This window comes from Peromyscus californicus, unplaced genomic scaffold (genome assembly GCF_007827085.1).
Source record: "Peromyscus californicus insignis strain IS unplaced genomic scaffold, ASM782708v3 Scaffold_6__1_contigs__length_162567912, whole genome shotgun sequence".
Taxonomy (NCBI): Eukaryota; Metazoa; Chordata; class Mammalia; order Rodentia; family Cricetidae; genus Peromyscus; species Peromyscus californicus.
The window spans coordinates 81463757-81604611 of record NW_026294584.1 but is presented as its reverse complement, the minus strand read 5'-3'; the positions used below and the strand labels follow the sequence as shown (position 1 = coordinate 81604611).

Sequence of the window (140855 nt, the reverse complement as noted above, 5' to 3'; positions counted from 1 at the left end):
GTGTCACTGGCTTCAAGGTGCTAAGAGGAGCCTCAGGCTAGAGAATGGTAAAGGAGCACTTGGAGAGTTTTATGAAAATTTCCATAATAACTAGCACATAAATATACCCATGGGAGGACAGACAAGAGCGTGATCACCTCTGTTGTCCCAAGAGAGCCCACCTGAATGGCTGGGTACTCACAGGAGACACTTGCCTGCCATTCGATATCCATCTGCACTCCTAGAAGTTTATGCAGCATTAATGTGTTATCTCCTAAAAGTAAAAGTAAACCATATGTTTAATTCATATTTGTGTTGCTTTTTAAAGTTTCTAAAAGCGTTTCATAGCCATAATTCCCTTTGGAACAAAACAAGAAACAAAGAAGCAATCAGTGCAGACATTGGGTTTTATACAGATTTTGCAGATGGAGAAATTTTTGAGTTTCAGAAAGGTCATATAACCAGTATGTTAGGTTAAAAAGGGCAAAGCTTGCATCTGTCAAAGTACATTTTGCCATATCAGCCGATTCTGTGCCCAAGGGTAGCACTAGAATTGGTTGAGTGGCAGAATCCAAAATGTCTGTGACTTGATATCTCCTTCTCTCGTTCTGGAAGGGTTTTCAGGATTTTCTCCTTAAATATCTAGGACCTTTAAAATAGCATTGAAGTCCTTCATACAAAAAAGATTTAAGTTTCCTGAAAGAAATCTGCTCATTGACTTTCTGTTTTATACTGCAGTTCCAGATAACACTTCTTTAGTTTTGTTTGTTTATAATCCCATGAAAATACATATTGAAAAGCATTCATTGTGTCTTAGGAATGGGAATATGAGGGGCCAGTGAAGGATGTCTCGGCCTTTGGGGAGTGGTCAGTAATTATGGACCAGGGAGTGTGAGCGTGAGCAACAAATGACCACCCACATGCTGAATGGCCAATCTGTTACTGTGGTGGGAAATACTTTAAAATGCTACCCTACCTCTTGGGCCTCCCTCGCCCTTATATGTAAAATAGAGAAGTTGAAGAGGATGACCCTCTGTCTAGCTCTTACTGGGTGAGGACTGACACTTTAAATAAGCAAGCTACACTACTGCTTACTGATTTTTACTATGTGGATGACTATTCGTCTTCTGAATGATGAGAATGATTCAGCAGGGAGTAAAGTGACTTCTTCAGTAGTTCAGTATACCCTATGAGAAATATCCAAATATCCAAATTTCCAAAATTTAATACATTTGATTACTATAAAATATTCATCACATATTATATACATGATTGGACCCCTACAGTCTTTTTTAACGTGTAACTTTTTTTACTATGTACAAAACAGTATGATACCTGGACATGAAATAAACACAGTTTCTACAAACTAATTTATGAGCATACAGGGAAGGAAATGGGTAAAACCAATCAAATACAGTCCATAAAGTGTGGGATGCTTCTGGAAAAACACAGGATGGATCCTGGACAAAGATGTAATGCTAGTATGCTGTGGAAGAAGACGTGCAGGCTCAGAAGCATGGCGAACAAGGATTTAGTCATGCTTGGCATGAACTGAGATTAAGAGTGGTTGAAACAATGTTTGTAAAGACCCAGGGCTGACAAAGACCACTGTAAGTTGAGGAAACTCAAGCTAAATGCACATGATTATTGAACTGGAAATGGTTGAGGGTAAGGGGTAACAGTCATATTATGCTCACTCTTAACAATCATCTGAAGGCAGTTGGACTTGGTCCTTCGAGACATTAGAGTAATTAATATGTTCAGTCAAAGGCATAACCAGACTTATATTTATCAAGCTTATGTTGTGTTCAATGTGGAAAATGGATTACCAGAAAACATAACGTATGTAAATGTTACACAACACTGTATTAGTTTACTTTCTATTGCTGTGATAGACACCATGACCAAAATCAACCTGGGGAGAAAAGGGGTCACTTGGCTTACACTTCCCATGTCACAGTCCATCATCAAGGGAAGTCAGGGTAGGACTCAAGGAAGGAACCTGGAGGCAGGAACTGAAACAGAAGTCATGAAAAAGTGCTGCTTACTCCCCAGGGATTACTCAGTCTTCTTCTTGATAGATCTCAGGACCACCCAACCAAGGGTGGCACCACCCACAGTAAGCTGGGCCCTCCCACAATTTTTAATTAAAAAAAATGCCCCAGAGAAAGCCCACAGGCCAGTCTGATGGAGGTCATTCTTCAACTGAGTTTCCCTCTTCCTAGGTAATTCTAGTTTGTGTCAGATTGAAAAAGAACTAACTAGCTCAAGTAGAAACCAATAAATGACCTGAAAGATGAGTCAAAGCCTTTACAAGATAAAACCTGGAAATGTTGTTTCTGATTAGAAAGAGTTGAACCTCATCAAGAAGATGGCATCTAGCCAGGTAAGGTGAGGTGAAGCTGTTTTGGTAGGGTACAAATTTGAGGCCAGTCCTGACTACACAGTGAATACCAAACAAACCAGGCTTATGATTCAAGACCTTATCTCAGACAGGCAGACAGACAGACAGGTAGATGATAGATAGGGAAAGAGAGATGATAGATAAATATAACAAGAAAAGAAAAGAACGATTAGAGAGGAAAGTGACATCTGAGATTTGTCTTAAATATGTGAGAAAGTTGGAGCTTATTATGTCTGTTGTAGGAGAATAACATCAGTGAAAAGAAAATATCAAAAGAGTGTTTGGGGAATGGTGAATAATTTCAGTGCAGTATTATATATGTTGAAAGGCAGACACTACGTCTCAGAATGTAAACTGGAGCTGTATGGAACAAAGCCACATGTCTCAAACTTAGGAGTTTCAACTTGTTTCAAAATATAATGGGAAGTCATAGAAGATTTTTTTCCCTCCATATTTGAAAGTCAGGACTTTTGAGAATTAGAAAGATATGATGGCATACTGAAAATGAAGACATCAAGGTGTTGAGTGTTTCTAAAGACATATAAAAGCATTAGATAGAAACTGATTAATACATGGTGAAGTAGTTGCATGAGTGAGAAAGTAGTGCCACAGTCATCCTGTTGAGACGCAGAGACCTGCATTGCTTAACGCCCTCGGTGCTGTGGGCTGTCAACCAGCTCCTGCCTACACTGCAGTTAACAGTGGTCTCAGATAAACTGGCCTTTGAGTTCTAAGGAGACCAATGTAGCATCCAACTCTAAGACCAGAATATGGATTTCTAGGCTTTTCAAAATACAAAGATTACAAAAATTTACTGAGTGGGAACTACTTCTGTTTTTATGTATGTAACAATAAGTCAAAATTTAATGTTTGAAATTCCATATTGATTTAAAGGAAGAATATAAAATCCTGTTTGTTTTTGAGAGTCTTAGATTATTAGGTATACTATTTTGACTATAAATGTAAAGAAGAACGTATATCTCAAAATTTTAAAAATTAATATTTCCTTCAACTATAAGAGCTCTTGAAAAATATTAAATATTATAACATTTAAATTTAATTCACATTTTTTTCCTTTAGCTTTCATAGAAAAAAAGGGGAGAAAAGAACCATGGTATTTTCAATGATATCACAGTGCCTCACACTTGGCTTTTAAAACATACAATGCTTGGTATTTCCCAATGGTACCTCTAAGAGGTTTCCTTCCTGGGGGCCAGTTGACTTCTCATCAGCTGCTGAATGTGCATACTCAAGGGGTGATGTGCAGGGGAAATTTGTCATTAAGTGAGAAGTTTGATGCTCCAACTAAAATAGTTCTGCATTGCTTCATAAATAGAATTGTATCTACTAAGAATAAAGTCAATAATTAATTCTAGAGTTAATATATTATTATAAAGTATACAATGCCATAAGAGATTGAATAAATTTTTTTAATTTATTTTATTTTATTTTTTTATTTTTATTTTTCTTTATTAAGAAATTTTCTACTCACTCCACATACCATCCACAGATCCCGCCTCCTTCCTCTTCCCACCCCTGAATAAATATTTTTAGTATTAGTTGTAAATACTACTGTGAAAAACACAAAAAGCCCCTCATGAAGTTGCTTAAATATATTAAAATACTGCAAAGTATGGTATGGTAAGTTTTAGTAAGGAGAGATTTTCATATTCATGACAGCAACTGTAAATATGAACAAAATGAGCTCTGCAACTTCGTTCTGCCCCATTTTCATTAGGTTAAGATAAGATGCGCAGTTTAAGAAGCAACTTGTATACACTGGGTAAGAGTGCGTGAATGAATCCACAATGATATTTTTTAAGAATTTGACAGACATGTGGGACAGACACTAGAATTTGCTCTTTGTAACTGTGTTTCCAGTCTTGAGGGCTTCCTCATCTTTCTGGCTGGTGCTTTGCATTGAAAGTTTTTATTTATATATGTGTAAACTTTTTATTACTGACTCACTAAGAAAGTCTCGGAAATTCTAGTTTTAAGGTGTAGTTTTTTTTTGTTTTTTTTTTTTTTTTTGGTTTTTTCGAGACAGGGTTTCTCTGTGTAGCTTTGCGCCTTTCCTGGAACTCACTTGGTATCCCAGGCTGGCCTCGAACTCACAGAGATCCGCCTGGCTCTGCCTCCCGAGTGCTGGGATTAAAGGCGTGCGCCACCACCGCCCAGCCTTAAGGTGTAGTTTTTAATCAAAGTGTTTTCATTTGTTATTATTAAGCCTATGAAACAGAAAAGGACCTGGGAGGGCTCAGTGCTGGGCCATCTTAACTGAAGTCTTAACAGAGGCACAGTTGCGAATATTAGCTGTCAGATGGCATGCATTCTAAGTGCTAATGTTGCTTACATAAAAAAGACACCAGGGAAACAGAGGGAAATCACCCCTTAGGTTTTATGCCCTGACAGCAGGGAAAGTTAGGAACTGGGCTTTTCGAATTTTCATTCATTTGAGACAATACTTCCATCTAGTGGACATTTGACTTAGAAGCAAACCCTTGAGGCCAACGTTAGTTTTCTCTTCTAATGAAAATACAGAGAATAGCACATGTATAATGAAGAAGATAGACATCAAATGGATTAGCAGAAAAAAGAATTTATCTGTAAATAAAAAATTTAAGTATTTAGGAATGAGTTGATATTTAGTACAGATTTATCTAATTTGTGACTAAAATGAGCCAAGCCACACAAAAGGCCCAGTGGACTATGGCCAGAAACAAACCAACTTGTTTAAAATGTGTCTTGTCTCAAAACTGCATGACCGAGTTATTTATTCATTATTCACTCCAATTGTGTTGACTGTTACTGTGTGATACTAAGTGTACTTTAGTGGAGTGGTTCAAGTGAGGCTCTTGGTGTTGAAACTTGACAATAATCCAAAGTGAACCATGGGGAAACTAAAAAGAAAAGAAAAAAGAAAGCACTCCACCTCAGATAATCACTAGTCTTCGAAGCAGCCAATTGGTTCAGATGTTTAAGTCAAACATAAGCCATGCCAAAGATTCCAAACTGCTAGCCCAGTTGAAATTTGTATTGGTTCTGTTGAATGTTGGTTCTAACTACACTATCCCTAAGAGTGGACTGAAAGCCTGTGGTACAACTAGAATACTGCAAATATAGAACCCTGAAGTAACAATTTTTTTGGTGTGTGTCTGAATTCACTGTCAGTGAACTTGAAGTCTAAACCTTCCATGAATGGTTCTATGAAACAGATCCAGAATTAATTTTATTCTGAAACATCAACAGTTGGTTAGATTGTTTACTTTTATTTTGTTTCAAAACCAAAATGATTGTACCAGACATCTTTAAAAGCATAGTCTGAGTTCTCATGGTAAGATCTGGAAGAGGCGTGGTGAATCTTGATTACATTGCTGGACCAAGATGGCTCAAGCCCCAGCCAGCAACCTGACCAGAAGGGCCACCCTAGTTTAAGGGAAAAATCACTGCATCTGTTTTGCATACCCTGGAACTATTCCTAGCCTGGGTTTAGGCTTATGAGCTACTTTCTCTCTAAGGATTCCTATACAAAAATGCCAGCCTGCAATCCTAATCAGTGACATAATCCTTGAATGTCTTTTCTGAAGGCTTCAAGAAGTTAAGCCTTGTCCTTTCACTAGGATGGACAATGTGTAACTGAATGTCTTTGTTACTAGTTGGTACTTTTCCACATTATGAGTTGCAAAGTAACTGAGGCATGAATACTCCTGAATCCTGAAAAGGTCTCATTAAATGGCTCTGGCAGAAGAGAACTTGGAGAATGAAATGCTATAGATTAATAAATTGGAAGGTGATGTGGAATCTATGTAAGCAAATAGAATAAAATCCCCAAGAACCAGTAAAGCAAAGACTGAGAACAAAACCCAGATGTGACAATGGATGGAGAAAACATTTTGATTCACAGAAAAATTTAGTGGTTTTAATAAGTGGTCATTTAGAAATACTACATAATACTCATGCTAATGGCTAGAAATTGCTCTTCTACAGGCCCGGGAAGAGACTGAGACCAAATCCCAGGGCTTCACACAGACTAGTCAAACATTCTACCATGAAGCTTACCCTGTCCCTAATACCAGCTTCTTTTATTGCTTCTCACTCACTAGAAATTTCTACTGAACTGTTTTGAGCAAGAGAGATTGTTTTGAGACAGGGTCTCACTGTGTATCTCCGGCTGACCTGGAACTCACGGACTTCCTGCCTTAGCTCTCAAGTGCTGGAGTTAATTGTAGGTATGCATCACCTTGTCCAGTGTGCTGGCTAGTATTATGTCAACTTGACACAAACTAGAGTCATCTGAAAGGAGAGAACCTTAATTAAGAAAATTCTTTCATTAGATACAGCTGTAGAGCATTTTCTTAATTAGTGATTGATGGAGAAGGGCTCAGGCCATTGTGGGTGGTGCCATCCCTGGATGGTGGTCTTAGGTTCTATAAGAAAGCAGGCTGAGGCCGGGCAGTGGTGGCACACGACTTTAATCCCAGCAATCGGGAGATGGAGTCAGGAGGATTTCTGTGAGTTAGAGGCCAGCCTGGTCTACAGAGCGAGATCCAGGACAGGCACCAAAACTACACAGAGAAACCCTGTCTCGAAAAACAAAACAAAACAAAACAAAAAAGCAGACTGAGGATTCCATGAGGAGCAAGCCAATAAACAGCACTCCTCCACAGCCTCGGCATCAGCTTCTGCCTCCGGGTCCCTGCCCCGTTTGAGTTTCTGTCCTGACTTTCTTCATTAATGAACATAGATGTGGAAGCATAAGCCAAATAAATCCATTCCTCCCCAAATTGCCTTTGGTCATGGTGTTTCATCACAGCAATAGTAACCCTAATGAGGACACCCAGCTAAAATTGAATTTAATTTTTACTATAATTGTAGGTCAGATCATCTGCTGTGGCACACATGTGGAGATCATACAACAACTTGTGTGTGGTGTGGAGTTGGTCTCTTCTCCCACTTTTTTTGTTTGTTTGTTTGTTTGTTTGTTTTTTTGAGACAAGATTACTCTGTGTAATAGCCCAGGCTGTCCTGGAACTTGCTTTGTAGACCAGGCTGGCCTCAAACTCACAAAGATCCACCTGCCTCTGCCTCCCGAGTGCTGGGATCAAAGGTGTGCACCACCACCCGGCTCTTCTTTCACTTCTATGTGGCTTCTCAGGTTGATCTCAGGTTTCCAGACTCTCTTGGTAAGAGTCTTACCTGCTGAGTCATCTTGCATGCCCATGTTTACTGTTTTTGTTGCTGTTATAAATAAGATTCTTTTCTTAGCTTCCTTTTGAACAGCTCATTGTTCAGGTATAGAAAGACCCTGGTTCTTGGACTCCAACTTTGTATTTGGCCACTTTATTGAATTTATTTTTTAGTTCCATGAGTTTTTTTGTTGTTGAGCCTAGTAAAAAGTATTTTTACACGAGCAAGCTTTAGACCAGGCAAGGCTTCAGCTGCTCCATTGAATGCTGTGTTTTCTGTGATTGTCAACTGCGTCCCGGCTTTTCTGTGTCTGTTGAGATGATAATATGTCTTTATCCCTTGCGTTGCGGGATACTGTGCTGATCCACCTGCAATCAAAGAAGATGAACTGGCACCTATTTCAGGAGACTAATGATAGCCTGGGATTTTGACAGGTAGGTGCTGTCCTTTGCCCATTTGCTTATTTCTCCATCTTCCTTCTTCTTCTTCTTCTTCTTCTTCTTCTTCTTCTTCTTCTTCTTCTTCTTCTTCTTCTTCTTCTTCTTCTTCTTCTTTCCCTGTGAATTAAGTCTCTATGGTGGCCCAGGCACTGCATGGTTATGACAGAAATGAAGTCTCTAGGAAAAAGTTCCTGGGCTCCAGCTGCACCAGTGTAAATCACTGGAAGAGCCAGGACAGTTTTTACACAGTGGGTAAATCTCATCACACCGTATTCCAGAACCCTGTGAACAGAGAAAAGGGTGGAGGCAAACATGTAGTGAAGGGGCTGCTCAAGGGGAAAGCATGATCCAGCTTGGTTTCTTTGAAGGAGGAATTCACTTATTTATTCAACCAATAGATGTTTACCGAGGACCTGCTCTGCACCCTACACCCCTCTAGCAGGCAGCACAGTCCTCTGCAGGATGTGGTTATAAACTGCTGCTTCCTGAGTCAAGTCTACAGCAGAGTTTCAGAAGTTTTGTTTCAGCGTGTCTCTAGGCCACAGTACCACTGGACCGAGAACGATGCTTTAAATGACATAGCTTTGGATGCAGCAGAAAGCTGATGGGGACGGCGGATTAGCTTGCACAAGCTGGCGTGAGAACAGCACTGGGATGGGCTGTGGCATGAAAATTGGGCTTCCAGGTCAGTCCATCTCACACTCAGCCATCCCTGAGGCTAGACCTCCCTAAGGAGGGTTCACCTGTCTTTCTGCATAGTATCCATCTAAAGGGATCGGTGACACACTCTGTCCTCTGGGTTGCGTCATCATATCATCAATCTGGTCAAGAGTGCCCCCTCCTTATAACTTGCACAAAGGCATGGGTTATGCCAGAGGCTGGAAGGTAGATACAAAGATGGCAACGACACAGAATTGGAGGTGCCTCAATATGTTAAAAGCAAACTGTTCCTGATCTCTTGGTACTTCTCCATGCTGAAAGTTTTCCTTCAAAGGGAGGTATGATGACTAATCTTGATTGTCTTCCTACCAGGATCTGGAATCACTCAAGTGACACACTTCTGATCAGGTCTTACAGGAAGGAATCACTAAAGGGAATCTTCCTTTGAAATGGTGGCACCTCCCTCCTTGTGGTCTAGATTACAAAGAAGTTTGAGGAGCAAACAGTGCTAAGTGCCTGCCTGTCTTTGCTTCCTGCTGAATGAGGGCATCTATCCCTCCTCCTGCTGTTACCATTACCACCTCAGCTGCCATCAGGCGCTGCCTAGCCCCTTTGGCATTCCAACATTAAGAGTAGTGACTTCCCAGAAATCGTCCAGGCATTCATCAGTGGTTGGGATCCTGGGGCATCCAGCTGCATGGACTGTGCAGTAATTGGGGGTCTCAACTTCTCTAGCATGCAGACACTTGTGTAAGCCAGTCTAGTGAATTCCCTTTTAGAATGCTCTCCCGAACCTCTTTCTGCTCTTCTAGACTCTGAATCTAGAGGATGTTACTTAATAGAAGAGGAGATGTGATAGAGTCAGATATTAAATAGATGCCAGAAAAAGACAAGGAGAAATGAATTGATTGAAGATCACACAGTACCAAAAGGCCTAGTCAAGATGACTGGAGGATACAAAAGGAGCGAAAACATCTAGAAGAAAGCCAATTATGGATAAGACACTAGTCAAAGCTGTGCTTCAGCTTAGCAATGTGAATAGTAATAAGAATTACTAGTAATAAGGATTGGGAATTAGTAATAAGAATCTCACAGGTGAAGATTCTTATGACTCAATGTTTAAAACACACGTAGGTTTTTAAGCTGAGAGGCACTTGGGGAACAATGCCTGCCTTGTACATACATCACTACTATCCCAGTTGCCTTACTGTTTCCTAACTGGTCCCTCCCTTTCAACAGGGCTTCCTTTCCAGAAGCAAGATTATGACTAACATGCTGAAATGGATTTGACTGCAAACATCAAAATATTAAAATTCAGCATTTTCTACTAAAGGTAAAGGTTTTAAGAAAAGATTATTCAAGTCTCCTGTGGCATTCTGGCTACTGTACTTTTGAGCTATGAGTAATAATACACATACAGTAAGACATTCCCAAGTTAAGGGGCAGGTAAGGTCCACTCTTAAGTATTTGTATGTGTCAATAAAGCTTGGGGAGAGAATTAGTCAGGGTTCTCTAGAGAAACAGAACTGATTGGATGAGTACATTCCAATTCAAAAAAGAATTTACTAAATAAACACACTGAAATGGTGGCAACAGTTTTCACTTACCTGAGAGGCTGCAAACCTGGGACTATCCAATCTCGTGGGTGCCTCAGCAGTCCCAATCTGACACTGAAAAACAGGGAAGTTCCTGGAGAGCCTGGTCCTTAGTCAGTGCTGGAAGCCTGGAATAACAACCCAGTGGGTCTGTTATCAGCAAAGGAATTAGCAGCAGCACCAGGGTAAATCTACTCAATTCAACAGTAAAAGGGAAGTCGAACCAGGCAAAACAGAAGGACAATGGAGGAGAAGGCAAGCAATCTTTCTTCTGCTGTGCCGTTTTTATCTGGACTGCTAACAGAAGGTGCTGCCCACACTTGGGGGCAGGGGCTTTTTCCATGCCAGATAAGGCAGTTAGAACAGTTCTTCAGGTGAGGCTCCCTGCTCAGGTGATTGTACTTTGGGGCAAACTGTTGTTAAAACCGATTGGTAGACCTCTCATACCAAGTTTCTAATCCAGATTCTGTGCTATGGCCTGAGAATCTGCATTTCCAGAAAGCTGCTAGCTAGGTTTGCTACTGCTGGTGATCACTTTGAGAACAGTAGTTGTAAATACGAATGATGCGCTTCATCACAGTGAAGGAATCATTACTGAAATGCCAAAATTGCAGCTTGTGGCAAAGTCCCTAAGTTAACATGTGGACCTCTCTGCTACTAAGAAAGATAGACAACTTGGCCCAGACAACTTACCAAAGGTGTCCTATGCAAAGTGACAAGTCAGATGCAGTAGCGTTTCAAACCCTGTCTCGTAGGTGCAGAAAGTTGTCTGTGTTAGGCAAGACTGGTTGGGCTATGCCAAGTAAATGGAAGATGCAGAAGTACCAACTGGCTTTGGTTTTCCATTAAATAATGAAGATTCTGGATGGTGTGTTTGAAGACCTGCATGTGCCCCAACATGAATCACTGTGAAATTTGTCTTTGGACATAATAATTTATATTTGAAGAACACAGTAAGTTGGGAACAAGGACAAAAGGAACAGGAAGAATAGACTTCCTGGTGATGTCACAAGTGGTCTGAGAGCCATATGGATTCTTTTCAGATCAAAAGAATCACCATGAGTCAGTAAGCTACCCTGGACCATGCATTATTTAAGCTCCTCTTGATTAAATGGCTTACGTGGCTCCAAATGAATCACTGAGTTCACTGGAAACAGAACTAACTCTTTCAGCTGTTCCTCTTGTTCTGACTGCCAAATATACCTACCTCTTCAGTGAACAAGTCTTACCCAGTGAAATAACAATCAGTCCAGGACTTAGTAGAATAAGCTGTATGGTAGAAGGAATCTCTAACATTTGTCTCTGAGTGACCAGCCTTTCCAGCAGTCTATATTACTCACAGGTTGTTATAATAATATAAATCCACAAGCTAATTTGGGGAAGCAATAAGTGATGGGTCGTACTTCAAATGGAATAAGCTTCCTATAACAGTTATTCTGAAAAGGAGCACAGTGGTTCTGAAAATAAAACTGTGTAGGCACTGCATAAATACCACAGGAAAACATTACAGCATCTTATTAGGAATGCTGTTGGAAGTGGCTGTGCTGGGAGGGTGGAGTTCACCCTTCAAGTTTCTTTAAGAGGAAGGTTGGAACTATTGAGTTAGCGCTCGGCTCCTCTCATTAAAAGGGACTTAAATGAAGACTCCTGACTGAGAAAGGGAGGCTAGGCAGGCTGGGTGAAGAAGGCTTCAGCTAACAAGCCTGGTATGGGGGCTCACACAGAGAACCAGCACAATTGACTCCCTTTGTTGTTTTCACGTGGACGGATGTATAGGCGTGAAGGCCCTGATGGGTTAGTTAAGGATATCCCTAGAAAAGGAGCCAGATGGTGTAATAAAGCCTAGCCCAGATCAATGTGACATGGCCTCTGCAGCACCCTTTAGTATGGTTCTAACTGGCAGAAAAAAGAAATCTGTTTTTTTCCTTTTGCAGTTATATGCTATGCTCTTGTGCTGTGAATGTCTTGAATGTGCCCATATAAATGCAAAAGGCTAAGACCAATGCAGAGCATTATTTGACTGTGCACACAAAGGGACTTCAATTAGCCCTCCTCCAGGATGTCAAGATTTGATGGTGCCATTGTTTACTCCACATATAAGACCAAGCTAGGTAGCCACAAATTACAGATGGACTGATGAAGAAAGATTGACTGGAATTCTTTTGTGCCCATACTGTGAGTTCAACAGCTTTGAGTTCCTAACAGCTGTGTTTTCCAAACATGGAGGATCACCTGGTCCCAGTGGTTAATTCCCCATTTATTTTGCCTTTAGAGGGTACACTCACTGGTTTTCACAGTTGAGCCCAAGCCCAAGGTCATATTCAAACATGAATATTCCTGGTTACGGGACCATTCTCAGGAGATGAGGCTGAGGAAATCATGTCCAGATTTGATTCTCACTTCTAGAGCAAACAACATCTTGGAAATGCCTCAGCACCAGAACTGGGTCTGGAGACCAGGTTACAGCAGGTTGGGGGGGGGGGGGGTTCCATGACTAGAAATGACACAGACAGTGTGAAAATGGCAGCTCACCTTCGTAACGGCTTAGTGTTTGTGGCCTTGAAGACATTCCTTAAGAACTTCGGAAAGTGTAACCAAGGAGGACAGCTGACTTCTCAAAGATCTTAGTTATCGATATTAAATCTTCACCAACTGACTCTTAAAATTTTTGATGCATATTTGACCTCTGTAATGCAACTTTTCTTCATAAGCCCAGTGTCCAAAGTTCACTGAGCTTATGCCAATTTATTTATGTATATAAATAAGTTTATATATAAGTATTTTGTTCAACCTTCCAATGTATTTTCTTGTGTTTTCATGTCAACTGTGTTTAAATGCAAAACTGATTGTCAAGGTTATTTCCTGAAATTGTTGATGAGTCTTCAATATTTTTGTCAATCTTAGGATACTGCATGATTCTTTTCATAGAAGAAACATACCAAACCATTAAAAGTCATGGAATCATGCCCCAGTAGTCTGCTTCTCAAGACTAGGGCATTGCTACCAATCTTCTTCTAAATCTTCACCAACCTCAAACCTCAGTTCTTCTGGTGCTGAGGCATTTCAAAGATGTTGTTTGCTCTAGAAGTAAGAATCAAATCTGGACATGATTTCCTCAGCCTCATCTCCTGAGAATGGTCCTGTAATCAGGAATATTCGTGTTTGAATATGACCTTGGGCTTGGGCTCAACTATGAAAACCAGTGAGTCTACCCTCTAAAGGCAAAGTAAACAGGGAATTAACCATTGGGACAAGGTGATCCTCTATGTTTGGAAAACACAACTGTTAAGAATCCAAAGTTGTTGAGTTCTATGAGCATCACCACCAACATCAGAATACAAGCCAGAAGACAGGGATATTTTAATATTGAGTTCAAAGAAGTAAGATTTTGCATATATAAGAGTCTAGAAAGAATAAAATAAAGGAATAAAAGGCAAACAAATCTTTTAAAATAAAACCCGAGTCTCCCTCTTGTTGTGGACCCAGGGTCCCCCTAGATCTTTCCTGCTACTCTTCTCAGCCTTCCCCTCTAGCCTATCTCCATTCCTTTGAAACACTTTCTGGCAGAGAGGATGCAGGTAAGCAACTTTTCATTTTCCTTCTTGTCCTCCATTCTGGTCTCTCCAGATTTACTCTAAATCCTGCTGCAGCCTGCCTGGAGGATCTCCCCCTTCCCACCCTACTTTCATTTCCTGGGACTCAACCTCTTGATACAGGTCTAGGATCCCCCTAGCTTTTTCCAACTGCCTCTCTCAGTCTTTTCTCCTACTCTATCTCTATGCTTTTATATCACCCACCTACTAATAGAAGCATACTTTATCAGGGACCCTACATCTACCACACTTGCCTAGAATCCAGAGTCATCAGCAACAACCAAAGAATGGAACACCCATCCAACAAAGACAAAACCAGATACTGAAACACCAAGGAACATCTCAAACATCATAATTACAGATGCCTTGATCCAAGAGCAAAAGCACAAACATGAATAGCCGCCCCCCCAAAAAAATGCCACCTTCAGAAGCCAGTAACCCTATTGCAATAGAACCTTAGAAATAGTAAATTCTATTTAAGTGCAAGATAAGGTATTCAATTATGAATTCAAATTCAAATTATGAATTTGTTCAAGGACCTTAAGGAAGATATGAACAGATGCCTTAATGCAGACTATGAAAATATAAGCAGTGGAATGAAACCATGAAAGTGTTTCAAGACATGAAAGTAAAAATAAAATCACTAAAAAAATGCAAACTGAAAATGAAAAACTCAGGATGTCAAACAAAAACCTCACCAACAGATCTCTAAGACATGGAAGAGAAAATGTCAGGACCTGAAGACAAGTTAGAAGAAATGGGTAGCTCATTCAAGGAAAATGTTAAATTAAAAAAAAAATCCAGGTACAAAACATCCTGGAAATCTGGGGCACTATGAAAAGACCAAACCTACAAATAACAGGGATAAAAGGATGAGAAGAAACCCAGGTCAAAGACACAGAAAATATTTTTTAGCAAAATTATAGAAGAAAAATTCCCCAATCTAAAGAAACAGGTGTCTATTAAGGTACAAGAAACATTTAGAACATCAAATAGACAGGGCCAGAAAAAATTCCTGACCACACATAATAAACAAAGCACAAAATGTATAGAACAAAAAGAGATTAAAAGCTACAATGGGAAAAGACCATGTCATATATAAAGGCAGGACCATTGGAATAACACCCAACTTTTGAGTGCAGGCCCTAAGTCAGAAGAGCCTGGACAGATGTTCTCCAAGATCTGAGAGACTACCGATGCCAGCCCACAACACCCAGCAAAACTAGCAGTCAAAACTGACAGAAAAAGAAAAACGTTCAACAATAAAAACAAATTTAAACTGTTTCCACTTACCAATCCAGTTCTACTGAAAGCCTCTGAAGGAAAACTTTAATCTAAGGGGTTAACTACACCCAAGAAGACACAAGGAATAAATCATCCAAGAACAATAAAATACAAAAGAAATGTAAAATGCTCACATTGTAGCAACACAATAACAGGAATGAAAAAACACTGTTCACTAATAACTCTCAGTGTTAGTGGTCTCAATTCCCCAATAAGAAGACAGAGTAAGAGACTGGATTAGAAAGCAGAATCCATCTTTCTGCTGCATCGAAGAAACATACCTCACCATCAGGGATATACATCATCCTAGTTTAAAAGTATGAAAAAGACATTCCAAGCAAATAGACCCAAGAAGGGATCAGATATAACTACTTTAATATCTGAAAAAATAGACTTCAAATAAAAAAATAGGAAGGCTATCATAAACTCATTAAATGAAAAATCCGCCAAGAGGATATTATAATTCTAAACATTTATGTACCACAGGAGTACCCATGTTCATAAAAGAAACACTACTACAGCTAAAATTATATATTGGCCCTCACACAATGCTGGTGGGAGACTTTAATACACTACTCTTGCCAATAGACAGTTCATCTGGAAAAAGCTAAACACAGAAATGCTGGAGCTAAGTGATGTCATAAATCAAACGGACCTAGCAGATATCTACAGAACATTCCATCTAAATACTGAAGAATATACTTTCATCTTGGCAACTCATGGAACTTTCTCCAAAATTGAACATGTTTTAGGACACAAAATAAGTCTCAATAGATACAAAGAAAAACATTGAAACAACACCCTGTATCCTATCTGACCACCACGGATAAAGCTGGATATCAACAGCTATTGAAACAGCAAAAAGTAGGCAAATTCATGCAAGTTGAGCAATTCACTACTGAATGCAAATTGGGTCGAGACAAGAATCAAGAAGGAAACTAAAAACTCTTTAGACTTGAATGAAAATAAATATATAACGTACCCAAACCTTTAAGACACAATGAAAACAATTCTAAGAGGTAAGTTCATTGAACTAAGTGCCTACATCAAAAAACTGGAGAGATGTTAAATTAGTAACTTAATGAAACATCTGAAAGTTCTAAAAAAAACAAGAATAAATAGTGTCCAAAAGGAGCACACAGGAAAAAATAATCCAACTCAGGGCTGACACCAATGAAACAACAAACACTATCAAGAATCAATGAAATGAAGAATTAATATCTTGAGAAAACTAATAAGATTGACAAACATTAAGCCAAATTAACGTAGACACACAGAGAAGATCCAAATTAATAAAATGAGAGGTGAGAAGGGGAACACTACAACAGACACCAGGGAAACTCAGAGAATCAAAGGACATACTTTAAAAATTTGTATGGCACCAAACTAGAAAACCAAAAATAAATGGATGAATTTCTTGATATACACAAACTACCAAAGTTAAATCAAGATAAAATAAGCAATTTAAACAGATCCACAACCCCTAGTGAAATAGAAACAGTAATTAAAACATCTCCCAACTAAAAACAGCCCAGGGCTAGGTGGATTCAGTGTAGAATTATGCCAGACCTTCAAAGAAGAATTAAGGCCGATATTCCTCAAATTATCCTGCAAAACAGAAATTAAAGCAACACTTCCTATTTCTTTTTAGAAGGCCACTATTTCCCTGATACAAAAACCACACAAAGACTCAACAAAAAAGGAGAATTATAGATCAACATTCCTTCTGAACACAGACGCAGAAATTCTCAATAAAATACTTGCAAACCAAATCTAAGAACACATAAAAAAGATGATCAACTTGGCTTCATTCCAGAGATGAAGGGATGGTTCAGTATATGTAAACCAATAAACTTAATCCACCATATAAACAGATTAAAAGACAAAAACTACATTATCATCTCATTACATGCAGAAAAGGCCTTTGACAATGCAACATCCCTTCCTGATAAAAATACTGGAGAAACAAGGACTACAAGGGACCTACCTCAACATAATAAAGGCAATTTACAACAAGCTGAAATCAACCAAATAGGGGAAATTCATTTCCCCCAAACTCAGGAACAAAACAAGGATATCTACTCTCTCCATCCCTATTTGATACAGTACTTGAAGTGGTTGGCTTATAAGGTTGAGGAGGCAGAGGTACAAGAGTGTTCTTTGCTTCATGTATGGGTATGTGTATGGTTCTCATGGGAAACATGGAGTGTGAATGTATGTTGTATTTATGTGATAGATATTATATACACATGCTCTATGATAGAACTTAGTGGAAACCAAATGGACCACCACAATGGACAGAACATTCTGGAGTATCCTAGAAAACAGAGCTGTGACATCCACACACCTGGGCCGCCCCTCTGGGCTCAGTTTTGAATCTTGGCTCTGTCCCCTCCTGGTCATGTGCCTCTGGGAAAATTACTGATCTTTTGTGAGCTTCAGATCGATCAGCCATCACGAGCACATCATTATGCTTCTCTTGGTGGTGTCAGAGCTCAGTGAATATACTACACAACAGGAAATAAAGCCTAAAGCAAATAAAACAGAGGGAAGCCAGTGAGGAGGAGGCAAGGCTGACCTATGCCCCAGGTGTTACCAGACCTGCAGTTTCCTCTAAACTCACGTTGCAACCAAAACAAAGAGAACACATGTTTCCCTTCATGTGATATCTTCAAGCTGAAGATCAAATTCTCCATGATCACCCAGAGCCTTGAAGTGTGCCTACTTTCATGTTTCTGTCCTCAGACAGGCGTCATGACCTCCTTTCCTTTCAAAGCAACACAGCTGTTCCTCACTAATGTCTACAAACTCTATGTGAAAATAAAATAGAGCCACAGATATGAGGAAATGAACCTTATTAGGATCCCAAGCAGGGAAGTCTCCAGACCTGTTACTGGGGAGAGGGACTTAGGAAGAGTGAGGATTGACATTTCCCTGGAACAGTTAGATTCTGCATAAAGGGTTAGCTTTTCACACTTGCAGCCCCCCCCCCGGGAGAAAAGTGAAATTAGTTCTTATTAACTTAGGCTATTCTTCCCCTAGGTTAACATTTATGCATTCTTGCCAGTGTTGAGCACCTTGTTAATTGGTAATAGCATGGGGTCAAGTTGGATAGTTAAACTACATTTTATTGCTGTAGACATTAGTTACTGGCCTGTGAAGAGGGTTTTCTTGTGTGTACATTTTTTTTATTCTATAAGCACATCTTGCTTCATAGACTTAATTTATCGGGAGAAACAGACATTACAATGACTTTCTTAACAATCCGAAGAAATGGAATTCCAATATGCCGTATGCCTTCTTAGAGCTGACAGGTGTTTTTCTGAAATACTTGAAGAGACACTAGCCCACTCTAGCTAGCATCTGACAGGCCTTGCCCTTCTCTCCCATTCCCCCTGCCTTGCTAAAAACCATTAGATTACATTCCTGAAGCTAGCGACCAAGGCCTAGTCCCTTATTTGGCCAATCCCTCCTCCTGAGGCTGACCACCAAGGTAGTTGAATCAAGGTATTGAAGTTCAGCAATCAAAAGACCCCTTTGGCTCACCTAATTAACTTGCCAAATTAAAATTAAACACCTCATCCTAACACAAGGTTTCCCATTTTATCTTTATAAACCACCATTTACTTGCCTGTGGGCCTCATCTGTCTCCCCTCTTTCCAAAGGCAGTCCGTTGTCCTCTAGGACAAATATCCCTGCCCCCTTTCCCTTGTTCCCTTCCCCTACTCTCTCATTCCTAACCCCCCCCCTTGCCTCTTATTCCCTGCCCTCTGTACCTCTGGGCCAAATAAACCTCCTTTGTGGTGAGATCTTGGCCTTGGGGGCCCTGAGCCGTTACTTTTCCTTTCAATACATGAAGTAATGCCCAAGGATGACTTGTCTTTCTGATAAACGGCCACATAAACAAAGGGCTTAGAAACTAATGAGGCAGGATCATTCTGTTTTTCCAAAGGGAAAATGTTTAGTTTCCTAAGACTTTTTTTTAACCTTCTCATTATGCAGTGTGTACCCACAAATTAAAACCAAAATAGTTTGAGTTAGACAAGCCGCATAATTTTGGAAGTGAAGCTAGATAGATCCGGTTGTTTTATTTGCACATGCCCTGGATGTTCCTAGTTTTATTTAAGTTCATCTGGAAGTGTGAGATATTTGCAGATGTCACACTCTTGTTAGGAACATTCATTCTTACAAACAGAACTCTTTTAGAAATCTGATAGATCCTTTGTAATTCAACTGCAGTAAAACTTAGGTATGTATTATTTTCAGGTTAATTAGTTCAAAAAGTCATAATTAAGTTTTCTGAAACCACTGGTCAAATCCACAAGATGGCAAAGAGACAGAACTTCAATGCATATATTTGGCAATTTCTGCTAACTATAAATAGACAGAAGGAGACCATCACCATCCTGTCAGGACATTACTCTTTCATATTCCATTTTACCTAAGGACAAAAGAGGCTCACGACTTCTGACAGGGGAGTCTATAGGCCATTTGATTTTCTATTCAAATTCATTTAGTTTCAAGTTCAGTAATGATGAACTGATTACTTATTAACAGTCCAACTGTCAAATCGATGAAGAACTAAGTTAGCCATTATGGAAGAAGGATTTCTCCCAAAGACTATATCATGTATTATTAATTTTTGAGATGGAGAATTGGCTGATCTGGCACTTGTATTGCAACCCAGGCTGGTCTTAAACTCATTGCAATCCTCTTGCCTCAACTTTCCCATGGAATTACAGGAATGTGCCACCTTGCCGGCTTAATATCTATACATTCTAAATCGGCATATAATGTGACAGCACCATAGCTGGAGTCATGTAAGTCCTGGAATCATCTTTGAAAACCCATCAGCAGTTAGTTGAAGAGAGTTTTGAGGAACAGCATATAATATAACCAGCTGCCCTGTCTCATTTGTGGAGAAAAGCGCGACTTGGTTACGGAGTGTCCTTGCGGCTCTCTTGTGTCTCAGTGGTCCTGATTTTTCCTGTATTCAGTCCAAAAGGAAGATAACCAGGAACAAATCTCAGAGAACATGCATAGCTGTCCTGCAGAAGCAAAGTGGCCACAGCTGAGAGCCCATCACTCGTCTCTGCTAATGTGAGCAACTATTGGTTGAATTTCCTTTCCGAGGAGAAACCTATGAAAGACAGTAAGAAAATGATTCAGATTACATTTTTAAATTTCGTTTTTCTTCTGGCATAGGGATAGATAACATAAACTTCTGGGTTGGCCTAAAGGAGAGATATTTTACTCATGAACTCCCCACACACTTATTCAGAAATCTAAAGGTGGGCAATTGGCAGTCATTGTTTCAAGTACTAGCACAGGCTTACCATTGAGGCAATCAGTTGTGGTCTAATTCTAATCATGAATGGAGAAGAATATTTTACGTCAGAATTCTCATTCTCTCTGGCATTGCAGTGGCTTGGGCATTTGCTTGTAAAAGTAAGTCATCTCTACTGTTACCTCTCAGGCTTACCCTATCCCCAAAGGAAAAGCACTTGCCAAGTGCACACAATTGCTGGTTAAAATGTTTCCCTAGTACATGCCTGGAATCCAGCACTTGAGAGGCTGAGGTAGGAGGTTGACCTCGACCAGTGGGCACTACAGAGCAATATCTTGTCTCCAAAAAAAAAAAACTAAAAGAAGGGTAAAATGGTACTGACTGTGTTGTAAAAGCCACAGAAAATACCATAATTTGTAAAAATTTGTTAGTGCAGTATGAAGACGAAGATGAAAGTGTTTACATATTTTCATAGGCTTTGGATAGAACAGCATAAGTGAGCATGAGAGAAAAGATAGAACAAGAGGTTTACATGTGGCAGCAGGAAACAGGAATAGAGTTGTCATTAAAGAACATGTTTCATTTACTCATCATAACATAAAAATATATTGAGTATTTATGTTTGATATCCTGCATTTGGAATACCCAAGACATGAAAAGCTAACATCTTAAAAAAAAAAAAAAGCCATGATGAAAATGTTAGTTTTCTCCATCTAAAGAAACATCTCTGTGAAACAGATATAGATTAGTACAGAAAACCATAAGCCATCAACACTCAAAGAACAAGTGATGATGTGGTGCCCAGCACCACTGATATATCTACAACACAGCTCCTGCATCTAAGGTTTAGTGATCCTAGCAGAAGAGGGGGTAGAAAGGTTGTAAGAGCCAGAGGAACAGGGAGTTCGATGTGAGGCTGTGTCTCCTAGAAAGGTCAGAGATTACACCCATGAAGTCTCATCAGATGGTTGCCTAAAAAATGACCTGCACAAAGATGGCTACCAATGGGCAGGCTACCATGGAAGGGGGAAGTTCATGGGGCCACAACTCTAGGCAACAAAGGTATGTATGCTGACAGGGGAGAAATAGCCTTTTCCAGGGAAAAGTCTCCAATGTGTTTTCAATACCAAGTGGTCAGCCTTGAAATCATATACAAACAAATAACATTATACAGACTTAGCAGGTTACATTTATATTTTTAGAAAAATATATGTAAACATATATAAATTTGTATTCCTAAATATATTAACACATTTACATATTTGTCAATTTATTATATATGTATATACACAGAGAGAGAGACATGTAACAACAATTAAAAATATAAGCCATGAATTTGAGAGAAGGTGAGGGGGTACATGGGAAGAATTAAAAAGAGGAAAAGGAGGAGGGGAAATGATGTATTTATACTTTAATTTCAAAAAGATTTAAAAAAAAACAAGTTTCAGAAAAGTATGACCATCATAAAAAAGGTAACTGACGAAGTACTGTGACAGAGAGGAGAGGTCATTACACACTCCCTCAGAAATAAGACGCAGGAATGTTATTACACACTCCTTAAAGAGAAGCAAGATGCATGTGATTGTGTGATATGACAACACTTCTTATTATAGTAAGTTATAACAATGGAGAAGCCAAAGCTAGAAACTTTCTGTACATTAAGAAGATAAATAATTCTTACACTGAAGCATAATTCACCAATGTAACTAAGGGGAGTTAGGACTGAATTCACTAATGGCTCCTGTCTGCAGCCATGTTTAAAAAGTCCTCTTGTCATTTGGCCAGTGCTTTTCTGAGATAGGTAGAGCTAAGATCCTTATCATCTTGCTTTGGAAAGAGGCTGTGGCCATGAAATAACCCATAGCAGAATGGGAATTTGACAGAACAAAGTCAAACTTTTTTTTTCTGAAGGGAAGGTAGAGTTTTCCTAATACCTTGGCCAGTTTTCCCAAACCTGTTTCCCATTTGAGATGCAATAATATACAGCTTGTTCTCCTTCCTAAAAGCCTTTAGCTTCTGCTTAAGAGAACATAAGCAAGTTACTAATTTAAGTAACTAATTATATATCATACTCATTTATCCATCTGTCATCTATCTGTATCCTATCTATATATTCATCTATTATATATCATCTGTCTATATTATCTGTTATCTATTTACTGTCTATATATTGTCTATTATCTATTATCTGTCTATATTATCTATTAATTATTCATATATTATCTACTATCTATCCATCTATTACCAATTATCATTTATCAACTCTATTATCTATCATCATAGCTATGTATCATCTATCATCTATTTACTGTAAATCTATTATCAATCATCTACCAATCACCTATCATCATAGCTATTAGCAATACATCTATTATCTATTACCTATCACTTAGCTAACCCTATCTCTCTATCCAGCAATATATCTGTCACCTGCCCCTCTTTATCTACATATCATTCTAATATCTATCATCTATCTATATATCACCCATCACCTCCTATCAATGATCTATTATCTATCTTTCTAATATCTATCTTTCATCTATCTGTATGTATCATCTATCTGCCCATTTACCATTTATCAGTCTATAATCTGTCTATCCATCGAACATGTACCTATCTTCTATATATCCTCTATCATCTATCATTCAGCTGTGTATGTATCTTCTATCATACAGTATCTATCAACCCATTCTCTATCCATCTATCATCTATTATCTACCTATCCATTATCTATAACCTAGTTATCATCTATTTATAATATATATCACTATCCAACTTTATTCATCTACTGGGTGCATATATGTAGTTGTTAATTAAAATTTTAACATTTGTTTACAAATCAGTGTTTGAATGGGAATATATTTATTGCTTTTATGTTTATATATACTTTAGTAGTTCTTTAGCAAAATCATTGCATTTAGTGATAAGCAGAACATTTGAGAGATTTTCTATTTAATTACTAGTAGAGTAAGAAAAAATGTATTTTACAAGGAAAACTATTCTCGATAATCTATCTGTACTGGATACTAAGTATAATTGTAAACATCCTGTTTCTTGTATCTCAGAGTAATTTTGCTTTTTATGTAGTCACTTTGTTTTTGCATACTGACAGGAACAGTATATAGCCAGGTAAGCCAGTGTTTTTACTAACATAAGCATTATCTATAATGATACAATATAAAAGCTGCTAAAAAACATAGAAACTTAGAATTAAAGATGCTGGTTTTCAAAATAAGATTATCATAATCTATTAGAATAAAAAACCATGCATGTTTGTTTTTATTTTATTTTACCTACTATTAGCTCAGAATAGTCCATATTTCTTGGTGGTCCTAATGTGGGATTTGCTGTTATGCTACCTAGACTTTCCTATGCCCTAGCCAATAACAAGCTGTATGCATGTTAACAAGTTATATTATCTTTCTGTGCTTCAAAACTCCAAATGTATAAAACACGGACAATTGTGGTGATATTTTGTGTATGCTCTAACAAATAAAGCTTGCCTGAAGGTCAGAGGGTAAAGCCAGCCACTGGTTAGCTACAGAGGCCAGGCAGTAGTGGCACATACCTTTAGTCCCAGCACTTGGGAGGCATGGGCAGAGGGAGATGGATCTCTGTGAGTTTAAGACCACCCTGGGCTACACAAGATTGATCCAGTTTAAAATAGAAACAGAGCCAGGCAGTGGTGGCACACACCTTTGATTCCAACATTTAGGATCTCATGCCTTTAATCTCAACACTAGGAGGTGGAGACAGGAAGTCATATGGCTGGGTGGAGAGAAGAATATAAGGTGGAAGGAGACAGGAGCTGAGAGCTCTTTCAGGTAGCTGAGGATTCGGTAGAGGTAAGAAGTCTAGCGGCTGGCTGCTCTGCTTCTCTGATCTTTCAGCATTTACCCTGATATCTGGCTCTGGTTTTCATTAAGACCAATTAGGATTCATGCTACAGACAATAATAGTGCTTACTTAACAGGCTTGTTATAAAGCTCTGATGAAGTATTATATGTATACACAAAGCACCTAAAATAATGTTTGCCATGTGGTCAGTATTATGGATTGAATTGTACCCTGGAGAAGAGATGTTTAATTCCCAAAGTTTGGAAATATGTCTTTGCATGTGTGACTGGATGGTGATAAGGTAGCTCTCCTCACAGTGACCTGTCACTTAGCAGAACCAATGTATTTCAGGTAAAAGGGAGTTTGGGGTATGGACACAGAGGAAGATGGTCATGTAAAAGGAAGGTACAAATAGGAGCTGAGCTGACCCATGATGGCTGTTTCTTATGTTTACTTTTCTTCACCTGAGAGGCAATCCCTTGGACATGTCTGTGAGGGTGTTTCTAGAAAGGTATAATTGAGCTGGGAAGATCTACCTGAATGTGGGCAAGGACCATCCATGGACTTGGGTTCTGCACTGAATAAAACAGAGAGTGAGTAGAACACCAGCATTCACCTTATCCTGCTTGCTGGCTGCTGGCTCAGTAAAACCAGCTGCTCTCGCTCCTGAGACCACATGTTCCCTGCTAGGGTGGCTCAAACTCTAAGCCCAAATAAACCCTTCCTCTCTTGTGTTGCTTTTTGTTAGATATTTCGTTACAATGATGAGAAAAGCAATTCATGTTCAGAATACCTGGAACTGCCGCAAGTTGAAAGAGGCAAGGCAGGAACCTCCCTTACAGAGTTTTTTGAGGGATCATGACCTTGTCAACACCCTGATTTGAAACCACTAGGAAGAATGTTTCTGCTCTCTGAAACCACCTAGTTTTTGGTCTGTGTATTTCCATTCCTACAAAACAAATCTAGCTTGTGTTCAGAGTGGTAGAAATGGTCAGCTATGATGTTTAGGTACTGGTCTTTTCTACTTCTAGCACAATATCACAAGTCCTTATTTCATAACCTTCTAACTCATTAAGCAAACTTCCACTCTGCACCACATGAGAAGTTGACAGTGCACTCCAGTGCCAGGCATGCAATGCAGCCAGCCAGAGCTCTCTGACGTTTGAAGAAAACAAACAAGCAGCATGTTTTCAAGATGGACTAACTCTGTTATGCCATAGTCATTCTTGAAATATGAAAGCAATTTCCCATCCCACCCCCAACAGCACATGAAAGGAGATGGAAATCTGCTTTGTAAAATCACCTTTGTAAACGGAAGCTGTCGCTCATTAACATCTGTGGATTTCAACACATGAAAAAGCTCATTGTTTTGTGATGTTCAGAGAGGAAGCAGGCAATTCTCCAACGCTTTGGGAATGTTCATTGACTTCAATGTGTCTCCAAAGCATTCAAACTAACCACAGACAATGGATGAGCTCAAGGCTGGAAGTTAGTTAACTGGAGGGTTATGCCAGGTGGTATTCAGCTCCATCCCTGCTCCAGATACAACTAGCCTTCCTCACTGTGTGAGCATTTTTTCCACCCAAACAAGTTCCTGGTTCACAAATGTGGACCCCAAAGACCCTGTCCAAATGCCCCTAAATCTTCTTCAGGATACCCTCAGCCTCTGCAGAATTAGGGGTACTGCAGGAGACACTGTCTGTGGAGTGGTAAAGGATGTAGGGAGGAATCAGAATATGCCAGCTGTGCTGTCTTAAAGCCCACACATAAGAGCCCTACAGTAGCCTAGGGAGAAGGGAAAAGGGTACCTGTGGGCAAGAAGCTAGACTCATGCTGAGGCAGAGAACTGGCTTAAAAAGAGCATTTTAAATCCACTCTTCCCAGCAATGTTCCCTATCAAGGTAAAGAATAGACTGTAACAATTTCTAAATGTGATTTATAGTTTACGTACAGTGTGCGACTCTCTATTTACTCTTGAACCTGACATTGATTATTTAAAAAATTCTGCTGGTATTGAAATTTCACCATCCATCGCTTGTTTACCTTTTACAGTGTGTGAAGCATTTCCAGGTAAGGTGGTAGCCTACAGGTTACAGGCATCTCTATGTGACCCGGTGAAGGGAAGGAATCAGAATGAGAAGAAAGAAAAAAGACTCTCTTCAAAAACAGAGAGTTGGAAGTTCACAAAGGTAGTGATAGAATATTTTAAAAGTACAAAGAAAATGAAAGTATTATCCAGGGAAGAAGCCAAGCCAACCACAGCTCCAACTATGTGGCTCCCCCAAGCAGGGAGGCAGAAGTCTCCTCCAAAAGGTCAGCCAAGAGAGTTCTTCGGAAAGATAGTGGCAGTCCTGTTCTCAGGGCAAGCCATGGGCCTCAACAGCCTCAAAGCCAGTTGTGGGTTCTGGTGAGACAGAGATCTCGGCAATGTGTAGGAATCTCATTTTGTCACTCAGTATGGCTTGTAGAACAGGGGTCACGTGCCAACTACAGCAAGGACCTATTGTTTAAAACAGCTGCCCTGGTGACATTAACACAGAGAAAAAAAAAATCACAAGACCCCAGAAACCTGAATTTAATTTGCCACAGGGCAATGGACAGCGTCTGAAAGCAGCTGTGAAACACTGGAGGACAGATGATGCCAAGGCTAGAGTACCTAGCAGATCTTATGAATGTCAATAACCCTGCAGTCTGACAGTCCTGAGACTGAGGTCAGGCAACCCCTGGAGACATCTATTTCTGATCACTGCTGTAGAACCTGGAAATTCTGAAGCCCAGCAGTCTGCTTGACATTCACAGCTGCGTCTTTCCATCAGGGTGATTATACCCTTAGGAGGCCTTGGAAGCACAAACACAAGTCTCCTCAACAATGACAGCATATGAAAGAATAAATGTCATGACAGGAGTAACTAAACAAAGGAGAACTAACAGGAAATTCATCACATCCCACACAGCGAACCAACCCTTGATACAGACAGATGGAAGGAACAGATCAAACAGTAATCCAGCCAGGCAGAAACAACCACAAAATTGAAGAAACTGGCAAATATCTCCCAATGAAATCTTAAATGCAAATGGTCTCACCTCACCAATCAAGAGACCCAGTCTGGATGACTGGAAGAGAAAACTAGATCCAATCATCTGTTGTCTCCAAGAGACACAGCTTTCTGGTAAGAACACCACAGACTGAGAGGCAAAGGATGAAAATATATCAAGCTACAGAAGGGAAACAAGAAAAAACCCTACACAAACTAAACAAAAGAAACAGAGAGAAGATCTAAATCAATAAAATCATACTTCAAAGGGGGGATATGACAACAGATGCCAGTGAAATCCAGAGGCTCATTAGGAAAAAAAACATTATAGAAAAAAACATTACACAAAAAATTAAGAAAAGCAGAGAACTCTAGAAAAAAATGGATAAATTCCTTGACACATATGAGATACCAAAGTGATTTCAAGAACATATTTTAAAAACTTAAGAAGATCCAAACAAATGACAGGTTTTAAGAAGGAATAAAAGATCTACTTATAAAGAAAAATACAGGACTAGATGGATTGATGGCAAATTCTACAAATCATTTAAGAAAGAACTAGCACTAGTATTCCCCACACTGATAGACAAACAGGAAGGGAAGGAACACTATCAAAGTCATTTGGTGAAGCCCATATTACCCCAATATCCAAACAGAACAAGAACAAAAGAGAAGCATAAATAGTGGTCATACTTCATGAACATCGATGCAAAATTCTCAATACATTCTTGTGAATTCAATAACACATTAAGAAGATCATACACCATGAGCAAATAGGATTCATCCCAGAGATTCAGGGCTGGTGCCATACACACAAGTCAATTAGGGTAAAGAAACTTCAAGACAGAGATCACACAATATTCTCACGTCACCCAAAAAAAAAATATACATTTAATCAAAGTTAATGTCCCTTCTATGACAGAAGTCCCAAAGACAGTAACAATGGAAAGAATATACCTCAATATAACAAAGGCATTTCCAGCAAGTCTGTAGTCATCAGAAGGGAAGGAAGAAATCCTAATGGGATGGGGAAGAGAGGCCAATAGAATACATGTGATAAGCAAGCAGAAGAGAGGACCAGAAGACAGGTCAGGATGAGGGAGGGGAACAAATAAGAACAAAATTCAATGAAACCTATGTTTAAAAATGCCACAGTGAAACCCATTATCTTTTATGCTAACTTTAAAAATAGAATTTTAAATGTAGCCTTGTTTATAAAAATGAACAAACTAAGACGTATGATGTTATTTCTATATAAATATTGAAGGTATTAAAAAAAACCTATCATTTAGCTTTAGTTCTCATAACAGGAATAATTACAATGGAAGATACTATGATAAAAATTATTACTTTTATTACTTCCATTAATCAGAAATTAAAAAAAAAAGATACAGGGAACTAATAGCAACAGTATTTTCTGATCTTTAAGTTACACATGCCAATTGATGGCACACAAAATATCTACATTTTTTGTAGATCTAATACAAGGTCAAATTTTCAGACTTGTAGAAATGTACCTAGGGAAGAAAACAGTGTATTAAAAAGATACCTCAGTAGCAAAACCATGGATTCAAGCTTTGTGTGGTAGTTTAAATGTACTTGGTCCCCATAATCTCATAGAGAATGGTACTATTAGGAGGTGTGGCTTTGTTGGAGTGGGTATTGCCTTGTTGGAGGAAGTGTATCACTGTGATAGTAGGCTTTAAGGTTTCTTATGCTCAGGATACCGGCCAGTGTGCCAGTCAACTTCCTGTTGCATGCGAGATGTAGGACTTTTAGCTATTCCTGCATCACATCTGCCTGCATGCTGCCATGTTCCCTGCCATGATGATAATGGACTGAACCTCTGAAACTGTAAGCAAGCCCCCTCAATTAAATGTTTACCTTATAAGAGTTACCATGGTTATGATATCTCTTCACAGCAATAAAAATCTAAGACAGAAGTTGGTACTAGGGACTGGGGTATTCCTATGATAAGTCTGACCATGATTTTGTTTGGAGTAATATGGACTTTGGGAGTTTGGGTTAGGAAATCAGTTCACTGCTTTAAGCATTGCATAATGGGCCATATTAGTAGGAGCATGGAAGACAGTGTTGCTGAGTATGATTTGATGAACTGTTGTGGGTTACCTCAAGAGTTTTCAGAGAAGAATTTTAGTATGTTGCCTAGAGATTGTTCTTGTGATGTTTTGGTGAAGAAAGTGGCTGCCTTTTACCCTTGTCTGGAGTCTGCCTGAGGCTGAAGTGAAGAGTTTTGTATTAACTCCCTTGGCAGAAGAAATCTCAAAACAACCTAGTATAGTTGTGTGGTTATTAGTGTTAACTCTAAGGAAGATTTATAATGAAAAGGAGCAAGCTGAGCAGGGTAAATTATAAAATGTAAATTTTGAGGAGAAAAAGAGTACCAGGAAGTGGAATGGAGCTAAGTCGTGTTCAAGGAGATAAACAGATCAATAAATGGAATAAAGAGAGTGGTGACCCAGGGCAAGATCCTACCAAGTTTCCAACTTGTGAAAAGGAACTAAAGAAAAGCTTAGAGCCAGGTTTGGTGGGGCATACCTTTAATCCCTGCACTGGGAAAGGAGAAGCTGGCAGATGTTTGAGGCAAGCCTGGTCTACAGAGCAAGTTCAAGGACAATCAAACCTAGGCAGTAAAGGGTAAAAGAAAGCCAGTGAAGATATAATTGAACAAGGAGGCCATGATCCAGCCCCAGTAAGCATCAGAACTTGGCACCTTCAGCCACATGGCTCTGACTTTAGAGTTAAGGATGAAAGAAAAGGGAATATGGAATAAAGCCACTGAGGCCAGACATGTAACAGGGGTATCCCTGAATGGAGGCCCAGTGAGGCCATTGTGTGAAGCTATGAAGTTGAAGACTGGATTGCCTTGGAGACCCAAAGATATTAGAGATGCCAGAGTCTTAGAATATCTGCTAGGAAATACTGCTAACAGGGAGTGAAACCAGCCCAAGGGGTTGCAGTCAACAAAGCTGAAAGGAATTGGAGATGCAGAGTTTGGAGTTTCCCCAGCTGATTTTCAGTCTTGCTTTGGTCCAATATTTCCTTGCTATAATCCCTTTCCTATGTTTTGTAAAGGTAATGTATATTCTGTGCCATTTTATGTTGGAAATAAGTGATCTGCTTTTTTATTTTAATTTTACAGGGGATTCCAGTTAAGAGATTTCATGAGTCTCAGAAGAGACTTTGGACTTTGAAACAAGTTTGGAACTGTTTTAGACTATGGGTACTTTTGAAGTTGGACTAAATACATTTTGCATTATGATACTATTACAACCTTATGGGGGCCAAGAAGTAGAATCTGGTAATTTGAATGTAATTGTCCCACATAATCTCATAGGGAGTGGCACTACTAGGCAGTGCAGCTTTGTTGGACTAGGTATGGCCTTGTGGGAGGAAGTGTGCCACTGTAGGGGTGGGCTTTGAGGTTTGTTATGCTCAGATACTGCCCAGTGTGTCAGTCAACTTCCTGTTGCCTACAAGACTGAGGACTCTCAGCTTCTCCTGCAGCACCACATCTGCCTGCATGCTCCCTGCTGTGCCATGCTCCCCACCATGATGATAATGGACTGAACCTCTGAAACTGTAAGCAAGCCACCCCAATTAATGTTTTTCTTTGTAAAAGTGGCCATGGTCATGGTATCTCTTCACAGCAATAAAAACCTAACTAAGACACTATGCATCTATTAATGGGCAAATGGATAAAGAAATGTGGGTTATGTACATGATAAAACATTATTCAATCATAAAAAAACAAAACCCTGTCATCTACATCCAAATGGATAGAACTGAAGGTTATGGTAAATGAAATGAGCCATACACAAAAAGACAAATGCCAGATGTTCTCTTTTACATATGAAAGCTAAAGTCTTTTATCTCAAAACAGAAGAGAGTATGGTAGTAATCACTAGATGCTAAGAAGGGTGGCTAGCATTTGGGAGAATACAGGAAGGTGGATAGTGGATATTAAAACACAGAACTGTGGGTGACCAGAGCACACAGCAACCTCTTACATCTTATGAGGAGCTAGAAGATCTCAAGGATTCTAGATCCTGAGAAATGGTGAATAGACAGAGTGCTAACCATTCTGATTGATCAGTGTGAACCACATGTGTGCTGAAATACCACACTGTACCTCACATATAGTTACACATTAGTTATGAAAAAGAAATAGGCCGGGCGGTGGTGGCGCATGCCTTTAATCCCAGCACTCGGGAGGCAGAGGCAGGTGGATCTCTGTGAGTTCGAGGCCAGCCTGGGCTACCAAGTGAGTTCCAGGAAAGGCGCAAAGCTACACAGAGAAACCCTGTCTTGAAAAACCAAAAAAAAAAAAAGAAAGAAAAAGAAATAAAAAATAAAAAATAGTCACACTTCTAGGAGCCATTCCTGACCACAGAAGTAAACTACTTTAAGTAGTTTTTACATTAAAAAAAAATATATACATGAATTCTAAGAAGTAACTTTTGTTTATATATTATCTGAAAGAGAATCTAATATCTAATTTTTTTCACTCAGTTTCCCTTCCATCACTTTATTCTTAGTATTTCCAATCTAAACATGCTATGTTCTTGAATAGTAGATAAATTTGTTAGTCAGATACTAAAACAAGGACTACTATCATTAAACAATCAGATGCATGCGATGACCAGTTTTAATTGTCAATTAACATAATCTAGAATGAACTGGGAAGGAACTCTCAACAATGAACTGTCTAGATTAGGTTGAGCTGTAGGCATGCCAGTGAGGGATTTTCATATTTAGGTTAACTGAGGTGATAAGAGCGACTCTGAATGTGAACAGTACCATTGCATAGGCTGGGTCCTAGGGAGAATGAAGGACAGAGATTAATCCATTGTTCTAGAACTGTAAGCCGAACTGTGAGCCAAATAACTCCTTTCTCCTTTATGTTGCTTTTGTCAGGGTCCTTTATCACAGCAACAGGAACAAAGCTAAGATAATGTATAATCAAAAATTTAAACCTATGATTTCTTAGTAGTCATTGCCATTAAGTTGTTATGTGAAAATTCTAAACAACTGAGTTAAAACTACAGACCTAAAGGGACTCTCAGTCAGATAAACCAAAGCACAGCAAGATACACTGGTAAAGCTAATGACCGCATAGGAATCATTGTGATGAGGACGAATTCAGAGACTTCCTGAATACAGCCTAATGTGAGCTCTGAAACAATTACAGAGTATACAGGGGGCAGCAGGAACACAAGCAGTTAATTCCAAGTAAGGAACTTACTTAGTAACCCACAGATACTCATCCTCCTGCTATATCCAGCCACAGTCAGTGACAGGGCTGTGTGGGGACAGAGAATGGCAGGTTTCAACAGCAGCCAGCCTGCGAGGTTCTGCCAGGCCTTTCATGCACTGGTTAGGTAATGATATGTTCATTGATAATAATATACAGCACTATGTCTTTTACCTGTGATAGTCTAAATATCAGACGAAGAAAATACAATACCTTCTATTTGTGTTACATAGTGGTTTTTATCCCCTCCTTTGGAGCAATTGTGTTGTTTATAGAATGAGTTTATTACTTTTTAATTATAATGAAAAATTTTAGAGAAAGCCATAATGCATGCTGTGAGCTCATAGGGAGATGAAATTCTTGAGAATTAAACATTATCCAAATAAGAGCCCCCATTCTCATTTTTCACATATCTAATATAGAGATGGGAGTAGGCTTTCAAAGACACTGTTGATTGAAATTGAAATCCCAAGGTTTGCAATCCTGTGTATAAAAGAATCTAAATTTAGTGCTAAATTGCCCTGTGAAATTTAAATGTTACTAAAATTCTCTGCAGCTCATTTCCTTACATATGAGCTGGCATAAAACAAATTCATAGTATAGTGTTGCTCAGAAGATTAAAATAAACAATGTTATAAAACTACTGGAGTTGGTATATTGCAAGTATTTCTCTTGATTATAATGTTATTCTTGTAGCGACTGTTATGTTACAAGTTTATACATCACAAAGCTCACTACATTTTCTTAGGCAGATATGTCAATAGATCTTATTTGACTGATGATATATTTAATTTTATGTATTTTATTTAAGTTATGAATATATTAACTAATTCACATTTTATGTGACTATTATTTTCCATAACATTGGTTTAAGAGGACTTTAGTAGTGATGTATAAATGACTAATTAGTGAATTCTCTATAGAGAATTATATTATATTGTATTTTCTAGTGGCTCAAAGTGTTGAACATGGAAATAATAGCTTATTTTCATTGCAGACGGATAGAAAGTGGAAAATTATACCATGTAGCAATTCGCTGGATTTCAAAACTGCAGACATTATGCAATGGTCCTGGTTAACAATATGACTTTCAAATAAATTTCTCCATTATGGAAGGAACCCAAAACCTTGCTGGTTATATTATAATCTATCTGTAGTAGAAGGTACATGGGAAGGTATCCCATACTGCTGCCACTGTGACTTCTCCATAATTACACAGTATAACTTCAAACTGTGAGCTCAAATAAACCCTTCCTTTTTAATTGCTTTTGTCAGAGCATTTATCACAACAGAAGAGAAACTAGACAAAAATTAGTACCTACAAGAGAATTGGGGGGATTGCTGTGTAAACATAAGAATGCAGTTCTTGGGTCTCTGGAACTGCGTTATCACTGAAACAGATAATAGTTTGGTGCTCTGGACTACAAAGCCCTAGAATCCTGGAGGAGAGCTTGGTGGCCATTTTGCTGGGATCTTGGGAAATAAAAATGCTAAGAAAAATGAAGACAATGAGATCTCAACGGAGAATGAGGGCTCTATTAGAAAAGGACTAGCCGGGTGGTGGTGGTGCATGCCTTTAGTTCCAGCACGCAGGAGGCATAGGCAGGTGGATCTCTGTGAGTTCGGGGCCAGCCTGGGCTACAGAATGAGTTCTAGGAAAGGCACCAAAACTACATAGAGAAACCCTGTCTCGAAAATAAAAAAAAAGAAAGAAAGAAAAGGACTAGGAGGCATTCATGTGATGTTTTGACAAAGAACATGACTGTGACTACATTCTAGCTGTGTCCTGAGAACTTGAGTGAAGTTGAATTTATAGACAATGGACTGATTTGTTTGGTTGAGGAAGGGAATGTGAGCGAGCTTACAGTTTCACACAGAGTGCAGACAACAAAGCACCTGCACTTGTTCAGTAGAGCAGCTCCACTGAGTAGAAAGATGGCACTCGGCCCTGGAACAATGTAAAATGTGACTTCAAGATAAGACCCACTCGTTAAAGGCTCCAATTTATAAAAATTCAAATTTACACAAAAGGAGAAAGCCTGGACTAAGAAAGCACCTGAGAGAGTTTCCTGTTCCTCAGAGGTGGAAGCTCAGGAGAGAGCTTTCCCAGGCTCAGAGCACAGAGGCTGATGCATGTGCTCCAAGCATCCTAGGTTGTATCTAATGATGGCAGCAGAGCTTGGCAGTGTCATCCATGTGGTGCTGGGTTAGAGGCATGGAAGACAAGGCTGCAAGTGTCATGGAGTCCTGCTCTGTTCCGTGGTTTCAGAGAGCAGCTGAGGCCAGGCAATGTGTTTCAAGATCCAAGTCCCTGCAAGGAGGTTTTCAGAGACCATGGCGTGAAGCTGTGAAGGGAGAGCAAAGGCGGCCGTAGAGTCTCTACGGTAATGGCGATGCCAGGAACATGGGATATTTGCCACAGAGACCTGTGGGCATTGATTGATGCTAGGCCAGGAGAGAGGCTATGCGCACTGCAGATAGCAGAGCTGGAGGGGTGGAACATGTTAAAAACTAAAATCATCTCAGCTTTGAATTAAATGTGATAACATTTCAAGTACAAGTTGAAGCTACAGAGCTTATCTTGAGGTTTCTAGAAAAAAAAATCACCTCTCAAAACGAACAAGGTGGAGTCAGTGTGTGTCATAGAAGGCTTTAAATGGATGAGAATGAAAGGGGGACTCTGCCTGTAACTCAGTTCATACTACCCACTCCTGGAAACCCATTGTTCACTGGTCTTGGTGATGCACACCTGTAATACTGGCTCTTAGGACATCATAGCAGGAACAGGAGTTCAAACTCATCCTTAGCTACAGAGTGGGTTTGAAGCTATTGGTTTACATGAGACCAACACAATGAACAGTCTGCCTGAAATCCTCCTGTGCTGTGGGTTTGCCTCTGCCCTTGGGGGTACAATCAGGATGCTGTTGATGTTACTATATATGGCTTTACTTAAAGTTTTCATTTCTAAGTCCCTGACTCTGAGCCTGGAATAGGAGCAGAGGAGAGAATTGAAACATACATTTCTTTCGGCATTTCAACATTGTCTGAAGGAGTTCACTCCAGACCACCAAATTAGAGTTGTGTGTGTGACAGAACTTCACAGGAAGTCCTTCCCTAGTACAGCTGGATATTAAGTAGGCATTCCCCTAAAGATCCCATTTCTATGTAAATATGTAAGAATGCCCATTAAAGCTGTGGTCTTACCATGTGCCTTGTGCTGTACATGTGGAGGAAGCTGGTTAAGGACATTCCACTGATACTCTGGCTGTGGGGAAAAATAAAGCACTGTTGTAGAAATACAGACTTCAAAAAAGCATTGTGACACATTAAGATATAATTATACTCTGTGCATTTTATGATGCAGTCAACATACAAAAAGAGTCATTTTGATACAAACCTTTGCCGATCTTCCTCATCTCACCCCCTTATCTCAGCCCTTCTGCACGTGGTTGGCTTGAATTCAAGTGACTTGGAAGATGTACATTTTCTGCCCCTTTCCTCCTCCCCCTCCCTTCTTTCCCTCTTCCCTCTCTTGCTTTCTTCTCTTCTCTTTTCTCTCCTCCCTCCCTCAACCTCTCTCTTTTCTGTCTTGGTTAAGTTTTGTCAACTTGACATAAAGTAGAATCACAGGGTAAGAGGGAACCTCAACCGAGGCACTGTTTCTATCGGAGTGACCTGTAAGCATATCTATGGGGCATTGATAACTGATGTGGGAGGGTCTAAATTACTGTGCACAGTGCCACCCCTGGGCAGATGGTATAAGAAAGTAGGCTGTGCAAGCCCGGAGGAGCAAGCAGCATTCCTTCATGGTCTCAGCTTTAGTTCCTGCCTCCAGGTTCCTGCCTTGTGCTCCTCCTATGGCTTCCTCCAATGATGAACTGTGATGCAGATGTGTAAGCCAAATAAACCCTTTCCTCCCCAAGCTGGTTTCAGTCAGTATTTTATCATAGCAACAGACAGTATCTAAAACATCCCTTTCCTCTCTCTCTCTGTTTCCTTTCTCTCTCCCTCTCTCTGTCTTGAAATGATGTGTCTGGATCTCTGAAGAACTATAAACACTTTTAAAAACTTACTATCTCCTGCAAATGAAATAAAACACATTGCTGTCAATAAATACTATTTTTAAAACCTTCACTCATAGAGAATAAGGAAGCCAAGGACAAAATACAAATTTAATATTTTCTAATGGATTGCAAAAGAATGTACAGGTGTCTTGGGAATGCAGTGAGCAGAAGTTCAGGAGGCCAAGCAGGACAAAGCTTCCCTCATGCTGAGGCTCCACAGAAGGCAGTCTCTACATTACACAGCAGTTGCACTAAATGGATTAGACTTTTTTCTCACTTAAACTTTCCTAAGTTTGCACTTAAATGTTGATTATCAGGGAATAAACCAGCTGCATTGAATAAATGATACTTTATTGTGTTGGCTAGTTTTATATCAACTTGATACAAGCTATAGTCATCTAAGAGGAGGCAACCTCCATTGAGAAAATGCTTGCATAAGATCTGGCTGTAGGCAAGCCTGTAGGGCATTTTAATTAAGGCATTGTGGGTGGTGCCACCCCTGGGCTGGTAGTCCTGGGTTCTGTAAGAAAGCAGGCTGAGCAAGCCACCAGGAGTAAGCCAGGGGGGAGCACTCCCCCATGGCCTCTGCATCAGCTCCTGCTTCCATGTTCCTGACCAGTTTGAGTTCCTGCCTTGGCTTTCCTCAATGGAGCCTGATGCAGGATAAGTAAACCAAATAAACCCTTTCCTTCTAAGTTGCTTTTGGTCATTTTGTGTCATTGCAGCAAGACACTTACTGTCCAAAACTGCCAAGAAAATTGCAGGCCGCTGTCTTTGTATTTAACTTCTTGGAATGAAGGAGCACCAGCTCTTCCAGTCCATAGGATTGGTCTAGCTTTCTGCTCACTCCCACTCTGCTTCCTTTTTCCCATTCTCCCACAGATAATGCAGGCTTGGGCACAATTATTTAATTCTCTCCTAAATATAATGCAAGGAAAATTAGCCAACTTGGAGAATTTGCAAGGCTGCCGCAACGGCAATTTGTAGTGAATAGCAAATACAAAAAGTAGCAGAAAAGCTCAACCATCCTCCTTTATTTAGTTCAGTTACCAAGAAAGGCTGCCTCCCCTGCAGCCTAACCAACCTCACCCCTCAGGCACCTAGGCTCCTGACTTCCTTGGTCCATGAAAGAGCTACAAGAGGAAATGAGATCAGCTCTGCTTCTTTATCTTCTCATTTATTTTTAGATGTCTCAAGTAACACATAGGATAAGTGATGTACTCCCTAGCTTTATACTCCAGGAGAGCTGCCAAAAGGAGGTAATAAAGTGTAATCTTACCAACATTGTTAGATGTGATTTAATTCAGGCTTAGATATAAAGAAAGACAAATTAATCTTTTAAAACTCACCTTGAGGTTTTGTTACACCGATTTCATTCAACAGAATACTGTTTAAAACGTAAGCCTTTACAGTGCCTTAATCAAATATTGGCCTTTTTTGGTGATAATTTTATGATCTGCAATTCCTTGCCTCTTCTAATCGACAGGATAAGTTTACTACACCATAGGACATGAATTTCTTCCTTCTTCCTGTTAATGAAGGTTTGACAGCAGCAGCCAACCATTTCTATTCCTACATAAAGTTGAATTATTTTTGTACCTTGTATTTCACAAGAGTATCCGATTTCCCGAACTGTAGGGCTAACTCTTTTTCCTTATGTTTCCCACAAACTTAATTTACTTCTACCTCCTTGAAAGAAAAGTTTTAAAATAATGATGGCTGAGGTTGAAAAGACCCAGAAGTGTTTCTGGTGAAGACTGAGGAGCAGGAGAGCGGGTAACAAAGAGAGCGAGTAGATTCGACTAGCAACTGGCCACATCAGGGAAAGAAGCAGGTCCAAAAGAAGACAGACATCATCTGCTCCCACAAGAGAAAGATTTTAGTTGTACTCCAATACAAAAGTACCAGGGTTCCAGGCAACCAGGAGAAATTAATTCTCTAAGTGCTTTGCTAGGAAAACCCTACTTCAATATCAGAGTTGGGGCATGGTTACAGACATTGTTCATAAAACCTCTAGGCAGGGAGAGTTGTCTGGTCATCCCAAGATGCAGAGAGTGTGTGTCCCTTCCACATGGATGAAGACTCTGCCCATGCTGGCAAAGCGGAGTAGAATCAAAAACAGTGATCATAGGGGTGGGGAATATTGTTCCTCAGAAGGACAGCAAGAACACTCTGGTACCGACTTAGGTTGATGGTCCAAATCAATTCCACTTACAAATAATAACTCAGCTGTCCTGGCAAACACACCTGCAAAGAACTTTAGTGAGCTACAATGTCTTGGATCTTCCAAGACGATTGTTTTAACTGGAAAAGGTCAAAACTCTTTTGCATGTACCTACAAATATTCACAGTAATTCAATACCAGTTTATAACTGAAGGGAACATCACAGTTGTTTGGTTTGGCTATATTTACTTTGTTCATCTTATATGTAAGAAAAAAAATGTACTTTGGGTGGTATCCTATGTGATAATTGAGAATGGCCCGCGTAAAATACGTTTTTTTAAGAAATTAGAGCTCAATGTGTTATCATTTACTTAATCTATTCATATCTATATGTCCTGTGTGTTCAGTGTTCCAAGGATAATTATAGTGGACATGGACCAGGGTAACACTGCAAATCAGAGGTTATGTGAAAGAGATGCTCTAATTTCAGAGATTCACATCACTTCTACCAAAAGAGATTCCTATATACTCCTATGTTGGAAGAGGAATCCTTACTCACTGCATTCTCCCATGGATGCTGTACTGGCCCTGGGATTTTTGGTACCCGTTGGTTCTGCAGATGGAAAACTAGGCCACAGTTATAGGCTGGGAGACACATCTGGGGAGAGCAATAGTGTCAGTTTACTGCAAGACGGTAAAACTGAGACGTCACACCGACACTTGCTATATACAACCAGCCTTTGCTTACATTTGAAGGCCTAGCCTAATCTAGCATAATACTTGGTCAAAACAATAAATGTCAATAAGAACTTAGGTATGATAGAAGTGTCTCATGAAGTAAGTCTTACCCAAGACGGCACTATCATAAGGAAATTGGAAACACTTGAGAAGTACATGCAGATGGCTTTGTTTGTCAGTTCTTTCCATAGAGGGGACTTACTAAAGGCAAATTATATAGACAGAGATGATGGAGTGAGAGTCCCAGCAGGAAATTAGTAATGAAGAGAAATAAAGTCTGCTTTAGAAAATCAGTAGAGCAGGATGCCTCAGTGACAGGAAGACATTCTGTTCTCTAGGGACAAAGTCCTTGTTGCAGCTTTCCAGGCTACACTATGTCAGTGACTGAGAGAATCACCTAAGAATTGACTTCCTCAGGTGCTTGTGGGTTTGTGAAGGAATCTGCATTTGCTAAAACATATTCTGAAACATCCTGCGTATCTGTGATACACTCTGAGAAGCATATGGGTTCCATGATCTCTGTAGAACATACTGACACATCCTGTGTGCCTGTGATATACTCTGAGAAGCACATGGGTTCCATGATCTCTGTAATTCATAAGTACTATCTATTCACTGACATTTTTAGGACTAGTGAAAATGTGGATGGTTCTGGACCATCTACTGCATTACTCAAAAACGATTTCATTGGCACCACGGGAAATGTGGGGAAAAACCCTGTGGATGAAAGACAAGAGGCCTTATGTATGGGCCGAGGCATCCATTTTAGTTGCTTGCTTTTCTAGTTTTTCTTTCTCCATCTGACAAAATTTTATCTACAGAAAAAAGATATTATTCAGGAGATTTTGACCCAGCTATGAATAAACTGCTCACTCAGAAGCCCAAGGGTGGGTGTGTCGCTAGCAGTAATGCCAACAGAAAGGGACTGGCCCTGCTTGTGATATGTTGACTCTATCTTGAAATTCACAAGTGCAAGTTAGAAAGTCAGATAACTTTAAGTTGTTATACAAATTTGTCAGGTCATTTCATTCTGTTTTGGTAAAGCTATTTGGATATAAATAAAGAAACTTCGATCGCTTGCTAAATGAAATGGGAGTTGGTCAGCCTGACACTGAGACCCCCTCTCTCTCTGTTGAGAAGTATGGTATGTGTTATCACAGGACTGCCACTGCTCTGTGCGCCTTCTGTACAGTCAGCAGCCTCGCCAGACCTCTCTGCACCATGTGATAGATAAGGTATGCCATTCAGAGTCACACTGCTTTGCTTTCTGTCCTTTCACTATTTAAGGTCCAACTTCATTTTGCAAAGTCAACAGCCTGGGATCCTTCCATATATGACACACCCAGAAGAAGATGCTTTTGATTTGTTACTCAAATCATTGACATCCTACACCCCATGCTCCACATCACTATAAAGTATGGTCACATGTCCCTGTCAATACATGTAACAAGACCAACTTGTCTCCTGCACTTCTTTTTTAATAAATTCTATTACTGTTTTACAACAATGAAAGAGACATTAAAAATGTTAGGCTGTCATAGTTTGAAAACAATTCTGATAGAATTAAGATATTTGATCCGAGGATGTTTCTTTGTTTACAAACACAATTATGCTATATTGTTCTTAGACAACTAATTGTTTTATTGACATAAATAAAAAATTACAGATATCATGTGAATAAAAGTTAATAGTGAATCATTCTCCATAATGTTAAACAGATGGATATATGTTCTTGACTGGACCAGAGCTCTGTAACAGAAAGTACCTTGCCAAACCTCAGCACTGAGTTATCACCAATCTGAATTCAATATAGTAGGAATGAAATGTGGTAGGAAATAAAATAATTAATGCTTGAACAAAAAGAATTAAAGTAGCTTCCCATGTAAGAAATAAATGAGAGAGTAATTTGTTCACTAAGAACAATTAGAACTTCTCACCCATTGTTATGTCACTTATTAGAATGAATAAATGATTTTCACAAAATTATCTAATTATATTTTGATCCCTTTTAACTTAATTTTTTCTTTATTGCATAAAATAATTTCTAAATTCTTATAAATGGTTCTGCCAAAATAACTCATATGTAAAATTGGGAATTTCATGTCAGTCCTGGAAAAAAAGTCAAGAAAGCAAAATTTAACTCACAATCTACTGTGAATTAAGGAAAGAATGATTATTTCTTGCAAGACTGAAAAGTTTTGAAGCTAAATGGCCATCATAGCAGGTCTCACACCAATTCCCTCCTCACTGGAGGCATAACACAGCTTCCAAGGAAAATGTTCTGGCTATTTAAGTATAAATCAAATTACTTAAGGGGTGTGTGTGTGTGTGTGTGTGTGTGTGTGTGTGTGTGTGTGTAAGATTAAAATTAAAAGGAAGTCATGAAAGGATGGAGAGAAATCTTAAAGGACAGAGGTAGAAAGCATATGGGATGAATGCATGGGACATAAGAGAAAGGAAGCATCTGAGAGCAGGGAAGCATCTGAGAGCAGGGAAGCATCTGAGAGCAGGGAAGCATCTGAGAGCAGAGAAGCATCTGAGAGCAGGGAAGTATCTGAGAAGAAAGAAGAATCTGAGAGGAGGGAAGCATCTGAGAGCAGGGAAGCATCTGAGGAGGAAGAACACCAGAAAAGGGAGACAGGCAAAGGAGGGGCAGATGAATATATTTATGAAATATAATGAAATCCTTTACAGTGTATGTTAACTTCAAAATTAATAGAAACATGACGTTAGCTACATTTTCTTTAATTAACGTCAGTATTTACTCATCACAGTAGTTTCCTGAGTCTACTTTTAATATATTCTATTGCACTTGACTTGCTTACATTTAATATACTCTTCACGAAACCTGCTTCCTTGGAAGTGCACCAGTTCCATTAACTCTGGAAATCCACTGAGGAAAACCTGGGATTTCACTTGTCATGTTCATGGCATTTATAAATATGTATGCATTGGAAGGCAGACACATTCCAGCACAACCCTTCTAAGAAAAAGGCTTCAAAACAATTTGCCTGTATTTGCATAGTAGGTAGTTAAACTCTCAATTCTACCAAGACAAATATTATAAGAAAAAGATCAGAAGAATTCTTATTTCATAAATAGTCTGGGACCCAGTGTCTTGGGTAATTCTTTAATATACTTAAGGTAAAAGGAATTTCTAGTAGTTTCTATCTCCTTATAAGAATGTATGGAGATGATTTCATCCCCAGTAATAACCTCTTAAAATACCGAGTGTTAATCACTAGAATTCAAAAGGACTTGAGGTTTAAAAAAAAAAAGAAAAGGAAATTAAAAAAAGAACACACATATGTTTGCCAAAGGTTCTTTGGTCTAACCTATACCTGAGAGTTCAGTCTTTCCAACAGAGACTGAGAACTTATTTTTTTCTCTTAGGTATTTAAATTATTTTTTAAAAGAATGTACTATCTGTGTTTTTCCAATCTAAAGCTTTCTTAATCTCTGTTCATGAATATTCCCTCATGGTGGATATGGAGATACTTATGATTATAATTTTATCTTTGGTTGTTTGGAGAGCCAGTCTACAAATCTTTATTCTTGAGCATACATTTGGAGCTCAGATGTAAAGAAGCATGGCTAGTCTTTTTTAATTAAGAAAAATTATTCATTTTACATACCAACCACAGATCCCCCTCTCATCCCTCCTCCTGCTCCCCCCCAGGACGCCCCTTCTCCTCCTCCAAAAGAGTAAGGCCTCCCATGAGGAGTCAGCAAATCCTGGTACACTCAGTTAAGGCAGGACCAAGCCAACATGGGTGGTTTTTAAAACTTGTCTTTACTTACTATTTTGTTCTATCTTCGATCATGGACCACTGGCCAAATTCAGGCACTGCTGTGGTGAAGTAAGTCAACTGTATCTGTGAAGGGCTTTCATGACTGAATACTATTTCAAGTTCTAAAACAGAACTAACTGGCAATAACTCCTAAGTGAAGCCACAGAATTCCATACACCACATGTATTTCATGTGGCACTCGGTGGTGTGACCATTATAGTTGTTCAGTTACAAACAAAAATGGTTAAAATGTAAATTAAAGACATTAGCGATACAGAGGAGATGGGTTTTGGTTTCTTCTTTGCTATTATGAACCAATGTATACCCGCCATTGTCTGCATCAAACCTGAACTAAACTATTTACCCAGATACTTTTCCTTGCTGGGAAAGAAGATCAAACCTTACAGTTTAATTTGCAGATCGTCTGTTTCCTATGATGCAGCAATGAAGTTCACTTGGTGAGCTGGAGAGATGCTGAGGCAGTGGGAGGACAAAGCTGAGATCTATCAGCAAACTGTTGGTCATCTAGCTAGCCTAATTGCCAGTGAGTACATCAGAGAGATAGGGATTCTTTTTCAGACTACACTTACTGGGACCTTCAGGATGACTCAGTAGGTAAAGGGTCTGCCTCTAAGCCTGAAGACCTGAGTTTAATGCCCAAGACCCACACAGTGGAAGGAGAACCAGCTCCTCCTAAATGTCCTCCTCTGATTTCCACAGAAACCATGTGACATGTGTGTTTGCACACACGCATACAAATAAGTGCCATTTAATAGACTATACTTACTGCTCAGCCAGCCAGAGGCTGGCAGCTACAATGGAATGGTCCTACTGCTACTATTCCCTGAAAAGGTCCAGAGTTTGAGATAATAGTGTTGTAGAAATACAGCATATCTACATGAGACTCTCGAGACTCGTCGCTGACAGAATTTCACACAGGGTAATGCAGTTGCCACTCTGTTGACTAAGTGATCCTGGGTAAAACCCTTTCACCATGTGAAATTCAATTCCCTCTTTTGTGAATTCTTCTATGAACAGTGGGGCTGAAATAATCCATCTCCATTTTTCCTATCAAGTTTTAAAATTGAAAAACTCTAAGTAAGAAAACCTTTACTACCTTTTTAATCAAAAGACATGCAAACATGTCCAAAGGCACACAAACAGTGAACCCTATGTTCTCCCCATGATCACACCACTTCCTGCCTCGGCCTCGGCCTCTTACCTGCTGCTTGTGACTTTCCACCTTTGGCCTCATCTCTGCATGGCTGCACCTGCCTTTACACTTCCTTGAGCCCTCAGAAAGAGAAGAGCTCCCGATTGCCAAGGCGTCCTGAAGAGCCTATGTTACAAATGAAGCACATTGTTGATAGGAGGTTTACAATGACCTTAGTGTTACTCAACCTTTGGGGTATCAAAGAAAGCAGACATATCCTCCCTGGGCACTGTATCCAGAGATTCTGAATCCACAGGTCTAGTGGGGATCCAAGAACACTGCTACATAACCACTCCATATCTCCAAGGAAATCCCTACCACTTGACCATTTGTACAACCACTGCCTCCAGGCCATGCTGTTTCTCTTCTGTTCTGTCATTTTCCAGCACTCTATTCTCTGACCTAGACAGTCATATTTATGCTTTACCAAAACATTTATTTACTCATGACTATATGTGATGATATGTGCTATAACTTTATGATTTCACCATGGCAAGAGGAGGCAAAGAGAAACTTGTCATTGCTAGTGAATTCTCATCATTTATCACCAGCCTGTAGTGCTTTATGTTCATACTTGGATTATGCACTCTTGTTTGGAGACTTACAATTCATGACGAGCTTAATAAAAATGATTTTCAACATTGTGATAGGCACTCTCATCCATGAGTTCCTCAGCACCACCAATTGACAGCTTACTCATTAGTCAAGTCAGTACTCTAGACATAGAAAAGGTCCCTCTCAGAGGTCTATGAATTCATGTTCTCTGTGAAGAGCGTAGAAAACTTAGAGAGGCTGATGAATGATCTCAGTGACAGTGTACTCTCCCCACTACTACACAGTATGGTCATAAAGGCAGAAAGGGAAAGCCAGCTTGTAGTCTTGAACACACTTGAATTTCCTACTAATGTGTCTTGGAATCTACACATACCACCTAGCCTAATAGGAGTGTAAATTTCAGAACTGTGCAGGAGAAAGATCTTTTTTTTCTTCTTCCAGGAGAAAATTAGAGAAAGAACAAAGTCGTGAAGTAAGGTGGTTTTTATCTTAATTTACTTGTTTACTTATGATGGTGTTGGGGATCCTTACGAGTGTGAAACAGAAATGGCACTCAGTCCTTTTGTAACATGTATAAGCTACATAATTCAAGGAAAATCAGAAAAGTTGGACATAATTTAAGCGTGTTAACGATTGTAGAGAGAATCCAGAGAGGGTGACATAATGAATGACAATGATCAAATGTGCTAATGAAATGCCCAGTACCCACAACTAGACTACTTCTGTAGATATCATATTTTAATTTCCTGGTTTACCCCCTCAATGCTATTCAGGAAATTTTAAAATGAGTCATGAATGAAATGTGAGTTGAATCAGCATTTGTTGGTGCTTTCCAACTTCCTTGAACTTGTTGTAGATTAGTCATTTTCACTATCAGTTCTGACACACTAAACAATCCATCCATTCCCAAAACGCTGAGGTGGCAGACAAGCCAATGTTGGGCAGGACAGCACTAGCTGACTAGTCTCAGTTCTCACTCTGGTTAAGTATCCAACGTTTCTGTAAGAACTTGATATTGGCAAAAATCCTTGGGTATTTTATTCCAAACAAAGGAACTGAGTGAGTACAAGCATACATTTGAAAAGCTCATTTTAATTACTTGTGTTACTGTCTGTTCCTGTTCTCATTTTTAACCTTGTATCTCTGCTGAGTGAGTGGGTTAGCAGGTAGCTAAAGATTGGCCCCAAAGTTGTGCTCTGAGGGATACTAGAAATATCTCCATATTCATTACAATAGTAAAAAAGAAAAGGATTCATCACAAAATCCAAGCATCTGAACTCTTAAGAGTCCTGAGGTCTAGTTCCCAGCACTCACATCAGGCTGTTCCCAATCACCTGTAACTCTGGCTTCAGGAGATCTAGTGGCATCTTCTGGAATCTGAGGGCAGTTCCTATACACGGTGCATATCAAGATAGACTTGTGCTACAAGCAGACCTGATGCTGAATCTACTTTGTTAGCATTCTGTCAATGATACCAGCACACATCGCACCCGGGGTCTTTATTAACGCCTCTGAGCATGGGCTGGCATGCAGTCCAACGTTACAGGACTGAGCATATTTTGAAGGCTGTCAGCTGTTCTCTTTTGCTGTAGAAGATCATTTCTGTTACTTTGGTCTTGAAATTCCTAATTGAATGATGTAGATCTCAACTCATTCATATATTTCAACATGCCTGTATTTACTTTTAGCTTAGCTCTGGGAAAACAACACTATGGGGTTTTTGTGCTGAACTATTGTTTGTATTCTCCAGAATATTATGTTAGTTTATTAATCAACCCACACATATACATATACACATATACACAAACATATGCCCACATACACATACACATATATACACTTCATACATGCACATATCACACATATACACACATACATATATATACATACACACCTACACATATATGCATACCCCACAATATCCACATACCCACATATATACTTAGACACACACACACACACACATACATATGTACACACACAGAGAAACAGATGCACACATTCACACACTCATCATCATCCTTTTACAACAATCTAGTTTTTCCTCTGAGCTTGTCTACAAAGCACGTGTGTGCCCCAAAAGCCTTGCCTCTTTCTGTTACCAGTTCCTACTCTCAGTGGGATCAGGCTCACTCCCCAGACAACAGACATCTCAGCCTTGAGCATGCGTCTATGTATCATGCATGCATCACACCCAGCTCCATAGCCATCACTTTAAAGAACAGCTTGCTTCCTCAGGAAGCTTTTGTGGTTGACCATGAGACACGCTATTGTTCACAAACACCCAGTGCCATTACGTGGTTCTTAAAAAAATTAAAAAATTCTTACTGACGTCTATAATTTCTCTTCATTTCTCCTTTTCACAGTCCTTTGCAAGGACATAAATTCCCTAAAGTGCCCTAGCCAAATGTGGCTGGCCGCAGGCTGTGGCTAGGAGCTCTGTGTAAACCTGAGAGAGTGTCCTCAGGAGATGCAAGAGAGGTACACTATGGGCTCCATTCTGTTGTGACCCAGCAGGACTCAGCTGCTGCCTAGGCTATCACTTTACCCCCCATGCATCACCTGCTCTGGTACCTTATTGAGTCGTTTAATTTCACATGCATAATGTTCTTTCTTCCTACTCTCGAGAGCATTGTTTTCCTTCAACAGCTTATTCTCCCTCTTCAGCGCTTGCAATTCTTCCCTTAGGCTTTCCTTCTCCTTGTGAAGAAAGAGACAAGAAAACATGGCCAGGATCAAAAATTACCAAAGGGAAGGATAAGACAGAAATCCTAAAAGACTGGCTGTTTCTAGCAGACAGTCATCCCCCAATCATAAGGAAATAGGACCTGTAAGGTTTTCTCTAACATTTCTTTAAAAAATATTCCTGGAGGACAGGGTTACTGAACGGATTTTCCTTTATCAAAACTTAATGATACTGTGGTGATCCCAGGGAGGAAAAAATTAAAACACTAATCCTCATATTCAATACTCAAATCAGTGGGTCTGCAGAACAATCTACTTCCTGTTCCTAAGGGACTGGTTATAAACATTTAAAAGGCCTAAAAATGAAAAGAAAAAAGAAGTCACTGAAATAAACTGGTACTAAATAGCTCAAGGCCCCCTGCTCCATTCTATCCCAGGACAAGAGCAATAAATTTTAGACCAATAAGGACCTTTACTACAGATAAATATTCAGAGCACAGCATTGTCCCAACTACCATTAAAAGGCAGAAATCTAGCCTTCCAGCTGCCATCATGCCTTGGTGTCTCAGACAGTCTCCAAGAAATTCACCATTTCAAACAACTGAAAGTCCTAATTCATGTCTCTCAGCTCTTCATTTTATACAGAAGATAGCAAAATCTGGTGGAGTAAATTGTATCCTTAATGAGAATCCAGTCTAGAAAAATAAATATTGCAGACTATAGATAGCTCAAGATCAAAAGTAGCTAATGCAGGGATTCAAATGCTATTTCAGTCATATTCCAATATAGTTATTAAATTTAAGAAATCAATTCTAGGCAATTTATTTTCCTTGAAAGTGAAAACATCTCATTATCACTTACTTTCGTAGGCTGACCCTATGCACTTAGATGAGTCAATCACTTTCTAATTTAGCAGAGGTTAAAAGAATATTATTATATTACATCTAGAAAATGCTCCCAAGTACATGAGAAAAATGTTACTGAAATTCCAAGCCAAGGTGTAGCTGGAGAAGGAAGTGAGTGTGTGCTTCACGGCAGAAAGGGACTTGTCACAACCATTTCCTGGTTCACCCTGACAGTAACCTCAGCAAGATGAGCAAACCTGGCCTATGGTCTGGGAGGTATTGCTCCTGGCAGGAGCGAAGACACTCAGGGAAGGCACTCATGCCCTCCTGGTTGACTGTCAGACTACTGAGATAACGCCCCGAGGATTTGGGATTTCCCCAAGAATCTCATGCTGGAAATGAAGCCTGGTGCTAGCCAAAGAGATTTTGTGGAGCGCCGACAATTTGTCAGACCATCTTGCAGGGCAGACTGAAGCAGGACATGACAGTATCTGATAAGAACCATGCCCTAACCAGGACCGCTTAGTAGTAGACCCCTCTTCACCTCTATTTAAAAGTCAACTTCATGTCAGGACGAAATCTCCTTCCTCTGCTTTTCATGATTGTCTTTTTAATTTGCCTATTGAGGATAGTGGCTGAGCCTTGCCTGTCAGGGACACCAGGACCCAGACTCCCACCCTAGAAGCTCTGTTAACAGTATTGTCAGACTCCTGCACGTTTAAATACATTGCCAGTACCTCACAACGGTAGTGGCCAGACTCCCCGTGAGAATACATACACCTGTTTTTATTCTTACTATGGCTTCAGAGAGCCGTCATTAGAATTTAGCATAACTTTTATATACTTCATAAAGTCTAACGACTGAGGAAAAAGCTTGCATCAAAAGAAACCCGTCCCTACTCATCCTTTCAGCCTGGAGCCGGGGTTCAGGTCCCCGTGTTCTTAGGACTGACCTGTTCAAGGCTAGGCTCCAGATACTGAATAAGATAATGAGTGTGAAGTGGTTTTTTTTTTTTTTTTTTTTTTTTTTTTTTTTTTTTTTTTTTTTTTTTTTAACGTGTTCTGTGTACCCGGATGTGGTGAAGTACATCCCAGCACTTGGGACACTTAGACTGGAGAACACCAGGTTCAAGGCCAGCCTGGAGTCAGTAGCCAATTCTGGGTAAGAGAGGTAACACTCGTGGAGGATTTAGTGAGACTTTGTCATTAACAGTAAAAGGGAGTCACAGGAGAGGCTGCAAAGCCCTGGGAGGTTCTCACCCAATCAGCGGGCCTCTAATTTTCAGGTCACTGAAGGCAATGCACAGCCTGCCCACTCACCCACCCCAGCGCACTGAGCCTGTGTGTGGTTCCTTAGAAAGGAGATGTTTCTCACCACCCTAAGTTGCTCAATTAGAGGCCAGTCGCGGGCTACTCACCTCTAGCTGCCTGTAGCCCTCTGTTTGTTTCTGTTTCTTCTCTAGGATGTGGATGTCTTCTGTGGCTGCTAGTTTCGTTTTCAGCTCCAGGACCTTAGGGGTTCAGGAGATAATTGCAGGCAATCACACCACGATCTAGCCCAGTGCACTTGAGAACAGGGGCTCCCCACCCTACCTGTTCAGGAAGTCCCCCAAGGAAAAGCTCTTCCCTAAAACACATCAGCATGTTTGCGTGTTAAAGGGGGTTTGCTCTACACAAAAAACGCACACACTTTATTCCCAAATGGCGTCTTGCTCTCCCCTTCTTTCTCCAAACCGCCTCTATTTCCAAAGAATGGAGGAGCCGGAGCAGAGACTGCAGAGGCAGCAGGTGATCAGGAAGTGGGTAGAGCCGTCTACAAAGGGCAAGCCCACCAGGACGGGGGTATCTGTTCCTCCTCCAGACAAAATAGAGTCTTACGCTAGAACCTTAGACATAGTGGTTCCTCCAATTTGACAATTGTACTTATTCTCTTCTCTGGGTTCACTGGCCAGTCTGGGAAACTGCGGAAACATTCTTTCTGGGGACACTGTCGTTAAAATTTGGAGCCACGGACTGGTTCAGGATGGATAGAACGAGGTAGCCAGACTACTGCCGTGGGACAGGATCTTCCTGTTTCCAAATTTAATTCTTCTGAGTATCAAATGAGGAAGAAAATGCAAGCACCGTTGCGTTACTGTGATCAGTTTTCTTCATTCTGAATTATTTAGGGGAACTTACTTTCTCTCTTCTGTCTTTTTGAAAGTGGAGTGCTTTCAAATAATAATGACTTTAACCTATTAAAAACTTGCCCCGAAGGTTCCTTTGTGTCTAAAAAGCTTCTCCACAGGCGTGTGCTTTAAAGGAAGCAGAAGGAGGCATTTCCCTTCCATTCTGACTGTCACCACTGGATGGAAGATAGCTGATTCTCTGGTAGACTTTCCACTACTAATCCAACCTCAGCCTCGGTAACAACTCAGAGCTGGGAGCACTCACTGGAACGCTTGGACTGAACCAAGGCTACATTTCCAGCAACTGACTGACATTGTATCCACCCTCAGTACCAAGAGGCAAATCAAGATGATGGAACTAGGTCCCTCATTTGCCAGAAGTTAGGGATCCACAAAAATCTTTTTGACCCTACCGGGATTAAGGAAAATCCCAAATGAAGAGTTTCCTACCTTTCTTTCATATAACTCTTTCATATTTCGGAATTGTTGGTCCCATTGTTGATTGACTTCCAGGAGCTGAAATTGTTAAAATTTGGTGATTCAACAAAAGCTTTCCCTCCATTGGGAAGTTTAGGAAACAAGAGATCACTGTTCGAACTTATCAAGATTTTAGAAGCCATGGATGGAAGCAGCACTCTTGGAAGTTCTGGTAGAATGGAGATGGTTTTGAGGCAGGCTACAAAGAGAGAATTGTGAGGACATGGGTGGGAGAGGAACCAATCACCCCATTGTCTGGTGGAAGCCTCTTTCTCATCAGCTAGGCTAAGTCAAGACCTCCACCGTTTACTGTAAGAAGTCTGTATAAAGACAAATTTCCTTTTATAGAGAGAGGTTTCAGGTTAGATTGCTAAAACAGCCATGAACCATGCTCGAGGCCTGAATGTGAATGGCTTTTCTCTTTTCCTAGCTGTAATCTCCCTAGAAACCCCGTTTACAGTACAGTGCATGCCTTAGCTTCTTCTGTGCAAATCTTATGATCTACTGTTTGATTTTATCACAGTACAGTCCATCCAGGGCACCTGAGTGCCATCTTGTAACCTCTCTTTTTAAAACAAGACAGAGGGGGAAGGAATCTACGCAGCTCTGTGAGTTGTAACTTGAGTCACCAAAATAGTATGCAATGGCTACCACTAGGAGAATAAGGACAGCTCTCTTGTGAGGAGCCCATACCCACACTCTGGAGTGTACCTTATTCTTTCCCTTCCTATTAACCCCTTGTAAGTCTAACTTCCTTTGTGATAGACTCCAGTTCATGCTGGCTCATCCAGAAATTCTTTTCTGCGGTGAAGCCAAAGATCTGGTTTCCTCTGAGTGGTGGTCCCTACAAGCTAAGGGGATACCTCAAGCTGTAGGTAGCAGTGCTGGGCTGTATCCCCCACAGCTCTACCACAGGCAATTTAGATGGACACATTTTCATAACTGGTTCTTGAATAAACAATTACTAAGTGTTAAATCATGGCTTGACGAGTCAGCTGAGATGTTTATTAGAAAATTTTCAACTTTTCTTACTTATTTTAGGTTTCACCTTTGTTTAGTTCAACCAGAATCTGATAAAACCTTATAAGTATTTATTTTTGTAAGAGTTATTATTATAGGAAGACTCTCTTTCCATATTTTTCCTGTTTGTTTAATATGGCTAATAAATGCATTTTTGTGACAGCTTTTTTGAATAATTTATCTTGAAGTTTAAACTCTATTAATTGGCAGTCATTTGCTTGCAATGACATGCTTTGGGATGTAGACATTTTTTAAATTTAATTTTACTATTTACTTGCTTTGTTTCTTATAATTTATTTATTTTTACGTGTATTGGTGCTTTGCTTGCATGTACTTCTGTGTGAGGGTGTCGGGTATCTTGGAACTGGAGCAGAACTGTAATGGCTGTTGTAAGCTGCCATGTGGGTGCTGAGAATTGAACTTGAATCCCCTGGAAGAATAACCAGTGCTCTTAACCACTGAGCCATCTTTACAGCCTATAGATATATTTTTGATTCTTCCTGGATGAAGGGACAATAAAATCTTTTTGAACCTGTGGATTTTCAGGAGTAATGGTTTTTGTCATCAGACAGTTAGAAATACATTTAAAACTCTCCGCTAGCCAGAAGGAAGAAATAACATCCTGGTCTGTATTTCTTTTTCTTGTAAGAGAGGTTCACAATTCTGTATTGAAAAAAAATCTTAGCAATTAGCAGCATGAAGCAGATATCAAGAGAGTAGTCACTGTGTCAAAAAAAAAAATACAAAACTTCTACTTAAATCCAAAACAAAACAACAAAATTCTAATCCAGAGTGGCAGTCATTAGATTATGCTTGTGGTGGAAACTCTTAGTTACTTAGTATTCAAGTGTATAATAGTCTATAAAAATAGTCGGTCCATTGCCATGTAGGACTATGCCAAAGATACACTATTCTGCAACTGTTTAATGATTTTCCAGGACACAGTATTACCCATCATCAAAGAGAAGAAGGTGCCGAGGAGGAAAACAAGGAGGATGAAATGCACAGAATGAGGCAGCAAATGGACCAAATGTGGGATGCATCTACTTTGCTCTTCACCTCCTCTGTCAAGAAGAGGAAGGAGTCCTCACACCCATTAGAGGCAGAACACAGTACAGCTAACAGCGTCTGCTAATTCCCAGCAACATTTTAGAAATTATCTTTCTTCTAAGGCAATGTGCTTTTTTAAGATCAATTTTTAATTTTTATTGTATGTGTTTGAGTGTTTGGCCTTCATGTATGTGAACCACATGTGTGCTTGGTGCCCTTAGAGGTCACAGAAGGTATAGAAAACCCCCTGAAACTGGAGTTACAGATGGTTATGAACCATCATGTGGGTGCCGGGAACTGAACCTGGGTCTTCTGCAACAGCAACAAGTATCTTATTTACTGAACCATCTCTCCAGCCCATAAGACAGTGTTTTGTAACCCACAGTCATTTAGGTGCTCAACACAGAAAGTCACTGAACTTAAATTCACTGACCATAAGCTTTTTAACAACTCAAATTTCATCATAAGTCAGTTTGCAAGGTCATTAGTGATAAGCTTCCATGATGCAAGTGGTGGAAATAGCAACAACTGGGGAAATAGGGTTATGATTACCACATTTATGACATCAACACTTTTTCATTCATCATCACACAAACCATGATTTTTAAGGGCTTTTTCTCTTAAAATAGTGTGGTTCAGTATTCTAGAGATAAATACTGTGATTTAATGACAGAGATAAAAGAAATTAAGGATATCTTGTTTTATTCTCAGGCTTTATACATGGCTACATGACTTTATCCAATATTTCTACATTACCTCTTGCCTCTGTTTTTCTAAGTGCCTTATCTTTTGTTCAAGAGAACTTGTCAAGTCCTTTCTTCTTGATGGAGCACACTTTAATTAAAGCAAAAAAAAAGATTGAGATTAAGCAGCCTATAAAATAAAGAGAAGAGACTCTGTTCTTCAAAAACATGCATTTAGCCAAATCCTGTGTTTTGTAAAAAAACATTTGATATGGGGGTTAGAGATATGTGTCTTGTGATACAGCCTATGCTTAGTGGGCACAAGGCCCTGAGTTTGACTCCCAGCACTTAATATACAAAATTCTCATCACAGCCGACAAGCTTTTGTACCAGCCTGATATACTATCTACTATTCATTTATTTTAATTAATTACTAAAACAATTCACTAATAAATTGTAAATGAGCAAGACTAAAACATACAGCTAAAATGCATCAAATTGGTTACAAATTACAAGTAAATTTACTACCTCTATGCCATGGCACACGTATGTTATAGAAGTGGGTAGAGATTATCCGGCCCTATGTATTTTAGCCAGCCTTTTTGGGCAGGGCACTAGATACCAGTTTAGACTAATAATAAATTATAGCATAATGAGAACTAATAACCTTTGTCTTCAGTTACTTTTCCCACAGGGATTGAGATAATTATTCAAAGAGGAGGCTAAAGTTCTAGAAACTGCCCACCATCTAGCAAATGGATGACCTCCAGGAAAGCTCACAGAAAAGACTGCTTCCTTGCTGTAACTCAGTAGTCTATGTACATCCCATCCAAGTCATTAAGTAATTCAATGAATGGGATGATCAGGGCGGTCCTGAATTCTATGCTTAGCTTCAGGCACAATAGTTACCATGAACCACAACCCTGAAAGCCATTCATGAACAACTAAGAAACATTGTCCAGACTTACTGGTCTTCACCAAAAGTGGTCAGAGGAAGTGACTGCTTGGCAATCACTTGGGGATTTCAAGGACTTTTTCCATTGGAAACAATTTATAAAACTAGTTTTCTAACTTATGTCTCAGTATTTCAGGGTTTGATAATATCTTACACAGACTAGATACTGTTCTTGTTTTTAAATTTCTCTTAATTTAGAGTTGGGTTCAACAGACCACATTTTAAGGACAGTCTTCTGTTAGTCAAGAAACAGGGTGATACACCAGCTCATTACCTTAGGAAGCCTTTAGCTAAACATCAAAACCTAAGTGGCAGCAATGCCAGGCATTCTAATTGAATTTTCTCTTGTGGGGGATGGATCTAAGAAACCGGACCCATTCTGGATCAGAACTGATAAAGCATGAAGTGGCCTCCACCTGGAAAGTCCTATAAATCCATCTTACCCAGCATGCTTTGAATTTTGAGAGGCAGAGGTGCCCTGAAGTTGATACTAAACTAGTGGTTTTCCTCCAACAGAGTGACAACATCAGAGGGGAGCCCTGGAAGTGTAAAGCACTCTGAGCACTGTTCCAGTTAGAGAGCATCACAATTTCCACTAATGATAAGTTTCTTAACACCCAACATCATGCTTGGAAATGTGAACTTTAGATCTTCTAAAATTGTTCTATTTGTGATACAAAAATTGTGAGTAGCAAACATTTACATGGTCTTGCTTGCATACTTTAACCCCCAGGTAATTTTCTCTATGCAAAAAAAAAAAATATAAAACACATTGATTCTGGATTTTTATTTTATAAGTAAGATTTCTATACTTGATATCTAAGAAAATCTACTTGTAACCATAGAGTACTAGCTTACAAGATTCTGAAACAGTAATTTTGACAGAAGGCATTGAGAAGAGATAATAAAGAATACAATGGCTAGGAAGAGTATGAGGAAGAAATGTATCACCACGTATTTCTAGAGATATTAATCAGTATTGTGCCATGGTTTGTATGCCCTGGATACATGTTATGAAACTAAGCAGAGTCAATCAAACATAAAGGAATTCAAATTTTCATGAGTTTTTGTGTACATTTGTTTTTCATTTTGCTTGCTAGCAAAGACATCATATATTACAGCACATGCAAAGATATTTAGTCACTGGGTTCTAGAAAGGGCCTACTTATGAAACAATTATTCCTTCTAAACAACTCATTATTATTATTTTCTGTGAAATGCAGTCTGTGTTGAAAATGTCTGGATATTTCTTCCTCTACCAAAACATCCTAGTCAACTGCTAAGATATTCAAGTTGTAACACAGCAAATTAAATATCTAGAGGATTAAATTAACTCCACTTAGTTTCTCATTATGTCTTAGTTATCGCTTTAAAAAGAATTTTAAAAAATCCAGCAAGTTCGCTCAGTGGGTAATAGCACAGGCCACCAAGACAAATAACTAGGTTTGTTCCCTGGGACCCACACAGTAGAAGGAGAGGACTGACGCTGGCAGGTAGTCCTCTGCCTCCACAGTTGCTCTGTGGCACACGTGTGTGCACACATTCAAAATAAAGCAATAAAAATATAGTAAAACATTAAGAAAGTATAATTAATTCATTAAAATAGTGAATGTTATTGTAGTAACTGAACAAAAATTATAGCATTAGTTGAATATATTAATCTTTTAAGTCATTCACTGCTAAATGTTCTATTTCTAACCACATGTTTACAGTATTCCTACCAAATTTTACACGGAACTGAGCTCTTCTATACAAGAACGAAATTGAGAGCACACAGCACAGGGAAAGGAATCTATGCAGCTGTTTCTCTCATCCAGTAGAAGCAGCCTGGCCCAGTTGAGTACAAAGGCAGTGCAATGGTCGCAAGTGACCTTTCATATGTCAACACTGGTTAAAATACAGGGCAGGTCTTAGTTGAAGAAGGAGGTTCAGCTACCACTGCTCGTTAATCATCGTACTGTCTACTATTATGTTCTTGGTTCTGGGTGGCCACCTCATCCTGACATGTTCTTACCTGCGCATGCTCTGTATAAGCTCCTGACCCGCTCCGTGCAGCCATGTCCCGGGAAGATGAGCCAGCTGATTTTCGGAGAGTCTTGTAAGGCAGAAGGAAAAAGAGAAAAAGAAAACCTCTTGTGGTACCTTTTAGGATGAGAACGTTCCAACCCTGAAAAACCTACATCTCTGTTAACTCAGGATAGAAGATACCAAGTTCTCATTAGCAGAAGCGACTCTATGCAAATCACACAGAACAAGGATGTAAGAGGAGAAATGTGACTTTGACTATATTTATTGGCTTCCATGTAACAGGGATTTCCCAGGGTGTCTCAAGTAGGCAGGCTGTGACTAAGATTTGAGGCAGGTTAGTCTTGCTGTGTATGTAAATTGTGCTTCTTCCTTTCTGGCATTTTCTCCCACTGCAGGAGGAAGTTCCTACCCTCAGAGTGCCTGGGGCAAACCTAGCTTTTCCTCAGTGACCTAACTGTCATAAATCTACTGTATTTTCCAGAGCAGTTAGGTCACCGTTGATGTTTAACAGCTTGATTTCTTGTTTCCTACAGTGTGATTTACTGGCAATGTCTTCTAAATGTGAGCTGAGCTGTGTAGGGAGGGCATTGTGAGTCACATCGGCCTGTGAGTGCTGCCAACTGTTACAGAAACAAAAGGAGAAAATAACCCATTACAAAATAAAATGTGTGTTGCTTGCACACTACGTGTTCTGTATTGGCAGAAAGGATAAGCTTGCTCTCCGATTTTATAAATACTAACTTTTCATAGACGGAGTTCAAAATTTTCACCAAGGCACTTGTTTACGTCTTTAAATCTATTTTTCTCCAACATTTTGGTCCGTCTTAATTGGTGGACTCCTGCCTTTTACAGACCTTTCAGCTAATGGTGCAAGGTAAGTGGCACAGAAAGGGCTGTGGAGACAGAGATATTGGAGATGTGCGTTGGACTGTAATTTCTGGAACAGAAACAAGAAAAGAATGGGTTGCTGAAAGGAAAAGGGAGACTTGTTTAGGTTGAGGCATGTGACTGGAGCCTTTCATGGAGACACCCACATACAGGTAGGCTAAAGCAAAAACTGTGGGTACGCGATGTGTGTCCAAGGTCTGACCATTCTTCTTTTCCATCTGTCTCTCACCTCCCCTACTCTACTCCATGTTTCGCCATACCGAATGACTGCTACATCCTGAAATGAGCGTTCTCACCTTTGCCTTGTGATTTTGAACTTGCCCTTTCATAACATCCCCCATGTAACTGGTGAACACAGAACCTAGCCAGTGCCTCCCTTGCCTTCTGAGTTTATCTCTTTTTTCTTCCCAACCAGAGGGAGCCCTTCACCAAGCACTTTAGTTGTGCATTTCTTTGTTCCCGTATTCATGTCAGCATGCATACTGCCCTAGTCATATTCAACATATCTTGCTAATGAGTAAATTGGTGAATATCCACTATGCTACACTCTAAATTTGTAGATTTCTATAAGCACATTTGTTTACCTCCTGCTATTTGGGGAATCTGTTTTGAAGATGAGGGAAAGAGTGTGTTGCCTTAGAGCAATATCCAAAAATGCACGTGGGATTCAATGTGTTCCTGCAGAGTTCTAAAGGTAAAAGTTATGGCACGTGCTCAGTTTAGAGGATAGAAACAGATACTGAATGTTATCCACACCAAGACATGCTCATCAAAAAATAAAGAATATCCTTAATATAAAAGTAATTTTATTCTAACACACATGTGTAGTGGGTAGCCATTCCAGCTTTGATCTGGAAGTTCCAACCCCCATTGAGACTTCGGCAACTGTCACGCCTACAAGGCGGGGCCAAGGGAGGCGCCGGGGGACCCGAGATCTGGATCGGTGGGCGCGCTCTCTGTTGCGGGACCCTGGATAGTGGAGGTGGACCGAGCAGAGCTCCAGAGAACACCGCTGGACTGTGATACACCTTCCCCAGACTCCGCGACCTACCTATCCCTTAATTTGTAAGTTATGCCATTAAATAAATCTCCCTTTAACTATGTGGAGTGGCCTTAATAATTTCACCAATACACATGCATACACCCTGACCCCCCACAACCCCCCCCCCCATACGCATACTCAGAGTAAGAGGCATGTGGTTAAACGTTCTTTATGCTTTTCTGTGTTAGGTCATACTAGTCAGTAGATTCAGCAACATTAACCCACTAACACTTTCTTCAAATGTTATCCTTTGCATTTCTGTCCCTGGGGTCTTCCCTGCCATGGCATCCTGATGCATATGCATGCTCCTTGCATGAGGTATGATGGCATTTATCATGCCAAATCCTACAGCCTTGCAGTTCTCATCACGACTCCTCCATCTCTTCTGCTGTACAGCTCAATAGCAAACTGAGTTTCTATGAGTTATCAGTCCCAATACGTATGAATAAACAACTTTTGTAGAAGAAAACAGGAATTTCAGTAGGCCTGCTCCAGGAATGAAAAGAGAGGATTTTGCTCCTCAGGCCTCAGGGCCTTGGCTCCCCCTCCTCCTAGGTGTGGCTTCCAGTCACCTTTTCTTTCAGGAGAAGTTTCACCCACTGAGGTGACTTTCAGAGAAACTCAAATGTCACCTCCATGTTTCCAAAGCAATTTTAAAGATTCGTCAATCGTGAAATTGCTACAACAATATCTTAGGTAGGAGAAAATTAACCTCAGGAATTACCAGCCACTAATCTGCAGCTCTCATTGGTACTGACAGTAATTCTCTCACAATTAGCCTGAGAAGAAAGCTCACATGTCTACTGATGCCTGGAGGCTTTCTTTGACAGGCCAAAGGAACAGACTTCTTTTAACACCTCTGCTTTCTGAACCCATGTGTGTGGATGCTGAGGCATGTGCACTATCTTTATAAGGGAGAGAGGAGCTGGAAGGGACAAACGTTCCAGTTGTGGTGTTAGGTTGTCTGGCTTCACACCTCAGCTCTGTCACTCATGACTTGTGATGGGGCAAGATGCTTCAGCAGTTCGAGGCTCAACTCCAACATTATGCAATGGGATAGTGGTAGCATCTTTTTTCTACACTGGCTGTGATAGCACAAATAAAACCTTGGGTAATGATCACAATATGATGTTTGGGTCAATGAAGCAGATGACATGAGAAATGAAAACGGCCATCCATAATTTGTATCACTCACTACGCTCTTGAAAATTAATGAGTTCTGAAGAAAAGCAAGCTAAAAAAAAATCCCTGCTTGTAATGACATTTACATACACAATACATGTGTGTGTGTGTCTACAGATATTTACAAGTATATGTACATGAACTTATGCACACTTGGGTACGATACACATATGTAAACTGGATTGTAAGTGGAAGCCAGAAAAGTGCTAGTGCCATTAAAGCAAGTAATAGCTCAGAACAGTGGTTGCCCCTTCCCCGCTATTAATAGTCATGGAAGGACCCAATGTCCAGGATTGTACAGATGGTGAAAGCTGAGAGGTTGTGCAATAAAAGGACAACTTAATAAACACTACAGAGATGGCCAGAGCCATGCACAGAGTGTCTAAGGAGCCCATTTTTGACTAGAGGAGGGTTCACGCATGTAAGTCTAGCAATAGAAACTATGTAATACTTCCAATTTCAGAGTAAGTACTTTTGACCTTCTGTCAAAGAGCCTGAAACATGGCAATTATATGATCAAAGTAGATTTTTAGTAAAAAAAAAAAAAAGCCTGCAGATGTACAGTGTGTATTAAATGGGAAAGATGGGCAACTGCACACAAGTTAATAGATCCTGGCAAAAGTAATATTTAAAATATGTAACATCTTATGACAATCAAAAATTTTAAGAACCAGTTGATCAAGAACTCAATCACCAACTCCAACACCCCATGTTAATAGCCATCTTGACGTCTCTGTTGGGGATTCTACAGAGTCCCCTTTGTTTCCATGTGTCTACACCTATGAGACCCTTTTCCCCCATTGCAGTTAATGAAATCTTGTTATCCCAGGCCAAAAATCTTGGAATCATCTGTAACTCCTCTTTGGATCTCGGTGCCTGTACTCAGCATCTATGAACATTTTCTGGACTGGCCCCAAACAAGAGCTTTCCATTTCCACAAAACCTAGAGAATCCCCAGTTTGATAACTAATGACTGACACGTGGCAATGAAATAAATATGCCTTTTCATAATTTGCTCAGAATGGGGGCTTGCACATTTGCCCCCTGGTTTTATTCATAGAAACGCTTTGGAGATGATGTATAACAGTGACCAATCCCTGGGTCTGTCACTTGATAGTCCCATTAGTCACTAGTGATGTTGCTTTGTCTAAGATGCTTAGAGTCTTTGGACTAACAGCAAGCCATCAGTATGCTGAAAGATCCTAAGGCCTGTCCTGATTCATTCTCTTTTTTACTTTTCTGAGGAACCCTCACACTGATTTTCAGTGTCTCTTCCGGTTCCCACTTCCAGTTGCAGTGAATAAGGCTTCCTTTTCCTCGCACTCTTGCCAGAATTTGTTCTCTCCCGTTTTCTTGATAATAACTCTTCTGACTAGGGAAATCTGGAACAATTTTCCCATGCAATATGGGAACAGAATTTCCCTGTTTTGATTATACACTTGTAGTTTTTGCTGCACTTTATACAGAGAAAAAATATCCAGCTTTCACTGACTAGTCTGTAGTCTATGAAACCTCCCTGTTTAAATGTCTCTCAGAATTCCACATCTTAGCAAAAGCCTCTCTTCTCCAGAGCAGCAGAGCTAGCTGAGTACTCCATTGTGCTCTCCAGGTATTTTATGACTCATCCACCCCATCACTTAGCATCATGGTTTACTTCCTTGTTCCCCATATGCAATCCTCTTGAAGAGGGGGTTGGTATTTATTATTTAGACACAGAAACAGCATAAAACCTTCAGGGTACAGAGTAGTGTCCCCAGAAATGGATCTGTCCCTGTATCAGCCTCTTACAGGAAGTCCTAGCTTGTCTCCACTTCTTAGAACACTGTAGGATCCAGAGACACACAAAGTTGGATCTTTTACCTGCAAACCAGAGGTGGTCAAGTAGGAATTTCAACCCATCTTTATGGAGCTATTCTGCCTTAACGTATACATTCAACTTGTAAATGAACACCTATCCTTCCACACTTGAGTTTTAGATCAATATAAATCCTTAAAATATCTTCACTAATCTTGCTTGATATTGAATGAGTAAACATTATAAGTGACCGGATCTGTGTGAAATCTTTCAAAGGCAGTACCATGATCTTCAGTAACAATCCCTCACTGCACAGAGCTTCAAAAGATCTTAGGAACTGAAGCAATATGTTGACCTATAGACTGATGACTACTCACTGCACATACTGCTCACCATTCTCTATAACTAGGTCTCTTTGCTCAGTAAGCACTGTCATTTGCTTTAAGGCTGGTTAAGCAGATCTTAGTCTAAAAAGGAGGAAAAATCAGCTCCATCCAGCAAAGCAGAATGGTGCTTATCCCTGGATCCTACTGTGTTCTGAGAAGCAGAGGCAAGAGAGGCTTTCCTGTAAGAGAATGATACATGAACAAAGTTCTGAAATGAGTTTTGTTGATGTTGGAAAGGCTAAGATTTTCTGTTCAATTTATTTGGAAATAACTCAAAAACAGACATTGATTGATGGTTGAAAGCGGAATGGTAGATATGTATATACTTGATGAGTAAGTAGATTAAAGTGTTAATGGCAGATTCAGTTAGTGGGAATATCATTGCACACCATACAATTCTTTTTGACTTCTATGTGCATTTGAAACTTTCCACAATAAAACATTACACAAGGAATCTGAATTAAACCTTCAAAACTGTGCCAACAATCAGACATTGTTTTAACTATCATTATAAAAGCACTGAAAATGTGTATGCACAAGACAAAGTATCTGTATTAGAGGTTTAGAGTGAAGACTAAAACCAGGAGGAACCCAAGGAGCTTTTCTGCACATCAAGGGAATTTTATATCAAAATCAAAGGAAAATCTTTGAATATGCTAGCATGAGATATGCCAACATTTGCCAACATCTGCTTAATAATAAATGAAAATGGTCTCTAAAATTTTTTTTGCTACATTTATTCATTTGTGGGTGTGACATAGCACATGTGTGGAGGTCAGAGAAGGTCAAGGGACAGTTGCAGACATTGGTTCACTCTTTTCACCATGCGGGTCCCAGGGTTTGAACTCGTTGTTTACCTTGGCAGCGAGCTACCTGAGCCATCTCTCTGGTCCATAAATGTACTTTAAAAAGTAATTAGTGTGCTTATTTTCCTCATTAAATAAAAAGAATGATTTATGAGACTTTTTGCTACTTATCCCAAAATCCCACAGAAAATGTTACATATGTATTTCATAGACCTTAACGTATGCTCTCTGGGGATGCAAAATGAGGTAGAAACTGTCTTGAAATTCACTTCCAGGTAGAAGTGGATGTTAGCACGCTATGCACATTCCTCAGTGTGACCCGAGTTGTTTTTCTAATAACTTTCCCAAACTCAGTATAAAGTGGTTCTCAGTGAACCTGGAAATAAGAAGGCTTATTTAAGAAAGAGGGCTTATTGAGGTGTTAAAATCTAAAGTCCAGGTCAGGTTTGGAGTCTCTAAGGAGAGTTCTAGATGTGGCAAAGCCAAACACATCAAGAACTTAACATTAAGTGACCTTAGGATCAAGTTCTGCATGGAATCTGCCAATAAACATGACTTTTGTGTTCAATTGTCCTTCACTAACACTTAGCCTAACTAGTAAGGAATCCTTCCATGGAAAAGGACACCAGTACAAATTTGCCTAATGAAGTCATTACCTGTCCCAGAGAAGATGCGAGTATAATGACTACAATAAAAATAAGGGGAATTCTTTTTGCTCTAAGGGCTCAATCAGTTGAAATATTAAGTTCCCAATTTATTTTATAAAACTTATTTTCAGGATCCTATGTGCCTTGTATGCCTTTAAATGGGCTTTTATAACTGATAATTTCTACACATAATCTCTTGGTCTTTTGAGGTACCGCAGGTATAATTTCTACACAGAAATGATGCTTGATTCTCTCTTAGGCAATTGTTTTCCTTTTCCCTGAAGGTGACCTACATCTAGCAGCACTGTACCTCAGAGGCTCTCTTATAACATTACAGCCCATTTTCGTTCTGATACAGTTTCTTGCCTTCTTCTCACCACCTTCCCATTTCCTCCACACAATGAGTCAGTCTGTTCATTTCTCTTGCAGTTCTCCACTCTCTTTATTTATTCTTGGCAATCGAAGCTGAGAAAAAGGAGAACTTTGCTCTTGCCTCAGAAACTTTCATTAAATTATATCTCTTCCATTCCAGTACCTTCCAACCTCATCAAGTCATAAATGCATTTTCAGCTCCTGCACAAAGAGCCTGCCTACCATTCTAATGATGACTCCAGTCAAAGGAAAACCAGAGCTGCCTTCCACAGCCCCCAGGCAACTGGCCCACTCCTAATCTTATTTGAATGGAAATTTTCTTATATTTTCCATTCTGTCGTTATCACAGTAAGAGCGTGAAAGTGTTTGTTTTGTTCTGAGTAGAGGATTGCCTCCTTCTGCATGTTTCTGCCACTTCCACTGGAGACTGAGCTGTTGACTCAAAGAATCAAATATTTTAAAACACATTCAGAGGACAGTCTAGTGGGTGAAGAATGAAGATTTCCAAGGCTGTGTTGTTCTGAGAGAGAGGGAGGGGCATACTGGTTGAACTATGTGTGGTGCGGTGGCCCGGAGGAGGAGAAGCTGCTCAAAAGAGGCTGGGGTCACTCCTGACACCAGCCTGAGCTGACATTGTAGAACCTGTTCCCCATCTGGACAGGGGTAAGGATTAAGTGGGGGAATGTAGAAAAATGCTTTGCAAATTGCTAGCTCAGAATAGTTACTTCCTAGAGAGCACCCAGGACCCAGACAATAGGAAGCTATTAGAATGTGATGATGTACATCTCTGGGAAATACTGAAAGTACAAGATAGCATGAGAAGCCTGCATGTTGAGAAAATGTTGAGAAAAACACCCCCCACCCTCAAAGATCGAAGCCTTTGAGACTTCAGAGGACATGTCCTACCCTAAGAATGCCTGATGCAAGAAAGGATACCTGCCAGTGCTTCAGAAAGCAGGCATCTCAGTAGGAGGTACATGTATGAAAACCATTAGCAGACAGTGGGAAACAGAAATAAGAAAGATCACATGGCAACTTCCATGTGAGAACAGGGAGACTGGTTCTGTGAGTGGAATGGTTTGGGTATGAAGTGCTCTCCCCAAGTTTCATAGGCTGAAAACTAATGGGCTTTGGAAATGATTGGGTCCTGGGAACTCTGATATAAGTGATGGATGGATTAATCCTTGGATATATTCACAACATGACAACATTATTAGGACATGCTGGAAAAGAGGGCATGGAGCCTATCTGGAAGAAGTGGGTTATATAGTAGGTACATGCCCTGGAAAGATACCCTTGCCCCTAGCTACCTCCCCCATAGCTTTCTTCTTCCTAGCCGCCACCAGGAAAGCAACATTGTTCTTCTTTGCCCTCTTGCTATGTTGTTCTGTCACATAGCAGCTCAGAAAAAGCAAAGCTCAAAAGCTGTGACAAACAGATCTTCCTTCTTTTTAAATTCTCTCAGTCATTTGTCACACACACAAAAAATGATCATGGGTATGCTGTGGGATGTTCTGTATGGCAAATGTGTTGCTCTGATTGATTAGTAAATAAAACACTGATTGACCAGTAGTCAGGCAGGAGGAAGTATAGGCGGGACAAGGAGGAGAATAATTCTGGGAAGTGGAAGGCTGAGTCAGAGAGACACTGTCAGCCGCTGCCATGACAAGCAGCATGTGAAGATGCCGGTAAGCCACGAGCCACATGGCAAGGTATAGATTTATAGAAATGGGTTAATTTAAGCTGTAAGAACAGTTAGCAAGAAGCCTGCCATGGCCATACAGTTTGTAAGCAATATAAGTCTCTGTGTTTACTTGGTTGGGTCTGAGCGGTTGTGGGACTGGCAGGTGAGAGAGATTTGTCCTGACTGGTGGGCCAGGCAGGAAAACTCTAGCTACATGGGTACACTGTACTTTAGTCTGCCCTAGGGGTTTTGAAAATGATTTGTAAGAAAATTCTCAGGATAGTTTATTCTTAATCTCACCCTACTGTGACCCATGTCAATGAACAAGCTGTTTATTGCTGTCACCATTTAGGAAAATCTACATCGTGGAAGTGTACACACATTTTGTGTACAAATGTCATAGTGAGTTTGTGGAGTTCAGAGGACAACTTGAAGGCATTGTTCTCTCCTCCAACTATGTTGATCCCAGAGATCAAACTCAAGTCATCAGGCTTGTTGACACACATCTTTATCCACTGAACTATCTAACTGGCTGGTAATATGCTTTTAAAAGTAAAATGTTTAGAATCACATAAAAGTATAATATATCACAATGAATATTATCAAATACCTTATAGAGGATATGAACGAATCATTTAATGAAGTCTGTGAAAACACAAAGAGTGGAATGAAATGATGAAAACAGTCAAAGACCTTAAAGTAGAAATAGAATCTGCAAAGGAAACTCAAATTAAGAAATGAAGAATATAGGAAGTCAAACAAAAACCTCAGATGTAAGACGCGCCAACAGACAAGACATAGAAGAAAGAATCTCAGGCATTCAAGACAAGGTAGAAGAAATGGTTAGTGCACTCAAAGAAAATGTTAAATCTAATAAAAATCTAAGCACAGAATATCCAGGAAATCTGGGACACTGTGAAAAGTCCTCATATATGAATAATAGAATAGAGGAAGGAGAAGAAACCCAGGTCAAAGGCACAGAAAATATTTCAACAAAATTATAGAAGAAAATTTATCTAACCTAAAGAAACAAAGAGAACACCAAAGAGACTGGACCAGAAAAGACATTCCCCATGCACATGATAATTAAAACATGAAACATACAGAACAAAGAAAGAATATTAAAAGCTGTAAGTGAAAAAGACCAAGTAACATATAAATGGAGTTACATTATAATGACGTCTAACTTCTCAGTGGCAACTCTAAAAGCCAGAAGGGCCAGGGAAGATGTTCTACAGACTCTAAGAGACCACAGAAACCAGCCCAGATTACTATACACAGCAAAACTATAAATCATAGTAAATGGAGAAAGAAAAACATTCCACAATAAAACCAACTTGAAGCAGTATCTAACTACAAATCCATCTCTACAGAAGGCATTGCAAGAGAAAGTTGAATCTGAAGAGGTTGATCACACCTAAGAAAATACAAGCACTAAACAATAATCCCAGATCAGCAAATCAGAAGAGCAGAAAAAACCCACACTATACAACAAAATAATAGGAATAAATAAACACTGTTCATTCATATTTCTCACCATTAGTGGTCTCAATTCACCCAACAAAAAGGTATAGATTAACATATTACATAAGAAAAGAAGGGTTCATCTTTCTGCTGCATTAAAAAAAACACACCTTAAGGATAGACATCACCTCAGTGTAAAAGAATAGAAAACTATATTCCAAGCAAATGGACCTAAGAAGCAAGCCTGTGTAGCCATTTCAGTATCTGACAAAATAAACTTCAAATGAAAATTAATCAGAAGAAAATATGAAGGGACACTACATACTCATCAAAGGAAAAATTCACCAAGAGGATATTGTGATTCTAAACATTTATACACCAAACATAGGGTATACAAGTTTATAAAAGAAACACTATGACAGCTAGAATAACACATTGACTTGTATACAGTGATGGTGGGTCATTTTAATATACCACTCTCAGACAAGTCAGACAAACATAAACTAAACAGAAATGCTGTAGTAAAATACATAAATGAAATGAACCCAGCAGAAAGTTACAGAATATTTCACCCAAACACAAAGCAATATACTTTCTTCTCAGCCGCTCATGGAACTTTCTCCAAACTTGACCACATACTTGGACATGAAGCAAGTCTCAACAAATATAAGAAAATTGAAGTAATGCACTCTATCCCATTTGACCACCACATCGTAAAGCTAGATATCATCAACAACAGAAAGTATATAAACTCATCGCAACTGAACAACTTACCACTGAGTCAAAAATGAGTCAAGACAAAATTAATAAAAAAATTAAAAACATTTTAGCATTGATTGAAAATGAAAACACAACACACCACAACTAGTGGGACACAATGGAGGTGGTTCTATGAGGCAAGATCATAGCAATACAAAACAAAACAAAAAAATGGTGAGATCTCATAACAGCAACTTGATGGCATACATGAAATCTCTAAAAGAAAAGGAAGTTTTAACATTTGAAAATAGTAGATGGCAAGAAATAATCAAAGTCAGAGCTGAAATCAATAAAATAGAAATGGCAACAAAAACAGCGCAAAGAACCATTGAAACACGGAGTTGGTGTTTTTAGAAAATTAGTAAGATTGCCAAACACAGCCAAATGAACTAAAAGATAGAGTAGCTCCAAATTAATAAAATTAGAGACAAAATGGGAACATAACAGCAGACATCTAAGGAATTTAGAGATTCTTAAGGACATATTTTAAAAATCTGTATTCCAACAAACTATAAAACCTAAAATAAATAGATAAATTTTTTGATATATAGTATCTACCAAAGTTAAACAAAGATTACATAAGCAATTTAAACAGACTTGTGACCTCTAGTAAAATAGATACAGTAATTAAAAGTTTCCTAACCAAAACCAGGCCAGGGCCAAATGGACTCGGAAAAATTCTACTATACCTTCAAAGATGAAATAACATGAATACTTCTCAAATTATGCTACAAAATAGAAACAGAAAGAACATTGCCCAATTCTTTTTATGAGGCCACAAATACCCTGATACTTAAATTGCAGAAAGATCCAACAGAGAAATAAAATTACTGAGCAATTTCCCTAATGAACATAGATGCAAAAATTCTAAATAAAATACTTACAAACTGAATTTAAGAACACATGAAAAAGATAATCCACCATGATCAAATAGGCTTCATGCCAGAGATGCAGGGATAAAGCATTTGTAAATTGATAAACAGACTGAAAGACAAAAACCACAGGTCATCTCATTAGATGAAGAAAAAGCCTTTGGCAAGATCCAACACCCCTTCATGTTAAAAGTCTTGGAGATACTAGAGGTACAAGGGTTATACTTCAAAATAACAGAGACAGTCTACCAAAAGCCCACAGATAACAACAACATAAAGGGATAGAAACTCAAGTATTTCCACTAAAATCAGAAATAAGACCAAGGATGCCCACTTTCTCTATCTTATTCAATATAGTACTTTTAAGTGTTAGCTAAAGCAATAAAACAACCAAAGGAGATCAAGAGAATGAAAATAAGAAAAGAAGTTGAAATCTCTTTTTATGCAGAAAATATGATATTCTACATAAAGGAGCCTAAAGACTCCACTAGGAAACTTCTACAGATAATAAACACATTCTTCAAAGTAGCCGGATGCAAAATTAACGCACAATAATCAGTAACCCTCCTATATACCAATGATAAACAGACTGAGAAAGAAATCAGGGAAACAATATACCTACCACAACAGCCTTCAAAAAAAAAGGAAAAAAATCTTAGGGTAACTCTAACCAAGCAAATGAATAACAAAAACTTAAAGACATTGAAGAAGATATCAGAAAATGGAAAGATCTGCCATGATCATAGATGAGTGGAATTAATAGAGTGAAAATGGGCATCCTGCCAAAAGCTAGCTACAGATTCAATACAATCAGCCTCAAAATTGTAACACAATTCTTCACAGAACTTGAAAGACCAATTTTCAACTGATTTCAACTGAAACAATTTTGTGTTTCATATGGAAACACAAAAACCCAAGACAGCTAAAACAATCCTGAACAGCTAGAGTTATCACCATCCCTCATCTCAAATTGTATTACAGGGCTATAGTAATAAAAACAGCTATGATAATGGTATAAGAACAAAAATATTGACCAAAGGAATTGAAGACTCAAACTTAAGCCTACAAGCTTAATGGCATGCAGTTGTTGACAAAGAAGACAGAAATACACACTGGGAGGAAAAGCAGCATCTTCAATAAGTGGTACTGGTCAAACTGGATGGCTACAAGTAAAAGAATCCAAACAGAGTCATACTTATCACCATGCACAATGCTCAACTCCATATACATCAAGGACCTCAGCATAAGGCCAGATATACTAAATCTGATAGAAAAGGAAGTAGGGAGTAGTCTTGAACTCACTGGCACAGGAAAAGACATTCTGAACAGGACACCAGAAGCATGGACAATAAGACTAGCAATTAACAAATGGCACCTCACAAAATGGAAAAGCTTCTGCATGGCAAAAGACACCATCATTTGTGCACAATGGCAGGCTACAGAATGAGAAAAGATATTTACCAATTACACATCCAATAGAAGGCTAATATCTAAAATATATGAAGAACTAAAAAAACTTGACTTCAATAAAACAACCCAATTTATAATGGGTTATAGAACTAAAGAGAGAATTCTTAAAAGGTAAAACACAAATGTCGGAGAAACACTTTAAAAAATGGCCAATATCAGTCATCAGGGAAATGCAAATCAAAAATACTTTGAGATTTCATCTTACACCAGTACGGATGGTCAAGATCAATAAAACAAATGACAGCTCATGTTAGAGATAATGTGGGGTACAGGTAATACCCATCCATTGCTTGATGGGAGGGTAAACTTGTACATCCACTATGAAAATCAGTGTGGCAGTCACTGAGGAAGCGGGAAATCTGTCTACTTCAAGATCCAGCTATCTCACTCTTGGGCATTTAGTGAAAAGACTCTCCATTTTTCTTCAGAGACACTTACTCAATCATGTTCATTGCTGCTCAATTCATAACAGCGAGAATATGGAAACAACCTAGATGCCCTTCAATAGAAATGAAAATGAAGTATGTTTCCAAAATGAAATATTACTCAACTGTTTAAAAAAATCACAAAATTCACAGGGACGTGCATGGACCTAAAAAAAAATCACATATAGTGAGGTAATCCATACTCAAAATGACAAATTGTGTGTGTGTGTGTGTGTGTGTGTGTGCGTGTATTCTCTTATATGTTAGCTTTTACGCCTTCAGTAGGCATGCTACAATCAATATAACCACAGAAGTTAGGTATAGAGTAAGAGACTGGAGTTGGGGAAAGAATATATAGTTATGGAGAGCCATGGAGGGGGAGACTGGAATAGGAAGATTGAAGAGAGAGAGAGGGAGGGAAAGTCGAGAAAGGGAGGGAATAGTAGGAGGGACAGCTATCACTAAGAACTTCAAACTATATACAGTCACAAGGGCAAGGTCATATCCAGTGGTTCTCAATCTGTGGGCCACAATCCTTTAGGGGGCAAGAACAATCCTTTCACAGGGGTCACCTAAATATGTGAATTCATGATAGTAAATGTTTGCTTAGGGGCATCCAGTCCCCATTTGCTCTACAGTAAATGTCTCTGAGTTTGATAGTCTTCTCTCTGCTAATCCATAAATACTTTCCACAAAGATTATTAATTACTGATACAGACTGAAATTATTTTTTTTATAAAATTTAAGGTGTTTAGCTTTCAACATCAGCCATACGTGCAAAAGTACTCACATTGGATCTTACAAATGATTGCTAGAGGTGGGTTCTAACTGTGGATTATCCAGAGCCATACAGCTCCTGGTGTTTTATGATGCATTCCTGGAAAGCTGTCTACCACATCCTCAGCTAAAGCTTAACCTTAAGTGTTCTCTATTTACATAGCAGTACTGTTGTGGGATAATCTTTTTGTACACTGTGAAGATGTGTCTTTGTCATGGCACCTTCTGATTGGTTTAATAAAGAGCTGAATGTCCAATAGCTAAGCAGGAGAGGATAGGGGGGGTTTCTGGGGACAGAGAGGAAGAGGAGACGAATCTAGGTGAGCGGAAATGCCAGGAGACACTGAAGAATTTAGACATATGGTACAGAGGGGAGGTAACCAAGTCACATGACAGAATGTAGATTAATATAAATGTAAACTTAAGTTATAAGAGCTAGCTGGGAAAAAAGCCTAAGCTAAGGCCAAGCTTTCATACTTAATAAGTCTCTTTGTTGCTATTTGTGAGCTGGTGGCCTAAAGGAGAGTATAACTACACCAACAAACGTCTTCAAAGACAAGGAAATTAAAAGCCAAAATAATTCCTTTCATCGGTAAAGTGCTCCCCCACTCCCGCCATTAAACGGGGAAATAAAATCAACTGCAAACAAACATGAGTGTGAATTGTGTTGATTTTAACCAACTGGGTCACATTCTCCAAAGGTGCCTTTGCTGTATTCCGTGTTCTTTCTAGTAGTTGGTGTCCTTCTTACTCTCCTGGAAGCCATGGTGCTCCGCTTCAGGCTCCCCTTTGCTGCTCCAGGCCCCCCTTGATGCTTCAGGCTCCCCCTAGCAGGGGCCTTATACTGACTGGAAGATAAGGTTTGTGCAGGTTCATACTACCTTCTCAGGCATCGAGGAAGTTCATGGCTGACCATAAATGATTTGGGTGAACAAATTGTTGAGTGCGTGTTGAGATAAACTAGAAAGAAAATAGCTCCTTACCTGTGGAGAATGGCCATTTCTGAGACTGGATGTGGCCTCTGGGGTGCCTGCTATCAGATCCCGGATTTTGTCATCGAGCTCCATGCTCTCACATCTGGCAAGGAGAAAGCAGGAAAGTCACATGGGACAAAGTTGATTAAATTTATCCAGGGATGCAGCGATCTTACAGAGGATAGGAAGATGGCATTTGTGTAGGGTGACTCTCTGCAACCTTTCTTTACCAATCAGAACAACAAAATGCCGTACTCACAGTCACTGTTACCTGCATTTTAGCTATGTTAACTTGAGTTCATTGAGTTCATCACTTGGGGATATTGTCTTGCTCTGTAAAATCACACCCAGTAACTCTTACAGGACAAAATTGTATCTATAGGACGACCTATTAACTGTGTGTGTGTGTGTGTGTGTGTGTGTGTGTGTGTGTGTGTGTGTGAGTGAGTTTGTATGATATGCATGTGCACATGTCACAGCAGGCATAAGGAGGCTGGTGGTATTAGTTAGGTCTTCCCCTCCACCTTGTCTGAGACGAGCTCTCTTTGTCACTCATTATTGGGTATGACAGGCTGGCTGGCCCACAAGCTTCCGGGACTATCATCTCCTCCTCCTGTCTTGCCTTGGGGGTTCTGGGATCACAGGTGTGTACTAGTATGACTGGCTGTGTGTGGGTTCAAACTTAGACTCTCCTGCTTCTGTGGCAAGTGCGTTACCCTCTGAGCCATCTCCCCAGACAAGACCTACGAAGAAACATATGAACTAAATTTTTAAAGATTAAATGAATACAGTTTGAGGAGAGAATTAGTAAAAATGTTACATAGGTAATTAAAAAAAAATCAATGAAACATAAAAGCAACAAATCTGGAAAAGTTAATATGATAGAATGATAGTATAATGTACATTTAATTAGCATCTCAGGAGCCAAAGAAAGGATTTGTTAGGGACACTATACACAATGACTGTGAAATTCCAGAAATATTATTTCCATTCCGTAGCCTCTCTTAACTATTTTTTCTCTGAATATCTTCAGTCAACCTGACAACAAATCCCACCCGAGGGAAAGGCCACTTCATAGCTGAGGAGTATATTGAAGCTACTGTAAGGAGAATCTAACTCTGTTTCATTCTGCAGAGCACCGTTGTGAGCTGTGCTCCATCCAGTGGCCAGTCACTGATGGCACTAAGGGTTTAGCATTCCCATCAGTGCAAGCCCAGTATTCTTGTCTGTTTGGTTGTGAGCCTAACCTTCCCAGGCTGAGACACTGGTCCAGCCCACAGGATCAGTATTCTTTCCCATTTGTGTCGGCATGAGAGAAAAAGCTTCTCATTAAAACACAACTCAAAAAAAAATCACATTAACTGTGGTATTTCTACACACACACACACACACACACACACACACACACAGAGAGAGAGAGAGAGAGAGAGAGAGAGAGAGAGAGAGAGAGAGAGAGAGAGAGAGAGACTTTGAGCCCCATAGATTAAGAAGGAGTTCTAAATTGCCTCCAAATAAAATAAACACGGAGATGGAAGGCCTATCAGTATATCTGCATGACAGTGGCTGCTTGGGCTGTGTGCTCTACCTGTGCTTTCTTTGTGAGTAGCTCCCAGGAGGAAGCAGTAACATCTAGGCTTATGATAAGACTTGACTTTGCTCATAATTATTAGACCAAAAGTAAGCAATTGACTTTACTGCCCCGTGTCTAGAATTAATGATCTCTCTCTTTTTTTAAACAAAGCTAATTTTCCTTGGTGGTTTTTTTTTTTTTTTGTTATTTGTAGCAAAAAAATTCAATAAATAATGTAACTTGATCATCACATTTCTTTTCATGTTCCTCGCAGGCTGTGAAATGCCTGTACCCTACACCGTCACATACACTCTGCACCACCCTGCTGCAAAAGAGAATTGCTTGGGCCATTGAGCACCTTCCATAGCCAAAAAGATTGAATAAATACAGTGCAGAGTTTGAATCTCCCTTCAAGGCTCCCATGCTCCTCTAAGAGAGCTCCTAAAAACCTTTCAGTAACCATGTTGGCTTTTTGTCCCTAACAATTACCCGAGAGGAACAATGATAAGGGGAAAGATGTGTTTCTGTTCAGTGTCTCAGAGGTTTCTGTCCCAAACCAGCTGGATCAGTTGCTTTGGGGTGGGTGTTGGGGAGGGGCAGGCTAACATGGCAGTAAAGATGTACCTTGTGAGGGCTGGGCAGCAGAACAAACCATGGCTCTGCCAGCAATTGTCCTCCTGCTTTGCCTGCCAGGCCGTAGTGCCCCCAGTCCTTTGGAGGGTGACTGAGGGCAGATCTTCTCTTGCAGACATGCCCAGAGCTGTGCTTTGTTAGTCTCCCAGGTGTCTCTCAAATCAATCAACCGAATATCACAACCATCACAGAAACTACCCTACAACCTTCAGCTTCATCGGGCTCCTAAGAAGCAGCAGGACTGGAGGACACAGATGGCCTGTCCCTCCGGGTTGCTTTTTGACCTATATTGTGATCCTGACTTGCCTGCCAAGAGGCCACACTACTTCCTGGTATTACAACCTTTGGTAGAAAAACATGGTTCTGAGTGTTGAGACCACAGGCAGGGGGATCCCTTGAGAAGACCCACTCTGAGGTCCAGGTCCTGAAAAGGTCTGGTTCTTCACTGCCTTCCTGACTTTGTCTTCTAGTCTCTCTTTCCTGTTCTTTCTTTAAAAGCACAAAAATTCAATTTGGCATAAGAGGTAAGAAAATGTTTAGTGACCTTGTTGGATATAAGAAAACCTATTCAGATTTTGTAAGAATATTAACACATTTTTAATAATATTATCTAATCATTGGAAGAACTAAGTAGGTGAAAATATTTTGCACTTTGCTTTTAATTGTCACAATCCCTTATGTTTTAGGAATTTCAACGCTCCCTAAAACCAAGATAAATGCAGACTTGCTTCTTTTCTATAGAGTAATGATCCTGACAACTGGGGCAGAAATTGTTAACCTTGGGAGATGCCCGTTTTCTTTTTTGGTTGCTAATTAATTGTGTCCACATAGTTACGTCCTTATTCTAACACAATGAACTGTGGTTTGCAGGGGAGTGTAAAACAGAACAAAAACCAGAGAAGCTGGGGAGACCGCTCAGTCTTTAAGTGTTTGCCTGGGATCTGAGTTTGTCCCCCAGAACTTCAAAGCCACATCACACCAAACACAATCTCAGCACTAGGAGGGCAAAGCCATGGGGAGTCCTGGGGCTCTCTGCCCAGCTATCTTAGTCAACTTGCTGAACCCCAGATTGGTGAGAGAATACATTAGAAAAAAAGGTGGACTATGCCTGAAGAACGAACCTCAGGTTGTTCTCTTACTTTGATATAAATATACATACAAATCTCCCTCCCCCCCCCACACACACCACACACACTCATGACCACTTTAAAACAAAATTTCATCACATAGTTATTACAGGAATTAGTGAAGACAAGTGAGGACAGTATGCTAAGCCAATTTGACAATGAAATTTTGAGAACTAGCTTCCCCTGGCTTCTATATGATTGTGAGCTGTTTCTTCACAGAGGACTATCCACCCTGGAGCACAGTGGACCACCAGAGAGGACAGGGAGAGGGATGAGTAACTGCCAGGAATATTCGGAGTTCTTGTGCTTTCAGAATTAGTGCAAAGGTTTCCAGTAGAACCATCTTCAAAACATTCAAAACATTAAGCCCCAAAATGACTGGCTTCAATGCCATTGTTTACAAAGCTCACCCAGGGTCATTTAATTATTTAAATTTTATTAGTTAATTAGAGCCAAGCCATTGCTAACCTGTAGAATCATTTCTGGTTAAAAAAACAAACAAACAAAAAAAGCCTTAAATACTATGTTTTGTTGCCTAAGGGAGGCTTTGTGTCTAACCTAACACTTTTATTTTAGCAGTTCCTTATTAATTGATAATACATACACCAATTCTTCAAGTGCTCTGTGACTGAACCACCTTATCTTTTGGGATACTGCTGTGGAATAATCCTTCTTTACACTGTGAAGATGTGTTGCTATCATTGTTAATAAAAAGCTGATTGGCTGACAGTTAGGCAAATTTTGGGGGCAGGAGGATGCTGGGAAGAAGGACAGAGTCTTGGAAGTCAGCCGCCAGATGCTGAAGAAGCAACATGGGAGCCTCGGGGCAGCACATAGATGAATGGAAATGAGTTGATTTAAGTTATAAGAGCCTGGTCTGTTGACCAAGCATTTAAAATTAATATTAAGTCTCTGTGTGGTTATTTGCAGAGCCAGCAGTCCCAACGAGAAAACTCCACCTACAGGATATCTTGTTTATTCATGAGTTGAATAAAACCCTGAGCAGATGTTCATTTTAGCCTGTGCCTGAGTCATGCTTTCAGCTTCTTGCACATTGTATGTTAACACCACTGGGAACCTGCTTCTTTCTTCCTGGCCTTGGTGGTGTACAGTGAGCACACAACTCAAACAAGAAGACTTGGTTTCATGGTCACATGATATAGCTGTTTAATTAGCACTGGCATGTAAGTAAATTCCTGGAGAAAATAATGACACTCAACAGACAAAACAGAAAACTATTGGGGAATATTATTTTAAGGTGTGCTACTTTGTTTATGTTACATTTGTTTAACTCTGTGAAGCTGTGTTACTTTGCCTGTTTAGAACACCTGATGGTTTAATAAAGAGCTGAATGGCCAATAGCGAGGCAGGAGAAGGGATGAGCAGGGCTGACAGACGAAAGAATAAATAGAAGGAGAAATCTGGGTGAGGAGAGAAGAAGGTGTGAGAGAAGGAGGAGGATATCAGGGGCCAGCCACCAGGGTACACAAGCAGCAACAGAGTAAGAAAGAAAGGTACACAAAAATAGAGAAAGGTAAAAGCCCAGACACAAAAGACAGGCAGGTTAATTTAAAGTTAAGAAAAGTTGGCAAGAAACAACCCAAGCTATAGCGAGGCATTTGTTATTAAGAATAAGCCTCTATGTGTGATTTATTTGGGAGCTAGGTGGCAGGCCCCCCCAAAGAGCAAAAACAAACAACAGAAAACCACACTTCTGGGACTCACCAGGAGACCTCTTAGTCCATCTCCTATGTGACAGAGAAGCCAGTCTCCACAGAGCAAAGGGCAGATAGTAAAGCCAGGACAAGGATTCAGAGTTAGTGCATTCCTCCTTCAGTGTACACATGTCCTGCCCATTCACTGCTAGAGTCACAATCTGAACTTTTATCTTGTGTTGCAAGCTTTGTTTTCAAAGGAAAGATTCCAGAGAACAAAGATTGAAGTATGAGACAAGGAAAAATTGGCAATAGTTTGGTTTTTTTTTTTTTTCAATCAAAATGCTTCCAGGTGCTCAAAGACCAGGAGTAGATAATCTAGACAGAGAAGTATGGCCCCAAAGATACTGATCAAGTCTTAAAGTTCATGTTAGTTTTTACTAGTATGTGTTTTGTAACAGTTTCATCTGAGAAAAAACATTGTCTAGGAGGGAAGCTCATCAAAACTCAGAAGGGAAACAAGTTAAAGGTTTCAGGAAGTCCCTGAAACTGACCAGATTCACTGGGCCCCTCCCTCTCTGAGGTTACACTCATAGCAAGGAATGTGAAGACTCTCTGAGAGTAGTGGGACTGCCTAGAAAGAGGCTCAGACCAACTAAATAGCCAGGAAAAGACACTTTCACATCTAGAATTGCCTGCAAATTGTGCTATGTGCTTCAGGGTTCCAGCTCCCATGACCTGTCACCCATGCTGGAATTTTGATGATGCAGTTGTGTGAGTAATTCTTGCTTTTGGATGTGAAGCTTTACTTGAACTCCTGTATGAAACCCTAATAAATTAATTAGCTCACCAAGTTGGACTTTGATGGTACCCTTCCTTTTGTTTGTTGTGGGTCCCTATCTGGGATGAGTAGATTTTCATCTACATCTCCCCAAGAACATTGTCACAAAACAGTATGATTGATACTTACATATGTCCTTGGCTTTGCGAGGAAAAATTAATTAATCAACAAAGGAATTGCATGTGGTGCTTTAAGTTATTAAGTCTTAATGTTTTAGTTACCATGCTAATGAAAACATTAAGAGTTGTGGCTTGAAAAGCAGGAGAAGAAAAAGCATTTGCTCAGAGTCTTTAAAGTTCTTTTTTTAATTTTACATTTATTTATTTATGGGGGTCAATTCGTTTCACCATGTGGGCCACAGGATGCCATCAGGCAAGCCTGTTGGCAATCACCTTCATTGGCCGAGTCCCGAGATGACCCTCAGATAATTAGTAAAGTAGTATTGTTCTTAGGCAAGAAGAAATGTTTCCAAAGCTTTCTCCAAGGTAATATGTTTTTAATAATGTAAATAACGCTCTAAAATTGCATTTCATTTCTGACATTAATGTCCAGGTGACCAGGATGTGAACGTTGTTATTACCCTCCAGCATTCTTGTCTGGATTCTTACGTATATTTCCTACATTTTTAGATCATCCAAGTCACTCTTCTGATGTCACATGCACAAGTCAAACTTCTTGTGGCTATGTCTAGAAGAACCACCAACACAGAGAAGCCAGACTAGAGCAGATTCACTCTGGCTGCCTCTGCTGTCTGGTCCTCCATCTCTACCTGTCTCATTAGAGTTGGAAATACTGCACTAATTTAATAGTGTCTCTAGAGGGCGCTCTGCATCTAGTTCATTAGGAAATCATTGTTGACTTTGGTTCCTTGAGGTTTTCATCTTGAATTATAACTTCAGACACTGAGTTGTTGAAGGATGGAGGGATGATAGATGGAGGGGCAGAAGGTGTGCTCTACATGTGAATAAAAATTGTGGCTCATTAATTTTTTTAATCCATTTTTAAAGTTTTAATAAAAATATTTTGGTTCAAAATATAGAATACATCATGAATTAGCATTTCTGCTTTGTACAGAGACCATGCTAATCTTTAAATTACCACGATTTTAGTAGCTGGACAATCAAAGAAAGCACCTCTTTTTAAAAAAAAGTATCTTTGTAATCACAACCCATGTTGGATCTTGTGTACAGCAGAATTATAAAGCAGTTGTCTTCCTATGTGCACTATGGAACCTTTCAACAGTTCTTGATAAATGTATAGAATTACCCCTCATAAAGTAGCATCCAGTGATGATTTGTTTGAGCATGTTCTGTAACTTCCATCTCTAACACAGGGGCTTTCTCTTAATAGCTTGACAAAAGGGAAAGATGCTACCTGAGATTAAAAGAATTGTCACATATGTAAACATAGACTGTAGGGATCGATATTCTTCTCTTCATATGTCCATGTTCATATGGACATGAAATTTATGAACTTAGGATTTCTTTTTGTTCTAGAAAACAGGGAATCCTCCTTCAAGAACTGATTAAGTACTTTCAACATCAAAGTAAACAAAAATAAAGTCACAGTTTAGGGCATGAGAGTAGCTCAGTGGTGGAGTGCCTAGTTAACATGTGCTCAGTGCCAGGGTTCAGTCCACAGCACAAGTAAAGGCACTATAGTCAGCAAATAAACTATTAATCTATGCCAATAACATATTTTACAAAGAATGGGATGTTTGTATAATTTCATTGTATCCTGATCAAAAAATTACTTGTTATAAAGTAAATACTAAAGAATAACTTGGAGACTCTTGGGGTTGGGGAGACAGCTCAGTCAGTATAGCACTTGCCATGCAAGCATGAAGACCCAAGTTCAATCCCTAGCACTCACATGAAGAAAAAATCGAAAAGGCCATTTATGGAAAGAGCCTGCAATTCTGCTCCTGGAGGGCTAGTGGCAGGAGGATCCCTGAAGCTCACTGCTGACCAATTTAAGTGAGATTCTGTCAAAAATAGGGTAGACAGTATCTGAGGAAGATATTCAATGCTAGCCTCTTATCCTATACACACTCATGTGCACACACACACACACACACACACACACACACGCATGCACACACATGTGCATGCACACACATGCCCACTCACACACATGCACACTCACATATGCTTGCACACATACTCATACACATGTACATATACATGCACGTACATGCACACACATATACACACATGCACAGACTCATGCACACAGAAATGTATAAATGAGAATCTTGATAAAATAGCTGCAGCTTATACAAATGATAGTTAAAAATCATCAGAAAATTCCAAATTATAGTAAGATAATAGAACACATCAAAACAACTTTACATCCATAGTATTTCTGCTAATAATTAAAACCGGGATATAATTATGGGAAAATATAAGTGCAGAGAAGCTGAGAGAATTTCTACAGGGCATTAATTTGTAATATTCTAGAAGTTCAGTAATGAATTCCAAGGAAAAAGCAAAAAACTCTCACAGACTACAAGACAGAAAAATTGGGGACAGTAATGTCAAGCTGGAGCCTAGATTGAGTCCTTTCTAGTCCTGATGGAATGAAGGATTGACGGGGTAATTGGTAAAACTTGAATGAGGTAGTTATGTGTCAGTGTTCATTTTCTGATTTAATGGTTCTCTTGTGGTACTATTAGAAGAGATTGTTGTGTGTAGGAACCACACAGAAAATGATCCAGACAGAAATAACTCACATCCAAATGACTGAATTTAAAAAAATTATTTGTATAATTCTTTAACATTTTATCTTAAGTTTGGTATTATTTTAAAAGTCAAACTATTATCCTTAAGAATAATAAACTTCTAAAAAATCTAATTAATACTTAAACAATCTTACGTTCAATGTAGGAGCCATGTCGTAAAGATGAAATAGATCATTGGGTAGTAGGAATTAAAGATGGCAGCCCTTAGGTCCAAAGCCCCATCCCCCAAAGATGGCAAAGTTGGTGACATTGTCCTAGACAGAAGGATAGGTATCCAGTAAGCAAGCTTATAATTGGGTATCTGTTTACTAGAAAAGCTGATCTCCTAAGGCTGGTTCCTGTTTGCCAGGAACCAACCTTAATTCTGCAGGACCCTCCCTTAACATTCCCCCAAAGGTCAATCTGGACAGCCAGTATCAGCTCAGATCCCCACCCTGCTTATTGTCATATAAAATCTGCCTGCTTTTCTGCCATATTGCTCTTTTCTCTGCCATACCCTACCCCCTTCCATGGTCTTGGCAGTTTGATCTCCAATAAACCTTTCTTTTTTACCCACGGAATGAACTAGTTTCTCTGAATCATTGCTGATACTTGGTGCCCCAAACTTGGGAGGGACACTGGGTTCCTCCCAAAAGGCCCTGTCCCTCATAACTAAACCAAACTGCCCATTGCTGATAATACAACTTCAAAAACCTAAAAAAAAAAGTTTAAATTACTCTTAAATAAAAATTACCTACCAGCCTGAATTGATCTGGTCTATAAAATTCAGGCCTTGCTTTTCGTAGAGCTCCAGGTCTCCCACTGAGAAAGACAAATTCACAGATTTCAATGTAATAGCAAACTCAAGCTACCATACTGTTATTATTGCCAAAAAATTACTTTTTACTAGTCCTTTAATTAAAAGAACTTGCTTTTCAATGACTGCTTTCAGTAATTGAATACCTATGTCTTGTGGTGAATGATTAAATGTTTCAAAAAAATTTAAAGTTTGTAAGTTGTAAAGGTCTGAGGAAGTGATTTAAGGGGTGTGAATGTCAGTAGTGAAGGTCTGAGGAAGTAATTGTAGGTGTGAAAATGAGACTTAAAGATGATAAATATGATGTCAAGATGTCAAAGTTTAAAATTAATCAATAGAGTTGTGAGAAGTTATTAATCTAGTCATGGTAATGGGTACATTATCAAAGTCACAGACTGAAAATTTAAATTTCCTTTGGTTGTTTTCTAAATATAGACTTAAAGTATTTCTGATTATCCTGTCCAATATATGTCAAAAATCTCTGTCAAGTCTATGTATTCAGCCCTCTGGACAGAGGAGCATTTGCTTTTATTCCAGAACTACCTTTTGGGTCCTCAAGCTCTTTCTCTTCATTCTCTTTCCTTTTTCTGTCTTATTACAATTGAATGCTTATGCTTCCACAATGTTGATAACTGTGGTAGTTTGAATATGAATAGCCACTATTGGCTCATATTATTTGAATACTTAGCGAGTGGCACTATATAAAAGGATTAGGAGGTGTGGCCTTGTTGGAGAAAGTGTGCCACTGGGGGTGGGCTTTGAGGTTTCAAGAGCCCAAGCCAGACCCGGTGACTCTCTTCCTGCTGACTACAGATCCAGATGTAGAACTCTCAGTTACTTCTCCAGCACTGTGTCTGCCTGTGTTCCACCATGCTTCCTACCATGAAAACAATGGACTAAACCTCTGGAACTGTAAGTAATCCCCAATTAAATGCTTTTCCTTTATAACAGTTCCATGGTTGTGGTGTCTCTTCACAGCAATAGAATGCTGACAAAGACAATAACTTTGGGATTTATTTTGCTATGGCTCAAAGGTATAAATCTGCTCGAGCTCTTTATAGGCACTTACTAACCGCTTTTTCTGCAATGAGGATTACAGTGCAGATTACAGACAGTGGTCATACTAACATTTCTAAAACATCTCTTTTGTCACCTTTAAAGGATTCATGCAAGCTCTTAAGGATTGTGACTTGGATCCATCTGTCACGGGTCAAATGGACCCCTTTCTCCCCCTCCTGTTGGATGTGTGTTCTCTTTATCTTCCAGACTTCCCAGGCAAAGACACAGACCTGGAAGTAGCAGGTGAGCTACTCTTTAGCTTACCTTCTGTCCCAGCAGATTTCCACTCAGCTGACAGACACCATGCAGGAATCAACTGTGACCTTGAATCTGCTTCAAATCAGACTCATCTGCCTAGCCCCCGGTGACCCTGCAGAACTGGCAAGCCCTGGACTTGCTGAAAGCCAATATGAACCAATCTGAAGAAGTGAAAAAGAACTGGCTGGCGAACTATGCCCTCCAAGGTCTGACTCTAATTTGGAATTCTTGCTATGGTCTTCTCTGGGGCCCTGGCTTCTATTGCCTCCCTGGCCCACTGGTTTCTATCCTTCTCATAATGATTGTTCCCTGTCTCTTCTGGTTCCTTCAGGAGAAAATTAGTGAAATTACCCGAAGGTCAGTAAACCAGATGCTTCCAATGGAATTTCCTCACGTTTCTTACCATAACCTGCCAGCTCTATCCCCTGTTTTGGACCAGCAACCAGACTCCACTCTTCTCAAGGCGCCCATCACCAAGAAGAAGCCAGAATACTCATCATCCCTTACCAACAAAAGGCTGAATTATTAGGTCCAAAGCTGCCCCCCCCCCACCTCAAAAAAAAAAAAATGCAATGCTGACGACTTTGTCCTAAACAGAAGAATTTTGACAGGTATTCAGAACAATTATTATCGGATAAACAAGCCTAAAAAAGTGGGTTTACCAGAAAAGCAGATCCCCTAAGATGGGTTTCTGCTTGCCAGAAACCACCCTTAATCTTTCAGGAACCCCCTTAACCTTTTGCCAAATGTCAGATGGTTCCTGGTCAACAGCCTGTATCAGCTCAGACCCGCAACCCTGCTGGCTGTCATATAAAATATGCTTGCTTTTGTGCCATTTCCTCTTCTCTCTGCCCTTCAGAAATGGCCTTGGCAGTTTGATCCCCAACACACCTTTCTACCCACAGGTCGGTATAGTTCAGTAGTTTCCCTAACTCTCACTTAGAGAGTTTTCTCTGGGATTTGTGAAGTTCATGCAAACCAAACTAAACTGAACAAATACATAAAGGATCATCACTAAGTCACTTTGTACTGATCAGCACCAAATATTCCAGAAAATGAAGGGGATATTCCCATTGTGATACTTAAATTCTCAATTGTAAAATATTCAACATAAACAAAAACTCAGAACTGGAAGGTGTTCACCTCCCTGTGGAACTCTCCACGGAACTCCTCTCACAGAAGCCTACCCTTGAAATATACGGCCAGGCTCCAAGTTCATGAGGAAAAAAAAAAAGGAAAATAATAACAATTTGTTTTAACTCAACAAACTTTCTATAAATCCTCTTTGTGTATGGCCCATTAACTCTTGGAATTGATTGCATATATCCTTATTATTTTAATGAAGTCTAGATAAAAGAAATGTTTATAAAATTATTTTTTAATTATACTTTTTATTAAAATATAAACATTATGACTTTACACACCAGAGAGCATCACATAAGTGGATATTTAGTACAGTGTCATTTTTATGCAAAAGCTGCCAAAACAATTATTTTCTACTCATTTCTTGCTATAAGGAATGGATTGTTCATTCCTAAACAGAATGTCCAAACAGAGTCCTCTTTATCTTTCATGAAATATTAAGATATTGTTTACACATGACAACTATCAAATGTGTTTCACATGAAGAATTAGCAAAGAAAATCCTTGCTGTAAAACTAATTGCTTTTCTTCATTATTTTTCCTAGGCTTGACATAAAGGTCAGTTTCATGTTTGTAGAACTGTAACTACACAAATTCTGAAAGAAAGAGTTCTAAAATTGAAGCATTTAGAATATTTGAAAAGATAGAGGAGCTTCATGTGACTGTCATTTCCAAAATCCACTCAGGCCAGATAATCTCTTGTTTAAAATGGGGATGGGGTAAGGGAAATAGCCTTGAGGAGCTGCTTGCCTAGCATGTGCAAGGCCCAGAGCTTCACCCTAAACCAAGGGAACCTGGGAGGCCTCTGGAAGTCAGGACCGTCTCCCATCTTACAGGTGAGGAAGCAGAAGTCCACAGATCCAGTCACCTGCCCAAGGCAAGGTCGAAGCCGCTGCCTTCCACCTAGGAACTAATGACGCATTTTCTACGTGTAGAACGAAGGCGCGCGCATTCCTCTATTTACTGTTACAGATTTTGCATCTACAAGCAATGATGTGATAAAAATAAATTTCAAATTTGTGCTTGTAGATGGCTGACAATAGTTAACAAATTACCTAGAACTAAGGCTTTAAAAAAAAATTAAACTGTGTGTGGATGTGGTCTCTTCTCTTGTCCCAGCAAGTGGGTCCCATGGATGCAAGGAACTTGGGTGGTCAGGCTTGGTGGCAAGAGGTTTTACGTACTGAGATATCTCACCAGCCCCGTTTTCTATGTTTATATATTTTTTTCTTCAAAACTTGGGGATTCAGATAATGTCTTATATTTTACTTTTTCTAATTAATGCGTCATCAGACCATGGAAAGATTTTTCTTTTGTAAGTAAGAAATTTCATCTTAAAAATTTCCCATTTTATTCAGATTCCCCTTGAGAAGCCACTATATGAAACGGACTGCTGATTAGAAGAAAAGTTTAGCTCAAGGCATTTGGGGAACAAGCGCAAATAGATTTTATTCACATGAGAGTTAGCTTAAGAAGACAGCGCACTTACTTAAAGATACGAATGACAAGTGAAAACCATTTGGGAAAGTGGCGAGCTATGGCCAGGGTGACCCAGAAACCAACTCAAAATCTATCTTCGGGCAGAGGGCTCTTAAACCTGCTTCTCGGCTTCAGCATTAGGACTGAGGCACTCTGAAGAACACAGGTTGAAGCTAAGCACCCATTGGATCTATCCTTAACCTCATTAGAAAGTTAAACACAGACAAAACACTGGGACTCATCCAAGAATCCAGAGGAATTTGAGGCTATGTTCGGGAATCTTTATCCAAACCACGTGGTCTCCCATGAGTGGGGGGGAAAGGCTTGGCTGTGTGGTTCTGGTAAATAAGGAGACCTAGGTAAGAAGTCAAAGACCTTATCCCAGGGCAGCAGAATGCCCTACTGTAGATTCCGGAAGGAAAACTTTGCTTAACGACACAGATGTCAGACCCTCACTGAGGGTCCAGTCCAAGCAAAGACCATTTAAATTTCTGAGCTGGGAGTCCAGGAGTAGGTGCTTTGTTACCATGCACAAAGCTTTGCGTTTCATACCTAGATATCTCCCCACACATCACACACACACACACACACACACACACACACACACACACACACACACACCATAAGAAAGAAAGAAAATAAAGAAAAAGGAAAGAATAAAATGTAAATATTGAGTATATATAAAAAATTCCTATTTTAAAAAATAGATTCTAGAAGAGAAGTAAAGGATATTGGGTAATAACCACATTTCTGAGTAAGTGTGAATATGTGGCAAGGATCTGGGGTAGGACAAATTTCATTCAGGTTTATTTTTTTCAGTTAAAATAGAAAGATGCATGGTGACATTTTTAACCATTTTGAATCAAATGTTAAAGCAAAAAGAACATAAGAAAGTGAATAAACACAGAAATTGGCTAAAAAGTGGCACACGACCTTCACTGTAAAGGATTACCTTTAGAAAGATTAATCCGGAATTGATGGGCCTAGACTCTCAGTTACAAAGGATTTATAAGACATCCAAAGTGAGCAATCATAACAATGCAGAGAAAAAAAACTTTTGTTTAAAAAATTAGGATTAGATGTTATCATCCATCCTGCAAATAGTTACTCAACAGTGATAGGCCAGAGACTTCTTGGTGGTTAGGCTAGCACATCAACCAAACTGAACCAAACCAAACAAACAAAAAACCCAGGATTGTAGAACGCACATTCTGAGGTTCCTATTAAGACCAACAAAACCCACAGCTCCTTCCTGCCTCCAAACAATCCTGTAGTGAGTGAAACTATAATTGAGTTCTGTAATAAACATGGCTTAGATGTTCTAGTTAAGGCGAAGGACAAAGATAAGGAAGGCTGATTGTCTTGAGTTAAAAATTGACCATTTTTAACATAGGGCCAGGAGGATAACTCAGCCTGAAAAATTACCTGGATTCCACTCAAATGGAAGGAGAGAACTGACTCCCCAAAGTTGTCCTATGACAGGTGTGCCAGGGTAGTATATGCATCTAAATGTGCATGCACATACACACACACACACACACACACACACACACACACACACACACACTCACACACACTCACGCACACACGCACATGCATGGAAGCACACACATACTTACTCACACAGTAAGTATAGCCCTTTAAAAATAGCATGTTAAAAACGATAGAAAGAATGGCTAGGTGTTTAGTGAGACGATGTACTTTTCTTCTTAGAAATCCCAGCTTTCACTCAGTTGCTTATGAGGCCAGAGACATGAAGCTTTGTGAGTCTACCTACTTTTCTGTACAACTTTCCCTTCTCTTCTTTATATCTCTTTTCTAAGCACGCTTTCCCAAACACATTAGGCTTTCCGACCCTTTCTTGAAAGCACATCATCCCGTTCCCCTCTGGCATTACAGTAGCCTTCTGCTATGTGGCTGCTTGCTGACCTCCAATGCTGCTAGCCTAACTCAAAAGCATCCCTTTTCTCCCTCCCTTCATCTTCTACTGCTCGGGGGAAGCTGAGGTTTACAGCACTCCTGCCCCAAGGTTATTCCTTTCAAATCTAATCTCTGGTGAAACTGTCCTAAAGATTGAAAACAAACAAACAAAAATACAGCATATACTTGGAAATTTAAGTATTTCAGAGATGGTTAGTATCGACAAAATTGTGAAAAGAGAATGTTTCAAGTGACCACATCTATAGTACGATGCCTCAAAGAATTCACATGGTCCTCGAGTGTTCAAACTTGTTAAAAAAAAAAAAAAGACAAAGTATTGAAGAGAATAACCAAAGAGATTTATATTAAGTATGAATCTGTAAGGAGATCTTCTGGATCCTTGCTGAAGGCCAGAGATGCAAAGTTGCAAAACAGCTTAAGAGAACGTGAAATTCTGGAGCAAGCCAGCCAGACTGAGAAAACCCGGAGCCCTGTAGCTGGCCTCGAAGAGAACTACACACAGTTCAAACAAAAAGTGCCCTGGACACAGTGGCCCATGCCTATAACCCCAGCACTGGGGAGGCAGGGGCAGGGGATAGGAATTTAAGGGCAGCCTGTCCCACAAAACAAGTAAGGAGACAGCATGGGGCTACTCTTGTGGCTTGGAAATACCCCAGGGTAACCTAGAAGGATCTCTGGGTGGCTCGGTAGATACACAGGAAAAGCTGACACCCAGAAGGCCCTGGGTGTCAGCATAGCTCAGGAGATGGAAGAGGAAATGACAACTGGTAACCAGCAGTTACAGATTTTAACCCCTGACAAGATAAGGACATTAAGTTTCTCACTGAACTGATTCTTATCTCCTTCAGTTCCCCTGCACTCAACTGGAACTGATTTTGGGTGCCAAGCTGCAGCAGCCAGAAAGCAGTGTTCCAAAGAAGAGAAGATGCTCATATATACACCTTGAATCACAATGCATCAGGCAGAGCATCCTTGTGGTACCCTAAGGGAAACATTGAGGTCCAGGAAGCTGTGAGGTGACATCGGAGCAGGTGATGGATCAGGTGGCTTATCTGCCTTGAAGATTGCTGACCCACACCTGGCTTGAAGGGTGATGGTGGAGACTGGTTTGTTTTTTTTGTTTTGTTTTGTTGCTTGTCAAGCACAGAACCTTTGAGTGGTGTTCCTGCCCAGGGGAAAAAAGAGGTGGCTATGCATGCCAGTGATGCCCAGGGGACGGTGCGTGGCCACTTTAATGGACATTGTCACAGTTGGGGTGACATTTGGCATTCATTCTGTTTGTAAGACAGGATGATGTGGCCACTTTTACTTGGTTCCTTTCCTGTCCCCCAAAGGACAGAGATATCCTCCTGAACTTCCCCTGCCTTTGTTACCACCCAAACCAGTGACAGCAACCACACCCGAGAATGCAGAACACGGCTTTACCAACTGTGGAAGACTTTTTTTGCAAAGAAGGCACTACAAGAATCACAGAGTCTTTTTCTTTTTTTTGCATAATCTTGAACTAAGTAGAATATTGACAATCTAAGATTTCTCAAAAACTTTATAGGAAGGCCCTTACTACTCTTTATTTAGACCTGGTTTCTCAAAACTGTACCTAGTTAGAACTCGCCAGGCTGCGGGGGTTTTCCACACTTCTGAGCAGCGTTTTTCAGCTTTACACAGAGCTGTGGCAGTTGGCAGCTGCTGAGTCTCCAGAATCTGGGCATGTATAAAGGGGCCCAGCACATATCCAGGCCAGCAGGTTCCCTGGGAGCATTAGGTAACCACCCATAGCCTGCTGATTACACTACGTGCTGTTGCCTCGGTGGAACACTTCAGTTCTAAGAGCAGTGACTGACTGCTGGTTGTGGTTTAAAGATCAGGGAGTCATTTGCCAGCCATTACCTTCCCATCCGTTTTTCCACAGGATTTTTGTTTGTTTTTAACATCCTCAGAGAACACACTGCTCTTTTTTTTCCCCCAGCAGATTTCTGGCTCCCTGGCCTCACTGGCCATTTCAGCTCCTCTCCTGAGACCCTGATCTGAGCACAAACTGGACAGTAACTGAGCCAGGAGGGCAGTGTCACAAAGGGAAACTGATTCTTTGATTTGCTAGCTTAGAGTAAAAGCAAAGGTCACTTTGTGATAAGAGACTGACTGCAAGTAAAAGTGCAACTTGGTGTTGGGAGAGAGAGTAGGAGTTGAAGGTCAAGGGGAAATCCGGCGGCTTTAGTAACTAAGGCTGACTTGTGAATGGGCTCTAATGATGAGTGTCGATGAGTAGGGGGCAGGAAAGAAAGTTTTGAGGTGTGAGGAAAGTCCAGAACCCCCTGAAAAGCAGATGTTCCACCAGGGAGCAACTTGGGTGACCAAACTGAAGTTGATGCTGGAATGATGTCACAAAGACCCCGAGGCTGCTCCATCCAGGTGGCTTCCTGCAGCTGCAGGGGGTGGGGGGTGGGGTCCACACTGGGATGTCCCGTCAATACCCAGCATTTTGTGTCTCATGTGTTTGCATTCACTTTCTAAGTATTATTCTGTATTATTAGCATTTCTAAAACAGAGATATGATCATACTTGTTCACCGTTAGCTCAGGCAAATGAGAGCAGAGTCTGTGTATGCCCATCTGTGTTTCATGGAAAGCATGTGCCAACATGGAGAGAGTCCCAGAACGCAACTGGAAGAGCTGGACTCTAGACACACCTCTGCCACCAGCCAGCTGTAGTTTACAAAGTCTTTCAGCTCATAAATCCATGTCATATTAGCACATACATTTACTTATTTAACATTTGTATTGCAAGAACCCACTGCGTGCATGAAAATCTCATTTTGCTCATGTGTAAATTAAGGGAACGACTTCACATCAATTCCAGTGTTGGAATCATGCTGTTGATTTTAAATGCCACATTTTATTGACACTGGCATAAAAAAAATCTAGGTAATCCACTCTGTTATATTGGCTTATTTATTTACTTACTGGATCCCATATTTTTATATGGTAGCCTGTTTTATTTTTACTTTATTTATATAAGAATTTCTCAATGCCACCAATTCAGAGTCTTATACATGGTAGGCTCTGTCACTGAGCTACATCTGTTCCTAGACCCTTGGTTTTACACTACTGGGTATTTTTACATCATACAAATACAAATATTAGAAAAGACAGAAACCATGTTTGCTCTTCCTTCAGTTCCACTGGACTATGATGTGCAGTATTATGAGGATATTGTCAGATTGTTCTCTGTGTTCATACAAATAAATGTGTACATGGATATGTGTCCGTCCAGATGTTTGCAGAATATACGAGGTTCTTTTTTTCTTCAAAATCTTGAGCATCCTGTCTTAGTTTGCAGAGCATCAGGCTCCACCATACCTATCCTGTCACAGGTGTCTTATCATAGATATATATCACTTATATATTGGTTCTCACTCATTTTTTAAGATTTATTTATTTATTATGTATATGGTATTCTGCGTGCATGTATGCGTGCATGCCAGAAGGGGGCACAAGATCTCATTATAGATGGTTGTGAGCCACCATGTGGTTGCTGGGAATTGAACTCAGGACCTCTAGAAAAGCAGCCAGTGCTCTTAACCTCTGAGTCCAGACCCAGTTCTCACTTTTTTATGCACAAATTTATTTCAAGTTGTTGAAATGTTAAATATGTCGCAACCCAAGACTTCTTGTAGAAAACTCTTTAGGGTGCAAAGGTATGTAACTTTGTGTTCATGACCGTTCCTTGTTGGCCTTTATATTAAAAAACAAACTATACATCTAAGCATCAACTGAAAAGAGCAAAAAGCTAAAACCAAGAAAAAGAGGTGGTCAGGCAGGGGGAAGGGTGCTCCTACAGCAGTGTTTGTGAAAATGGAGACGGATTTGGGCTGCTTTTCATTTTGTTTGTATCTGTTGCTGATGTTAATACTGGAGATTGAAGAAGAAGTGATCTGGGGTGTTCAGAGAATTATTCAGAAGTATAAAGAACTGTTAAGAACCCAGCAAAATCTCAAAAGTGTAAAAGACAGATCAGCAACGTGTTTTAATTCATGAAAAGCTCATTAACCTTTGCTTAGAGAAATTCTTGAATCAAAGGGAAAATTAACAAGTCCAGGAGGAGGCAAGGACTCCTTTTAAGTGGATTTTATTGAAATTTGCTAGATATCAGTCTGTATTATGGAATAAAGTATAATAGTTAAATGTTAATGGAGGAAATGATTGGCTACACACACACTATATATTATGTATATATAAAAATTTAAAATCATGCCATGCAAGGCTGGTGACCTGAGTCTGATTCATGAAACCTATGTAAAGGTTAATGAGAGAACCGACTCCTTTGACCTCCGCAGATGGCTGTGGCATATTTGCCTACATATAATTTAAAATTAAAAAATTGTTTAAAATTGTACACTGTGTGGCTTCATCATTTTGGTAATCTTTAAAGTGTTTTGTTTAGCTGTTCTAACACTAAGGGAAGGTGTTGGGAATAAAAGTGAGAGTAAACTTGAAGACTTGGGGCACAAAAGAGAGGACAATTTAGAGAAGGGGACCCAAACTTAATATAATCAGAGATTTGATTGGTCTTTGTCTCTGGCCCAGCACAAAGATCTTTGGACAAGTGAGATTTCCCGTCCTTTATTGTTTATAAATAGTCCCTCTGGAACACACCTCGGTTTATGGTAATGAAGTGACTCTGTGCAGTCTACCCAAAGCTTCAGGATGGGGTAAGCTTTGGGTGAGTCTACCCAAAGCTTCAGTAAGAGTACACCTACTCCTGGAGAGTGAGGATGTCTCCCTAACCCACAATCTCCAGGGAAATCTCGAGCAGATCCTCCCTGTTGACAACACACAGATAGATTAGGGTGGTTCAGGAAGGGCAGGAAAGCCCTCCCCGGTCCATTGCCTCCCACTCATTGCTGTAGACATCTGTGTATGTCTGGGCTCTATCTTTTATAATAAAATTGAAAACCTAAGTTCCTAAGTTAGCAAACTGTTCTAGGAAATGATCAAATTTGAGGGAGCCCCACTTAAACCTACACTTGGCAGCTGATAATGGACTGAACTGTCGGATGCCTGGTTACTTTAGAGAAGTGGTACAAAACAAAAGCCCACATTTATCAGGAGAGAGAGAGAGAGAGAGAGAGAGAGAGAGAGAGAGAGAGAGAGAGAGAGAGAGAGAGACTGATCTGTAAGTGGCTTACAGGAATCCAGCAGAAGGAATGGTAAGTCCAGAGGAGGTGGTAATGGTGGGGTGTTGTAGGTGAGTTCTGTACACCCAACACTCAGCCAATGAAGGATGGGAGCTATCACAGAGGGTTTCTCTGATTCCCTGTGGAATGACTACTATATTCACCTACCCAGAAAATGTTTATAAAGTTTCCCATGAATATTTTTTAACTATATATTTCCCTTAGATACTTTTTTAACAATATATTCTTCTCATAAGTACTTTCTGGTAATGTATCCAGTAGCATATACTTTTACATGACTGCTTCTAAAAGAAACTGGTTGAAATGTGAAATGTTTTCCAGTGAGCCATGCTCTACATGGTGACCTTGGCTAGTTGTTGTGAGGACACCTACATGGCGACTGAATACTTACTTCAGAGCAGGGCCTGTGCATGTATTCCTCATTTAATCCTAACAACTATTATTAGATCTACCAGGAAAATGAATCAAAAGGAAGATTTTTTTGAGAGATTAAATGACTTACCTAAAAAATATGAGTTGAACTCAGACAGTCTGACTCAACACACCACACTCTTAACCACAGTACTGTTTCTAAGTGGTATCACTGAGGTAGTGAGTGCTCATCACTTGTTAACAAATAAGAGCCACCATGTCAGCTCTGCTGAAAGAGCTCTGGTGAGATTTTTACCACCACTAATAAATTACACCATTAGTAAATAAAAGAGAGGGAAATTGAACGCGACTTCATACTCTGCAGCCTTGTTATCTGAATGCTTCTGCTCTGAGCTTGAGGATGGCTACTCTCTCATCAGGGCTGAGAAGATGGAGCACAGAGAGATCCATCATCCCCCAGAGGACCCTATCTCCAAATACTGTCACAAGGCGTTAGGGCAGCATTTGTCTCGCCTTAGAAATAGCAGCAGAATATTTTATTTGATTTATTTATTTACTGCACACACAATCATTTCACCATTTATTAAATGTAAAACCAATTTCACATACTTGTGAGATGGATATGTTTGTTTTATTTTATGTGAGGAGCTGTCTTTTTTTCTTTTATTGAAAATAGATTTTTTTCATACAGTATATTCTGATGATGGTTTCCCCTCCCCTTTCTTCTCTCAGTTCCTCCCCACCTTCCCTCCCCCCTGGATCCATATTCTTTCTGTCTCTCATTAGAAAACAAACAGGCATCTAAGGAATAAATAATAAAATAAGATAAACAAAAACCAAACAAATCTGAATATGCCACAACAACCAAACAAGAAAAAAGTCCAAGCACAACAGGAAACACATATTGGTGCAGAGACACATGTGTTTGCTCACACAAGAATCTCATGAAAACCCAAAGCTAGAAGGCACAGTGTATGTGCACAGGACCTGTAAGTTAGAAAAGAAACAAACAAACAAAACCAAACCGGCCCTGACTTAAAACTATGAGACAAACAACCTCCAAAGATGCCATTGAGATCATTTTGGGTTGGTTATCTACTGCCAGGTGTGGGGACGGGACAACCCTTTAGAGTACTTTGTTTGCCCCATGAGACTCCCTTGGAGAAAACTAACTGTTTTATTTGCAAAAGGTCATCAGTTGGAGATGATTTCTGGCTTAGGGATGGGGGCATGGGTCCACTTCTTTCAGCTCTAGGCTCCCATCTGGCGTCAACCTATGCAGGCCCTGTGCACGCTGCCTCAGTCACTGTGAGTTCACATGAGCACTAGCCCAGTTGTGTTTAGAAGGCTTTAAGTCCTCCATCCATTCTGGCTCATATACTCTTTCTGCCTCCTCTTTTGCCATCTTTTCAAAGCCCTGAGGTCAGGGATTTGATAGAAACATCAATTTTATGGCTCAGTGAAGAAGTAGAATACTTTAATTTTCAATCCCAAACCAAGAAATCTAGGTTTAGGAATATTGTCACAGCAGGTTCTGCTGAATTCCAGATTGGAAAAAGGAGCAAATCACTGGGTTCTGGTGGCAATGTATAACGATATAATGGCCTGCAGGAAGAAAGGACCCAGCATTCTGAAATAGGGACATTCAAGAGTTAGCTATTTATCCTTCCTCAGTAAATTACCTTGCTTAAAACATTGAAGAATGAAATTGAAGAAGATATCAGAAGATGGAAAGATCTCCCATGCTCATGGATTAGGAGGATGAATATATTAAAAACGGCCATCCTACCAAAAGCAATCTATCGATTCAATGCAATCCCCATCAAAATTCCAACACAACTCTTCAATGAGGTTGGAAGTATGATTTTTAACTTCACATGAAAACACACACACACACACACACAAAAAAAAAAAAAAAAAACAGGACAGCTAAAAGAATCCTGAATGAAAAAAAAACTGTTGGAATTACCACCATCCTTTACCTCAAATTGTACTATTGAGCTATAGAAATAAAAATATAGTTGGCACAAAAACAGGCATGCTGATCAATGGAATAAAATTGAAGACCCAGAAATACGCACTCCTTCCACATACCTATGGCCATCCAAATTTTGATTAAGAAGCCAGAAATGCACACGAAGAAAGACACCATCTTCAACAAACGGTGCTGGTCAAATTTGATCACCACATGTAGAAGAATCCAAATAGGTCCATACTTACTACCCTGCACAAAAGTCAACTCAAAATGGATCAAAGACCTCAATATAACACCAGATACAATGACACCAGATACATTGAATCTGGTAGAACAGAAAGTAGAAATAGTCTTGAACTCATGGGCACAGGAAAAAACTTTCTGATCATAACAGACAGCACAAGCACTAAAATCAACAATTACTGAATGGGACCTCATGAAACTGAAAGGCTTTTGTATGGAAAAGGACATCATCATTTGGACAAAGAGGCAATCTATAGAATGTTAAAAGATTTGTTATCAAGTACATATTCAATAGAGAGCTAATATCCAAAATACATAAGGAACTTTAAAAAGTAGACATCAAGAAAACAAATACCCTAGTTGAAAATGGGGTACATATCTAAACAGAATTCTCAAAAAGGGAAACTCAAATCCTTGAGAAACACTTAAAGAAATGCTCAACATCCTTAACCATCAGGGAAATGCAAATCAAAACTACCTTGAGAGTTCACCTTATACCAACCAGAATGGCCAAGATCAGTAAAGCAAAAGACAACACATGCTGGTGAGTTGTAAGAAGATGAGGATGTAAGAATATTCACCTATTGCTGGTGGGAGTGCAAACTTGTATAGTCACTATGGAAATCAGTGTGATGGTTCCTCAGAAAGATGGGAATCGATCTACTTCAATATTCAACTATACCACTCTTGGGCATAAACCCAAAGGATCCTTCATCCAACTATAGAGACACTTGCTCAGCCATGTTCATTGCCTATCTGTTCATAATGGCCAGAAATTGGAAGCAACCTAGATGTATGTCAATGAATGACTGAGTAAAGAAAATGTAGTACATTTATACAATGGGATATTACTCAGCTGTTAAAAAATGAAATTATGAAATTCATGGGTAAATGGATAGAATTAGAAAAAAATCATCCAGAGTGAGGTAATTCAGACCCAGAAAGAAAAATTTTGGTATGTATTTACATGTGTGTGGATGTTAGATCTTAAGTCATTGATAAGCAAGCTCCAATCCTGATAACCACAGAGGTTAAATGGAAAGTAAGGGACTAGGAAGAGTAGATTAATCTCTCTAGGAAGGAAGAATAAAATAGATAGTTATGGATGAATGAGCAGGGAACTGAAATAGGAGAATCAAACAGGGAGGAGGAGAAAGAAGGGAAGCAAGGGAGGGAATATGCTGAGGGACAGCTAAAACTAAGGGTCATATGGAAACCTAATACAAGATAAGCTTCCTATAATATATACACATGTGAGGGCAATCTAAATAAAATCACCAAATAACAGGAGAAATAGAGCCCCAACTGGACATCTCTCATCACCTAATGAGGCCTCAGTACCAAAAATGGGTTATAACTAATCTAGCTCTTGGCCAAAGGAGTCCTGTGGGAACTTCCAAACAACCAAGCTAATGGCAAGGCTACTCATGGCTCTTCACACATTGATGGCAAAGTCCCATTGCTGAAGACAACACGTACACAACTGATTGAGCATAGAGAAGTCCAACTGGTGCTTACCTAGACTCTTCACCCCTATAGACTGGTGTTCCATACTGGAAGGTGCTCTGCATGCTACCCAAGGAGAAAGGCACACTAATCCAGCTACAAACCATTCATTCTGTAAGCATGACCTGCCTTCAAGATGTGCTGTTGCAATAGTGGCACAAAGGTTGTGGGAGTAACCAACCAATATCTGATTTTAGTTAAGGCCCATTCCGTAAGATAGAACCCATACTCAACGCTGCTCGATAGTCAAGAACCCAAGATTGGATAGGCCAGAGAAATGGATGCCAGAGCCTTTGGGTCAGAGAAAAGAGGCTCAGAAGAGGATTGGGGTGGGAGTGAGGAGTCACAACCTCTACATAGCCAACTACGGTGGTCTGAATTTTCTTCCTTCACTTTAGATAGCTTTACATCTTCAGCAGAAAAGAACACAAAATTGAACAGCCGGAAAACAGCCCAATGTCATGAATCCTGTGGTGGTAAAAAAAAAAAATCTGGGCAAAAGGATTACATTTCAAGCCATGGAGGGGCAGCCCAGACTGGAGAGAGCAGAGCTCAAGGAGTGGGGGAGTTGAGCAGGGGTGGGCGGATGGTGAGCAACGAGATGGGCCAAGAGGAAACCTGGCAGACATTATTTTTACTTGGTGAGGGGACATGTAGAAAGCAGTGTTAGTCACCCCTTCCTGTTAATGTAACAAATATGACAGAAACAACAGAAGGGATGGGGGGACTTAGTTTTCTTCCTAGTTTCAGAAACTTTAGTCTACTACGGTGGAGAGAGTCTGCAGCACAGAGTGCTGTTATGGCTGAGAGGAAGGAGTCAAGAGTTAGAAAAGGGGAGGACAAGGAGAAGAGGGGGAAGAGTAAGCCCATGCCAGCTGCCAGGGACCCGTTGGTGGTGTCAACCACATTCATGGCAGTTCCTCTCTTCATGTGTCCAAGAAGTGTGTTGTACTAATATCTGAACCTTCTTGATTCAGTGGAGTTCAGAACCAAAACAGGCCATCATATCAACCAACTTCAGTAGGAGGTGGTTTCCTAACTCTAGTGTTATATTGTACCATCGCTAGAAAAAAATGATAATGGAATTATTTGATTCAATAGTGAACAATGTTTCTAGCAAAAAACAATGTAGGAAAAATAATATTTCTGTAGAGATGGTTTGATGTGTTACATTTTGCTAAAAAAAATATTGGGAACTGCCTATCAAACTCCTTAAATTTATTAATGCTTTCACTCAACAATTCCAATGTTAGGAATTCACCCTGAAAATATAAAAATGAATGTACCCAAATATTTCAATATGTTTGTTACATTGTTGTTTCTAATGTTAAATGACTGAATTCAGGCTAAATTTCTCAAAACAAGCAGATGGTTACACAAACATCCATAGAACCATATGACTGGATATTCTCCAAGTAAATACTTACTTGGCAAATTTTCATAACTTCTTTTTTAGAAAGGGATTTGGGGCTGGAGAGATGGCTCAATGGTGAAGAACACTTGCTGCTCTTACAGAAGACCTGGGTTCAATTCCTAGCACCCACATGGCTGCTTACAACCATCTGTAACACTTGTTAAAGAGAATCTATGTCTTCTTCAGACCTTAGTAGGCACCAGGTGTGCATGTGGTGCACGCACATAAATGCAGAGTGAACATTCATACATATAAAATAAAAAATATTTGAATTCAGATGTAATCATTTTATCATGCATCCATTTTTAAAAGTAATTTTTATTGTGTGTATTTACAGTGTGTGTGCTTCTGTGTATGTGTATATGTGTGGTGCTTGTGCATGTGCCACAGTGTGAATGTGGTGCTCAAAGGAGAACTTGGAGGAGATGGTTCTCTCCTTCCACAATGTGGGTCCTGGGGAGCAAACCCAAGTTGTCCAGCTTGGTGACAATTGCATTTCCCCATTGAGCCTTCTCTCTGGCCCATACCCACTATTTTCTTTTTAAATCTTTACTCAAATTGTTTATTCTAAATTGTGATGCCTAAGTTATGTTAACATATTTGTACTTTCCTTTTTAATTGGACCCTGATTTGAATGTTGAGTGTTAGGAATAATGGAAAAGGAGCTAGCACAATGCATGCTTTCAAGAACAAATATGGCCGAGCGGCAAGTCAGTGTGACATCCTGAGAAGAGGAACTGCAGCGATTTCCCTGTGCCGGGGTCCAGCAGGGGGATGGTTCTAGGAGAATGGCCTGGCAAGCTCGGCCAAAAACAAGACAAGCAGAGCAAATGTCATCTCTGATGATCTCATGGTAAACAAACAAACAGGACACCCAAAATATTCTGTTACAAGTTAACTTGGATGAGGGATTAAACATGAGTTGTGTTTTGTTTTTCTTGTTGTCTATATTTCACAACCATTTAATGCTTCTGCATATATGCACCACTTCTTAGAATTGGCCCACACAGAAATAACTGATGTAAGCCATATTCCGATTTTATTATTAGAAAAATAAAAACTACTTCTAAAAGTAGAAGACAACAAGAATAGGAAGATGGCAATGTCATAATTTGTACATTCAGAGATGTGAGCTGCAGAGAAATTACGAATGCAGGCCACTTATCATTTATCCCTCACTCATTGCAGTTAGGTGCTTTCCTGTGAGCAGCTAACCAAGCAACAGGTACCACATGGATGTGATGGGAAATGATGAAGAACCGTAGACCATAAAGCCCCTTTCTGTGTAACTACTTTAAATTTGTTAATGTCTGTATGGTGCACAACCTTATACAAACATACCGTGTGATTGGGAATAACAGCACTCAACGGTGTCCGATTCCAATTAATAATCGTGATGCTATGGGGTATAAAATGTCTCTGAGTTTTACTGGTGATGTTTATATTTAATTTGTGATTTATGTGTGAGGGTTTAGCTTACTGCTGTGTTTTAAAATAGTGACACAGTACAGAGAAAAATGAAGCAAAAGGACAAATCAACAATAGATTTGCATCTCAAAATAAAGTTTGTATTTCACATGCTAGCATTTTCTGTGACAATTAAAAACATAGATCTGTAACTATAAAGAGATTAAAGAAATTTTAATGATAAGAACAATGAGAATAAATGGGTTTGAAAAACAAAAATATCCTTGATTTAGAAAAATTTCCTAGATGTGAATAAGAAAAACGTCTCTAATTAGGTTGGCTTGGAAATGAATAGATGCACAATTTAAATTATTGCATACTTGTGTAATGGGAGAGGACACTGGAATACACAATGTCACCTACAGTCTATGTCAATAGGAACCTAGCAAGTGGCAAACATTTCTGAAAGGGAAGAATAAAAATGTATTTCAAAAGACTTTTCAGTATAATTTCCTGGTCTCCATGGTAAAGCCATGTTTGAGCAGAGGCTCTTGTGAGTTTACTGAATGAAGCCTCCAGAGAAGGGAACCTGGTCCCCTCAGGGTGCTAAATTTTCACAAAAGGAACTTGTCCAAACCAAAAGCACACTGAGTTTCCCGAAGTTTGTTTCTTTGCTCTACCTGCTCTTTCTTCAGTGTGTTCACACAGCTTCCTGTCAGAAAATGGGTGAGTTCCAAATTTCCTGTTTTCAACACACCCTGAAAATTGGAATTTTGCTACTACAGTGTCTTTCATTGTGCTGATTGGTTTTGAACTGCCTCGGATTCAAGCCACAGAGAGGGAGTGTTATCACCCTAGAGGGTCTGTGTATTTATCAGGTTGGAGGAGACAATTCAGCATAAATTCTGAAACTTTACACAAAAGGAGAATGACTCAGAGTTGCTGAAAGAAGAGAAGGGAGAGGAAGGGAGGGAGGGAAGGAGGAAGGGAGAGAGAGAGAGAGAGAGAGAGAGAGAGAGAGAGAGAGAGAGAGAGAGAGAGAGAGAGAGATTATAACTCATTCCCTGGCTATGTGTTTGTTGTGTGTGGCTGCCAGGATCTAGTGCAAACCTCCACACCAGTGCCAAGGTTTCATCAAAACTATTCCACCGAGAAACTGTGTAGTCTCCAGTCTCCAGTCTCCAGACACACAAAATTCTGTACTTAGAAGAGGCAGTGAGGCTCCTTTGTAGGTTCATAGTGAGTTGATTATTGGGAAAGCTCTATATTTTCCAATAACATCCCCCAAATACTTCCTGGATGACGGTAATCATTTTACAAGTGATTGCCGCACGGGGTCCAAAATTTGAGCAAGCACGAATTATTAAAATCTGTACAAAGATACATCACTGATAGCTGCCTGGGCTTTCCATACAAGCGAGGCCTCAGAAATGGACGAACCTCACAGAAAACATTTCTACAACGAGCCTTACAGAGTCCTCCTAAAAACACATGGCTCCCCAGCACCATGTCTGTGAATCTCTCCACCAACTAAAAATGAATTTCATTTGTCATGTGGCACATAAGCACATGGTTGACACATGTCTTCCTTAGTTTGGAAAGAAAAAGAACTTATTAAACTGATGTCAGAAATCCAGTGGGATTGATGTTTGTTTACTGTTTTGGAAAAAATATAATTTCTGAAAAACTGACACATTTCTACAGCAAATAAAATTAGTACGATTTGTAAAACAATTACGATCAATCATGTTCTTTGCATCATGAAAGTATTTACTCAGCTCTTCAAAAGAGATTTTTTTTCCTCTACATAAAACAGAATTCACTTTTCTGCAGTAGAGGAAATACCTATTTAGAAGCCCCTTTACTCTGCCTGTCCATAGTAGTTAAATCTTTAACCAAGAAAGGAGAGAGTTAAAAACAAAGAGGCCAAAATATTTGCTTACAATGCCATAAAAGAGATCATTTTAGTTTTTGATTACCACCACCATTGTCCTGCTCCAACCCAAACATCTGCCTGTCACCCCATAAACATACTTACACTTCTCTTCCCTTTATGAGCAAATAAATGGAGCTTTAAGAGGCTTTTTTTTTAATAGATAGCAGCTGTTTGGCTGCTAAACACTGCATCTGGAAGGGAGTATGCTATTCACATGGAGGAAAAAAAAACACCCCATTGTTTAATTTTCTTAAAGTACACCAATGTTTTACAAAAAGATACTTGAATGCTTTGGATGTGCAGAAAGAAGAGCTCCATTAAGAGTTTCTGAAAACGAGTATATTGCTACCAAAAAACAGGGTTTGCTCCATGAATAGCTGGTATTAGATTGTGTATAATATGGGGCCAAAGACTGTTATGGGGCATGAGTTCAATGCCAGGCAATTCACAAGAACTGACATTCACCTCCTTCTTCTGAGATGAGCTCTGCTTTAGACTAAGATGAATCATTATAGTTTCCTTGCTAGGCTGTAACTGTAATTTTCGGAATGCACAATCTGTTTAAAATATTAAAAATAAATGCCATGGCAAAAATCAGAGAGACGTCTGCTTTACAGAAATTAAAACGAAGCCCCGACTCCAGGATCCTGGCATGCTGTGTGAGGCTACTTAAAAAATACTGTGGATCATGTGAACTGGGCATGGTGGTGCACGCCTTTAATCCCAGCACTTGGGAAGCAGAGACAGGTGGATCTCTGTGAGGACAAGGCCAGCCTGGTCTACAAAGTGAGCTCCAGGACAGCCAGGGCTGTTACACAGAGAAACTCTGTCTTGAAAACAAAACAAAACACAGAAAACGAGAGAGAGAGAGAGAGAGAGAGAGAGAGAGAGAGAGAGAGAGAGAGAGAGAGAGAGAGAGAGAATATCAAGGCTGCTTCTACCTCATCCTTGCTTTTCCTTTAAAAGGTGGCTTGATATGTGAACCCGAAAACTTCAAGGTCATTGAGTTTGGCTCTTGTAGACTGGAAACGTTTCTATGCAAAAGGACTTAGTTCAGAAGCAGTGAGAGATGGCTGATCCAGTGACTCCCTGGGCTACTTTCTCCCTTTTCTGCTCTCATTTCACCTCGTCCTTCCAGCTTCCAGTTCCGCCAGGGATACAACTGCAGAGATTCCAGAGATACAACTGCAGCGTATGCCTCACCCCCTCTTCCCTCTTTCTGAACCTCTAGCCACACACACCACACAGGTTAACCTGCCAGTTATCTGCACAATTTAGAAATAATCTAAAACGGGCCCACTCTTATCTCTTTTTCTCAGAAAGAAAGAATTTTCAACACTGTGTGAAAATGATGCAAACTGTTGGCATCCATGTGGCTTTCAGGCAGGGTAAACAGGTTAAGTATTAATATGCTGGATAGCACCTTAACAGTAGCTTGGAGGATGGCTATAGCAAGTCAATTTAATGCCACATAAAAAGGAGCAGTCTGAAAACTTGGATTCATTTTCTTCTTAAGGCCATAGGCTGAGGCTCTGAAGATTACACAAAGAAGGGATAGGGCAGGAATATCTTCCGCCTCTTTGTTCAAACGCTGGGTATCTCCATTTTTCCACTTCCATCTCTCTTACCCTGTTCATTCTTTCATTTTGTTGTCTTTTTTGAAACAAGGTCTCATCTTGCCTCTGCGGATCTCAAACTTGTTACATTGTCCTTTAACTCCTGGACCTTCTGCCTCTAGCTCCCAAGAGCGGGGACAGGTGTGCCCCTCCCCGTTCTTACTCCACTCATTCTTTCTTTGTTAATGTCAGAGGTTGTAATATGACTAATCCTCAGACTACTGCACATCTTACTATATTTCGTTAAAACTTATTGTAGCTTGGTTGCTGCACGGGGATTCTTTCCCTTGAGGTAGATAAAGTCTTACCAAGGAGCCAAGACACACACATCACTGTTATAGAATGATAAATAGTCCGTACCAAAATACTAAATTTTCTGTAATTGAAGTTAATATACTCATAAAAGACACTGAATTCAAATAGTTTAGAGGAATGGGAGAAATCAATATTGTGATATATTTTAAAAAAGCTTATTAACAAAAAATTCAGATCATACAACTGTCTTACACATTTTATTTCTATATAATTCATATAATTAATTGACATACACTATTTATAAGCACATATACAAGACTCCAGGATCATCAAAAATAGATGAGAAGCAAATGTCCATGTAGACTATTGAGTACCTCTCTAAAAGAAGGCAGCCACTGACTAAGGTTGCTAGAAACTTCATTTTTATTTCAAGCTTTTGCTTTTAGGATCACCTCATCTGCTTGAATCATATAACAGTAATTGCTGTAATTAAGACATATATAAAGTAAATATTTAATGGTAAAATATCAGCATGTGTTGTCTCTTGAAGACAGAAGAGCATAAATGATCCAGTCTGTGCCCACGTGGGGTAGTGTGAGCTCTGCTGCTAATTGACACTACTGCTCTTTACATGAATCAGTTGTCAACACTGTTAGCTGACTCTCCTGCCATCAGGTCCCCGTGCAAGCTCTTTAACAAGAGCCCCTGGCCACACCCATGATCTTCCTATCGGAAGCACTTTGTTCACAAACTCAGAATCTGAAAGTATGTCTCCAGTGGAAAACCAACGTTAAGCACCTGAGTTTTAGTAAGTTTTTAAATATCTCTCACTTTTAAGGTATTAAAGGCCTGACCCGCTGCCTCAACAGGTACAGGTGCTTAGTGCTAAGCTGGACAACCTAGTTCAATCCCTAGAATCGACAGAAGGTGTCAGTGAGAGAACAGACTCATAAAACTGTCTTCTGATCTCCACACACCCACAATGATAGATGAAATCAAGTCTAGATGTGTGTTTAAAAGAACGGTGTTATAAAAAGGAGTCTCCAGGAACAAAGAGATATTCGTTTATAGACTAAGTCCTTAGCTATTCAGCTTCTCCATGGGACCTCATCTGAGCTGCCCTTTACTTCACATAAAGATGAACAAGTTCAAATGGCCTGTTTCCTGACCCTGACACCCCTGCTCAGCTCCCCTTACCATTGTGTGTTACACACCTCTACATACATCTCTATCCTTAAGTGTAGAAACCTTGCCAGAACCAGGCTGGTCTACAGGAAAGACTCTCCTGCTTCTGTCTCCTGTGTGCTAGGACTACGGGTGTGCACCACTACATCCAGTTTTGTACCATTTTTATGAGGCAAAATATTTAATCATATATTATGATTAATTATGCAGGTAGATTTTCAGTTTTTGCTCGTAAGCAGCTGGCAGCAAGGCTGTATCTCTGCCTCCTGAAAGCAGCTAACACTGTATCCTGCACATAAAAGGTGCCAAGTGAGAAGTGAGTTAGTCACTGGGACAGTGACTAGAAGGAGATGGGAGAAAGTCCTTTAAAGACTGATTGGATGAAGGGTGCAGCTGAGGAAGGGAGGCGGCCGACTTCTCACCCTGAACCTGAGCTAAAGAGTAAGCAAATCAGTCGACGGAGAATAGATACTTCTTCACCTTATTGGTGGAAGAGTTGCTTCCCTAGGCAACATTTGGACAACTAACGGCAAATCATTTCCAGCACAAAAGCTTCTCTATGGAACTTCACCAAATACTTTAAAAATCAAACAGTTTCCATGACCCACCATGCTTCTTGCCTCTTGGATAGCAATGAAAGAAGACGGGCTCAGGTCATGCACATCAGGAGCCCGTGAGAGAGCTCAGCAGGTGAAAACACTCGCAGTGCACGCTGCATGGCTAGTTTGACCCCTGACCCCCAGTGGAAGGAGGTAGCCGATTCTTCAAAGCTGTCCTCTGACCTTCCTACACATGCCGTGGCATGCAACGCTCGCGCTCTCTCTCTCTCTCTCTCTCTCTGTCTCTGTCTCTCTCTGTGTGTGTGCTGTCTGTGTCCCTCTCCCTGTTTCATAATGATGACAATGATGAAGAAGAAGATGATAAGATAAAATCTTAAATGGCTCATGCTTGTACCCACCACCTTTCTTTCCTCTTTTCCACCCCATTCTCTTCCATCCAGCAGACTCTCTGCAGAGTTCTTAACAGACACATCATTACTGAAAACAGAAATGCTGAAAGCAGAATATTTCCATCAGAGCATGTAAGCTCTAAGTCAAGCGTTGCTGTTGTTACCTTTCATAATCTTCACATGGGTGGGTGATGGCTACCAGAGTCTCGTTATGTTTCTCATTTGTGAGGTGTCGACGTGGAATCTAAAAGACAAAATGTATAAATGCAAAGGATACAAAGTTCAGATGTGTCTCGTGGGAAGAAGAGTCTATGAGTCTCAGAGAGAAAGCCACCTGTTAAGTGTTAAATGCGTTTTCCATCAAAAGCCGTGATTTGATTCTCATGTCTTATTTTCAGTGCTGTTAGTCATGAGAAGATAGACCACAAGCGTGCCTCTGCCTGCTTCAGCGAAAGGGTAAAGCACTGAGTGTAAGCAAGACTCAGCCTTTCAGCTAAGGAAGATTCTGATGACAGAGAGAAATTGTCCTGTAACAAAGAGCAGAAGGCTGGGCATTCCAACATGCAAGGCATAAACTGTTGAAGCTCACAGACTGACATGCTTGCAATTCGATTAGCCACACTGTAGGGACAAGCTGTCCAGGAGTGCCTAACCACCCAGTACCACCAAGGCCTTTTTTCCTAAAATGCCACTTACTCCAGATTTTACTCAATGGGAGTTAGTAATTATTTCCATGACTTTTAGAATAACAGAAGAATTAGTGATGTTACCACTAAAAGACACAATTTTTTGTCCTCATTTTTTTCTATTAAATATTAATTGCAACTTAGTAACCCAAACTATGTCAAAAGTTGCACAGGCAGCATGGTGCCTCAGATGGTACATAGCAGACACTTGAATTTGAAGAACTGGAAAGCCAATTCCTGCAAGCAATTAACACATTTAAAATGCCTCTGGAAACTAGTACTTTCCATGATCCCTTTAGAAAATGTAGGGAGTTGGGGCTGTGAGGAACACGAGGGCAGCTTGTCTGCATTTTTCCAGTTTCTCTTGAATTATAACAACAAGCCCCCAAAGTCTGATTGTCCCAGATCTCTGAGAAGGACTCACTATTGGCGAGCTACCTAGACACAGTGTGGGAGGGTGGCTTTTTGTTTTGAGCTTATGACAGCTGTTTCAAAGTCATCTGTTACCACCAAGGCAGCCGGTTACTAGATGAAAGCAGATCCTCTGGGGACTGCTGTAGGAACTGGACCACCAACTAGTGTGGCTTTTTTTTTCTCTTAGTTATGCAAAATTTTGCAACTGCCTCTCTTCTTTGTATGATGCCCCAGAGATGTTGCAAAATTCGTCAGTCACTGAGGAGCAAAGCCAGAGGTACCTGACAAGGAGGGGCAAGAAGGCCTACTGTGGCAGTTCTAGAAGATGTGTTTTAAAAAATGAATTAATAAATAAGCTTGTAACAAAGTCTTTAAAGATACTATTAGTTTAACCAAGGCATCAAGAACTCTACCACCCCCAGTTCCCAAAGGAGGCAACAGAAGCCCAGAGAGGCAAACAACCTAGCCAGTCAGTCAGTCAACTGCTCTTTGAGGACCAGACACCTAGCTCTTCATTTTTATACTTCTGTAGTTGCACATTGTACAGGTAATATTTCATTTTAAGTTTAAAATAAAAGCATGCCTGTTTTAATACTAAGGTTTACGTTATAAATGAAACCTCAAAAAAGATGTCATGGGCATTACATCACATTATTTGGATTCTGGGAAATCTTGAAAATGGCGCACGTGGAAAGGAAACCTGCAGACTTCATCTCCACTAAATCCCAGGTTAGGGTAACCCCGAGGCCCAAGACAAACAGTTGTACTGAAACACTCTCCTCAAAAAATCTTCACAGAGCAAACAAAGCAGAGTCCATCTAGCTGGATTGTCTTGTCCTTGCATGGCCAGCAGCCCAGAATGCTGATGAGAGGTCATGAGAGAAATGAAAGTTAGGCACCCAAAACAGAAAAGCTGGGATCTGGTGGTTGGTGCTCTTTGATGGAGAAGCTGCAGTACCCAGAAGTTCAGAGCGTTTATTTTATTAAGTGAACAGGGAGACAGGGTTATTGCATACAGATAAACAGAGCAACAGGGTTGGTATATACAGGTAAACAAGAAGGCAGATTTAGCTAATCTTGGTAGGAAAAAATCTCTGTAGGAGAGCAGTCTTCAGGATGCAGTCATCTGGACAGAAAGCTGGGAGAAATCTACCACTGACATCTTCTGTACTTTGCCATCTCTCTGAGCTTTACCATGGAAAGGCTCTGCTACTCCCATGGGTTTGAGGTATTGGGATCTCTGACATGGTCATGCCCTTGTCAAACAATACACATTCACTCAGGACTTGACTTGATCCCTTCACTGGGTGGTCATGAGCTTACTGGATTTCTCTTGGGTGGTGTGAAGACTAGCAGACAGGCAGAGAAAACACCAGCCAAGAGTTTCTGAGTCAGAGGCCCATCTGGCACTAGGAACACACTGCAACTATCTTTGATTATAGCTCCTTCACTTATTATACAATGTAATTCAAGACATGTTTATCTCATTAAACATTTTAAATACTTGAAACCGATCTTAAATGAAATAACCAAGCTGGACACAGAAAATGATGATTATTTTTTTTAACTTTTATTGATTCTTTGTGGATTTCACATCATGCATTGTGATCCCACTTATCTCCCTGTCACCTCACTTCTGCCCTCTGCCCTTGCAACCTTTGTCCCAAAACAAAACAAAGAAACAGAAACAAAAACAAAAAACAAACAAAAGAGAGAGAGAGAAGAATCTCGTCGAGGAAGCTGTAGCATGGCCGTTGAGTCCCATAGTTCACCCTTGAGCCCATCTTACTTGCAAGTGTTCATTGCCACAAGTCATTGGTCTGGCTTGAGGCCTCTGGCTTCCGCTGTGCTACCCACTGATAATGGGCTCTTACCGGGGCTCCTCTTGGATATTCTGTTGTCCTGTGTCATAGAGATCCTGCTCTTTTGGATCTGTAGATTTGTTCCCTTCACATGCTCCAACAGTTCATAGATGGGGTACATGTTGGGATGAGCTAGCTCATATCCCAGGTTATGGGCCTGGGTAGCAGCTGAGTTGGTCATCCCACCACCTCAAAGACGATGATTTTTTTCAAGAGCAACTGTGTTGGAGGTACAGAAGTGTCAAGCAAAAAATTATGCATGAAAATGCCATAAAGAAACCTGTTGTTACCTTGTATGGCAATTAAAAAACAAGTAAAATTTAAAAATTGCTTGTGAATGCTAAATAAACAGTGCAAAAACAAAGGCAGGATTGCGTACCAAATCTCTTAAATCTCTTTGTGCATTCAAGCTGGACTTCCCTAATAGTTAATCTTGAAGTACTGAAAAACGCAACTAGTCGAGTTTCTGCTTTGTTAACTAGCAAGTTACAAAACCAACACACTGGTGACCACACTGTGCTTAGACCATACTGCTCACTGTACATTCAATGAGTGAACAATGGTTTTTATTTTTAAAATCTATTTATTTTGTGTGTGTGTGTATGTGTGTGTAATGTGTATGCATGTATTCATGTGAGGGTCAGAGGTTGTTGGGTATGTTCCTCCAGTGCTCCACACCTTATCTTTGGAGACCGGGTCTTTCACTGCATCTGTGCTCACTGATTGTCTAGACTGGCCTGGCAGAGGCCTCCGAGGATCTGCCTCTCTTTGCCTTCCTCATGCTGGCATTACAGATATGCACCACCACAGCCATCTTTTTAAGTAGGTTCTAGGAACCTGAATTCAGGTCTTCAAGCTCACCTGGCAGGCAATTTCCTGACTGAGCCATCTTCCCAAGGCTAGCTACTGGCTTTTTGGTCTTCATGTTTTCTTGTGTCTGTGACATCCATCCCCTGCCCTGCAGGATCATTGATTTTGCCCCAGAATCACTCATGTCTTTTATCAATAACATGATGTAGCAAAAGGTCTTGCCGTGATACATCTAATTCCTCTCCAACAAGGTGATTGTTAACTTATTAGCCTTTTCTAAAATCACCTCTAGAATTTATGGCATATTCTTTTGAAAATATTTAGGAAAGTTCTGTTAAAGTTTTATGAATGGGGTGAAGAAAGCCAAGTGAATAGTACTAGTTGCTTTCAAAAAGATCATAGGATGACAATCTCAGAGCTGCTTCCACCCGCCCACCCCAAGCCCAGTTATCTACTTTTTAAGCCACAGAGAGAGAGCAGCAGAGTAATGGTGAGCAGGCCGCTGGGAAAGAGTCTAATTTCCTCACACACCCCTCCCGCGTTTCCTCTTCTGTAAGTGGGGGTGATAAGTGCACCCCCTCACAGAACTGCCACTAGCTGGAGTGCCTGCCTGGCAGGTAACTAGTTCTATATAATTTTAAAAATTGGAACACAGTACAATATTCCCGAGTAGATGTAATGTGCAAGGATGAGGGCCATGCCGCAATCATGCTATTTTGGTCCCTTCTGAGGAAGTAGGTCAGTTCAGCATCTTGACTCATGATCATATTGACAGCTTAATGTGTGGAAGTAGATATAACTTGTTATTTCTAAGGTTCCTATTGACTAATGATTTTTCAGGTAAGGCTATAGGAGACTGTCTCAGAGAACTCATCATCTTGTTGAGAAAAATAGGATGACAAGCCTGAGAGGTCCCAAATCGGGGATTTCTTGTTTTCATATCCCAGTATGGGTCACAGTGAGGACTTTCCACCCTAACAAATAGAAAAAAAGATCGCATGCTAACTGCATACAGTGAAATGAAAGACAAATGCTATTGTCAGTTAGGAGTAGAGGGTTACACGTCATTGTCACCAACAGTGGTTTACTCAGGTTTTTAGCAGATTATTTACATTGTTTTATTTTTACATTTTTTACATCAATGAAAGCAAAACAGAAAAATGAAAATTTTATTTAGAGTTGCTTCAAAATTTAGTTCCCATAGTGAAACAGATTATAAGTCAGACATAATTTTTAGAACCAAAAGATTTAGCTCTAAAGACCACAGGAGGAAAGATGCCCAAGTGGCTGACGACATCCTCTCACGCTAAAAGCAGGTATGTTCCTTCTTTCCCATCACTGGATTAATGTCTTCTCTCTCTTCCTCACCCCACTCACTTCCTCCTCTTCAAAAAGGAATCTCTATATTGCTAAAGAAGCAGATGGTGCTTTGTGTTTAACTTAACCAAACCTTGCCTTGGATTCTTGGATGGAGTTCAGTACACCAGTGAAGATCATAAGTTGTTTGATTGTTTAAGCAGAAGTTTACACAATCCAGTTCCAAAATAATTCAAACGTGGAGGATAAGACGCACTGTTGGAAATATGCTGTGCCGATCAAGACTGTGCTATATTGTCGGAATGTGTCAGAATATAAATATCATAAAAGGCATGACACCTTCACTTAAGACAGGAGGTACTTGAAGCTGACAAGTCATTCTATCTCTACAACATGTGTTTCTCTCTGGGGCGTTGCATTCGTAGCTCATTATACTTGCTTAGCAAGCCTGTTTCATTTCAGGATCTGCCTTTACTAAATTTAAAATTAAATGTTAACCAGGTTCAGGACATTTTTTAGGATGCATTATTAGTAAGCACTGAGCCATCATCAAAATTGTTATACTCATTTGTATATAAAACTACTAAAAAGTCTGAAAGATACTGTCTTGAAAATGGAGAAACATGCCTTCATTTACTTTTATATATAAGGACAGTTACTGAATTTTTATGGCATTTTAGCACTTAAGAATATGTAACAGGGACTGGCTAAGGAGTTGAGAGCCCTGGCTGCTCTCAGAGGACCCAGATTAGATTCCCAGCATCCACATGGTAGTTCATAATCATTTGTAACTTCAGTTCCATGGGATCTGTTGCTCAGTTATGGCCTCTGGAAGACAACAAGCAATTCATGGCATATATACATACACACGGGCAAAACATTAATACACAGAAAATAAAAAATAAAAAATATGTATCAAACTTTCTAACAGACCCCAAAGGAGCCCCACCAGTAGAAAGTTAATAAAATATTGTTAAAATTAGGAGAGTAATGTGCCAGTATTAATTTAGTGTATTAAATTATTAAATATATGCCTCTGTTTCCTAGCAGGGATCTATGTGCATTGCCAACCAGAACTTCTGATCAGTCCTGTATTGGGGAATATTACTTTAAGGTGTGTTACTTTTGTTTATATTGCCTTTGTTTAACTCTGTGAAACTGTGTTACCGTGGCTGTCTAAAACACCAGATGGTCTAATAAAGAACTGAATGGCCAATACCGAGGCAGGAGAGAGAAATAGGCAGGGCTGGCAGGCAGAGAGAATATATAGGAGAAATCTGGGAGAAGAAGTAGCCAGAGAAGGAGGAGGACATCAGGAGCCAGCCACCGAGCTACACAGCCAGCCACAGAGTAAGAGTGAAAGTAAGATTACAGAAGTAAGAAAAGGAAAAGGCCCAGAGGCAAAAGGATAATTTAAGAAAAGGTGACAAGAAACAAGCCAAGGTAAGGCCGGGCAATATAAGTTATAAATTGATTAATTTATAATTATAAAGTTATAATTATAAATTATAAATTCCTATAAATTAAGAATAAGCCTCCGTGTGTGTGATTTATGTGGGAGCTGGCAGCAGGCCCCTAAAGAGGCAAAAGAGCAAAACAACTAACTACAGTCCTGTGGATTCTAATTTTAGCTTCTTCATATGAAAGCAACAATGCTCTCTGAACACATAGTGCTTGCGGATTTTTATGATATTTTCCAATCACATTCTTATGACTACCTGCATTGGAAATTTCCTAGGTATATGACTTAGGTTACACATACACAATAATCTTACTTTTGAGATTATTAAACATAGTACACACAGCATAGTACATACACATTTCACTTAAATTGTGTAAAGTACAAAAGTCATAAATTCACAAGTAGCTTGGGAAGATACACAAAACTGTCATTCAAGGATAAAGACCTGAGATCTGATCCCTAGCAAGCACATCCAAAGCCAGAAATGGCTATTAAGCCTATCTATAACCCCAGTGCCCCAGGGGACAGAGATAGGAATATCAGAGCCTGCTGGCTGCCATCTGAGTTCCAGGATCAGTGAGAGACTGTCTTAAAGGTGGCCGGGCGGTGGTGGCGCACGCCTTTAATCCCAGCACTCGGGAGGCAGAGCCAGGCGGATCTCTGTGAGTTCGAGGCCAGCCTGGTCTCCAAAGCGAGTTCCAGGAAAGGCGCAAAGCTACACAGAGAAACCCTGTCTCGAAAAACCAAAAAAAAAAAAAAAAAAAAAAAAAAAAAAAAAAAAAAAAAAAAAAAAAAAGGAATACTGTGGAGAATGATAGACAAGGACACCTGACATCATTGCCTCCTCCAGCCGTCACAAAATGCATGGACATGCAGCACACACATAGTACACACACACACACACACACACACACACACACACACACACACCTAGTACACACACACACACAGTACATACACACACATAGTACACATACATACACACACAGTACATACATACACACACAGTACACATACACACACACATAATACACACACACACACACACACACACACACACACACACGAGTGAACCATCTCAACCACAAGTGTTTGGCCTGCCCTTCATGTCATTCCTATTCAGTAGAGAGGAAACAGTGAGTGTGGTGAGTCAACATTGAGAGCTGGTTGGGGAAGTAGGGCAAATTCAGCTCAGAGTGGGCAGACACCTGCAGAGTCAGGAAGCTTAATATCAACAGGTGCTCATATGGTGTGGTGAATGAGCAAATGAATCTCTCCTCTCATTCCATTAAATTCATTTAGAAAAAAAGCCATCAGAAGAAGGCACAACATTTTTAATTTTTAGTTATCTCTTATTTTTTCTAGTAACTGCTGTGGGTGACTTTTTGCAAATTTCAAAGCATAAACTATTTTATGCCAATATGTTGATGACAATAAGTAACACAAAACCCTGCTATTATCATCAAAATAAAATAAAATAAAAAGTGACGTGGAGGGGAAAAATACATAGTAGATTAGAAATGATATATTTTGTTTCTCCATATGTATTTTTGGCCTGACATTAATTAAATGTAAGCTCCTAAGCCCCCGACTCTCTGGGTGTCAGTCTTCAGGAGAATCACAGCCTAATTGTATGATCTCTAAGGTCACTGGAAGTGTAAAACTCTACAATGGTCACGTCCAAGAACTGACGGTTGGAACCCGGGACTGTGGTGAGGACCCTCACTTCACAGTGCTGATGCTTCCAGTCTCCGTGTTTGCTGCCTTCAAAGCAGAACGGGAGACTTGCCTCATCTGAAAACTGCAATCTCATGTGTCGACCTTTCATTTGCATTTAATACTTTGTCAGGCTGACTGATAAGAAATAATGTCTCCCCAGCATGTACAAGCCACTGACAATACCATCCACACTGGCCGCTATGGCGACATCCTGAGTGCTCTGCCCATTCCCTGTCTTATGATATAGCCATCTTTTCAAAACACAATTGATCTTGTCATCCTCCCTTTTCCTACACACATAATAAACAAGTCTTTGTGGTCTTCCATCACAGAGACAGAAGCTGTTAATGCAGCTGGAAGGTTCTAAATCCCTCAAATGGGTCACTGGAATCTCTCTGGTGTTCTCCCCAGTCACCATGGTGACATGTCCCTCCAAGGTGCAGTGCTCCTTTCCACTTGCCCCCTGGGCTCCTGCTCCCTCTGGATCCATTCTTCCCACAAAAAGCAATCACTCCCAGGTCTCTGGAAATCCTTTAATGTGCAATTTTACAACTTTCTCAGTCCTCTTGGCAGCACTTATTGTGATTTTACTATTTTGGGAGCCTATGGCTGTTCAATCTAGATCATTCTTCTGCAACAGAGTGTACATTCTATCAGCTGGTTTGTTCTGTAACAAATGAATGCCCAGTACACCGTCCAGTGCTTAGGATACCTAAGTGTCTCAGAAACAGGGACTGAATGAACTGAATACCAAGTATGGCCACGGATGGTTATATAGAGAACTATACCACATCTAGTACAGAATTTAGAAAACATTTTCCTAATATTGCCTTAAATATTATGTTTAGCTTAAATCACTTTTTTATACCTAAAATAACATGTTCGTGTGTTCAAGAAGCCTTATACCTAAATTCACCCACAGTAGTGTGTGTATACACACACACACACACACACACACACACACACTCAAACACACACACACACACACACACACACATGAAAATGGAGTACACTTGCTTAGAAAAATAAAACATATCAGTTAACTATGAAACTTACCGAAATTTACAAGCATAAAAAAACTAAGGCACCAGTACAATATTTCAGAATATCAGATAATTTCAGTGAGAGCAAAGGCAGGAATTCATCTTTGCTTGTTTGTAAACAGTGTCTCCCTCTGTAGCTCAGCGTACCTCACACTACCCCAGAACTCGTGGCCTTCTTGCCTTAGTCTCCAGAGTAGTAGGATTGCAGGTAGACAACACTCGGCTAGGAGTTTTAAGAATATAACAATGTCAGTCAACAACAGCATTAAAGAGTGTATATTCTACACTTTATTTCCTTTACTGTCTCTAGCCAACAGGATTCTCATACTTAACTAGCACCAAAGTTGCTTGTAGTGTGGAAGAAATTGGAGGGAAGGAAATGTAGACACCGGTCTCATTTACAGTAATGGCTCAAGGGACATTAAGAATGAGAGACCTTTGACTGCACATCATTTGGATAAATCAAAAGAAATAACCAAAGAGCTATGGTTTGAGGTATTTTTTCCATTTCATATTTCTGAGAAAGGTGTTAAATCAGGGGACTTTTATCACCTGTTTCCTTCTAAGAAATCTATTTGCTTTATAGCAGTCAAGTTTTGCTACCACAGACTCTCCACAGTTCAGTCACATCAGGGTACCTGCATTTCTTTTACCTGCAAAACTGACACTTGGGGGAACTGCAATTCCAACTGTTCCCAAGCCCAGGAACCAGAGATCAGGAATCAGGAAGCCCGGAGTCTCTCACCCAAGCTACTAGAAACTATCTGTAGACAGTATCGGAAACTCATTCCAATACTATGAGTCATGAACACTGGTGAAGCTAGGATTATTGAAATCCTGCTGTTGTGCACATGGGCTTGGTGAAAACACACCAATGATCGACTTCTACCCTATGAAGTAGGTCTTGTGTGTGGTATGATCCCTCATCTGTAGCAAGGTAAGTATCTCCTTATTCCTAATCTTCATTTTGCTCTGTCCTGGGAGATACTCTTGAATTGTAGATTTATATTGAACAATTTTAATTAGAGATCCTCAAATTACAAATTCATATTTTTAAGCATTTTAATTGGAAGGACTTAAAATCAAATGTAAGAGACAAATCACCTTGTCTCTTACATTCAACAAGCTGACTGCCCTTTACACTAAGCTGCATCTGTGAAGCAGATATAATGCTTGCCTTTCTCAAAAGGAGGAGCCCACTAGTGAAGCACAATGGTGTGCCTGAAAACAGCCTTCAGCTCTCCTGACTACCAGATGATTTCATTAGTGTTTCCTGGCAAACTGAAAGCTCTACATGTGTTAAGACTTAAACCATATTTGATGCATCAAAGCTCACTAAAAAGCCAGTAGCAAAAGTGTGTTTTAAGAGGCACAAATGTTGTCAAATATGTAATTATTGATGAGTGCAGATTATTGAGCTGAAGGTTAGAAAAACATGGAACTAAAGATGGGTCTTCTTTATGGAAGTGTGCCTCAGGTGAAACCTGTTGTGGGTAGTTTTTGTATCCATGCCAGGTAAGCCAGACCCACCTCCATCCACAAGGCCTCTTGCTAATAGTACCAATTGCTCCAGATAAATTCCCATCCACTTACAAGGGAAGTTGGTAAAGACCAGGCTGAGCCAGTGTTTGTTTGTTTATGAGCCTGGGGATTGATCCAGGCATCCTTTTATGCTCGGTAGGCAATCCATCGCTCTGCTGCAACCTCCCCTCGGTTTGTTCCTTTGGATTCTGTTTCTCTAAGACAAGGTTTTACTGTGTAGCCCAAATATTCTAACTTGCACTATGGTTTTTTTCCCCCTTCCTGGTTTTTAGAGACAGGGTTTCTCTGTGTAGCTTTGAGCCTTTCCTGGAACTTGCTTTGTAGACCAGGCTGGCCTCGAACTCACGTATATCCATCTGCCTCTGCCTCCCGAGTGCTGGGATTAAAGGCGTGCGCCACCACCACCCGGCACTATATTGTTAACAGTGAAGAGCTCTATGTGTTTTGAACTGTCATTATTAAAAAGTCTGTCAACTGTACTTATTGTCATTACCGGAGCTACCTGGAAACTGCCTTGCAGATCAATACTCAGGTGCCCATTCCCAGAGTGACAGAAATAAACACAAAAAACTGAAGCTGAGAACACAAGGTCTGGGTTCTACACACAGATCTGAAGAAACGAAGGCTGTGTCCCTCAGTTCCAAATGACAATTCAATTCCTGCCTCCAAAAATGATGGCTGAGCTCAGACTGAATGATGAAAACCGTCTGCTTCTGATGAGGGCCAGCATGGATGCCAGGTTCGAAATCCATTTTTTTTGCTTTTATAAACTGAATCCTCTCAGACTAATTATATCTTCATATTTGTCATTATTTAAAAGTATTATTTCTTTTTTTTTTATTTTTTATTTTTATTTTTATTTTATTTTTTATTTTTTTTTTTTTTTGGTTTTTCGAGACAGGGTTTCTCTGTGTAGCTTTGCGCCTCTCCTGGAACTCACTTGGTAGCCCAGGCTGGCCTCGAACTCACAGAGATCCGCCTGGCTCTGCCTCAAGCAGCAGATATTCTAATCAAAAATTTGTTTTCCAATGTTAACCCATATTTAGGCAAAATTTAATTTGTCTACATTAGACATGTTATGTTTCTTTTTATGATCAATCAAAGAATTGGTTTTGATGCTATTTATATGCTTCATATTTTATTCTACAAGGAATATTCAAAGAGGATATACATTTCCCATTGAAACTGAACAATCTTTCTCTAATTTTAATATACTTCGGTGCTTTTTTATTGTCTGAGAGTTTCATACATGTATATACTGTGTTTTGGTCAAATCCAGACCCTTTCTTTCCCCTGAAATTTCCCCCTATTTCACCCCTCTCCATTATTCCCCCCAACTTCATGTGCTTTTTTTTAAAAAAAAAAAACCATTGAATACACTTACTGCTATCAGAATGTGTGTGAATGTAGGGCAACCTACTGCTTTTGTTTTTCAGACAGAGTCTCGTGTATTTCATAGGCAGTGCCCTATGTGTGTAAGTGCAGGAAAGGGTTTCCTGAATAGGACTCAATTTACCCAAGAATTAAAGACAACAATTGATAAGTGGGGCTTCATGAAACTAAAAGACTTCTGTACAGCTGAAGAAACCATCAATCAGGTAAGAGAAAGCCCACAGAATGGGAAACAATCTTTTCTAGCTATACATCTGATAGAAGATCAATACTCAGAATATACAAATAACTCAAAAGGCAGAGAGTCAAAAACAAAACAAAACAAATAACCCATTAAAAAGGGAGGGGTGGGGTGGGGCTGGAACCTGAATAGAGAGTTCTCAAAAGATGAAGTAAACTGTCTAAGAAATATCTCCAAAAAATTTTCATTGTCCTCAGTAATTACAGGAATGCAAATCAGAACAACTGAGATTTCATCATATTCAAGCCAGAATGGCAAAAATCAAGGGAACAATTGACGACAAATGCTGGAGGGAGCATAGTGGGGGAAGGGAACCCTTATTCTCTCTTGGTGGGGTTGCAAACTGGTACAACCATTATGAATATCAATGTGGAGAAGTCTCAAAAAGCTGGAAAATAAATCCACCACAGCCATATCACTCTTCGGCATATGCCCAAAGGAATCAATATCTTACTCCACAGATACTTGGCATATTTATTGCTGCTCTGTTCACAATAGCTATGAAATGGAAACAACCTAAATGTCTTTCAACTGATGAATGGATAATGAAAACGTGGTCCATATGCACTATGGATTATTTGACTACCAATATCAGGATGATAAAACAGGACCATTACTAGGATCGGGGACTGAGAAACAATAATAAAAAGAGAGTAGCAAAGTACAAATAATCAGACTATGGAAATGGGGAAAGGGAGCAGTTTAGGGATCGGGAGGGAGGTAAATGCAGAAGAATGTGGGAGGAGGATAAAGGGGAATAACAAGATACAAGTGATCTGATAGGGAAAACTGGAAAAGGGGGTCTCCTCAGGGAAGAGGGAGGGAGGTAAATATAGCAGAAAAATATGGATGGCTAAGAAAATTCACAAGGAATCATATTAACTATTTACCTACAAAAAACCCTATAATGCATGTAATCCAGTGTAAAAATATACATATACAGTTTTAAAGAACTTTTACATTTTGTCTTATCGTGATCTCTCCCAGTAGACTAAAGGCCACCAAACAAAAACACCAATACTAGATATGAGAAGCCCTCTTTAGATGTTGGCTGGGGCTAAGAGTTTCTCAAAACATACAGCCTATTGCTGTTGCCCTCAGTTATTCCCCCTGCCCCAGATAACTGTGGAGGGTAAGTTCCTATTGCTGAAGATATCATGCACTTCAGAAACAGGGCCCTGAGGCCCCTGAGCTGGAACTGACCTGAATGTCCCATCCCTGAGGACTAGCTTTCAGCAACCAACAGTTCTACCCAACTATGATGCCTATAAATCACATCAATGACTAGTACAGCACAAAATCCTTACAGATGCAGTAGTGGCACTCATGCATTAGCCATAACCCACAGCTCTCTAATTGGACTTAAGATCCACTCAGCAGGAAGGAAACCATACCTAGTACTGGAAACCTAGCTAACTACTCAGTACTAGTGAAGTCATGCCTATTGGAGCAGAATCTACAACCACTACTTTACAAATCCAGTATAATCTTTTGCAGTAATCTATAAATATTTGTCCTTCCACCACATATAAATCTTCACCCCTCATTAAGGCAACTTTTCCTTGGAGACCACTAATGAAAAACACAACCAATCAAAATGCAGAGTTGTGGAGTCCAGCCCCAATGGATCCATCTAGGGAACACCCTCCACACCTAAGTTTCAGGGAACATTGCTGAAGAGGGGAGTTAAAAGGTTATACGAGCTAAAAGATCAGGGAGTTGGCTGTGAGATTTTTGTCTCCTAGTAATATTGGAAGCTATAGCCATAATATCTCACCACCGTGACCACACAAACATGAGCCAAACAAAGTCAACACCAACAGACAAGCCAAAGTAGATGAGGAAAATCCCAAGAGGTCTCGGCCCTAGGCAAAGAACCACAGTCAACTGAGGAAAGCTGGGGATGGGAGAGGTGTTCCTCCCTAGGGAGGAGCACACCAATTGGTTGTCCAGGGCCAAACAGTCAGCCCCCAAAACATACATACAAGTAACAGCATACAGACTGAGCAGGTTATGTTTTGGACTATATGTATATACATACACGTATAAACATATGCATATATGCATATGGAAACAGTTAGTGAAAATAGAGGCCATGAATTCAAAGGAGAATGGGGAGGGACATATTGGGGGGGGGTTTGGTGGGAGGAAAGGGAAAGAGAAAATGTAATTAAATTACAACCCCAAAACAAAGAAACAACACCAAGAAAGAACTGAGTGCACTCGGTGCTCCCTTGTCTGAGTGTGGGTGTGGGGCAAGCTACAGTTTTTGTTTTTTTCTGATAAGGCTTCATGTATCCCAGGATAGTTGAGAATTTGCTGCTCAGTGGAGGATGGGTTTCTCACCCTTCTGCCTGCTGATTGCTGGGATTACATCCATGAACTGCCATACCCAAGTTACTTGTTTTGTTTGGAAATTCAACAATGCAAGCTTTTTTTCTCAGGAAATTTTTGAACAACTTTCCAAGCATGAATTTGTGAAAAATGACAAAACTTTGAAAAGAAACTATAGCTACCCCCCAAAGATGCTGCTGAGCACCATGGCAAGGGTACTATCCCTCTGAGAGTTGCCTGGACATAACCTACTGCATTTGCCTGTATTTATTTACATCCAAATGAAACCCTTCCTCCTATTTTCAAGTTGAGGTAAAATTTAAAGGAGTGGAAGGGGCAGGTGTCTTTCTTTCCATTGCGTCTTCTTAGCTACGCTGCTCCAGGCTGCTTAGAGACCAAGTCTTTTTCTGTAGAATTTACACATTTCAGATCAGCAGAGGCAGAGACTACTTAGCGTAGGGTGCTTTGCAGGATAAGCTACTAGCTATGCACTGACCATGACTGTGACCACTCCTCTGTCACCCAAGGGCTCAGATCCACCAAGCCATTCATTCATTTGGACTATGCTTCCTGTCCGATGCAGCCATGTTGGTCCTCCTGGTGCTTAAAACCAAGGAGATATTTTATTGTGGGCCTGTTTTAATTCAAATAAAATAAATAAAATAGATTTTTCTCATATTCCGTACAATTTCCAGGAAAGATATTTTTATTTTTGCCTGTTTATTTAAAGATAAAGACATATGTGTGAAAAGTGAGTTTCTTCCATCATAAGAATGCATCCTTCTTGAAATAAATGTTTCAAAAATTCAGAACCATCACAACTATAGACAATAACTTAATCAATTATAATTAATAAAGAGCTAAATGGCAGAGCACTAACGAACAATATTTTAAAATCGTTAAAATGAGACTCAAGTTATCGTTAGCAGGAAGTGTTCAGGTGACAAAGACCCAAACTGGCTCTGTCTTTTTCTCCTCACATCTCACTTCCTCCATCACTGGATAGAGACCCAGCAGCTTTCCCGGGGACACGGTCAGTGTGGCAGGACTTTGCTTCCTCTACACTAGTCCAGCCATTTCCTTGCCTACCATGGAGGTCAGATTCCTTTAACAGAAGTAATCAAACCCACCACTCAGCTTCTCAGGATTCAAAGTTATTTCTTCCTTACGCCTCCCTCATGCCATGGGAACTGGGACAATGGCTGCCAGTCTAGTGGGAGGTCACAATGAGAGCCTCCAATGTCTTACCTAAGTGTGTACTTCATGGAGACAGAGCAGGAGCAACCTGTGGTAGAGACAGGAGGATAGGCCAGACATACAGACACATAGGTGGCTAAAAGGAAAGGCGGGCATTGCAGAGGGGGCGGGGCGGGGATTAACTATAAAATATATCGCAGTTTGTAATTTTTAATGTCTCAAAATATCGAGGATGACGTATCCTAAAAACATTTGTGAAAGTTGATCCACTCCGCAAACACTTCCCATCCCAATGCCCGCAGACACCTAGCCTACTTCTGTCCACTACTAAAATCACTTTCCTCTGAAAACAATCTGACTGCTCATATGTAAACTATTCCTAGAAAATTTGCTTTTTAATCTCCTTTGGAAAAACTAAATAAATAAAAATAGTAGCTTTATTCTTTAAAAAAATACATTATTTTAGATGCCCTTGTTAATGTGATTACATGGTAGCATGAGGAATATAATGGAGAAGTTTCCCAGCCATGGAGCACACTGGACGATGATTTCATTGATCACTATTAAAATCAGTATTACTAAACTCTGTAATAGGCTACAAAAGTGACTGGAGTAAAACTATTCATATGCTTACTTAAATTAGTTATCATTTATAGAACTGATCTACATTGCACTCAGGCAGTAAGGTGTGCACTTCAGTAACTTACATGACGTGGATAAAATACCTAAATGGCAAAAAAAATGGATGAAATACCTAAAATGAATATTTTAAAGGAATATATCACACATTATTACACTTGGGGCAAGTCCCATGCCATTTCCTGCCTGGAACACACAAATCTGTGTTCTGGTTGCTAATGATCCCGAGCTCATAATCACACCTGCACACTATTTCGAGAGGAAAGTTTAAGTACTTTAAGAAGAAAAGTCAGAGTACATTCAAGCAAAATGAAAGCAAAGACACACATCGTGTTACTCACCATACTCTCTCTCTATGAAAGTTCCTCTCAGATCGAGGTAGGGCACAGCCGGGGGTAACAAGGAGCCCTTGTCTTCAAGGCTCCAATCAAACAGTAACTACGTGGTTTAAATAGAAACATGTATTTTGAAAGGTTAATCCGCCCATGCACAGGGAACTCCCCCCTTGTTGCTCTGCTACCAGTAGCTATTAATATTCACCTCTCAGTACAAACACAACCTATAGATAAAAGATCCACGACCTATGCGAAATACCACAGAGGATTCCCTCTTAGTCTCTAATGTTGCAATGGAAACACAAGCAAGCAGCATACCTCTTCAGGCAACTGGGGTCCTACAGGAAATCCACCTGCCCACTGAATGGAACATTCTATCAGCATTAAAGAGCCACCACACATAAACAGAAGTTTAGAATTAGTAAAACTTACTGTAAGGACCACACAGGTCAAATACTCATTTCTAGGAATGTTCCTCTCTTTCATCTTACTGTTTCTTTCCCTGAGAGAACCAGCACCTAGGTTAACATCTAAACAGTCAGTCTTTAAAGTCATTCAGAAATAAGCCAAAACAGTGGCTTGAGTGTTTTCTTATGTTGAGGAGAAATTATGTTTGCAATTCCCATGTTGTCTAACTAGTGTTATAGGGCTCAGAATTAGATGGATTGCCACCCTAGAAAATGCTAAGCAATAGTGTGGCTCTCCAGAGTAAGACAGAGCTATAGACATTTCCACCAGTTCAGGAATGAAATGTTTGCTGATACAATACCTAACGTAATCAGTACTGGCTATCAAGACCATTTGCTTATGTTGAATTCACTCTTTAAGTGGGTGGAGTGAAGCTGAGTAAATCCTGGCAAGTTTACTGTATGAGTCGGACTTCACTGATCCAGCTCTCAGCACAGTAGGCAATGGAGACATCCCATCTGTAACTCCACTCCCAGGAGTTAACACTAAAGTTAGTTAACTAGTCTTAAAAGAATTGCCTATTTAAAATTACAGCATTTTATCAGTATCAGCTCTAGGGGTGGGCAATGTCATGGGAGTTTTTAGAATTTTATGTTTTTCTGTATTTTCAAAATTATTCAAAAGAAAAAAATAATTCATGTAGTTTACACAGGCAGTCAAGTAACTCTCTCCCAAAATAAAACAGAACACAGGAAATAGAGCGCCCTTAATCTGAGTTATTAAACTCAGTTGATGAAACACCATTGTTTCAGGACATAAAGTCTTTTGAAAGCCTTTCAACTAATACAAAATGACATGTATTTATCTTATTTGTTTCTCCCCATGTGAAAAAGAAATAAATCCTTACTGTTTCATAGGAATATGTCATGTTAGTGTGATGTCGGAACAGCAAGAAGAAATGCAGCCTCTAACAGCAGAATGGGACTTTTGCAGGTAAGGAAGGTCTTCCCTTGCTCTTGGCACCACGAGCCTGGCAGAGGGCTGCACAGAGGCATGGCATGGACATTCACTATTAGTGAAACTCGGAAGAGTTCCCAAAGTTCGTGGAAGGATCCGCTTGTCTCAAGCCATGTGCCTCTTTACTGGAGAATCAACCCCATAAATTAAATTACATGAGAGAAACATAGGTACATATTTCAGATCTGTCAATCCAAGGGGTAAGGTTTTTTTTTTTCTGTTAAAAACTAGAAATGGACAAGTAAGCTTCATGGAAATGGTGTTGGGGGGAGAAGAGTGTCTGTCAGATGTTATCACTTTTCTCACCATTCTGTCTGGAGAAGGACCCTGGACTCTCCACAGAATGCCGTGGGAGAGCAGTGTTAGGGCAGGTCCCTTAGGCCCCGAATCTCTTCTGTGCATCCAAGCCACTGAACATCAACAACAGCATGGGCTAGCCATCTGCCAGCTAAGTGACCAGGGTTGCTCGTGAATGATCATTCTGTCCAGTGATTTGTCTCCAGGGAAAAACAAGGAAATGAGTTAACATTTTTAATAAAACTTGAAGACTTATGTCTAAAGTGACGGATGAAAAATGAAGCTTCCACGCCTTGAGGGCACAAGTGTCAGGACAAGGGTGAGAAAAGGGAGAGACTGAGACTGATGAAGTAAGACAAGACACATTAGTGTTGGCACTGGAGAAACAAAAGCTTTAGATTTGACACATCTTCTTCCAAACGAAGAGTAGTTGAGTCTCAAGTGAGCAACTTCCAAGCTTCAGGACTGAGAGAAGTCAGCCTTGCCTGTCTCCAAAGGTGCGCTACCTGTGCCGTACATTAATGAACTCCCATAGATGTGTCTGTCTCAAGTGTAGGATGTACACAGGTGTGCCTTGTACAGATGTGCCACTGTACTTCCTTGTGCCTTCTGAAGAGATCCCAAACACTCTCTTCTCTTCCTGTGTGCCATGGACTCAGGCCCTTTCCCCTCTTGACCTCACAGCATCCAGAGTCCAAATCACAGGTAAGAAATTAAAGTGAAGTAGACAGTAGATACAATGGCAGATTGTACTTTGGAAGATTTCACTGCCATCAAGTTTCTCTAAAAAGGTGGTAGCAACACTTAGCAACACTTGCCTGACTGACGTAAGCCCAGCCTTCCCAATTGTCCTAATATGTTCTATCTGTTAGGTGACAGTTCTCTGAGAACTGGGATACTAGACAACCCTCCAGCATCTTCCATAAGGGAAAACACAACTCTTTCTACAGTTTGATGCTTAAGATTTCCACAAGAGATTCAAATCACAGATTACAATTGTCTCACAACCTCAGGATGTCACCTGTAATACTACTTAAGGACCAAAACAGCTGTGCAAGGAGCCCCGGCTGGACTGAGAATCAAACTGGAAAGGTTGTATTGCAGGCCTGTGTTCAACTGTCTCCTAGGCCAAGATGCTTTGAGCCTAAATTTCACTGTTAGCTTGAAGCCTCCAGATGCATAAAAAGGAATGTCATTTTCTATCATATTCAGGCACCTGGAATGTGAAGTGGGCCCAGCTAACTCTAAAGTTTGGTGACGGTCATTTCAAAGAAAAAAGGCAGTTTAATGTATTTTTGCTGCTGCCCCAGCCCTCAGTACCCATTGCCCTGTGAGAGTGCTTTTAAAAGACATTTCAGGGTTGATTACGTGAAATTTAAGAACACATGAGTTGAATCTCTAAAACATCACATTTTGCTTTGGGGACCAGCTTTTGTTCTGCCATATTCTGCTCCAAAGGAGGATACACCATACAAAGATGTGAGGCAGGGGACGGGCATACATTTCCTTCCTGAAAAGGCAGAACAGTTGAGATGAATTAGAGATGGGGTTAAATGAGAATCACAGCTGTCTGGGACCAATGTCCAGTTATCACTGCAAGCCAACCCAAAGACACTGTAGCTCTTAGAAGCAATCCTAGGTGTTGATGGTGCAGAGCAGCCCCTGGAGAGCTCTGACACTCAGCACCTGTGACTTTTACCCTCACCATTGTATCCTTTCCTGTTTCCAGTGCTCATGGATACATTTTCTCATTCAGTTCCAGGACCCCTGCCTGTTTCCAACATCAACTTTGCCTTTGATCATTCTTTTCTTACCACCCAGAGAGTATTAACTTAGAGATCAGGGATTTGGACCAAATCCATTAAATTCAACCATTGAATAATGTCTACAGCCTCCATTCATGGAATGGCTAGTAGGTATTGGAAGCTTTATACACCCCATTTGAAGGAATATTTTTCTTATAACATGTTTTGTTTTCAGTTAAAAAATAAAAGGAGAAAAGGAATTCCTGATGTTAAGCTGTGAGTTCCACCTACTGTCTGTGACCCTTATTTCCCATAATCTTCAGATCTTAACTCCAAACTATTGCAGAGGTCATGCACCAGGGAATAGACAGGAACCTTAGAAGTATACAGATGGCCTATGGGTGGGTCTATGGATATTTTAAAGTAAAGCTATTTACTAAGTAGAAGTTAGGAGAGGGCCTTGATGTTTTGTCCCAAAGGACTAAAAAAATTATATTGTAAATGTAAAAATTTCCCCCCAGAACTTTGAAACTCATAAAATAATATTAGTGCCTTTATTGAAAGTTATTTTATACACCAAGGAGAACTTTATTTATAGAACTATTTATAGAAGTTTAATTTGAACCAATGCATTACTCCCCAGTGGCATTTGATCTAACAGTGTTGTTATACAGTATGTCTATTTAAACACTGGTTGTCTCAGTTGCTCTTTCTGAGAGATTGGTATAGACTGTGCTTGCATATCCCTCCAGGTCAAATAATCTACAATTTTGCATTGCAAATATTACACAACACATTTTTAGGTAGCTTAGTATTATGGCATGAAATTAGTAGTCTTTTTAAAGCCGGGTGTTCTTTTTTTAAAGATTTATTTATTTTTAATTTTGTGTGTATAAGTGTTTGCTTACGTGTCCATATTTGTGCACCATATACATGCAGTACCCACAGAGGTCAGAAGAGAGTGTCAGGCATGAAACTGTAGTTACAGATGGTTTTTAGCTCTCATTTGGGTACTAGGAACTAAGCCAGGGTCCTCTGGAATAGCACTGGGTGCTTTTAATTGCTGAGCTATCTCTCCAGCCCCCAGTCTGTTTTAAAATCCATGTATAACAAAGAGAGAGCATCCAAATATGACTCTTACATTGTTCTACTATGTCTTAATTCTAGTCTAACATAATTTTACTTGTAGAATTCAAACTTTTTCAAATATGAAACTAGAGTATCAAAGACCTCGTACTGGATGGCCAGCACAATTAAAATGTGCACACTTAAATAATAAGGCAAATAAGTCTTGGGGAAAACTGTGATTGTATATTTTACTATGGTATAAGAATATCTGATATCTATGAAGTTTTCAATTCAAAAGAAAATTTTCTCTCTTTTATAAGTGCTCGGGTTCCATAGAATCAAGAGTAGCCAGAGGCCTAAAATAATATTCTTTCTCTAACTTTTAAATTATAAATGTCAAACATAAGAATAATGTAAAATATAAACAGTTCAAAATCATAGAATATAGAAAGAGAAATGGAAAAGTTCCTTCTTTTCCATTTTTAATCTGTTCAGAAAATTTGAGGCATCCCTCCTCTCTTCTGTTACACAATAACTGCTATCAGACAAGTCATGCTCCAGTACTTGATGAGTGAAACAAATCACTGGGTACCACGGACGCCTCACACAGTCCGGAGATAACTTTCTCTCCTCTATTGCCCATGCAGGTTCTGGGAGGACAGTATGGGCACCTACTGGAATTCTTAATGCAAGAAGGGGATAAGGAAACGTCCATCTGATCCCAAAGGAGTCAGAGCACGCACATTCACTCTGCTAGAAGCCTGAAGGCCAATAGCGTCAACCCTCCAGGTTTCCCGGGAGGGCCTGCTCAGAGCCGGGAGTTCCTACAGCCTGTCCAGAACATGGATTGTAGCTAGGTCTGGTGGTTTATGTCTATAGTTTCACGATAGAAGAATCCCTGCAAATTCAAGTTCAGCCTGGCATTTAGAGTGAGACCTTGTCTCAAAACAACAACAAACTTCTCCCAAACCAAAACAATCTTAAAACAGGCCATGACACGGTAACTGCTCTCCCTTGCCTGACTCATTCCTCACTGCTCCAGGTGTCGGTCTCAAGAACTGATAAGCATTTCACTATTATGCCTCTGGGGTCAGTTCTCTGAGCCTTGTCAGACTCACAGCTGTAACTGCCCATCCAGGAGCTGGAAAATCATCTGTACGCTGCCTTCCAAGCCATGCTTCCATGAATTCTAACTCTTCAGGAAACACTTTGCGAAACTTTTAGCCTGGTCCTAGCTTTGCTACAGAAAGACTACCTGGTTTCTGACACCATGAAGGGAGCACCAGCGAGTCACCCTGGAGGCCTGATGTTCCCAGACCATAGCTTTGTGAAATCTTACTCTGCCTCTGCCTCAGGGCAAGTCTGCCAGCCTCTGAAGGCCCAAGGCCTCTGTCTTGAGGAAGGTGGAGACATGTGGTACAATCCCTCTGTGTCCTCAGAAACAACTTCAGTGATGTAGTGAAAGAAGCTAGGTTCTAGAAATGAAGGGCAATGGGGTTTGTGCCCAAACTGTGGATAAATAGGAAGTCTCTCCTCATGTTGTGCTGATGAACTGTTGAGCTTGGTAAATCAGCATGGCCCTCGGTTTAATTACCCTGTACAAATGAGGAACAACAAAACTAAACCAACAGAAACGACTGGTGATACCCTGGCCTTCCATCATCTCAAAGCTCCTCAGGGAAGCTATGGGTACTTGGGGTCAGATCTGCAGCCAAGCCCGTGCATCAGAGGCCTCCTGATGTGTTCATGAAATAGTAAAAAATATCTGGGAGGGGCAGTGTCTTCATTTTTTTAAATCATTCTACATGAGTGTATGTGTTTATACACAGAGAGAAATACAAATGCATGCATACTTGTACGTATGAATACATATATGAAAAATATGTGTGACATGTTGAAAGTTTGAAATCATTTGGTTTTTAAGGTAATAAAGCAACGTGTGTGTGTGTGTGTGTGTGTGTGTGTGTGTGTGTGTGTGAAGATCTGAAAGTGAGTTTGCTTAACCTTAAGATGAAACTCAGAACAGCAATTTTTATTTGGCGCTTCTGTCTTCTAAGATAATTCTGAGACACAGCCTTTAACTAACAATGAAATATAGGTCTTATTTCCTTGGCAACAGCTGTGAACACTGTGACCCAAAACCTTAGGGAGTGCCCAGCGAAATGCCGAATTTAATATATTTAATCCGTAGCATCTTTATTTGAAATGGGACAACCCAACAATATATTTAAACCTAGACATGCATTCTGAATACTAAAAACGTATGAGAGTGGTTCATAATCTATCTCTTGTACTGGTATAAGTTGACATGAACCCCAAAGTTTTCATTTTAAAAGCTAAGCTGGCTTCGTAAAATATAGGCCAAATGTAAGTGGTGGAAGAACACACTGAGTAAGAAACTACCCCAAGTGATAATACCACGGCTAAGTGAGTAGGGGACCAGCCTGGAACTATGAAGCACCCCAGCAACCCACAGCTTCCCACACAGCCCGTAACCACCTCCCCCGGCACTCCCACTGCCTCTCTGTGTAGGAGTTTATCTTTTTTAGCTATCACCACGGGTAGGGTAAAAACTACTTTCATGGTTCCTGAAAGTTGAAGAGCAATACTTGACTGATCGCGACCCATGACTCATAGTTTAAAGACTTAGCTAGTAAGCATTTGTAAGATTTCTCCGGGGCTAACTTTTCCCATTGTACAGATTGCTTTCGGTTCCTTTCATCCACACCACCAAGGTACTTTCCAGATGAAGTACTTTCACTTAACCTCCGGACTCAAGCATTCCAGGAGAAAGAGAATTTTGATGATTATTTCATTAAATTGCCCTGAAAAGATTGTTCCTCAAGCGTCTCCAAATTGGCTGCTGTACAAAACACTTCAAAGCATTTGAAAATGTTTCAAAGTGACAAGACACCCCATGAACAATTGTCCCTAAACTTCATCCACTTATGATCTCTTTCTTGCCAAAGAAATTTTTATATGACCTCAGGTATATAGATGCATAAAATACTTAAATCAAGGGTTTATTTATAATAAATCATGATGAAATATATTTAAGGTAATTTAGGCTTGCATAGTATCCTGCTATTTATTAAAGATGAAAACAAAACTGTAGACCAATGGGACAGAAGTGCATATTTGTTTTCCATAAAGGATGCAATCTTGACTGAGTGTTTGATACTGTCAGACAGACAGCATCTTCAAAACTTTCAAAGCTGATTTTATAGTCACCAGTGCCGAGCACACTGCTTCACACACATAAATAAATACTGCAAACAGCAGGAGTGTGTTTACAGCTGTTTCAGAAACCAGAATTCCTGTTCTGATCCCAAGCCCAAATTTGCTTAGCAGTTTTTTAATGAAACCCAGGACAGAAACTCAAACAGCAGTTTTAAAAAAAAAACAGACCTTCTAACACAGTGCAATGCAGAGATCTTCTCATTTAATAGGTATGTGCTGAGGAACGACAGCGGGAAGAAGGGAAAGGCTTTGTGTCTATAACTAACCACCGTACTTGCATAGGAGCCTAAGACTACACACACTGACGTCCTCTAGCCTAAGCAGAGCTGTTGCAGGCACTGTGTGGCTTGTTATGTGTCAGAATCAAGACGTTAGTGAAGCTGTGTGATAGTCTGTGAACACACACAGCAAGAAACACCTCAGATCATGGCAAGCTGGCTTTTGAGTTAATATTTTGTTATTGCACATTCAGAACCTTTTACTGGTGCCAGATTTTTAAGATCTCTTAAGAGGCTAGGACTAAAGAGCTGTTTATTTATTTATTTATTTATTTATTTATTTATTTATTTATGTATTTATTTATTATGGAGAAGAATGCCACAAGCACTTGCATGTCGGTCAGAGAACAGCTCACAGGGGTCAGTTCTTTCCTGCCAGCACGTGGGCACCTGAGATGGAACTCGGGTTCTGAGGCCTGGTGGCAGGTGTCTTTACCCATCGAGCCATCTTGTCAGGCCCACTCTAAGTTTTAGGGTCATCTGCTTTCTTTTCTTAAGGGTGTGTGTGTGTGTGTGTGTGTGTGTGTGTGTGTGTGTGTGTGTGTGTGTGTGTGTACATGTGTGTGTATGTATGTGGACATGCCTGTGGTACCAGCGTATGTCAGAAGAGGTTGTTGGATTCCCATGAAACTGAGTTATAGGTGGTTGTCAGCAGCTAGACATGGGGACTAGGAGCAGAACTAGGGACATTCCCAAGAGGAGCAAGCGCTCTTAACTGTTGAGCCATCTTTTAGGAGGATACCCTTTAAGAATCTGGGATTTGGACAGTCAGAATTAACACACAGAAACATGATTCACTTTGGTTACATACAAACCAGTGTTTCTGCCCAGGTTAGCCCTAAAACTGTGAAGATCAAGCACAGCAGTGATGTTCCCACTCTTGTATACGAGAACAAGAAGCAAAGATGCAAATTTTGTGAGATATCTTTTTGGTTAGGATCATTTTAGTTAGGACAATTAAATTGCAAACAGCTTTAGAAAAGTCTGGCAAACAAATGGGACCAGTAGTCTGATATGAAAACATCTGTCTGTACTTGCTTGAAGGTCAAGAATGCTCCTTCTGGGTGTGGTTCCTTTTGTGTGGAAGCAGTGGTACAGAGATAGCGCCTCCTGAGCTCAGAATGTACTATACACAGACAGCCTTGAAGCCCTTCATCGGGATACCCGCACCTCTTTCATAAGTTATGTGATTGAAACTTCAATGTACTTCAATTTTATTTCGTGAGACATCAATTTCTACAATTTTCTTGAAATTGGAGAAATAGTCAAAGGAAAAGTAGGGGTGAAAATATTAGCAAAATTTGTAAGGTAAGGGAAATTCAAATACCACAGAAAACAATTTTATATAACACTCTAAAACAATTTATAATCTAGCACTCATTTTGGTATTATAGTCATATTACTTCAATGACTTGGTACTAGAAACATTTATAATTTTAAAATCCTGTGTTGGCATAATATTTATTATTTAGTTCCTGGTTTACAATTATAAACAGGTTTACTGGTATTTCTGTTTAGAGAAGCACCATATAAACTGCAATTTAAAATGAGGTACACGAGAATCTGTAAGGATAGAACAGTGTGTGCACATTTGCATTTATGTGTATGTGGATGAGATTGTATATGCACAAAGTCTATTTTAGGTTTTTTGTGAAGATTTTCAAAAGGAGAAGATGAGGGGAGAATAAGCCAGTGTTGGCACAAAAAAGAAAATGGGGACTATAGAACTTGTAGTTTCAAATACTCTCAGGGTATGTTGAGTTGGAGGCCCTGGGCTTGGTAGATAGGAATGCAATACAGATGTAGCAATAAAGGCTAACTGTTCCCCTTCTATTTATTTGGCATCCTCCCTAGATGTTCCTGTTCAACATCAGCATCTCTGTATTTCTAAGGAACCAACTCAGCTTCTGAGATACTCAGCATAATAGTCAAACTAGAAAGCCTGTCATATATATATATATATAATATATATATGGTATATATAATATAATATATTATATAAGATATGCTGTCTTCTAGGATGAAAATTATATTTTACTGGACTTTTCTTATTTAACACTGAACTTTTTCCTCTGGTGTGCTGGTGTAGATGTGTGTGTGTGTGTGTGTGTGTGTGTGTGTGTGTGTGTGTGTGTGTGTGTGTGTGAGAGAGAGAGAGAGAGAGAGAGAGAGAAAATAAATGCTCTAGCAGAGCAATGACAGGATCAGACACAGCCTTACACATTTTGAAGTTTAATAAGAGACTGTTTTGATTTTCTCAGAACTTTCCAATCATCAGGATGTGGAGGAGATCTCATGGGACATAAAGCCTCTCTTAACTTAAGGTCACCGTTTTTTCTTGATTTTAAATGTTTCACAACAGGTCAATAAGCAGGAAAATTTCTTCTCTGGCTTCAACTTTTAAAATTGTTTGTACTTCCCATTCACATTTAAATATATATAAATATACATTCTTATACATATTTAAATTATATATGTATATTTTTAAACCTCCAAATATGATCTCTCCCCAAATCTTTTTCAATTATTATATGGTTTCAAACTTTGATGCACATTTGATTTTCTGGAGAATTTAGCTTTCAGTAGTATTCTTTTTCTCACACATCAGCTTGTGTTTCAATACTTGAAACATGCACGTTAAATAAATATGCATGTCAAGAGAAAATGATCTGTAAAAGTCACTTGTAGAAAGCAGCATCAGTAACTGACAGTGTCTCTTTGGGAGTACAAGGGTGGTTCTGTAGTCAGATAGAAATATTACTTTTTGCTATTAATTTCTTTAGCCGATACCTACAGAATGCCTCCTATGAGCCAAGTATTGTTCTTGGTGGGACCAGAAGTAGCAAACTTCCATGCCGTGGTGGAACGTAAGATGAGCCAGAAGAGACAGAGTGCCAACAGCAAGTGAAACACAGAAGATGTCATGTGGCAATAAATAAGATTCAGAAAGCTGAAACTGAAGGGTGTGGGGTCCGGTGATCACAAGAGGTTGTGCTGTGAAGGTGAGGCAGGATGACAATGAGCACCTGCGTTTCTGGGAGGTATGGTCTTCCAGGAAGAGGATGCAATACCAGTCAGGATGCTGGAGAAGGACCATGCTGAGAAGAGGCAATTAGAGGATGTTACATAGCACTTTCCTTATAGAGTGAAACCTTCCATCTCCCAGGGAAGCTTATTAAGACAGCAGGTAAATAATTCAAAATAGCAGCAGGAACTCCCTGAAACTGATCAGATTCACTAGTTCCCTCCCTCCCAGAGTAAACAAAGATGACTGAGGGTCACTCTTAGATAAGACCTGCAAAGAGGACTCTGGGATCAGACCAGCTACCTGGAAGAAGAGATTAGCTGAGCTGTCTGGAAGAAGTTTAGGTCAACTGAGTGACTTGGAAATGACACCCACCAATCTGTTGAGCTGCCTGCAGTCTGTGCTTCAGGTTCCCAGCTTTTGTGAGCTGTCACCCATGCTGGGGTGGGCTTTAGTGATGTAGCTGTCTTTGAGTCATTTCTGCTCCTCTGAGTAACCCCTCAGCCATGTTCCTGTAAGTAGCACAAGTACAACTCATTGGTTCACCAAGTCGGAGTTTGGCAGTTTCTGTACTTGGAACTGTCATGGGCTCTGTATGCCGAGTGAGTTGATGTCTGTGTCGCATCTCACCGGGAAAAGTCTTGTCACGCAACAAGGAATAAGAAAGGGTATAGTATACTGGACCCAGGAGCCTTCATGTGTAGCTTGAGTTTTCCTGCCTGGCCTACAGTCAGGACAAATCTCTATCACCCACCAGTCCCACAGATGCTCAGACCTGACCAAGTAAACACAGAGACTTATATTGGTTACAAACTGTATGGCTGTGGCAGGCTTCTTGCTAACTGTTCTTACAGCTTAAATTAATCCATTTCTATTAATCTATAATAACTTAGAAAATTTTTCTTTTTTGTTATGATTATGAGACATGTCGGCTCCTGGCAGTACCAATCTACTTCAGAGAAAATATGGGCATTGAAGAAACTGTGTATGGAGTTAACTTTCATTGTGGCAAAAGTTAGCCACTGGACAACAAAGTATCCTTGAATCAACTGCTGACAAAATGGACAGACAGGACATGAAACAAAGGGCTACTGATTCTTGCCAAAACAAGTGTGGTTATGGCTTTATCAAAAGGCATCTTCTGAGGCCAGGACAATATGGCACCATCCCTGAAGTGGCCTTCGCAATTCGGAAAAGTTACAGTGCCCTTTTCTTCGAAGGCAGCTGAACAGGCAGTGGGCCGATGGCTTCTGATGTGCAATGGAACAGCAGCTGAAACAGTTATTCTTGAAGAGTAACTAAGCTCACGCCTCTCAATAGTAGACTGGCATTTGATAGAGGGATGTGGAGAAGAACGGGATGCTGAGATGAAGTCATATATACACAGCCAAGAAGAATGGACAGCTGAATTAAAAAACCATCAACAATTTCCAGAATTTAAAATCCTGAATCATGACATGACACTAGTGGAATTCAGGTGTTTCTGGTACATGGACTGCTCTCAGCCAATGTGAGGTTGAACTGATGACCTTGTGTACATCCTACTTCACAAATGAGTCTGTCAGATATGCTAAGCCTATAGGCTGAAGATGATGCCCCAACACTGCGGAGAAACCTCAGGTGACTGTCCAGGCAGCTGGCTGTTTCTGTCAACTCACAAATTTTTTGGAAGTTGCTTGCATGCACTTTCTGTTTTTATTTTTGTTAGCTAATATTATTTCCTTCTTGGGTCTCTGAGGGAGTTGAAGTTTAGTTAGTTATAGTTGAAGATTAATTAGGATAGAAAGTGAATTAGATACATTTTGGACTTAACAAAATAAGATAGATAATGAAATTATTTTCTCTGAATTTGTCAAATACAAATGGACTAGACATTGTTTAGACATTTATTACTTGTATATATTGTATATAGTCATTGTACTTTTGTATATAGTTTTTCTTTTGTTAGTTATAACCTTTTTCTTTTTTTTCCTTTTTATTAAAATAGAAAAGGGGAAATGTGGTGGTATTTTACTTGTACTGAAATGTGATTTTAATTGTATGTTAATAAATAAAGTTGTCTGGGGGTCAGAGCTATTAGAGCCATAGCAAGTGCATGGCGGCGGTGGCGCCCGCCTTTAAGGACCTGGAGGGTGGTACATTCAGGCAGTGACGAGGCAGTCACATGTTTGGGTTTACAACCAATGAGAAGGCAGAACAGCTAGACTATATAAAGACACACACAGGAAGTAGGCCCTTTCGGAGAGCTCTCTTGGCTGAAGAGGATCCCTGAATCAGGAAGGGTGAGGCTCTTAGCTCTGACCTCTTGGCTTTCTTCTCTGAATCGGCTCTGTGTTTCTTATTTAATAAGACCGTTGGTTACATCTACATTCATGGGTCTTTGTTACCTTTCAGATGGTGGGCCAGGAAGGATTTGAGTGAGAGAATGTAGCAATATCACTGTTTCCTGCAGGACCCTTCTAGAGTCTGTGTTGAGAAGAGCCTTTAGAGGAGCAGAGGTACACGCAGGGAGCTAGGCTGCTTCAGACTCCTGAATGGGTTGGCCAGATGATGCAGTTGAGTGTTGTCCGAAGTCAGAGCAATGTGAGGGGAGAACTGGGGGATGGCCCACAAGGCTTTGCTTGTGTAAATAATTGTCCCCCACTGATGAGGAAGTCTGTGTGGGTTCAAGAGAAAGATTTCCAGTTCAGTTTGCAATCCACCATAGCTAAGTGTGTATGTGACATAAAGAGCACCAGGCAGGAGGTAGAATACACATTGACTGGGAGTTGACCTGAGATCAGAGTGCAGATCATCATCCAGGGAACGAAGAAGGCTCCAAAGTGAGCTCTGGGCTGCTCTAGTGTTTTGTTTTGTTTTGTTTTTTTAAATGAAAAGTCAGGAAGCAATCACTACATAAATAAAAGTGTAGGAAGAATCACATACTTACCTGGGGGAAAAACGAAGCTGGTGCCCCAGAAAACATACAAAGTGGAGGAGGGAAGGTCTGTGCAAATACCCCACAAGTGTGAAAAGAAAAGTATTGGCTCAGGACCCCCAAGACCAATTTCTTGGCTCAAAGGAGATTCATTTGCCCCAGAGGGACAGAGGGCAGGGAATAAGAGACAAACACAGGAGATAGAGGACCAGGGAGAAGGGAAGGGGACAGGGGGAGGGGACATGGGTGTTTGTCTGACTGCCTTTGGATAGAGAGGAGACAGATGTTGCACATAGGAAAAATGGCAGTTTATAAAGGTACAAGAGTGTTGGTGCCCCAGGGTCATGCTGTCTCCAGGGCCATACAAATCAGGGTGGCCTACACTGCCACCTGGAGCCATGTTGACCTCCAGGGCCAAGCTGTGGCTGGAGTTCGTGCCTAGGTCTGTGGCCCTACCACATCCAGGGTCTATGTTAAGGTTCATGGCTCCTGCTACCATCAAAGGCTATGTGACTGCCTGGAGTCTGGGCCACCACCTGGGGACATGTTGGAGTCTGGGACCATTCTGTTGCTGGGCCCATGCTGATCTGAGAAGCCCATGCTGCTACCCGGGGGCCATAGAGACATCCAAGCTCAAGCTACTGCTGTTGGCCACGTCTGGGTCGGTAGCCCTGTCACAGATGGGGCCTGTGTTGATGTCCATTGCCTGTGCTTACCACAGGGGCCCACACAAACCAAGTGTTGAACCATGTGTTGAAGTACCCCCACACTTGGGAAAGCTGGCCCCAGCCCTCATCAGGGCGTGTGAGAACTGGCTCCTCCTCTCACCTAAGGGGGGCTGTCCCAGCAGCCCAGTCAGATCAACCCAGCTATTACCACTACATACATCCAGGGCTTTGAGTTAGCACTCCCCAGCATCTACCTCATCTATGACTCGCTGGAGCGTGTGAAGAGACTGGTCCTGAGGAACCATAGCCACAGGAACAGCAGGATACTCAAGAGGAGTTTCATTGAGGGTCCAGAATTGATGGTGTACCAGAAGCCAGAGGCCCTGAACTTGCTCAACAATGCATTGAACAATGAACATTTGTAAGGGAAGCTGCTTGGGCAAGGCAGTATACTGCGTGATACACAGCACCTCCCAATGCCACCAAGAGGAGTGAAGAGGTGATGGAGAGGCAGGAAAAGACAGAGGAGTGAAGTGTTTTTTCCTTGTTTGTTTGTTTTTGTTAATTAATATTATTTGATTTTTACTTTTTTATCTTATTTTTATTATTTCTTTTTTGTTTTTCTTTTGAGAGGGCACTGCAGGGGTGAGGGCCAGATATGGAGGGACTGGAAAATGGGTGAGATTGGGGCTCATGATATAAAATTCCCAAAGAATCAATAAAAGTATGTTCATTAAAAAAAAAAAAACGGTATATCGGGAAACCCTTTGTTAGGATGAGTTATTTAATTTTAGTTGGGCATGTTAATTAGTTGAGCCACAGGGGCCTTTTGATTGCTGAGACTTGGTAGTCAGCCTCAGGAGGCAGAAGTAGACAAATAAGGGACTAGCCCTTGGGAGCTAGCTTTGGGAATGTAATCTTTTAGCAAGGCAGAGGGAATGGCAGAGAAGGGCAAGGCCTGCCAGAGCCACGTGCTCGAGTGGGCCAGTGTCCCTTCAGAGTGTAAGCGACCTGAAAATTGCTTTCTGGTCTCCAAATTGTGAACTTCATCTGGGACCTCAATAAAAGCTGTGTTGTTGGAGGTCTCAGATAAAGGCCACACTGGAGGGAACTAACAGAGAAAAACGATTTAATCATTGATACCGGGCCTGGATTAATCTGTGATTTTGCTGGTGAGGAAACTTCTGACTGAAAGCCCCATGCTGCTGTGGATATTGCTCTGTATAAATAAAATGCTGATTGGCCAGTAGCCAGGCAGGAAGTATGGGTGGGACAAGCAAAGAGGAGAATTCTGGGAAGTGGAAGGCTGAAGCAGAGAGACACTGCCAGCCGCCACCATGAAAAGCGAGATGGAAGGTACCAGTAAGCCACGAGCCACATGGCAACTTATAGATTAATAGAAATGGGTTGATTTAAGATGTGAGAACAGCTAGCAAGAAGCCTGCCATGGCTATACGGTTTGTAAGCAATATAAGCCTCTGTGTTTACTTGGTCAGGTCTGAGCGGCTGTGAGACTGGCGGGTGAGAGAGATTTGTCCTGACCGTGGGCCAGGCAGGAAAACTCTAGCTACACCATGCCCTCACTCAAAGCCCCACGATTAGAAGCCATCCTGTCAGCTTTCTGAACTCCTGGGGAGATGACCATCTTGGGTGAGGGAAGAAGATACAACAGAAGGTTTAAGGACAGGACATGGCCTGCAAGAGCACTAATGATCTTAGTCAACGGTTCCCATCCCCTTCCACAGTGTGTCTAATTGCAGTGCTCAGCTGTTACTGTCACAAGACCATTCCTATGTAGCTGTCGGGGTGGCAAATGGTATCAAAGAGCCCCAAAGGTCAAGTCAGTGCTCCGGCAAAACACCACAGAGTGAACACTGTGAGCTCTGCTGGGGAAAGCGAACGGGTAGACAGTAACGGAGCTTCTCTGAGAGAAACGCAGGGTCAGCTGGAGGGAAGGCAGGTGTGGTGACTCTTATGGAGATATGCCTTTTGCATCAGAGGCAGAGTTTTCACTGGAAAAAAAAAAACACTGAGAGAAAGCAGGGTGTGGTGTCTCACCCCTTTGATCCCAGTACTTGGGAGGCAGAGGCAGGCGGGCCAGCCTGGTCTACATGAAGAGTTCCAGGACAGCCAGGGTTACTTAGAGAGACCCTGTCCCAAACAGACAAACAAAATACACACCTGAGAAATTAAAATTAAACCAACTTAAATAAAAGTCACTGATTTATGTAATTTATAATTCTAAGTACTCCCAGACTTTATACTTAAATATTACTGTCTTCAAATCCTTGCTCCCCACTCAGCTCAGCATTACTGACTAAGCATGGCTATTCTTTTTAAATAAAAGCACAGATAGATTGACTGTTAGGAAATCTAACCTTCTGTTTGTTGATGCAAATTATAATCCATAATGAGGTCTTAGGTAAGGAGGTGGGCGTGTGAACAGTCACATGACTGAAATTCTTCCTCACATCCCTGACTCGTCTTCTGTAGATGGCTAGCCCTGATGCCCAGTCAGTCTGTCTTCAGTTTCCTCCACCAGGAGCTCATTTCTAGAAAGCACAGTTGAGCAATGTAAATTTACTAATGAATTTGCTGAAAGCACCAAGTGGGAATGTGTGCTGTAGATAGGTGGCGTTTCACAGTTCATCTTTCTTAGTCTCTCCTGCCCATTCCAAGACTTTGGGATCTTCAACAACCATGTCCTTGTGAATTGTCAATTCATCCCCCGACCCTGACCCCTGTAAGCAGAGAATAGAGCTCGCTCTCTCTCTCTCTCTCTCTCTCTCTCTCTCTCTCTCTCTCTCTCTCTCTCTCTCTCTCTCGTTTCTCTCCATGTGTTTCAGATGCCAACAATTGACAGCTCAAGCATGTTAAACCTCAACTCCACCACTGTCTCCCCTATGGGAAACATTTGGATGATACTAAGAACAAATGTTTTCTTTGTTATTTACACTTAATGTTGATACTCACAGGTCACTTTTCAAATCGTATATTTTCATTTCCCTAGATAAAACCAGGTATAAACATTTATATCCATGGCTAAGACTTCAGAGGAGAGTGGTAACCCCAGCCAGTTAAGGGACTCCCGTCCTTCAATAGGCAGGAATGTTTGCGAGCTGGAGAGATGGCTCAGTGGTTAAGAGCATTTGGGCCTCTGCTGCCAGGACCCAGCTCACAGCAGTAGCTCTAACTTTAAAGGGTATAAGGCCCTTTTCTGGCCCCTTCAAGTACACAAACAGCATACATACATGTAAATAAAACAAAAAAAATCTTAAAATACAAAGCAAAACTCTAAGAAAAGGTCACTCTTAATCAGGGCCATGAGGGAAGTCACACAAACGAGGGTT

At 40.1% G+C, this 140855-nt stretch overlaps 1 protein-coding gene across 1 annotated transcript; it reads right to left on the bottom strand.

Annotated features, from left to right (window-relative positions):
* Positions 1-19164: 19164 nt before the first annotated feature.
* Positions 19165-114213, bottom strand: Tnip3 (TNFAIP3 interacting protein 3). The gene is made up of 12 exons (XM_052721517.1): positions 114070-114213; positions 106014-106093; positions 72565-72658; positions 56999-57079; positions 54103-54180; positions 51250-51315; positions 50050-50142; positions 48688-48690; positions 47676-47801; positions 44556-44672; positions 35781-35841; positions 19165-20282 (listed from the first exon to the last, which is right to left on the bottom strand). Exons 1-12 carry the CDS (start codon positions 114211-114213, stop codon positions 20251-20253), a joined length of 975 nt encoding a protein of 324 aa, XP_052577477.1. The 3' UTR covers positions 19165-20250.
* Positions 114214-140855: the final 26642 nt, after the last annotated feature.

Excerpts from the sequence above, each read along its gene's own strand:
- Tnip3 (XM_052721517.1), bottom strand. The coding sequence starts at position 114,213 with ATGAGATTGCAGTTTTCAGATGAGGCAAGTCTCCCGTTCTGCTTTGAA. Across the intron at positions 51,316-54,102 it reads TAGAAAAACAGAGGCAAGAG|CTCCTGGAAGTCAATCAACA; the intron begins GTAATGTAGAAA and ends TAACAATTTCAG. Across the intron at positions 20,283-35,780 it reads TGTACAGCACAAGGCACATG|GTTTCTCCTCGGAAAGGAAA; the intron begins GTAAGACCACAG and ends TGTCTTTCATAG.